The 112,500-nt window shown below is 35.8% G+C and overlaps 12 protein-coding genes, 2 long non-coding RNA genes and 1 pseudogene across 28 annotated transcripts in view; 9 read left to right on the top strand and 6 right to left on the bottom strand.

Annotated features, from left to right (window-relative positions):
* Positions 1-4,532: 4,532 nt before the first annotated feature.
* LOC137711942 (peroxidase 57) lies at positions 4,533-6,073 on the top strand. The gene is made up of 2 exons (XM_068451095.2): positions 4,533-4,913; positions 5,145-6,073. Exons 1-2 carry the CDS (start codon positions 4,713-4,715, stop codon positions 5,910-5,912), a joined length of 969 nt encoding a protein of 322 aa, XP_068307196.2. The 5' UTR covers positions 4,533-4,712; the 3' UTR covers positions 5,913-6,073.
* A 303-nt stretch (positions 6,074-6,376) lies between these two features.
* LOC148691481 (uncharacterized) lies at positions 6,377-9,356 on the top strand. Its single transcript, XR_015955440.1, has 3 exons — positions 6,377-6,600; positions 6,682-6,778; positions 9,144-9,356. It is a non-coding gene; the product is annotated as an uncharacterized LOC148691481 (long non-coding RNA).
* A 7,541-nt stretch (positions 9,357-16,897) lies between these two features.
* Positions 16,898-19,232, top strand: LOC137712067 (WUSCHEL-related homeobox 11-like). The gene is made up of 3 exons (XM_068451213.2): positions 16,898-17,753; positions 18,737-18,912; positions 19,024-19,232. Exons 1-3 carry the CDS (start codon positions 17,108-17,110, stop codon positions 19,039-19,041), a joined length of 840 nt encoding a protein of 279 aa, XP_068307314.1. The 5' UTR covers positions 16,898-17,107; the 3' UTR covers positions 19,042-19,232.
* A 9,624-nt stretch (positions 19,233-28,856) lies between these two features.
* On the bottom strand, positions 28,857-31,603 carry LOC137713864 (uncharacterized). Its single transcript, XM_068453217.2, has 3 exons — positions 30,441-31,603; positions 29,744-30,217; positions 28,857-29,510 (listed from the first exon to the last, which is right to left on the bottom strand). Exons 1-3 carry the CDS (start codon positions 30,901-30,903, stop codon positions 29,227-29,229), a joined length of 1,221 nt encoding a protein of 406 aa, XP_068309318.1. The 5' UTR covers positions 30,904-31,603; the 3' UTR covers positions 28,857-29,226.
* Positions 31,604-47,343: 15,740 nt separating this feature from the next.
* Positions 47,344-51,060, top strand: LOC137712902 (zinc finger protein VAR3, chloroplastic). Its single transcript, XM_068452093.2, has 5 exons — positions 47,344-47,926; positions 48,012-48,129; positions 48,673-48,956; positions 49,097-49,195; positions 49,291-51,060. The coding sequence occupies exons 1-5, from the start codon at positions 47,460-47,462 to the stop codon at positions 50,912-50,914; spliced, it is 2,592 nt and encodes an 863-aa protein (XP_068308194.2). The 5' UTR covers positions 47,344-47,459; the 3' UTR covers positions 50,915-51,060.
* A 2,612-nt stretch (positions 51,061-53,672) lies between these two features.
* On the top strand, positions 53,673-57,334 carry LOC137712663 (NADH--cytochrome b5 reductase 1). Of its 2 annotated transcripts, none has more exons than XM_068451783.2 (9): positions 53,673-54,016; positions 54,961-55,102; positions 55,234-55,324; positions 55,453-55,530; positions 55,625-55,705; positions 55,796-55,885; positions 56,263-56,328; positions 56,786-56,872; positions 56,988-57,334. In XM_068451783.2, the coding sequence occupies exons 1-9, from the start codon at positions 53,911-53,913 to the stop codon at positions 57,078-57,080; spliced, it is 834 nt and encodes a 277-aa protein (XP_068307884.2). In that variant the 5' UTR covers positions 53,673-53,910; the 3' UTR covers positions 57,081-57,334. The 2 variants fall into 2 exon arrangements, with proteins under 2 accessions (XP_068307884.2, XP_088540470.1); XM_088684344.1 differs by having other exon boundaries at positions 53,870-54,336; positions 54,382-55,102.
* A 2,086-nt stretch (positions 57,335-59,420) lies between these two features.
* On the top strand, positions 59,421-62,517 carry LOC137713965 (putative arabinosyltransferase ARAD1). Of its 2 annotated transcripts, XM_088684343.1 has the most exons (3): positions 59,456-59,719; positions 59,844-61,166; positions 61,683-62,517. In XM_088684343.1, the coding sequence occupies exons 2-3, from the start codon at positions 60,198-60,200 to the stop codon at positions 62,235-62,237; spliced, it is 1,524 nt and encodes a 507-aa protein (XP_088540469.1). In that variant the 5' UTR covers positions 59,456-59,719; positions 59,844-60,197; the 3' UTR covers positions 62,238-62,517. The 2 variants fall into 2 exon arrangements, with proteins under 2 accessions (XP_068309427.2, XP_088540469.1); XM_068453326.2 differs by having other exon boundaries at positions 59,421-61,166.
* A 6,203-nt stretch (positions 62,518-68,720) lies between these two features.
* Positions 68,721-71,816, bottom strand: LOC137713435 (tetratricopeptide repeat domain-containing protein PYG7, chloroplastic). 3 transcript variants are annotated; one of them, XM_068452728.2, is made up of 5 exons: positions 71,451-71,816; positions 70,564-70,614; positions 70,055-70,348; positions 69,719-69,865; positions 68,721-69,247 (listed from the first exon to the last, which is right to left on the bottom strand). In XM_068452728.2, exons 1-5 carry the CDS (start codon positions 71,709-71,711, stop codon positions 68,948-68,950), a joined length of 1,053 nt encoding a protein of 350 aa, XP_068308829.2. In that variant the 5' UTR covers positions 71,712-71,816; the 3' UTR covers positions 68,721-68,947. The 3 variants fall into 3 exon arrangements, with proteins under 3 accessions (XP_068308829.2, XP_088540970.1, XP_068308827.2); XM_088684844.1 differs by having other exon boundaries at positions 70,055-70,347; positions 70,559-70,610; positions 71,457-71,816; XM_068452726.2 differs by having other exon boundaries at positions 70,055-70,347; positions 70,559-70,610; positions 71,451-71,815.
* A 668-nt stretch (positions 71,817-72,484) lies between these two features.
* Positions 72,485-76,853, bottom strand: LOC137713044 (uncharacterized). The gene is made up of 4 exons (XM_088684111.1): positions 74,957-76,853; positions 73,832-74,200; positions 73,340-73,512; positions 72,485-73,221 (listed from the first exon to the last, which is right to left on the bottom strand). Exons 1-4 carry the CDS (start codon positions 76,713-76,715, stop codon positions 72,649-72,651), a joined length of 2,874 nt encoding a protein of 957 aa, XP_088540237.1. The 5' UTR covers positions 76,716-76,853; the 3' UTR covers positions 72,485-72,648.
* Positions 76,854-80,699: 3,846 nt separating this feature from the next.
* On the top strand, positions 80,700-85,546 carry LOC137713046 (cysteine synthase). Of its 7 annotated transcripts, none has more exons than XR_015955701.1 (12): positions 80,700-80,956; positions 81,692-81,801; positions 82,081-82,138; positions 82,335-82,598; positions 82,909-83,046; positions 83,404-83,455; positions 83,566-83,615; positions 84,011-84,070; positions 84,232-84,321; positions 84,991-85,164; positions 85,243-85,295; positions 85,384-85,546. XR_015955701.1 is itself a non-coding variant. In XM_068452279.2 (10 exons), exons 1-10 carry the CDS (start codon positions 80,726-80,728, stop codon positions 85,078-85,080), a joined length of 1,143 nt encoding a protein of 380 aa, XP_068308380.2. In that variant the 5' UTR covers positions 80,700-80,725; the 3' UTR covers positions 85,081-85,546. The 7 variants fall into 7 exon arrangements, 3 of the variants coding, with proteins under 3 accessions (XP_068308380.2, XP_088540239.1, XP_088540238.1); XR_015955699.1 differs by having other exon boundaries at positions 85,238-85,295; XR_015955700.1 differs by having other exon boundaries at positions 85,243-85,546.
* A 3,103-nt stretch (positions 85,547-88,649) lies between these two features.
* Positions 88,650-90,288, bottom strand: LOC137711886 (transcription factor MYB60-like). The gene is made up of 3 exons (XM_068451042.2): positions 90,076-90,288; positions 89,736-89,865; positions 88,650-89,517 (listed from the first exon to the last, which is right to left on the bottom strand). The coding sequence occupies exons 1-3, from the start codon at positions 90,206-90,208 to the stop codon at positions 88,803-88,805; spliced, it is 978 nt and encodes a 325-aa protein (XP_068307143.1). The 5' UTR covers positions 90,209-90,288; the 3' UTR covers positions 88,650-88,802.
* A 3,230-nt stretch (positions 90,289-93,518) lies between these two features.
* LOC137713232 (putative ADP-ribosylation factor GTPase-activating protein AGD14) lies at positions 93,519-101,974 on the bottom strand. 4 transcript variants are annotated; one of them, XM_068452514.2, is made up of 14 exons: positions 101,579-101,934; positions 101,415-101,476; positions 98,972-99,059; positions 98,832-98,893; positions 98,662-98,758; positions 97,622-98,068; positions 96,599-97,118; positions 96,357-96,514; positions 96,010-96,138; positions 95,820-95,936; positions 95,640-95,726; positions 94,811-94,943; positions 94,552-94,597; positions 93,519-93,803 (listed from the first exon to the last, which is right to left on the bottom strand). In XM_068452514.2, the coding sequence occupies exons 1-14, from the start codon at positions 101,672-101,674 to the stop codon at positions 93,749-93,751; spliced, it is 2,097 nt and encodes a 698-aa protein (XP_068308615.1). In that variant the 5' UTR covers positions 101,675-101,934; the 3' UTR covers positions 93,519-93,748. The 4 variants fall into 4 exon arrangements, with proteins under 4 accessions (XP_068308615.1, XP_068308614.1, XP_088540194.1 ...); XM_088684069.1 differs by lacking the exon at positions 93,519-93,803 and adding an exon at positions 94,256-94,458; XM_068452513.2 differs by having other exon boundaries at positions 96,357-97,118; positions 101,579-101,974.
* A 1,215-nt stretch (positions 101,975-103,189) lies between these two features.
* LOC137713449 (uncharacterized) lies at positions 103,190-107,549 on the top strand. 2 transcript variants are annotated; one of them, XM_068452744.2, is made up of 4 exons: positions 103,190-103,569; positions 105,872-106,414; positions 106,750-106,879; positions 107,072-107,549. In XM_068452744.2, the coding sequence occupies exons 1-3, from the start codon at positions 103,300-103,302 to the stop codon at positions 106,852-106,854; spliced, it is 918 nt and encodes a 305-aa protein (XP_068308845.2). In that variant the 5' UTR covers positions 103,190-103,299; the 3' UTR covers positions 106,855-106,879; positions 107,072-107,549. The 2 variants fall into 2 exon arrangements, with proteins under 2 accessions (XP_068308845.2, XP_068308843.2); XM_068452742.2 differs by lacking the exon at positions 106,750-106,879 and having other exon boundaries at positions 103,192-103,569.
* A 4,332-nt stretch (positions 107,550-111,881) lies between these two features.
* LOC148691480 (uncharacterized) overlaps positions 111,882-112,500 on the bottom strand; it is a 5,567-nt gene continuing 4,948 nt past the window's right edge. The window contains exon 2 of the long non-coding RNA XR_015955940.1: positions 111,882-112,063. This is a non-coding gene — a long non-coding RNA (uncharacterized LOC148691480). The remainder of the gene's footprint in view (positions 112,064-112,500) is intronic.
* LOC137713765 (akuammiline synthase 1-like) overlaps positions 112,005-112,500 on the top strand; it is a 5,089-nt pseudogene continuing 4,593 nt past the window's right edge.

Genomic DNA, 112,500 nt, shown 5'->3' with positions numbered 1-112,500 from the left:
CAGCAATGGCAGCTCAAGAGAATGCATGGCTGGTACAGTTGATGAGTGATTTACATCAACTAGTAGATTATCCAGTACCATTGTACTGTGATAACCAATCGGCAATTCGCTTGGCGGAAAATCCAGTCTTTCATGCAAGAACTAAGCATGTGGAGGTACATTACCACTTTATCAGAGAAAAGGTTCTGCAAGAAGAGATTGAGATGAGACAGGTCAAGACAAATGATCAAGTTGCGGACTTGTTCACAAAAAGTTTGAGTACAGGCAAGCTCGAAATTTTTCGCTGTTTACTCAGTACAGTGCAAAGAATAAGAGCTGACATTGAGGGGGAGTGTTGAGAATCAATGTCAATTGTAGGTGAAGTAAGTGGATGTTGTAGGTGAAGTAAGTGTGTGAGGTTGGTGAAGTAAGTGTGTGAGGTTGGTGAAGTAAGTGTGTGAGGTTGGTGAAGTAAGTGGAGGTTGTAGGTGAAGTAGGTGGATGTTGTAGGTGAAGTAAGTGTGTAGTGTAGCTTTCATTTGGTTTGCTATAAATACCCAAGTCCTCAAGCATTGTAAATCATCCAAGGAGAAACAAAGCCTAGAGCTAAATAAGAAAAGCTTTGCTAATTAGTTTGTTTTGTGAGCTTTCTTTAAGAGTGTACTCTATTTTCTTCTTCTTGGGATCATTAGAGTTATCTTGGATTCTCTTCTTATTCAACAGCAACACCCATCCAATCTAGTGAGGTAAATTTGATTGATGAAGTTACTAGCACCGTGTCAATGACGCAATACCTCTCGATCAATTCGATAGTTTGGTGGTACCAACTAGATGATTAGTGTGGTGAATATCAGTGGGAGGGGTAATATGTGAGGATTGTAAAAAATGTCTTAACATCAGAAAAGTAATAAACCTCATAACAACTAATAAGAGCATTTCCAATCATGCTCTTTATTTTTTTTAGTTGAATTTTAGCTAAAAATGCTAGAAAGCTATTTTAGGAGCTCTCTAAAAATATTATACTCCAGCCAATTAAGAGGAATAGAGTACTTTATGTATAAAATTATCAAAAATTGTATATAATGTTAGGAGCTCCTTTCTCACTCAGATTTAGAGTACTTAAAGCATCTCTAATGGAAGTCCCTATGTAGGGACTCCCACCACCACTTTTAAGTATTCATTTAGGAACTTAAAAAAATCTTTCTATACCTAAAAGAATAAGGAATTGTTATTAGCACTTCAAAAATCTCATTCTACACTCCTCACAAGTGTATTTTTCTTTCTAATTATGGAAAACTTGGAGTGTCAAATGAGATTTTTGGAGTACTAATAACAATTCCCAAAGAATATTGCATCTAATAGTGAATAAAGGGAGTCCTTACAATAGAATCCTTAAATTTGAAGTTTTTATGATTTTATATGATAATTTGATTACATGCACATTTTTTGTTTATGTTAACATTTTTTAATTAGTTAAAATCATTAAAAGTAAAAGCATTAAAAGCATTAAAATCTTCAATCAAGATTGTGGGTTCCGTTTTTCACTCAAGGTGCACATTTTTTTTGTTTATGTTAACCATTTTTTTAAACTAATTAAAAACATTAAAATTAAAAGTATTAAAAATATTAAGAGCTTCAATTAAGATTGTAGGCCCTATTTTCCATTCAAGATTGTTCATATACAATCTCTATATGTGAAAACATACACTATGTATCCGGTGAGTATCTGTACTTTAGGGACTCACTTTCCGACCCATTAGAGATCCATTTTGTTCCTATATTTGTTTTATATTCATGTTATACGGTGGTTGTCCTTATTTAAAGACTCTACTGAAGATGCTCTTAGCAATTTCGTTATCATATGAGCATGTTAAATAGTGCAATAGAAAATGATAATTTCTAGATAATCTTTAATTTTTACTTAGGAGCAAAAGCGGATGCATGTATGGACCAGGTGATCCCAAGACCAATCAAAAGTTCAAAGAAGAGCCTATGAAAACATCCGAGAACCACTCAATGGTATGGGCAAGTGGTGGAAGAGAGAAGACCATGATGGTTGTGCAGATGTTGTGCAACATTAGCTCTAAACCAAGAAGAAATATCACCACGGCTCTGCTATTCTTAGACCTTGGTTTCAACGAAGAAGAAAAACATTCTCTCTCAATTTCCCACGTATCAACTCCCCATTTTTCTTTTCTTTTTTTAATTTCAATTAGGTTGTGCCACCTAGCATTTATTTGAGATGGTGTATTACTCAACCATTTATACCATATGTTTGACATTGTTATTTCTTATAAAAATCACAACATATAAGTTCATATGATCTCCGAAAAATATTTTGTAACGTACTACGAACTCGTAGTTACTTGAACCTTCATCTCATACCATCAAATTCACTAAAATACTAAAGCACAAATTATGACATTTTTATATGTTACATGTTAATAATAAACCTAATTAAAATAATAAACTGAAATTCTCAATACAAATATAGTTTTTTTAAGTATAAATAACACTTATTTATATGATATTTAATAACTTTATTTAAACCCACGCGCTAGGTCTAGCTTGATGCCTAACTAGTGCCTTAGTGTACCTTGATTATGAGTCTATGACCACCCGATGTTAAATCCTAGATCCTCACTGGTTAGGAATTCATTGGAGATACTCTAAGGAGTTGGCCACTCACCTTAACTTCGAATCCTTATAATATTAGATTTGTTGATGTGTGAAATCATTATACGTACTCCACATTACTCAATATTTGTTGTTTACGTATTCAGCTTGACTACTGCCTTAATTTTACCAAAATACCGAAGGTTACAAAAACTTAAAAATAGAAAATTGTAAAATCCAAAAACACCGGCCTGATGGCGCTCTAAAGTTTTATATTGGGAGAATGGAACCTAGAAATATAAAATATTTAATAGTGGGATATATGAAATTAAAATTGTGATTCGAACAATTATTTCCATAAAAGCAGGGGAACACATTTGGGGCTTGCATCGAACGTGCAGGCCTTCATGACTTTTGATCAAAGTTACAATATTAAACACGAAACGGTTCATTCTCTTTTAATTATTCACAGATTATTTTTAGAAAATTAATCTTATTTGGATACCATGTAGACATCATTATTATCATAATCGTGAATTTGTTTGAAATGCATAAATAACTAAATAATCTTCAAATTGAATGAATTATTTTTTAAGATTATTTTTAAATGCTGATACAAAAAATAAATTGCTTCGATTATCATTTTGTATCACATCGAAGGAGGAATGGCTTCTTACCAAACATTATTATTGTAGAATTGAGAAACTCAAAATCCTTATATATGAATCTGACGATGAACAAGTATTGCCGTTCACTGTTCCGTCTTCTTATGACCAAATTCAAGAAAAAGGGCGATCTGCTAAACTATACATATTGCATTTCTAAATCAATTTTGGTCACTTCTCAACAAACATCACCATTATTGTTTTCAACACGATCAGCCATCCTTGTCTTTCATAATCATTATCCTCTCATGCTTCTTCCATACCCCACATAAATTGATCCGGACGTTTTTATCTAACAAGAAAACGAATGTTATAAAGTCATACCACAATCATGGGCACGTTTGAAAATACTTTTATTTAAAATACTTGAAAATACTTTTAATAAAAATGTTTTTGGAATCAATCCTTAGTAAAAATGCAAGTGAATTCAAAAACATTTTCTCTAAATATGTTTTCATTTATTTTAAAAGTAATTTCAAACAAGCTCTGCAATACTTACTATAAAGCCAAATGCCCATCATTTCTAGACGAGAGGACTCTAACTAGGGAAATTTCCTCGATAGGAACTGTAGAACCACGGGAGATAATTGCTCGCTCGTTGTTTTTACATACCAACTTGGTTACATACATGGGAACAAAACTTATTTCCTGACTTGTACTAAGTCCTTATTTATGTGAGGACATGACATCATTTCATTGTGCATACACAATAGAGAATTAAAATCATTCATTCTTTTTATGATTATCAAAGATCGTCTATAGAAAAGTTCATTTATTTTAAAGACTGTTTACCTATCTATATTTGTCGGATAGTTCGACAATTATAGTAACAAATAATATACTTATGATGAACCATCAATTTATTATATTTATATGAATTAACTAAATGTTCTCAAAATCGAATGAATAATTCTATAGATGATCTTTAGACGATAATAAAGCAAATAAATTTCAATTATAACACATATACAGTAAAATTGTAACACATCATGTGAAAAAGAATATTTCTTACTTGTAAAAGAGCTAAATAGTGTCTATATACACATAATTTTTGTCACTTTTTGTAGCCTTTCTGTCAATTTTGCTATTTTATATTTAGCTTTGTCACCTATGTTTGTCCTTGTCCGGAAAATTGTGCTGTTTTCAACATATGTAGAAATAATTTTCTATGGGCATATCCATTTTGCATGCATCCAAATTATTCTTCAAAAACCTTGTTCTCTTACTTTTGTATACCTCAACCGTTTGATCTTTCACGCACTCCAGCTAATGATCCCAGTTCATCACTCGTATTTTTCCCTCTATAAATATTCCTGTACATTCCCTAATGTTTTCATAAACTAATACTCCTCATCAACATCAGATCCTTATCATTGTTCTCCTTTAGATTACTAATTTTGGAGAGAGAGAGAGAGAGAGAGAGAGAGAGAGAGAGAGAGAGAAACATTTGAGATGAAGATCATTAAGACTTCGATCCTAGCACTTTTCTTTCTTCTTCCTTTTGTAGTGGCTGACCTTAGGGTTAATTTCTATACTGCTACCTGCCCCCGAGCTGAATCAATCATACGTCAACTTGTGCAGAAACGGTTTGCAACTGATTCATCTATCACTGGGGCCTTGCTTCGCATGCATTTCCATGACTGCTTTGTTCGGGTAAGCTACATTCTTACATTGAAACACATTTTTCTATTGTTAATATGTACTTCTACTTCGAGAAATTATTTTTCTTGTTAATTTAGGTGATATTTTATTAATTAACAGTCAGGATCAAAATGTAAGTGTAATACAATTTTTATTATGTGTTCGAATGTAGATTGATAATCGATATCAGTCGATATCTCGTTTCATCAACAATTAACCAATGCACTTTTATACATATTGCAGGGTTGTGATGCATCCATACTTATAGATTCAACCAAAAAAAAGTCATCTGAAAAATCGGCAGCGCCAAACTTGACTGTACGAGGATACGAGCTTATTGACGAGATCAAGAAAAGCCTAGAGGCTGCATGCCCTTCAACTGTATCCTGTGCCGATATTGTAACCCTAGCAACCCGGGATTCAGTGGTTCTTGCAGGGGGGCCAAACTATGCTGCTCCAACAGGACGCCGTGACGGGCTCGTATCAAACCCTAACGACGTTAACTTGCCTGGTCCATCATTTTCAGTATCTCAGGCATTGCGATCTTTCACTGTCAAAGGGATGACCCTAAATGACATGGTGACCCTATTGGGTGCACACACGGTTGGTTTTGCCCACTGTAATTTTTTCCAAGATAGGCTTTCAAATTTTCAAGGGTCAGGATCTCCTGATCCGTCAATGGATCCAGCTTTGGTTTCAAAGTTGAGCACACTTTGTGCAGCTAGTAACAACCCCACTACATTTTTGGATCAAAACACATCTTCCACTTTTGATAACCAGTTCTACAACCAGATTCTTTTTAAAAGAGGTGTGTTGCAGATTGACCAAGAGCTTGCTTCTGATACATCTACGGCTGGTATTGTTTCTGGATTTGCATCAAACGGCGTGAGGTTCAGTCAGAGCTTTGCAACTGCTATGTTAAAGATGGGGAGTCTCCAGGTTCTGGTTGGAAATGCAGGTGAAATTAGGAAAAACTGTAGGGCTTTTAATCCTGCCAAGTCAAAGAACTAAATTATGTTAAGAGGGCTCTAATTAATTGTTAATTAGTTTCAGTATTCTTTGTTGTGGAGAATCTGAAGAAATAAGTCTTACTAAGTCGTTGTGCATGGTGTTAGAAAATCTGAATTTCATTGAATGAATAATAAAGTTACACCATTGTTGTTTATATACAACTCTTCATCTCTCACATAATTCTAACCTTCTAACTAACTTGCCACCTATTACAACAAACTCAACAAATTAACCAACTCTAAGTTTTATCACTAACTATGTAACAACCCATCTCGGAATTTACAAAGCAAAAATTGTATTTTTGTATTTTCACTAAATTTGGAGATATTTTTCCTTTAAAAATGATTTTTGGGTCTTAAATGGTGTGCCCAAGGATGGCCCACCCCTGATTTGTCCCCCGGTTCCTTTCCCCTTTTCTTTCTTTCTCTGATTTTTTATAACTCTCTCTCTCCGCTCTTCTCTTCCTGTAACCTCATCTTTCTCTCCCTCCTCTTCTTCTCTCTTTCTTCTCTCGTGTGACCCCCGGACCTCTCTCTCCCTCTGTGATCTCTCCCTCTTTCTCAAGTTTGTCACATAAGCAACAACCCCAAACCAACACCACTGGACCTATGAACCTCGGGAAAACTCAAGCAAACCTTGATGACTATTCATCATCTTCTCTGACGTGTTTCATTTTTTTTCGACGTTGGTAAGCTTCTAGAAACCCTTGGCTTGTGTTTTAGGGTTAGATCGAAGGTTGTTTTAAATGGTGTGTACGTGTTAATCGCAGAAAATGGCTCGGAGTAGTTTTTTCAAATTTTCCGGCAAGCACCGTCCCTTCCGAGGAAATTTCCGGCCAAACCATGGCGAGTTGGCCGACGTGCAAGGTATCAATCTCTTCGTCTCGCTGAGTACTACAACTTTCCTTTTTAAATCACCCAATTTTGTTGAGTATCGAAGAAGTTTTGGGCGTTTTAAGTTTGCCCAGAAACCGGCCAAAACCTTGGCTTGAAAATGAGTCAAACCGACCCATTAACCCAAGGGCCAACCCAATTACCCAAGCCCAAGTCTGAAATCCAAACCCAGGCCTTTGGGCCTGATCACTAAGCCCAAACCCTTAAAGACCCAACCCAGTTTCCTTTTATTTAATTTTTGTTTATTTTTATTTTCAAAACCAAAACCCTTTTAGTTGGACTAGGCTTTCAAGCCCAATACCCTTTAAACCCTAAACCCTATTGGACCCAAACCTTTTAGGCCCAACCCGGTCCAACCCAAAACCCTTGCCCCTGTATCCGTTAACTTTGACCCGATCTAACTTTGACCTGGTCAACGTTCAGCGTTGACTTTGACTTTGACCGGTCAACGTTGATTTTGACTTTGACCGTTGCCTTGTGATAAGGATACGAATAGTACATCACATGTTTTTATGTAAACGATGAAAAATTTTATTTTTTAAGTTATTAATTTTTTTAACACACATATCCTACCATTTATATAGTAACACATGATGTACTATTCTGTGTAACGGTCACAGTAAAAAATCTCTCTAGAAAAACCAGCAAACCTGTGCAAAGAAATGCAAATTTTCTCTTTCCTCATGCTCTAGCCTCTAGCCCTTATAAAAATAAAAATAAAAAAAATAAAAATAAAAGCTTTCATTTCTTTATGTTTTGGGTTTTAAAAGAAAATAATGTATTCGTGCTTGTTTTGAGCATTGAAAATTTGAAAGGCCATAGATTTTTGTTCTTTGTGTTCTTCAAAATTAGGTGTTATTTTTATTTTTTTATAGAAGAAGGGCCTCAACTTTTTTTCCCGCACAGGCCCTTCAAATCAACGGACCGGCCTTATTGACCAACCGAGCCCTATGCAAAAAAAGTGTCTTCGACGTACAAATTTCATAATAAGTGTTGTTCAATTTTTTAATATTCATTTGAATATCATCAATAATCGATCTTAAGTCGTCTCATTCATATTGCAAATCAAATTCTCAAGTTTCAAAACCCCAAATCAAATTTCAAACTGAAGTCTCAAACATGTGAGTTCTGGCTTAAAATATATGTGAGTTGGCTAAGGGCTGGTTTGGTATTGCTGTGCTTTGAAAAAAAGCTGCTTCTGCTGTGCTGTGAGAATAAGCAGCTGTGAAATAAAGCAGCAAAGTGTTTGGTAAACTTTTTTATAAAAGTGCTTTTGAAAAGAAAAAAAAGCAGTATTATAGTGTTTGGTAAACTTTTATGTAAAACAGATGTGAAAAAAAACCTGTTTTTCAAAGCTGGGTTTTGCATCTTCTTGTTTTTGGTTTTTTTTTCACCCAAAACTGTGAAAAAAAGCTGAAGCTGAATGTTTACCAAACACAAAAACAGCTCCCAGCTTTTTTTTATATCAGTTTTTTTCAGAATCACCTCAGTACCAAACCAGGCCTAAGAAAGATGACGGAAAGGTGTCAAGCAAAAGGAGGAAGAAAGAATCTTCAAGGTGCCACCATTTCGTCTCGGAAAAAAAAAGGTTCAAGTTGCGTAAACACGCTTTCTTTCAGAATTCATTTGTTCAAGTGTGCAACAAAAATATCCAAATAAATCTTATGAGTACAATAAAATTATCTAAATTTAAAACTATATCGTCCAAACGTTTAGGTCGACGTATATTGGGCTTTTTCCTTTTTAGCTTCCAGGGCTGTTGGACTAACATGACCTAGAGTGCCATCATTGAAAACTAATTTGAGCCTAAGTCCTTTCTCCCCCACAACCCCCACCGGGTTATAGCAAAATTATCTTTCTAAATGAACAATACATAGGCAACCAAAGTAGGTTTAATTACTTCATGAAAAAAGTGTGCCCTTCTAAATGAACAATGCAAAACCAAGTGGGCAAATATGTTTTGATATTTTTCATCTTTAACATTCACTTTTATCTTTCTTTTTGTCATCACCCGTTTTGCGTACTCTTAGTGAAGTAGGCAGCACGCAGCAATGCCAACTCAATTGCCTATACCATGTTAGCTAATTTATGCCTAACTGGTTCATCAAAACATGTTTGCCTATACAATGGGAGATGATCTCACAATCAGCACACTATTCTAGCAAAAAAAGAAAAGAAAAAGTCCAAAATCATCATCATTTCGGATCTCAATTGTTAAAGTAATCAACTTTAATATGTTATCGATATTTGATCTTTATTTCGTTAATATTGATTATTATAGTGACAATATTTGATTTTAATGAGTAACAATTAAAAATTAATTTCTCACTATTGACAGTGCGACTACAAAAGCTACAGTACTTGGAACGATAAAGTTACCCACAAGCACAGTGAAGATTCCTCGTGCTGTTACTGAAATTGGCAGTTTTCCATTTCTAGCTAAATTCCGAGAGCCTAGAAAACCTTGTAAACTTGACAGAAATGGAACCCTGCCAAACTCCCAATCCCATGCAACATAATTATTTAATAAACTTACTTGTAGGCTTCAGTTTTTCTTTCTTCTTTCTCATTAATTTCTTTATATAGTGTAGAAAACACCGTTTATCTTTTGTCTTTTTTCTTTTTTTTTTTTTTTTTTTTTTTTTTGGGATAAAATCTACGGCTAAGATTGTAGAAAAGGTATTCCAAGAGAGAACGACCACTACCAGCATCTGGTTCTGCTTTTAGGGCACATCCTTTGAGTTTTTCCAGTTTTGTATGCTCACCGTTGAATGAACTGAATATTAGACAAAGTGAACGTGTGTATTTGTACCAAACTATCAAAACTAGGCGCTTTCGGTCCCAGTTTAATAAAGTTTTTGCGATATATTCGGTTTACACACATTTGATTAAAATTCTTCCTCAAAAGACCCATCCAAAGTTTATCCAAAAAAAAAAAATCCATCCAAATATATTAAAAATTAGGGTTTTGGATTTGAGCTTTCAGTGTAATATTTTGCATTCGACATGACAAATTGAGCGTAATGAGATAAAATTAGGGTAATTTAACTGCAGTTACAAGAAAATCAACAGTGTTTGTGGCACAAAATGGGGTGGGGCTATATTCGTGGCCTTCATTTGTTTATTTTTTTGGTAGTGTGCCAAAGCTCCAGCATCACCAACCCTTAAGGTTAATATGTGCCTCAACATAAACAGCAATAACCTTTCCCTTTAAAAATGTTAGTAATGTGACCTTGGAAGACAAATCATGTTTTGAGTTTTTCATATTGTAGGTGGAAGTCTTGCGTTTAAAGACGTCAAAATCTTGAGGCTATCAATATGTGTCAATTGGTTTTATGTTAGATACTCACATCATAACATGTTATATCATTGCCAAAAAAAATTTTGTTAGTATGTCCAATAATCTCACATGCTTCTACGTTAGCTAATAAAAATTGTGCATAAATATAGACATAAAAACACCATACATGAAGAGGCGTGATAAGACATCTCATGTTGAAGATAGAAATCTTGCTTGGAAGGCTTAAAAGATCTTTTGGGTTGGACACCTTCATTTTAATAGATATCTTTTTTCTTTTCTTTTTTTTTTTCAAACATTTTAATAGATATCTCATGTAACACAAAAAAATATGCATCCCTACATCATTAGTTTGTCGAACTAGTTATCAAATCCAGTAAATTAAATTAGTAACGTCCAAAATTTTTAATTAATTATATTCATGTTTTCAAAGAAGACTCTTTCTCATAAACTAAAATTTTTGCGACAAGTCATATAAGAAGTTCTAGTGTTCCTAGTTGAAGTAGATATTTTATTTTTTATTTATAAAGCTATATATGGAAAAGGGAATCAAACGTCAGCCTTCGAGTGACCAAAATACTAACTGAAGTACAAATTCATTATTGATTAAAGTAGAAAGTGTATGACCATTTGGGGTTCTAACTTCTTCTTTCTACTTTAGTAGAGTAATAAATAAAACTCTAAACTCGAAATACACGTGATCGATCTTATATTACACCAAAAAATTTAGTTATATATTTTCTTCCAATTTGATTGATATATATGAAAAGATGTTCTCGTGTTCCTTGATGAATCATAATTTTTATATATACGAGCAATAAAGAAAAAAAAAATCAAACTTGAGACATTGAGTCCAGTAGTACTCTTAACCAACTAGCTTACAACGGCCTTTGCTGGTTAAAGCCAAAATTGGATGACCATTTAGACATTAAATTTTTTTTCTTCTTTTAGTAGAATAATTAATAGAACTCCGAACTCGGAATACATGTGATGTCACGTTATGCTGAATATTTCAGTTATATCTATAACATCATCGCTATAGTACTTCTTTTATTTAACTTCCTCCTAAGCATTTATACTATTGTTAAGGAAAGAGTGCTTCATATCTACTATAAAAAAGATATGAATAAAAATTTGTGCATAATGGTAACATCATGTGTATTTCAATGTTCAACTAAATGTCGAACTAAGCCACTTGGATTATCCTAGCGATGAGGTTGTGTGATAATTGATGGGAGTAGGTTAGATTCAGGATTTCACTGTAACAAAAGAAAAAAATATCGAACTATGCCCCTCAAACAATTTTCTTTCTTTCTATCATCATAATTAAGTGATAGTCTACCCTAAGTTAATCTAAATTATGGTGTGCAGACAAACATGGATGTATCTATATTGGTACTACAAATGTGCTCTCTTTACGCACCCAAATTTGAATTTCTGCTCATAATCCGTATGACATTAAACTAAAATATGATCCTTTCAAAAGATTACAAATAAAGAATTAAAACTTAAGTGCAAAATGAGACGTATGATACTCCTCGTATATAATCTTTAATTCGATGATATAAATATGTAATTTGCAGTAATGCACGCAGAAAGTAACTGTAAGTGTTTCATGATGAGTAGCTACTTTTTGTTTTGTTTTCTTATCAAATATTATTTATGCCTTTCTTCCTTTCTGAAAAACTAGCTAGATCCCCAAGCATTGTATATCAAACACGTTCTCAGAAAACAGCTAGATCCCCAAAATATTATGCCTTTCTTCCTTTCAAAAATAATATTAACCGATCCCTTTCTTTGTACAATTATCATTGTTAGTAGTTTATGTTTTGGCAAACAATATCGTGTGTAGCTCTTGGTTTTTTAAAGTTACAAACGATTCAAATACATGCATCTGACACTTAATCAAGAAATATATAATGATAAAAGGCAGTGACATCAAACTAAAAATAATGATTAAAGCAGCCTCCCTTATTGTATATCAGGAAATCTAGAAATAAAGGGATATCAGGAAGTGTGAAATGTAAAATGGACAGCACCATAATATTCATACATTGCAGCAATAAACCTTAGTCATGAAGCAAACACCGTATAACCTGCAGAGTGCAGAGTGCATGCAGATCCTGGAAAACAAAAAGTTAGAAAAACGCATAAAAGCCAGCACAGACACAAAACCGCGTCTGAAAAACAGAGTCGGTTCATGTTTTGTTCTCAAAACCCTAATATTATATTGCAACAAAGATAAACCAAAAGCGCTCGATTTTTAAGCCAACCTTTACGGCTTCATACCCTCCTCTCGTTTAATGTAAAATAAATAAAAAGATTTAAACTCTGCTAGGTTTGTCTAACGTCACAGAATAAATTATTGCCACCGTTTTTTGACCATCCATTTGGCCTGTTCCTCCCTCTCATCCTATTTTCTTTAATGGCTTCTTCTTCTACAGCTTTCCAGCTTGCGTTGCTTCCCTTCTCAGTCACATGCACTTGCTCCTGCTCTCTCAGACCTTAGTTTTCTTGTCCATCTTTCAAACTGCACACCTCTCACAATCATCAATCCTTTTGTTTTACTAATTTGACCTTTTCTTTTGGCTATTTTCCCATGCAAACCTTGTTCGTATATAGTACGTATACAATACAATGGCATATTATTTCTACATAGACTTTTACTCTCTCTTATATATTTATCGAGCTAATGAATTGTTGATGTACAAAATCAGTGAGACTTTGGAACAACGTAAAATGTCAAGTTTATGGCCTTTTCAAGGTTGTTTTGGTCACCTAGTGAAGATACTATGTAAGGAGATAAAAATGGGGAAGCAAACACAAGATGTACGTAATTCATCCTAAGTTAGGCTATGTCCACAAGGGTATAGGAGTTCTCATTAATATTGAAGAGTTTACACAACATATAGTTCTAACATAATCATCCTTAGTGAGTCCTAATGATAAGTTTAAGTACAATAACAACATTCGGGATTAATTGTAGGAGAATGGTCTTCTTTTATAGTTGAGGAGAGTCTCTGGCTTCCGCTGCGGTCAATGTAAGACTCTATGAGCTTTATTCTAATGTTGACACATGTCCTGTTATGACCGGCATCCTGGTTGGAGAAAAACTCTTGTGCTTCAATAAAGGTACCTCTACACGAATTCTTCAATAGGTCTTTAAAAGTATGAAGTTAAACGATGCTTGTTAATTTCGAGATTGGTCAAGTTTGATACTCACACGAATTTTCTTTTAAACTTCTCTCCTAATAAATGATGAATTTTTCCTTTCACTATTTCGAATCACTTATCATTTCTTTGATTGAATATTTATTTAGCCTGGCTATTATGTTTTATTCATCTTTATTCACTATACATTCCCTAACATTATTATTGCTATCATGATAATGTTATCATTGACTAGGAATTGAAGCTTTTATACTGCACAGTGCTCTTTACATATTGTATGCAACAACAATTATAAAATCTTATCTCAATAAGCGGTGTTGACTATGAATTATAAAATGACAATATGCTTGGTTTTACACTCAGTCTTCCGTTAGCTCCCCGTAGTCTGCGTATTTTCTTAAATTCTCTTTCCAAGTCTTCCTAGAACTTCCTATACCTTTTTTGCCTTAAGTTTCTGTCTCATAATTGCTTCTTCTAACCAAAACATTTATAGGTCTTCAATTCACATGTCCAAACCACCTTAACTGTTTTTCTCTCATCTTATCTTCAATTACGGCCACTCCTACTCTACATCAGATATCCTCGTTCTTAATCTTGTCATTTCTCATGTGCCTACACATCCAACGAAGCGTTCTCATCTCTACTATGCTCATTTTTTGCACGTTTGATGCTTGACCGCCAACATTCCATGCCATAGAGCATTGCGGGCCTTATTGCCGTCCTATAAAAAGATTTCATTGAGTTTTAGTAACGTACATTTGCCGCACAACACACCTAATGCACTATTATACTTCATTCATCCAACTTGTATTCTATAGTCGAGATCTCCATCCAATTCTCTGTTATTTTTCAACATAGACCCAAAATAATGAAAGGGCTCACTCTTTTGTATATCATGACCTTCAATCCTCACCTCTATCTCATTTGGACCCACATTTCCACTGAACTTGCATTCCATATACTTTGTCTTTAACCTACTTAAGCAAAGACCTTTAGATACCAACCCTTCCCACCAAAGGTTAAGCTTCGCATTTACTCCCTCCTATGTTTCATCTATCAACATTATATCATTTGCGAAAAGCATACACTAAGAAATATCATCTTAAATATGTCTCGTTAACTCATCTATTACCAATACAAAAAGGTAAAGACTTAAAGTTGAGCCTTGGTGCAACCTATGGTTAGCTTTTAGTTTGTCCTTCATGAGTTCTTACTACAGTCCTTGCTCCATATCCTTTATTAATTACTTAGATATATGTTACACATACTTCTTTCTTCTCTAGAATCCTCCAAAGAATTTCTCTGGGGACCTTAACATACACTCTTTTCAAATCTATAAACACCATTTGCAAAGCCTTTTGCATATCTCTGTATCGTTCCATTGATCTCCATAAAGAGATAGATTGTCTCTATAGTCGAACACCCTAGCATGAACCTGAATTGATTGTTTGAGACCCGTGTCTCTTACCTCAATTTGTGCTCAATCACTCTCTCTTAAAGCTTCATTACATGACTAATTAACTTAATACCCCTATAGTTCACACAACTATTTTATGTAATGAACAGTAGAACTATAACCATAAACCATGTCTCTTTGTCTTTGTGGGAAACGTATCAATGAATATTTCTACTATCTTGGATGATTATTATTATCAACATCAATACAATTCAAGAAGGAATATGCTAGGGAGATCTTTTTTTAGATCATATTTTTTTAAATTATATTATGTGACAATTGATAGTTGGATATCATCAGTAATCATATAAAGAAGAAATTCAACCATCAACCGTAATGTCACGTGGTCTACAAATATGGTCTAATTAAAAGGTGGTCTCGAGAGCATCAACCCTACAAGAACAAGGGGAAATACTCACAATTGTATGGGACTACTATTTTATTGGTTTCCATCGTTTCTTAAGAACGTCAAATTTAATGTTCAATGCATAAACCTTTCATCAATGCGCGTGCTCTATGGCAACTCTTGATTGATAAATGATGGAAGCTGAACATAAGGCAAAATCCTTCGCCACCTCAAATAGGAGTACCGAATATCAAGACCAATCGAGGGGCTCTAATACAAGATAAAAATCAACGAGCCACATATACTAGAAGAGTGCTATCATTATCACAAATTTGAGCACATTTCGGTAGAACCATCTTCAACCGATGATAAAGAAATATTGACGGTATAAATTTCACATAAACAAATAAAACCTTTGTGGAGCCGAGTGGAAGGATGTAAAAGCTTTGTACTTTCTTTTGGTGAATTGCATGCATGCATATACGACAAAGAGGCCATCCCATTGAAATATAACATTCAGAGATCAATGGAGAAGAGTTGATTGATAGATATAATGTATAGCTGAGATTATGCCACTTCTCAAAAGATTAGAGAGTTAGTTGGAGTTTGTAGAATGTGCACTGTTGAGGTTCTTGTATAAATACTCGTTGTAATAACTGTCCCATTGAGAAAAGTAATACAAAAAGCACTTCAGCTTCTCTTTGCTTTTTCTTGACTTCTCAATCTTCTTCTTCCTCTGAGTTCTTGCTTTCTCCTTCTTGATTTACATTGATCACGTTGTTCTCTTTAAAGAATTTTGAAAGGTTGCCTCCGTTTTGGGGTCGGTGAACAATTTGATGAAGGCTTGTATTGTATCTATTTAGCTCGATCCTCAATGAATGTGTGCAACTAGTGGAGGAGTTCGTGTCTAACTCCCAAGTTTGTGTTTAATTATCAGACTTAGGGTTTCTTGCAAAAGATCATTTTCTATTGTAATTGGAGTTCTCTATTTAGAAAAGTTGGGATACGAGATGTGAGTGGTTAAGTCTATTTTTCTTATATTTTCCTCTCTTTTTACAGTACCAGACGATCAAGGTCGACCCTTTTGAGCGTATCTAAATTTTGGTTGAACTACTCAAATCATATAAGTAATCCTAGGGTTATTATATATTTGTGTCATATTTACAAGTGATATTCTACATTATTCTATATATTAAGAAGAATCAAAGAATTTGCACGTGAGACGATATTTGTGTTACATTTATAGTACAATGACTATTTTTAAGTGTCAATAATTAAGATCTTTTTTAAATTAAAAAAAATTATAAAATTTCATGTTTTGCTAATGTAAATTTAATTAAATTTCAAATACAGAACTAAATGTGTACCTAGAATCGTCAATCCAATTGAGCCATGATACGTGCAAATGAGGCGGTGAGTCATGGTGATAATGGTAGTGGTCATGGGCATGTAGTGGTGGTGATGGTGCATATAAATGGTTGTTTTTTTTTAAGCTCTCACTTTCATATAATTTTAGAAATGACAACTAGTTTGATGAAATTTAAAACTCGGATTTATGCTCCAAATTTCTTTTGTTCACATAAAATTTCTAAATTTTTTATGTTTATATGTCCAAACAAAGGATTTGATTTATGTCATTTTAGAAATCATGTTTTCTTCAAATTCCAAGATTATTTTCCTCACCCAAATTAAGGTCACTTACATTTGTAATTTACTTCATTTTCTATTATATCTCTCGCACACCCTTCATCTCTCCTTCTTCAGTAACACACTGCCAACTTCCATCACATGCCCCCGCATGTTTGATGCTCTAGTTTCCTATTAAAAAAATTGTGAAGGGTAATAATGTAATTTCCTTTGTGGTAATATAATCAATCAAATGCTCTTTCAGCCCTATATATCCCCTCAAACGTCCCTGAAGCGGTTTACTATGTATTCATATGTACTTCATGTTTCTCTTTGTAACTTTTTTTAGTTTTCCCATTCAACCTAGGTTTCAGCAGCTTCAAAGACCAAGACCTAACGGAATATATGGAAGATCATCATCAACATCAAGGCCAAGACCCTGACGGTAGTAGTCCAAGCAACGGCTCGACCGAGAGAAGCCCTGAGCCGGTGAGGTCAAGATGGATACCGAAGCCAGAGCAAATCCTAATTCTGGAGTCAATTTTCAACAGTGGAATGGTGAATCCTCCAAAAGAAGAAACTGTGAGAATAAGGAAACTGCTTGAGAAGTTTGGCTCTGTTGGGGATGCCAACGTTTTCTACTGGTTCCAAAACCGCCGGTCGAGATCTCGCCGCCGACAACGGCAGTTGCAGGCAAGCCTTGAACAAAGGACCAATAATAATATAAACAGTAATCCAATGGCTTCTCTTTCTCATCACCAATTGCGTGGTGAAATTCAGTACGGAATAAGCTGCAGTGTTCCTGCTGCTGCTCCTCCCTTGGCTTTCGGAGCTTCTCCTAATAATTTCCTTATGGGTTCTTCATCTTCTTCGTCTTGTGGCCATCATCTGATAACAGATCATGATGTTCATCATAGTACTGCTTGCGTTGATGATCAGTTCTTTCCAGTTTCTAGTCAAATGGGGTTTCCGGAAATCGAGCAGAGCTCCGGTGTAACGTCTGCGTTAGGAGGAGGCCCTTCTGATACCTCAAATTTCCACTTCCAGTCTGGTAATTGCATGGACCGTTTCACTAATTTTTATACTTTGTTTGTACAGCTATATATTCGCACTCTTTTATATAATTACATTCTCTCATCTGAGCTCAAATTGAATCAGTTTTTCATTTCTTCAGTACGTTTAATTTGTTATATCAGTTTCCTAAAGCAATTATTTTCAATTTTGTTGAGTAATATTACACTGTTGAAGTTCCATAGATTCACAATTAGTATGAGAACGACGGAGTATATAATTCGGTAGCAGCTTTTTGTTGATGTGACAGTTATTGTGTTTGAATTGTATGAAAGTTGTAGATTTCCCTAAATCCATGTAATTCCTTTTTGTGGCAGTCTTTTCCACTTGGTTTCAGATTGCTTTTAAGAAAATTTTGCAATGAAAAAGTGTGACCTTTTTAGGTAGTTGAAATGGATTTAAAAGAAAAAAGAAAAAAAGAGTATACCCCATATACATTAATTATTGTTTGACAATAATATCGATTTCAATTATAATAACAATCTGCAAAACTTCATTGTTAATTCATGAAGGATATTCGTTAAGTTTCGTAATACTTAAATGTAAGGAAAAATATTCTCTGCTTTTGTTTGCCCTAAGATTCTGTGATCTTTTTCTTGTACAAAAGCCTTTTTGTGTTCTTTTGGACCTTGACACTATGAAACCTGAAGAACATCTGCATTAGTTTAATGAATCATCCTCAAGGATTTAATACTGATAAACTCAAGTGCTAATCGAATCAAGAGTCTAATGTCTTTTTCAATTATGTATTTGTTAATGTGAGCCCTTTATTCCTTGAACACGGGTTGAAAGCTCCGGCAAGATTTTCTCCAATAACCTTTAATTTGTTTTTGAATAATCCTAGCTCTTGTATGAGTTCTTGACCCATCAATGACTATCATATCTCTCTCAAAACTCAAATTAAGAAGCTTAGCTATTACGTGAAGTACTGAATCCATGAAGGGTCCATTGATTTATTTTCAGGTCTCATCACAGTGTTTATTAATGGATTTCCAACAGAAATTCCCAAAGGGCCACTTGACATGAAAGCCGTGTTTGGACAAGATGTGCTATTGGTTCACTCCTCTGGACTCCCACTTCCAATCAATGAATTTGGTTTCTTGGCACACAGCTTGGAGTCTGGTGAAAGCTATTTCCTGGTACAATACTCTCTCTCTCTCTCTCTCTCTCTCTCTCTCTCGTGAGTCATAAATAAATTTACATTGTTATATATACTGCTGATTAAGTCGCCAAATGTTTTGTTAATGCAGGTTTCAAGACCAAGTTAAGTAAATTTAAGCTGCACCTACAATATGGGAGCTTCCTACATGTTTCTTCTTCATCTTGCCTTCTTTTCTGGTTTCGTTATCGTCTTTAGTTTCCCCCCACCCCCACAGTGTGATTATTAGAAAAATATATCTATATATTAGCTACCATGCATGATAGTTTATGGTCAATCAAATTATATCCTATTTCTCTTCTTTCTTTCTTCATTGTATTACTGAAATTGACCTCATCAGCATTGCACAATATATTTAGGGACTTCGTATATGAAACAGCAGCATGTTAGCTTGCATATTTTTTTAGAACAATATGGATATTAGATTGGAATGTTGTGTTTTTTATATTAAAATCTTGTCGTGGATATAATTTAAACTCATAATATCTTTCAACAAAGATGGTTTGCCTATATATATGTGGCTTAAATGTGGAACTTAAGGTGACAATACACAATATGTTTTTCTCCACTTGTGAATATGAAATCTAGGTTTAACTCAAAGATTGTGAGTTTGATTCATGATTATTATGTTTGACTCGTTGTGTGGCTTAATCAAATCTCCTTCGTCCCCAATTTCCCTCTCTGTATAGAATAAATAAATGTGACATTTAGGACCATTACTCGGCCAAATACTCTAGCTAAGGCCTTGTTTAGAATTTTGGTTCATATTGAAATATTGTTTAACTTCAAACTTAAGCAGTAAAAAGTGTTTGATAAAATAAACATCTAATTATTCTAAAAGCAATGGAATCTGACAACAGCTTTTAAAAGCCACATCTAAGTTGTTTTTGAAAGCTTTTTCATAAGAAAACCGTAGCCTTTAATGAAGTTTCAATTCTCTTAACCCTCATTGGTTTTTAACTTTTTAGAAATGAAATCTACTTAATCACCCCACCCCAAACCACAACCGTCTGTGCACAACCCCACTCAACAGCCTCCATCTTCCACCACCCGCCACCACTTTCAACTGCCACCACTTCCACCACCTTCATCCCAACCAACCCCTCACCACCATCAGTCCTCTGCCATCACCATTGTTGCCACCACAATCGATATTTGCCACCACCACCACTTGTATCACTCCAACCAAACCCCATCACCAACCAATGTTCTAAAATAGCTTGACGGTAATCGGGCGGTAGCTTTTGATAGGTTATTGGCCTTATTATATTGTATTCTTTGTTTTGGCTTTGATATATGGTGGTTACGGCAACAATGATGTTGCCAGCTGTTTAAGTAAACCTATCGACCGCAAGAGCTAGGAAGACCCACATAATCCCGATGATAATATGATAAAGGCTAGCAGAGGATGTCTTATGATTTGGAAGAGCATCAACTACTTGATTACCTCCCTCATGAATGTGAAAAGATCGAAAATGTATTTGGGAACTCTAATGCAAGCACTTCCTCTCTACTTCACCCTCAAGTGGGAAAGCACCAACTGAAGAAACCTAAGAAATCAAGAACCAAAAGCAAAATCAACTTTCAACCAAATAAAATTTCAATCTCGAGCTAAAGCTAATTCAATAGCTTTAATTATTGCTATTACCTATGGCACAACAAAATCAGATATAAAATAGAGTAAACAGTTAGCTTTTCACTAATCTAAGAATTCAAGTAACAAGTTTAATATTGAAACTACTGATTAAAAATCGAATAACTTGAATCAGAAGAATGTCATTCTAGCCAGTGTTTAAAATATCGGTATGGGTGGAAATATCGATATGCAAATTTGTGAAATTATTGACGGATATATCAAATATCGATATCGATATCAGTTGTTTTCGATGGAAATGATGAAAACTTAAAATGAAACTTTAGGGATTGTCAAACATTGGTTTGGACGAAATATAGAAGTTTTTCCGATGTGTTAGAAATATCAACGATATCTGTCGATTTTAGCCTAAATTTAAGAGTTTCTCCGATATGAGGTGAAGTTTAGACTTCAACCCCCTTTCCATATCTTTCTTTGATTTTTTGAATATTTTCATAGAAATATCAACCGTATTGAAGAAATTTTAAACATTAATTATAGCTCATTCTAACTATTAAATTGTCAACAATCAACAATAGCACAACTAGGTATGTACAAACAAGGCACGGTGTTTAGTGTAACGTGTATCCACTTCTTTCAGCCAAATATGTTTTCAGAGGTTCGTCGGTGGGTGAATATGAGATTCTTCAGATCTCTTATCAAGAAAAAATACGCAACTTTTATTTCTTCTGCAGCAGCTTGCCTTCAGTTTCTTTAGGAATCGCTTACTTATCAAGAAAAAATAAAAATTAAGTTCCAAACTTTACTCTTTTAAACTAGAGTTAAAGTATAATGACCAATTCTAAACTTTACTCACTCATAAAAAATACTAACTAAATTTGATTTTTTTTTTTTTTTTGGGTCTGACTCTCACACTCATGATGGTACACTACTAATCACTTAAGGTTATAATATGTGTATTTGTTCATTAATTAATATTATATCCTTAATGTTTGATTGTGATATTGTAAATTTAGATCATATATTTTAAACAAGGTTTCACCTAATTAACATGTGTTGAAGTTTTTGGGTTTTTTGTTTGGGAAGTGTTATTGACACTCCAAAAATCTCATTCTACACTCCTCATAAGTGTATTTTTCTTTTCTAATATAGAAAGTTTGGAGTGTAGAATGAGATTTTTAGAATACTAATAACAATTCCCTTTTATTTTTGGTAACTGGAGAAACAAAAGGGTTAGGCGAGTCGAACTATATTCAAAAGGTTTGGCAGTACTACAATATGTTAACAACTTAAAATTATGTGGGAAAAGACACTTTTTCATATAGATATTTTCCTCATTACTTGCCAAGACACAAATAAGCAACTTCCTTCTTAGTGTTTCCCAATCGTTGGGTTGAATGTATAGAAAAATATGGCTTAATTTTCTAAGAATTCTAGGTAAGTATATACAAAAGTATGGCTTAATATGGTTCTTCCTGTTGACCGCTCTTGTTTAGGTACGCATATATAACTATTACTCCTACCTCATCGTTTATCTTCGTTCTAAATCTTTTGGAATCTCTCAAATTTTCTTTTTTTGGGCAACCTCCAATTTTCTTCTCGACCCGAACAAAAATAAGTGGGGAAAATATTGAACATAGAAGTTGATGAAACTGCATGGCCAGTAGTACGTGCTGGATTCCTCTTCTTGAATAAAAACCCTAGAAAAGAATAAGCAACTTGGCATCCACACCGACCAATATAACCAATCCAAAACAGACGGATGTTCGGTACGGAATAAAATACTGTGTGATGTCAAAATTTATAACTTTTATTGGCTGGCATCTCCTTTGAAATTGCTTGTTTAACTTTCGTTAGATTCTATGGTTCTATAGATGCCACAATAGAAAATTACTGTGCTTAAATTTTAATATACATTGTTAGCAAGGTTATTGATCTTCTTGTACTTGACCAACGAACAGCCAGTCAACCCTTTTGGGAATCCAATGTTGAAAGTTTCAATGAAAGGGGGGGTGCCATCTTACATTTATTTTTACTTCACACAACCTTTGTTAATTTATATTTATTGATCTTCATCAATTTATTCGATTCAACGACCGTAAATTAATGGAAGGTTGAAATCTATTTTTAATGAATTAAAGAAAAATCTTGTTAACAAAGTTTGTCAATATCCTTGTTAAGTGGAGATGTTGGTTTTGTAAAACTATCCTTAAAAAGGTGGTCATGCGGTTGCTCACGTGACAATTTAATGAGGATATTGACCATTTTTTACGGAATAACCAAAATGATTTACTATAGACAAACTTAGTTACTTAAAGACCACTTGTATCGATTTTTATTTTCAAGAACCAAATTGAGGAGTTATGTCCATCTTATAGACTATTTTGGCTAAAAGGGGTTGGTTTGACAAAAGTAGCATGAAAAAGGTAGTCATGTGGTTACTCTCGTGACAATTTAATAATGATGTTGACAGATTTTTCGGAATGAGCAAAATAATTTATGGTGGACAAACTCAAAGACCACTTCTACGATTTTCAATCGTAAAGACCAAAATAAATAGTTATGATAATCTCAAAAATCATTTTGGATAAAACACCTAATTCGACTGCATTTTCATAAAGTTACAACATAGAAGGAGATTTGAAGATCTTGCATACAATTAAACAAGATGTTCAAGTTCATTGGCATATTTTATCTATCAAAAAGGCTATTTTGACACATTATGCATCAAAATCCTAACCATGCGCTAAATCGCATCTTTCGAGAAGCTAACATGGCATCAATTGATTCAACTACGGTAGGGCGCAACGATAATCAGACTTTGTATATTTGGTGATTCTTTCGGACATTCTTTTTAAATGTATAATGGGTGATGTTAATGTCCTCCTATATCATCTTTATCGATAAATCATATCATCCTTGTTAAGTTCTTCAGCTTATGCAAAAGCTTACCCAGTCCAAGTAAGCCAGCACTTGAAGATTCAACTCCTCTTTCATCTTCCTCATAAGCTCACCAGTACGCAATGAAGTAATCTTATGACACGGAACTTGAACTTGGCGTACTCAGATTCATCAAAACTTGTGATAAAGACTTCTTATAAACCCTAAACCTGGAAAGAGATCCTCTCTGGATCTCTTCCACCAAGACCACCGGATCAAATGATCTGCACCCTTGAAATTTGATCAAATGACTAAAATTATTATAACTTTTAAAAGGAGCCTCTGTTTTTAACCGTTCAATCAAATTTTAAAAATCTGGATCACTTGATCTGATGACCTGGATAGAAGAGACCCAGAGAGGATTTCTTTCTCCTAAAATACCCACCCCATAATGTCCTAAACACAAAAACAAGGGCCTGAAACAAGGGGCACGGATCAGAGAGGAATGAAAGCCCAGGTCTAAACAGTTAAATTACATGTAGAAAAATGGGTACCAATGGACCTATCCTACTTGGGCCCCAAACTGTCCAAATTGATGCTAGTTCCAATACCATTATCGTGACCTCGAAATGCAAAGTAACAAAATTTTAAAAATAACATTCTTACAAACAAAAATTAAAAGAATTATTCCCTTTATTGGACTAAGGTCTAAGTTCAAGCTGCCAAAAGTCTATTGGTGGATGATCTGTAAAAATTAAAAACCATGATAAGACCTTCTATGTAAGTTCCCAAAAAAGTTTACGGTATGCCCTGTCCTTGAAATGGAATAGTCTCTCATTCCTTAGACTTTTTGTAACAAAAATATAAAATAAAAAAGGAAAAGAATGTCTTCATATTGTCGTCCTAATCATGGTGAAAGGCTAGCACATATCAGTGAACTATAATCAGAAACAAGCATTGCTCTCTAAATTTTGGCTCAATTAGAGTTTTAGTCCTTAAATTAAAAATTTACGAGTTGGACTCATCATAATAAGGAGCAGTGGTCATTTTGGGAAACACTGCTAGAATTTATATACAAAGCAAAGAGTTTAATACTAAGATAAAAAAAGGTTTAAAAAGGGGAACAAGGGACAAAAATTTTAACATGATTACTCAAAATGATCATTGCTACAGATTGTGATAAGTTTATAAACCAATACTTAGAATTTTTTGATTTCAACATCAAAAAGCTCCAATTCGACTAAAGTTTTCGACTAAAATTTAGAGTCAATGCTCTAGTTTTTTTCTAATCTAAAAGGAAACAAATTTAAACTCTATAAGAACTGGACATGAGTGAGCCAATTCTCCAATGAAAAGAAATGTCAAATGTGCCAAATAAAAGCAACCGCAATTGACATGACCATTCCCCTCCTTCACCCCTACTAGCTCTCACTGCATATATGATTCCATTGTCCTGCCGACAACATTGTCATTCACAGTTATTTGGTATCCCTTGATAAAAGCTCATGCAAAGATCTGTAGACCCTACTTGAAATTCTTTCCTTGTTTCCATGTGTCTACGACCCTACTTGAATTTATCAATTACCCGAAAAGTTACGTTGTGTGACCATGTAACACTTCATCATATATCAACCTCATATTATAACTACAATCAAATTACATCACATGTATTTTTTAGTCGAATATATTGCACGTATTTTACTGTTCATATACCCTGAAGTATACAGAGGAATGTTTTGAAATGATTCACTTCAATGAGCTGTTCTAATTATTTGACCAATTTTAGACCAGAATATTCCTATATTCAATCATTTATACACCTTACAGGGTGAGTCAATCACAATGTTATAATCTGGGTGAATTGGTAACACTATATTAACATACTAAATTATGTTACAATTTACAAGCCCAATAACACTTCCCTAATACGGTTAAATAGCACTAATATCATAGTGACGGAGTATTGCCAAAGGCAAAAATTCTAAAATGGTCCACTTAAATACCCAATTTATAACCAGCATTGACATAATACACGATTAACAAAGGCAAAAAGTCAGTACACTTTTGTTTGTACTAAGCCATTAGCATTTCCACTTATAAATTATAAGAACTGGTGTATGCTACGAATTGGCTCAATGCCATATCAATTTTGCATCAATACCATATCAATAATCTACATCGATAATTAAAGTGCTATTTAAATGGGGGCATTTTACACATTTTATCTCTGTTAATAGAGAAAAATTTGTGTCAGGCTCGACTGGTCAATATTGGTTATGCTGAATGGCACTGCTACCCACTCAAAACTTGTCATTTGTTTTTTACTTATTTGGTTTAACTAATGGCAAGTTTTCAGTGGATGGTAGTGCCACTCAGCACAATCCAGTGGCAAGTCAAGCCCCACACAAGTTTTTGTCCTGTTAATGGAGTCAATTCTAGTGATAGGCAATGATTATTGCAAGTGGGTAACCGCAGTTATTTATTCCTAACTTTTTAGACTTTTACTCGTATAATTGTTTATCCGTTGGGTAATTGTCTAAACAAGTGAGCACATACCCCGAACCATTTATAAACGGTTAACCGTACCCATAACCGTATACTTATTTAATCGAATCGTAACCACATACTTGTTTACCTGTTTTTTTTTTTTTTAACAAGTTGTTAAATTAAAAAAGAAATTTTGTCATAATTTTTCTTTTACTGACAATTGAACGCCGTTATATGTACAATGTACAATTTAACATGCATTTCTCTATTCAAATTCTTTAAGTCCTCATACCATTCTGGAAAGTGAAATAAGAGTATACAGACAATATTTATAGCTATTATCAATGAAGGTAATATAATATATTTTTCAATAATTGATCGGGTTACTAACAAAAGACCTCTCATTACTTGAGCAAGTAAATTCAAATTTCAAAATAGTATTTCTTTTTACAAACTAAAGCATATTGGATAGAAAATTCATGCATTTTCAACATACTTTTCCCCTACACCCAAGCAAGTCTTCAATTATAATATCTAGACTATTATTAATTAAAATAAATTAAATTTCATATGATTACAAAGTAAAACTTCTAAAAACTCTGAGGTAATCCTTATCTTGAATACTAGATGATTCAAAGCTCCAAAATATCCAAAACTAAACTTTCAAACACTCTAATACTGTGGCAACATTTATTACAAAATCTAGTCGACTCGTTGTCGCTTTGAGTCTCCATCTTATCAAGTACTACAAACAACCACACAAAAACCAAAAATATAAGCACTGTACTATATTTGTTCATTATACATGTATATATTGCATCAGTAGCCAATAATTACGTTACGCAAAATGAACCAATTATTTCGTATAAATACAAACTAATTGATTTCCTATAACATACATGCCCTATGTTAATGTTGATTGGATACTGATACATGCATGGACGGAGCCACTATGGGCGGATGCCCCGACTCTTTTTCTTTTTTATTTTTAAATTGTATAGTTTTGCATCCAAATGATCAGTACTAATTAAACTACAATTAAAATTGGTAGACAAATAAAATAATTTTGCCATTTTGCATCCACAGTAACCCACGTGATGACAATTAAATTAATAACCAATTTACTTGCTTGTAACATTAGCATTAACTTTTCTAGTTGCTATTGTCACCGTTGAAATAATATTTTCAGCTATGAAATTTTTGAAAAATCGATTAAAAATCAGATGGAAGATGGATAAATGATAACATGATTATTTTTATAGAGAGAGAAATATGTGATGATATTGATAATGATGTTGTCATGCAACGCTTCCAAAATATGAAAACGCGTCGAGAAATATTGTAATATATTGTATGTAAAACTTTATAAGTTAATATATAAGTGTGTTTTTTAAGTATATTCTTGAGCCTTTTAATTGTGGTTTTGTTATTTGAGGATGCCGTTGTTCATACAAATCTCTAGCTTCATAGCTGAATGTACACTAGAACTATGGAGGCAATCTTTGATTTTCTCAGCATCAATCACCAACCTTTATAACCTACGTGGTGAGAAAAATATAGATGCTGCTAGTGTGCTAAGAGAAAGCATCTTCTTAACAAGATTTTTTGCAATAGAAAAAGGCAAATCTACAATTTAATGGAATATTATTTTTGTTTTCCTCCATGTATTCTAACCCAAAACAATCAGCAGCACAATTTAAAAGAACAGAAAAGAAAGGGAAAAACATGGCGTGAGAAGCCATGGAGTTGGATGGACAAGCAGAGGCCCTTCACCAAAATAGCAATTGTCTTTTGCAAATTGGAATCTCAAGAGACATGGATAGCTCAGGAGATATCTCTCTCACAAACGAACTGCAACAACAAATTGGAAGCAACGGTTAAATGTTTACCTTCTTTGTACACGCGGCCAATATCCATAATTATCTATTTATATTTCACAAGTAAACGATTATACTGATAATACTGTATTTATTTAAACGGTTATCCATAACTGTAGCCATCAAGTATAAAAGAGCGAATAATTGTGGTTACCCAAACCCTCAGATATTTTGGCCATCCTAGTCAATGCCATGTCAATATAACATCAGGCTATCTCCAATTGAGAGGGCTAAAGGTCAAAAAGCAAAACAAATGGCCTAATTTGCCCAAAACTCATCTTCAACCGATAGATGAGCTATAATTCCATGGAGCCTACCATGCATTATTTAGCCAAAAGGACACCAGCGCCAAAAGGACACCAGGTTGGCTAAGTGTTGCCCTTCTCTTAGCCCTTTGTTTAGACTCAACTCTTCAATTGCAATAATTGATTCAAATTAAATGGGTACATTTAAAAACATCTAACAATAGTTTAATTAAATTAATCAATAAATTTAAAATATAAACTTAAAATTAATAAATTATTGAGGGGACTACGTTTAGTTCATTCGGTTAAATATGATATATATGAGTATGACCTAATACTGTTCATTTAAAAATAATTGTTTCCAAGGCGATAATTATGCACGTGGGCTAAACATATAATTCTAAACAGGACTATGCTTAGCCCTTTCTATTAGAGATGGTTAGTACTATTTCCTCAAACATGTATCGTAGGAAAGAGACTTCAATGACCTTGTGTCAAAGACTATCTCCATGGCCTTCTACCCTACAATGCTATGATGCCGGTGAACTCGTTCCACCCAATCCTAGTATTTTACTATCGTAAGAGAAGTCTCATAGGAGTACTAATAGGTGCAGTTTCCTGTGAAATTTCCAATTACCACATCTGCATACCTCAATTTTTATACATCATTCATGTATGAACTGCATTACTGCCGATAAAAGCACATACCTCACAAATGCAGAAACCATAAGCACAAAAGGAGGAGGTTAGTAAATGCAAGGGCGAGGAAAACATGGTCAAACAAGTAATACCAAAACTCACAAATGACATTGACAGAATTGACATTTAAAACACTAGTCGCTAAAAAACATGGGCACTTTCATTCATTGATTTGAGTCAGTAAGTAGTCTGCAGGAAGCAACTGTGTACAAAATGCCACACAACAAAAACAACATCCAAAGACTCTTACTTTTAACCCACTCTCAAATATTTTTAACCCTCTCCCCTGTTTTCTTTTACCTAGTTTCACTGTAGTTTCTCTTTTGCCTTTTATAGAACTAACTGTACACAAAGACTGTAGAGATTATGCCCCCCTCTCAATTTGCAGACCTACTTTTAACCACATAACAGATATTAAGCTCTTGCACTTTTGCTAAAGTTTTAGGCTTTTCTGGATATCCCGAAACATACTGGAAAATCCACTTCCGCTGGCTAAAAACCCACATCTTTTTTTAAGGAGTGCCTACTCCAAGGAAATCAATGAAATGGATGGTGGTGATCTTCTCATGATGCAGATTTTGATTTTCCCCAGATAAGGACAGATTGGTCCTGGTGGTGGTGACTGAGTCATCCCCAGAAATATCTGAATTTGAATCTGATTGATGGCCAGAAGTATCCACACCCTTCATAGCTGCAGCTGCCGCTCCCACTCCTCTCGCTGGCCCAGTGCTCCTGCAGAAACCATTCCCATTGCTACCAATCATCTTTTTAAATCCCCCATCACTTGATGATGAGCCTGCAACAACAAAAAAGTAATAATAAGTAACAAATATATATTATAATTTTAAATAAACTAATTAACTTATTGTTCTCGCCCAAACTCGGCCCAAACTCGTTTAACTTTCTGATGAGATCCGGTGCATATGAGTTTGGCATAATCCGCACCGACCAATGAACAATTTGGTCATGCATTTGTTATGATTCATTTATAAAGTGAAAAAAGAGGTAACATAAGGAACAGTCACATACCTATATGTGATCCAAAGTTTTGGTGGTGATGAAAATGATGGAACTTGGTGAAAAAGGTGGGAGGAGGTTTGTTTGAGGGAGTGAGGGAGAGATCAGTGCATGTTGAGGCAGACTGAGTGCTGTCATCATTGATGGTGCTTATTGAGATGGTTGATTCAGTACTGGTGGAAGGATTTTTTGGGAAATTAGCAACCACATGAGGAGGAGGTGCAGGAGGAGATGGAGGTGGAGGAGAAGAGGGCTTTCTCCTCTTGAAAACATTGGATTGCTCTCGGTGTCTTCTGGCCATGATCACATGCCAATGGTTCTTCACAGCATTGTCAGTCCTTCCAGGGAAGAGCCTTGCAATCATTGCCCATTTGTTGCCATAGAGTCTGTGGGCAACCAACAGCCTCTCTTCTTCATCCTCACTGAATGCCCTTTTGTTGATCCTTGGATCTAGCTGGTTGAACCACCTCAATCTGCAACTCTTCCCTACAGATCAAAAATCAGATGATGAACAATGTCAAATTAATTAGTTTACATTTTCATAATAAAAAACATGTAAAGAGAAGTGATTTTCCGCACATTTTTTTAACATCCTTTTTTTACATCCGACGGATAGAAATAAACGTGGGTGCGAAAAAGGAGAAAATGAGTGTGCGAAAATCATTGAACTTTGAAAGTAACAAATTCAAAGGGGGATAAAATGGTTTACCTGATCTACCATCAAGTTTCTCAGCTATTATGTTCCAGTTTTGAGGACCATATTGTCCCACAAGTTCTTTGAGCTTTGAGTCTTCAGCTGGTCTCCAATGGCCTCTGGCACAACTCTTAGCACTAGTTCTCCCACCAGCAGGGCTCCTATCTTCATCATCATCTTCCTCTCCAACAAGATTCAAATTCAAAGGCACGGGCCGTTTCAGATCAACCCCAAAAAGCACACCATGATCGCTTATATTTTTCGGTCCCCCATTTTCCAAAGCTTGAAAACTCCATGGTTTGTTGGTTTGCTGGGAGGATGAGGGACTGAAAGGCCCAAGCCCCATTGCAGAAGTAGAAGAACCACCAAAGGTGTTTGAGAGAGAAAGTTGATTAGAAACCGGAGGTGGTGGCAAAAAGTTCAAATCTTTGTATCTGGTAAAACCATCACAATCACTCCTCAGATGTTGAAAACCCATAAGTAACTCTCACTTGGAAAATTAACACACTAAACAGAAATCAGAAGGGTAAAAACCCAAGATGCAGAATTTTGGAAGAAAATGGAAGAAAAAAAGCAGAAAACTTGGGGTGGTTTCTTTATCAAACAGAAAAAGTGCAATGCCACAGGGTAGAACAACAGAAACCAAGACTTGGGTTTTTTCTGTTAGACCACTCTATCTGTTAGATCACTCAAACAAAGGTCTGTTTGGCAGGGAAGAAAGTGAGAGAAAATGCAAGAGAAAAAGCAGAAACCAGAGAAAATCTATTAAACAAGAAAGGGAACAGGAAACAGAGAAATGGGTTTGGTTTGGGAGAAAGAAATAAACAAAAAAACCGCACGGTTGAAATTTGATTCTCTCCTCCTCTCAAAGAGCCAGGGTGCTTATTTTTAAACTGATATCATCATCACACACTCTCTCTCTCTCTCTCTCTCTAATATAGAAAAAATGGGGTGGTGGGATTGTTTGGAAAGCAGGAAAGTCTGTGCTGTTGTGCATGCACTTCGAGAACCGCTCGTGTGGGTGGTGGTGGTGGGGATCCAGCCTCTCTCTCTCTCTCTCACTCTCTCAACTCTCTCTCTCTCTCTCACTAAAAACCGATGCTTTTGAGTTTTGAGATTTTCGTGAGTGTTGGGTAGGGGATTAATGTAGTCGTAGAAGTACTACTAGTTGTACTCGTAGTGCTGCATTGCTTGTCCCATCTTCGTTTATTTATTTATTTTTCTTGTGCGTTGGAAAACCAGAATCTGTTTGTCTGTTTGCGAAACGTTTCTTTTGCCTTGGTTTTCAAAGAACGGAAATTTTCAGCGACCGAAGTCTTAATCTTCATCCCCACCACCTGTCATTGCCCTTCTGTGCTCTCGTACCACCATAACTGAAAATACTATTGTCATTATTATTATTTTTTCCATATATGATACTCGGACTATAAGTACATTTCACGCCAACGAAGTTTGATGTCAATTTCAAAACGGGGGGCACCAAGTTTTTATTTTTCCACTTTGTACTCCCGATATTTTGAAATTTGTTCAATGTACATTTTCCGTCAAATTGTAATCTTTATCATGTTATTGAGAGTCCGAGGCCAATGAAATTTCGGTAACGAAATTCAATAGGATGCTTCTCATATTTACACTTTTTTTTTAGACTCTTTTGGCACTATGATTACAATTAAACAAAATGTGTGAATTGGACGAATTTTAAAACATCAGAGTGCAATGTGAAATAATAAAAAATTCATGTTTGATTTTTGAACTAACACCAAAACTCAACTGTTCTAGAACTACCTATCCAATCATATTCAACTACTTTCTATTTGTTTAAATTTGATTTCCTTTTATTATTTTTCTTCTTTTTCCCCCCTTTTCCTTTGTATTATTCCATATTTGTAAATAGTGCGTGCATGTCCTTGTTGCAGGATCCAACTTGGCAAATTGTACCAGCATAAGCAAAGTGCTTTTTTCATGTTCTTCTGCAAGCAAACGTTTTTCATTCGACCGACTAATTAAGAGTTGAATAGCTGTGGCAGTTTTTTAATTTTTTTTTTTAATAAACGATATTATCTATGCTAAGTTGTGAGAAAGTTGGTTAAGTCTCGTAATGGTAAAGCAATAATGTAGTTCGAATATATTTTTAGACTAATTGTGGCATGTGTTTTACGAATCTCGACGTTGGAATTAAAGGTGATTTCGGAAATAACCGGATTGGAAACAAATTTATCAATTTCCATTCCAAAAATTTGAAGATTCGAAATTTCTAAATTCAAAATTTTCAACGGTGTTGCGTCAAAATATTTTTTGGCAATAATGGCAGATTAAATGTATATGACCTAGAAAAAAATGACAGGTTAGATGCAAATAAAAGAATTATGGAATTTTCTTTGTCTCATTGTGAAGAATTATTCATTCTTCTCATCTGATCATGAACATAAAGCGAGATTTTTTTTTTGCAACAATGGCAAATTAAATGTATATGACCTAGAAAAAAAATGACAGGTTAAATGCAATTAAAAGAATTCTTGAATTTTCTTTTTCTCATCGAAAAAGAATTATTCATCATTCTCATATGATCGTGACAAAAAACGAGTTTTTCTGGCAACAATGGCAGCTTAAATGTATATGACCTAGAAAAAAAATGACAGTTTAGATGCAAATGCAATTAAAAGAATTATGGAATTTTCTTTTTATCATAAAAAATAATTATTCAATCATTTACATCTGATTGTGAACATAAAACGATATTTTTCTTAATAATGAGATGAAGTAAAAAAGAGAAAAATCACAATTTTGTCGAATCTCATGTCTGGGGCCTTTAGGCCGCTAGACGTAGAATTTTATCTCAAAATAACCTCAGTGCAATTTGACAACAACTCTCACTTTAATATACATTTTTACAAACAACCACTTCTTCGATCTGGGACAATTGCACTTATTCAACGATTCCTAAATGCCTTCGGACATATCATTCCTAATATCTTATAACAATCGCTATGTAAAATCACTAGAAGAATTTGCCTCACATAAACATATTTTCACTATTCAGCCATCCAAAGTATAATTGACGGCCAATATATGAACTGTTTTTTTTTTTGCTCTTTTAAGTATCGAGGACCAACTAGAACTGGCTAGTCGACAAAGTTTTCGAAAGATAACTTGCAACAATTTTGTCCTCGCAACGAAATGAAACCAAAACTAAACTTTAAGTGGAATTACGCTTAGGGGATGTTAACCATCGTAATTAACTTAGGTTCTACAACAAAATTAATTGGAAGAATGGGAAGTAGTTCAACTTACTTACAAGCTCATTCAAGGTCCCTTCTCCCATCAATGTGAGATTCGTTCTTAACACACCTCCTCATATATTGCAAATTTTCAAGTTTAACACATGAGCAACACAACCAGGTAACGTTAAGCACGTGTGGCCGCTTGACTACACATGTGGGATAATCTGCTCTGTTACTATGAAGAAATATGGGTTTCCATCATAGAATTTTTTTTTGTCGAAATGATTATAGAACTAATTGGCAATATGAAAACTAACCCACAATCCCTATCCATTAAAGCAAGAGTTGTGTTGATCTAGAGCTTAAGTGAGACTTAAGCCTGTAAGTTACTTAACTCTATGAGAGATTGTTTAGTGTGCTCGGAATATAAGTATGTTTTAAGTATTATTATACAAGTAGAGTGATATTTGAAAAAAAAAAAAAAAAAAAAATCTTTCTACTCGTATGATAATTGACATATCCCCATATTTTGAATACATTGAAAAATCTTTTTCCGAAGACATGAAATGACATGTTCTGTTCTTCTAAAACAACAAACGAAGGAAACCGGAGTATAAGTAAAACCAAAGAAACTTGATTGACAATGCAATGCAAGTGATCGGCTTTAACTTTGCACAACCAACGTCGCCATACCCATCATTACATTTTATTTACCCCAAGAACACTCATCATTGCGTTTCACATTAAAAAACCAAAAAAAATGGTAACAAAAATAAAAGAAAGATAAAAGTAAATCCCATCACACAAAAGAAAAAATCACATCAAGAAAGAGAGTGAGTGAAAGATCTCGTTGTCATTGCCCCGAATCTGCGTAACAGAGAGAGAGGGCAAAGAGAGTAGTAAGGAAAGAATTGAGATTTACTCCAGATCTTTATGTAAGACTTTAGAATCGTAGGTCGAAAGATTTAGATTGTTTAAGAGAAAAAAAATTATATCATTTAAGTTTTTTTATGTGTTTAAGTTGATCAGTTGGATGGATTAATAAGAGTTGTAAAATTAGAATTTGAGTAGTGCGAATCTCTTAATATCGGCCATCAGATACAAAGATTTAGAATAAATCTCAATTATAAAAAAAGCACTAATAGGAATACATTTTTTCTCACTATTATTAAGTGGCAACGATGCTAATCATTTAGTAATTATTATTATATAAGTTCAATGTAATACAATTTTTACATAAATTTCGAAATTCAAAATTTACTTAGCAACGATTAATAAAGTGGTCAAATGGTGAGTTAAAATATTTTCCAGAAAACAACGCACCTTGCAAACGTCTGAGTTTTCTGATACGCACACGTGCGAACGATGAGGGAGGAAGAGCATCGAGACGCAGCGACCGACAACGGTTCATCGGTTTCCTGCTAACGTAAACACAATATTTTAATAATCTTAAAAATTAGATTAGTGGGCTTTTGATTAATTAATTTTTATTTACATTTTTGGCATCAGCATTATTGTTATTTTTAATTTTTTGGTCCATGCTTTCTCCACCGCATCTCCCATGCGCTGCCGTTTTGTCTGTTTCCCGAAACCGTTTGGCTTTTGCGTTTGGGGCTTCCGGTTACACGTGCGGTTGAATCGTTGTCGTACACGCGAACGGTGTTACTGGGGCATGACAATCTGGGGTAACGAAATCTATGAGGATATTGGACGTGGGTCCCGTATTCAAAAAGATTTTTGATCGGCATACAAGATTATACATATCGTTTTATTATACAAATGGTAAGATTTGTGGGTTAAAAAATTAATAACTTAAAACATAAAATTTCTCACTTGAATTTCTATCACAATAAAAAAATTCTTCCGCACTTGGAGAATATGTTAAGAAAGTGTTTGGGGAAAGTGGATGGACGAAAGTACCCCCGTGGTGTTGCGTGGAGGTGTTAGATGGACGAAAGTACCCACATGCCCTCGTCCACAGGATGTTCAAAATCTAATATCATTAGCGGTTGAGTTCATCATGACATGATAATATCATGCACAAGTTTTCTCAGATGGTAAATATCATGAACGCTTTGCCTCTTGTAGTAGGAATCCAAATTTTTTTTCAGGATAATGTCGTCTTAATAATTCATAAAAATAAAATTACATCTTATTTATACTTCAAATTCGTGTCGCTTTTTGTTTTTGAACTTTTTGGAGGATATTTTCTTTCACGTTACGTGTTTGTTTAATATTGAATTTGATAATCCATTAGGGCTAAGGTATTTTTAAAGAAGAAATGGAAATCAGCTTCTAAATTTGTCGAAATTAAAAGTAAAAGTAATGAATTAGTCATGAAATGACCTCAAATTGAATAAAACACCATACAGCTAGTTCATCTAGTTCCACTAGCATAGACAAGATTTAGAAGTTGATATTCGTTTCACTTTCTTTGGTATAACTTGAACTAGTAACTTAATACATAAAATTTAATCTTAGACACTAAATGTGACATACTTACACGTATTGGCATAATTGGTGTGAGATCAGCATTTTCAGTGTCCCCGTTACAAAACTGTAATGATCACAAATATGCACATTGCAATTGGCACAATGTGTTACTTGTGGCAAACTAGGTAACTTGATCCATTAATTTCCAAGTGCATTGCAACAAAGCCTATATAGTTCACGGAATTAAAGTCATTTCTTCAAGCAATAACTTAGGAAATGTGACTTTAATTTTAATGTTAATAATAGTGCGTTCAGTTTGTTATCATGTAGTGTTCAAAAAGTCGTTTAAGTATACATGGCAATGATATAAAATATGTCTTCACACAAAAAAAAAAAGATATAAAATATGTGGAATTATGAATTAGGTCTGTTTCCTTTATAAACAAAAAGAACACAAAGAGCAGCCTTTGTTGAAAAAGAACAACAAAATTAGCTAATGGCAGCAATTACAACTTCATTTGACTGACCCTTTTGAAAAAGAATAACAAAATTAGCTAATGGCAGCAATTACTACTTCATTTGTATGGCCCTTTTTAATAAAGTGAATAATGTTGGCAGAAACACTTTCCCTAATAATCACAAAAACTTTTCTTTGTAGTTACATATAACAAATAAACTTTGTTATATATTGAAGAAAGTTAGAAAAAGTTGAGGTTTCATTGTAAAATTAATTGGTAATATAGAAAGTTAACTTACTTATAAGATCATGCAAGATTCCTCCTTCTATTAATATGAGATTCATTCTCAATATGCTTCCTCACGTGTGGTGAATTTTCAAACCTAACACGTGGATAATGTAGCGGGATGACGTGAAGCGCTTGTACCCGTTTGGCTTTACATGTGGGACAACTTACTCTTATACCACAAATAAAGTTGAGGTTCCACCATATAACCAATTGACAATATGAAGAATAATCCAACTTACTTATAAAGGCTATATAAAGTTACTTCTCCCATCGATGTGGAATTCATTCTCAATATATATTAATCAAACATCAAACAAATAGAAGATTAATTAAGAAAGATAATTAGAAACATCATGTACAAGGAGGGTTTTCACGTTAATGGAGTGCAAAAGTTAAAATTACGTACCATAGAGAGAATCATAGAACTATACTTTATAGTACTGTTTTCAAATACATACGTTTGTGCCAATATGGTGGTAATTACTAATTACCGTGCACGTGATTAACTATAATCAGTAATCAAGGAATCCAAATAGGAGGATCACATCAACATTTTCAACTAATTTCCGTCTTAATATAAGATAAAGACATCTCGTTAACAACTTCGTGATGCACCATGTTGGTTAGTTCTTGGTAAAGATTAATTTGGCTGCTTCATCAACATTTTCAATATTTCCGTCTTAATATAAGATAACGACATCTCGTTAACAAATCTGTGGTGCAGATCATGTTGGTTAGTTCTTGGTAAAGATTAATTTGGATGCTTCAACATGAAAAGTACGAATTAGTTAATTAAATCTTGTATAACAGTAAAAAATAATAATTACACACTCTTCTTCTCTCCCGACACGACACCTGCTTAATTTTATTCGTGTTTTTATTAGATTTATTCAGGTTGATGATCAGAAATAATGAAATAGATGTATGAATATTAAAATGTAACGTGTGATGAGTTATCATTTTCTTAACTAGCAGAGAGCACACACTTTGTGTGTTTGAACAATTTCTCTTGATAAGTGCATATTTTTCTTAATATTACATAATTACTGTTTTGTCATAGGAAAAATAGGTATATGATTGTTATTTTCTCAAAAAATGAGGGTAAAATAGGAAAAATAAGGATATGATTGTCATTTTGTCAAAAGGTACAAAATTAAAACCTCTTCAACTACCCACATTCTCCCACGTTCTCTTCAAAGGCAACCGTTTCAGTTCATTCAAACTATCCAAAAAACATCATGATTTCACTTACGTGTATGAAAAAATGATGGTGGGATAATTTCTCTTAATAAGTGCATATTTTTTTATCATATGTAAATATTTTGATAAAAAATTACTATTTTACCCTCCTTATGTAATTATTGTGCATCAAAAGTGAGGGTAAAATAGAAAAAAAAAAAGGAAAAGTTCAAAAAATACAAAAATACTATTTTACCCTCCTCATGTCAACATTGTGTATCAAAAATGAGGACAAAATTGAAAAAAAGGGGTAAAAAGTTGACAAGGCCTTTTCTCGAATATAAGAATAGAATAGATAATAATGCCTAATTGCCTATCTGTCGACGAAAACAAGAGGGAATAATTACGAGAAACTAATTAGATTAAAGAAATGATTAGTTATCTATACAATTCAGTTCTTGTTAATTTGTTCCTTGTACACATATCATGCCGTTAGCCGAGATTATCTTTAGTCACAATCATAGTTCATATATAGATGTCCCACCCAATGTTCTTTTGTTTGTTTTCTATTCCCTTTTTCTTGCTGAATGATGAGTCGATGACCCTTAATTTGTTGCATGCATGAACCAAAGGGCCTACTATAACTTTTGACCCCCACAGAGACCACGAGCTACAAAAGCCTTTTTGTTTTACTTGGAATAATACTTGGTGGAATCGGTACAATTAACCAAGTGACCAATCCACCCCCACCCCCCCCAAAACAATTTCAAGGAATTCTCTTTGTTTTTTATATGGTTATGGAAAAGATTTTGAGAAAGCGACTAATTAAGATGTGATTTTAATGCTACTCAGTATTCAATGTATGAATATTTTAATCGTTAAATTTTATTTACATAATTGTTAAATCGTATATTTTCAATTATAATCATTTATTTTATGTAACACTCAAAGTTAGTACTATTAAAATAAAAATCACTGGATTAAAAAAATTCTAGATGTAGTTGTGGTGCATGTCACTCTATGATTACACATATGTGTACAATATATCGATGTCTTGGGTCTCCATCAGAAAGATAGGTTGTTATTCTCAATCTCTCAGTCGTCATGCATAGGTTTTATAGTATTAGGTTTAGGGTGTCACCTCCTGCCGACGAAATGAATGGAAACCCTACCCAATTACCAAGCGACCAGTACACATCCACTACGTACTACTGCGATTCATGTCGGAGCTAGTTTTTCTTGAGTGGAAATTTTTCTCAAGAAGGCTAGTTTCATGTTTCTAATTTTATATGCCGTCATTAAGCTTACAATACGAGCAGTCTAATTAATAATACAAATAGAAATTTAGGGAAACTTACAAGGAAAAATAAATCCATAATTCGAGATGAGATACCCTTTACGAAGATATGGAGGTTACAGGTCTCAAAATTTGAAGCCAAATGTAGATTAATTTCAACAAATTAGATAACTAATATGAGCTTGAAGTTTCCTTTGTGACTCCCGGAACTTCTTCGTAGTGGCTTCACTATACAGAAAAAATTATCATGCCGTCACTTTAACGTATAAATTTCGAAGCCGTTTAAACTAATGATGAGATGGGCATTGCAACACAATTGGAACCCTAGGTTCAATTTTGTTTTTCTTTTGATTTATAGAACATTTTTTTACCAAAAGTTTGCACTAAGTGGAAGTTATTTATTGGGTAAATCACATTTTCATACCTCAGGTTTGAAGTCTATTTCAATTCCTTACAATATCTTCAAAACATTTCACTTTCATACCTTAAGTACTATTTTATTTCAAAATAATATCTCCGTTATATTTTCCATCTATTGATCCATTAAATGCTGACGTGGCTGCCACATATATGCCACGTGGTTGCCAAATGTCTGCCATGTGACAAAAAAAAAAAATTTTAATTTTTTTTTTAAAACATGAAAAAAAAAAAAAAAAAAAAACTTGAAAAAGCAAAAACCCATCCTATCCCTGCAACCCCTATTTTCCCTCCCAAGCATCCCAACCACCTCCCTCTCCTCCACTCTCTTCACCTCCCCTCCCATCCAAAACCCCATCCCATCCCACCCAAAACCTGAATTTTCTCACCTAAAAAAATAAAATAAAATAAAATAAAATTGAAACACACAGCAACCCACAGTCTGCAAGAAGAAGAAGAAGAAGAAGAAGAGGGAGGAAGAAAGAAAGAAAAAAAATTGAAACTATCCCTCCCCCCTCCCAACTGACCCATATCTGTAACAACAAGATGAATAAGAAGAAGAAGAGACCCACATCTGCAAGAAGAAGAAGAAGAAGAAGAGGAAGAGGGAGGGAGGGAGGGAGGGGAAAAAAAAATTGAAACTATCCCTCCCGTTCCCCCCCCCCCCCCCCGACCCAGCTCCCTTCCATCCCCCCCACCCAGCGACCCTCCCGCGAAACCCAGATCCCATATCCCCCCCTCCCGCCCAGCGACCCTCCATGCCTAGACCCCTTCCCCTCCCCGCGCGAAGATGATTTATGGGATTTTTTTTTCCCACCTTCTCCTCCTTCCTGGACCCCTTCCCCCCGCCCCCGCCGCGAAGATGATTTCTGGGATTTTTTTTCCTCCTTCTCCTTTTAGGGATGTTGGGATGCTTGGGAGGGAGAAGAGGTGGGTTTCCTCTTTTTGAAGTTTTTTTCTTTTTCAATTTTTTTTTGCCACGTGGCAGACATTTGGCAGTCACGTGGCATATATGTGGCAATCACGTCAGCATTTAACGGATCAATGGATGAAAAATGTAACAGAGGTATTATTTTGAAATAAAATAGTTCTTAAGGTATGAAAGTGAAATGTTTTGAAGATGTTGTAAGGAATTGAAATAGACCCCAAACCTGAGGTATGATAATGTAATTTACCCTTATTTATTTATTTTATTATTATTATTACAAGTGATACTTTGTACTAATCTACACTAATAGAATGAGGTTTGAACTTGGAAAGGAATGTATATTGAGAAACATATATGATACTATTTATCATTGAAAAAAGTTGAGGTTCCATAAACGAATTGGCATATGGGGAGTAATCCAACTTTTTATAAGCACATGCAAAGTTCATCCTCTCATCAATGTGGGATTCATTCTCAACACGCCCTCTCACGTGTGATGAATTTGCAAGTTAAGCACGTGGACAACACAACAGGATGACGTGGAGCATGTGTGACTGTTGGACTTCACACGTGGGACAACTTGCTCTGATAGCATGAAGAAGTTGAGATTCCACCATAAAACTAATTAGTAGTATGGGGAGTGGCCCAACTTCTTATAAGGTCCCTCCTCTCATCAACGAGGAATTCATTATCAACAATCCCATTGTATATCTAACAGCCACATGTATTTTTTCGTTGCTCAATATAGTATGTATTTAGCTCAAGTCATTCCACATTTCCTGAAGGTCATATATAATTCAAAGCCTAACATATAAGTGTATATATTGTCTTTGGCCTCTTGCTCTAAATATTTTACAAGGTGCATCAAACTTCATATATGTGATGATCTATGCGTACCGATTGTTTTGTAAATTCTTATTTAATAATGCTGTTTCATATTTTAGGAACGGGCTTCCTTTGTAGGGAATGTCTCTTGAAATTGTCATCACTAGTGTGATACTTGCCGATACAACCAAACAAAAACTTGGACTCAATAGACTAAGATGTCTAGAGAGGTCAACAGACCAAGGTGGTTACTTAGCAAGAACGAACGACACCAACATGCAACTAATAAGCAATTTGAGTATCCAGGCGACCAAATATTTTGCATAGCAAATATCGATTGTCTGAAGCGTTCATAATTGTTTCATATATGTAGGAATGGGCTTCCAATTGTAGGTCATGTTTCTTGAATTTTATCATCACCTAGTGTGATACTTGCCGATACAACCAAATAAAAACTTGGATTCAGTAGACTAAGATGTCTAGAGAGGTTAACAGATCAAGGCGGTTACTTAACAAGAATGTACGACGTCCAACATGTTACTAAGCAATTAGTGTGTCCATGCGAACAAATATTATGCATAGCCAATATCGATGGTCTCATGCCTTCATAACGGGACACATATGAAATATGTCCTCAACTGGATCCATTCCAAAAAACAAAATCATGCAGTCAAAACATCAACGTATAAAACAAATATTATTTGATACCATCTTAGCTACACACACACACATATGGGCGAATTCAAGCACCATGAAAAGGTTAATTTCTTGACTCTTAATTGTTCTATTCACATCCCTATCACTAATTGTATTTCCAAGAAATCTAACAGAATTAATTTACTATACAAAGACTTTGAATTTATAAGAAAATATTTCAAAGAGCCAAATATGTGCATAAGAAATTCAAATTTAGGTAGGAACGTTGAAAAGGAGGAGCCAAATACTGTACATCTGTACATTTTAGGAAAATGCTAGTGAGACTACATTTTTGTGTTATATATTTATTTGTATACCACATGATGCGGCAAGTGACATGACACATCATATCAATTAATGAGTTTATCTCATTGAATGTTGGTTGTGTATCATTTGCCACATCATGTTGTACATGTAATCTCCCTATCATTACTCTATCTTCTATTTATATGTATTAAAGAATAAGGTAATTTAGTGAAGCATCCATAACCATAGAAAAAAGGCAACTCCGTACTTAAAACTCGGGTATAAAATTTTATGTTGTGACTTGTATGTGTACCCCTTGCTTTGTTAAATATTATCATTTTATGTTGTTTCATATATTTAGAAACTTACTTTAATTCCAAATGTAGGCCATTTTTCTTGACATTGTCACTAGTGTTAGATACTCGCTGATAAAACAAGATAAAAACTTGGCTTCAATATACTCACCAAGATGTTTACAGGTTAACAGATCTAGGTGGTTACTTAACAAGAGCCTACATCTTCTTGATAAAATATACATATGTTCGAGTGTTTTTACGAATAAAATATGCATATGTTCGATATTCTCAACCTTTCAGATGTCCTTGAATCGATTCCATTTCTAACGAACTTGTCGCCTGCATATATAAACGATAAAACTATGCATGGTTCTTCACAACGATATAGTTATATAAAAGGGTAAGAAATTCGGGCAAGTCACATAAGAGATTACCAAGAGTGATTTGGTACTAACTCGTCGTTCAAAAAATCAAATCTAAAATTACATATTCATTTTCAATAAAAAAGAATATCATTAAATTGTTGTGCCAAGTGAGAAATAAAACCTCTTGATAGTATGACATAAAAGAAAGAAAGAAGAACAAAGAGAAAGCTTGATGAAGCAAAAGTAATCTCTGTGTATTAGCTTCAATACAACAGTAGTACAAAATGATCTCTGTCCTCACTACTAATACAAGGATAACTACCTTTCTTACACTATAAGCCAATGTAACAAATCCTATCCAAACTAATGATGACATGGCAATCTTATCATAATCCAATCCTATTACGACTTGAGAAGCTTATCAAATATGCCATGGCATATGATATGGCATTCCTATAAGTCAATATAGGTCAACATCTTCCATCAATCTCAATTAGGGTAACCAAGTTTAGGATTGCAACAATTTCAAACAAAGGTAAGACTATGAAATCCTTTAGTTAACATATCAATAGTCTGTTCATCAGTAGGCTAGTATTTAATATGAAGATTGTGGTAGCAAAAATTCGTTGTCTTCAATCTTGACGAATGTATACCTACAAAACAATTAATACCTTCAATCAAAGCCAAAGCCACACTCACCCACGAGGTGTTTTGGGGGAGGGGGTGGGGTTGGATAGTGGATCTTCAATGCCTAAGTCAATATCTTTGAAAAGAGTGAGTGTTTATGGCTTGTATGTGTAGCAAAAAGCTTACCAAGATTTGATGGAGATGAGGTATTTATAGGGCGGTGACCTGCCTAGGTGTAGGTTTTTGCCCTACACCTGGCGACTTCCCATTGGCCAAGGTTAATTGTGTCATCTGTAGGATAGATGAGGTTAATATTTTGGATTAGGAGATAATATCTTGGGATGATGATGGGAGCATCCTTGACTGTGATAGGATTCCTTACTTGATTGAGTTGATCTTCAATTGTGGAGTTATTAAAGATAGGATTTGGTGATTAATCTTATCTTTAATGCCTTTCACTTTTCCACGCCACGAGCATGGGAGATTTGAGCAGTCGTCGTCCGCTGCTTGGACATCTAGAGATGCTAAGCTACGCGTGGGAATATTTGTGTGCCCTACCCATGCAATGAGGGAAATCTTGTCTTCTTCAGGAAAAAGACTATATGTCATTTTTGAGATTTTTGGGAATATTTATGGCTCCACAAAGATCCCTTTTATGAACTCTCTCTACAAAATGAAAATCTATATGAAGGTGTTTGATCCTTGAATAATAAACTTTATCAAATAAGACATAGCATTCCTATCAGTCAATATAGGTCAACAAAACCAAGCATGTTAGCATTTTGTTTTGCATGCAAAACCATGCATGTTAGTTAAATCGTCATCAAAATTTTATGAGGAAAATTAATGAAAAGTTAAAAAAAAAATTCTTTTTTAATGAAAAATCATTTTTAAAGGTATAGTGAATAGTATAAAAAAAAAGGTATACATGTGATTTTTCGTTAAAAGTGAACAGTACATAAAGTGTTTTGTTAAACCTCCCTTTTTTATATAAACATTTTTAGTTTAATTAGAGTTATACAATCTCAGATGACAGATCATATATGAATGTAAACTGTGGGCCAAGCTAACGACCAAGATGTCAGCTTCTTGACTCTTGTTCTTCACATCATATCCCTGATTGTATTTGCAAGAATCTAGTAGCATTAATATATAGCCATCGAATTGATACATATAAAATATGTTCATAAAAAAATCATTATATGCACAATAATTAATATTTAGGTGGAAGACGTTGACAAGGATGTGCTCAAATATTTGTACACTTGCCAGAAGCCATGGCACTACTCTTAGTAGCACGAGTTCTGCGTAGATACCTATGCAGAACTAAACTAAGCGTTTGGTTTTATATTATTATTCAAAAGCTTATAGTTACAAAACTACAATCTTTGTCATTTACTTAAAACTCGAATTTTATAATCACTATCATCTCAATAATGTGGGATAATTATATTCCATTTTAAATATAATATGTGTTTATTGAATGTTATATACCAAACCTGCAGTCGTTTTCACGATTGTTACTTGATAGATAGTTGCCCTAGCTAAAATGATAACAACCTCCTGAGATGTCCAGGTGGTATCACCAACCAATCAACAAACATTTCCATTTCTCAGTTGTTTATGAAATTTAAACTCGAGATTTTCTCCAACAAAATGGAGGCTTTTATAATCCCAAATAAATTATGGGTAACAAAGTGGTATACTTGATTTGGTTGAGCATACACATAGGTTTAATCTGCATGGTTTCTCAAAAAAGGTTGGCAAATAATCATTAGTTAATGATATTCAGTCTTCATTTCATCAAATGAGATTATGCATGAAAACTTAATAGACGAGAGCGTGATAATAAATTACGAAATTTCTACTCTACTCCGATGCATGACATTTATTGGAAGAACTGATAGCTGAATATAAGACCTTAAATTCAAAAACTAAAGATCTAGTTGTTAAGAATTTCGATTATACAACGCACAGATGCATACTAAACAAACTCCAAATCAACCCAACTCAGAAAACCAGATGACCTAAAGGCATGGGCAGTCACCATGCACTCATTTGGGACTAGGGAGAGTCACAACTTACAAGACGGTGGTACTTGTGTGTGTTAGTGACACCTTTTGAGATTGGTTGGGGGTTTGCCTCTTTTGTAGCCAAAAAAGGACACCAATCGCAGCCTTTGTTGAACCAAAAGAAAAAGTGGCTTTGGGGCATCAACATTTGCAACTAAACTCCCTTTTTTGACTACTTCCCCTTTTGCAAAGGAATTAACACACTAAAAAAATATGTGACAAACCCCCAAAACCACTATGAACTCAATTTCCATGCTACAATAATATTCATCCGATATGTTGACTATAATAATATTCATACGATATGTTGTTTTGGTGACCAAATGATCAAAGAATGCATCGTCACTCACCGTGAATTTGATATTAATAATGAAGAATTAATAGATGAGCTTTTGTTTTTAATCTCTAATTTTTAGTATCAAATTTCATAATAAGTGACTGTAAATTTTTAGTCACCTAATGACCAAGAGAATGTAGCTCTATTATTATTTAAATTCGACATCACTTAGTGGTCTATATGTTTGCACGTGAATGATGTATTTGCCGACAAGTATCCTTCCTACTTTACCTAATAAAGTCATTGTGTTTGAAGACATTTGTAAAAGAATTCACTCAACAATGTAAGGAATATGTTAAGCTATTGTTTTTGCTTTTTTTTAGAAAAACGTACATTAAATTGTTAATTGTTACAGAGGAGGGGATAGGTGGGAACGAACTCACATTGGAATGCATATGCACGATTGTTTTTCATCACTGTAGTAAAGTGTCATCTGCATGAACATGATACATCAACACTAATTTGTTTTGTATCTTTTGTGTGGCTGCCAATTTTCATTTCAAACAAGCTCGATTGGATCGCCTCTATATGTTGGAAATTTTGTATTTTGGATCCTTTTGATGTGGGTTCGAAGGAGTTGGCCATGTAGTGTTACTAGTGTAGTTGACGAACACCAAGGCCCAATTACTAGCCTTCATTCAAATTATGGGCTTGGGCTTGACCTTGGCTCAGTTAACTTTTTTTTTTTTTTTTTTTTTTTGTTTTGTGAACAACTGGTATTAATTTACTACAGTTGATTAATATTATTCTTCTCAAGTGTCTTAGGTCTAACTTATGAGAATGACGAGTTAGATATCTAATTGATATAATTTATTATGTAGCTTAATCTAATTCCTCTCCTCAACGCCCAATTAAGAAAAAAAAAAGAATTGAGGTCTTAATTTAATGAGTACATTTTACTCACCATCTTTACTTATAATGTAGTGTCATCATATCTATACAAATGTTGAACATGTGGCTAATAAGCATTTGAGTTAGAAATCTGGTTGGATTACGGAGGAGAAGAACTTGACTCAATCTCTACCCATCGGAAAAATTTATTGGATACGAGCAAGTATTGACCTAATTCTAACGCCTCGAATTAATTAAGTTTCAATCGAGTTCAAGTTAAGTTTCGGTTGAGTTCGAATTGATGCTGCCCAAGTTACATCCCTATTTTAATTGGAGAATTATATTGGGCTTACTTTTGTTGTTTATTTGGGCCCATTATGAATCCAAAAGATTAAAAAAATCAGAAACCTCAGAAAAGCTATTTATCCCTGCAACCACATTTCCATCCCCGACCCCAAGCAAGTAGGGTTTATCATCTCCCGCTCCACCGTGAAACTCCCATGCTACTCCACTTCTAAATGGGTGGCGCCAGCAACCGATTCTTCACCCTCCTCTCCACCACCACCACCACCCACCCTTTCCACCGCTTCCCTTCTCTCCTCCGCCTTTCCCGCCACTCCAAACCCCCACTCTTCGCTTCCTCCTCCCTCTCTTTCCTTTCCCACCGTCACTCCCTCTCTTCCCGCCCCACCTCCTCCTCCGCCTCCGCCTCCCCTTTCCCTCCCAATTCCTCTCACCATTTCCATTCCCATTCCCACTCCCCCGTTTCCGCCGCCTACCCTTCTTATACTGATTCCGCCCCTTTAAGACACTCGCACCCTTGGCCCGAGTGGTCCCACTTCCTCAACTCCCTCTCCGCTGCCGGCTACAACGGAACCAACGGCCAGGATGAGTTCACCGCTGTGGTCCGGGATTTGCCCGAGGAGTTCATGCTTGCTGCGAATGTTTGCTTGGCATTCGCTAGGCAAAGAGCTGGCCTTTTGAGGTAATGTTTTATATGCTTCTCTCTCAATCAGTAAAAGTCTCGAAATGTTTACCAATGGATGAATTGTGTGTGGTTTTCAATGCAGGTTGCTTTCGAGGCGGGATTTAGAGGTTGTGGTGGAGAATGGGACGCCATTTCTGTTTCAGAATGGCGATGATTCGGTGAGGCGAATGAGATTGTTTCTCGGCCAAGGCGATACCAACGTGAGTTTTCATTAACTCTGTCAATGCTCCTGAATTTGTTTTTGGTGAAATGGTTTGTTCAGACACTGGATTGATCAGATACAACAAACCTATAAGGAAGAAAATCTGGTAGACAAATATGGTCAAACAAACATTTTTACTACAGAAATCTATCTTAAATTGTAGCGTTCGGTAACTTTTTAGAGCAAACATATATGGCCTTCCCTAAGTTGGGCACTTTGCGAAACCACCAGAGAAAGTAATGTGTTCCACAGAAGTACAAAAGCTGATGTTCTCTAGGCAGGTTTATTATGTTAAAACCGTTGAGCTGAAAATTTTCTGTAAACTGAACATTCCAGCCGAATTGAATTTTGTTCTATGTTAAATTTGATATAACTGCATTAAGACCACTTGAGTTTCATGTGGTTTGTCTAAATTTTTACCATTATGACTTTCTACATGATTTGGATATCTTCTAATTTCTCGGTTTTAAATGAAGTACATTTAAGTTACAAGTTGCTAACCCAGTCAATGTTTATGCTCTATTTGCCTTCTCCATAACAGGCCTTGGACATTGATAAAGCACAAATGGTTGATTTGATGAGATTTATTTTGAGTTATGCTAGCGCCCCTGTTTTATCGTCGGACAGAAACAATCTGTACAATAGAGAAATTGTTGAATTATCTGTTCGTACTCTGTTGGGTGAAATGGCCAAGCTCTGCTTTAGCGCTCCAGATTTGAACTTTATTGGGGCAATGCAGAGTCGATCCCCTGATAACTATGGAGAATCTGTTAGGCCTTTTGGAAGAACTATTGAAATGAAAAGAGGTGATTGGATTTGTCAGAGGTAGAGTCCCTTTTTTGGCCTACTATCTTCATTTATATTATAATGCATTTTGTATGAAATGATTCGGGGCTATAGGGATAGTTTAATGTACATTATTTTTCTTTTGTTTATTGTTCATATGAGATTCTGTTGATGAGCAGGTGTAATTTCATGAACTTTGCAAGAAACATGAAATGCCTGGAGTGCAAGGAGGCTCGGCCAAAGAGACAGCTGACTGGCAATGAGTGGGAGTGCCCTCAGTAAGCATTGCTTGTTTATTAAATCTCTTTTTTTGGTTCTGGTAATTTTTTTTCCTTTACTGATCAATTCATGATGAAAATAACTTCTTTCTCAGATGTGATTTTTTCAACTATGGTAGAAACATGGTATGTTTGAGGTGTGATTGTAAGCGCCCTGGAGAGGTCTCACTTGATTCCACCAAAAATAGGTTAGATATGGGATATGAAAATGTGGGTGATAGAAATAGGGCTGAAATCGATAGCAGGCTGGCCGCTAATGAAGAGAAGGCACAGCGGTGGTTTAGTAAGATTTCTCAGCTAGACAGCGCTTCAGACATGAGCAATGCTGTATCTGATGAAGATTTTCCTGAAATAATGCCACTGAGAAAAGGAGTAAACAGATTTGTTGTAAGCACTAGGAAAACGCCATTAGAGAGGAGGCTGGAAAATGCTCAATACCAAAGAAACGTGGATAATGAGGGCAATTATCAAGGCAAGGATCTTCAAGCTGGGAGTGCGAATAGGTCACTTGGTCGTACAGCCAACCGGACTTTAGATGAAATTCTTGGCCGTGCATCTGTTCCTGAATCAAATAATACAAGTACCAATCCCAGACAAAATGTTAGAACTGACGCTCCCTCTTCCATGCAGAGCTCAGTTTCCTCAGAGTATGGACAACCTAATGGGGGCAATTCCAATTATTCCCAATTTGTGCCATTACCCGAGGATAAGTTTGCCAGGAAACCTGAGAATTCAAGTGTGGAGGAGAGTGTGCAGCTGTCTGAGAAGCCTCCGGAACAGGCTGGGAGCAAGGATGGCGAAAGAGATCAAGCGGAAAAATCTGAGAGATGGTTTAAGAGGGTTGCAGAGTTGCACGATGTTACTGATCTTGCGAGCGCAATTTCAGATGAGGACTTTCCTGAAATTATGCCGATGCGTAAAGGAGAGAATCGATTTGTTGTCAGCAAGAAGAAAGATCGGTCTTTGACTACTCCGGCATACAAGAGACGTTCAGCTACTGAACAAGCTGGCAATGCCATTTATGTTCCCTTCGTACCCTTCCCACCCGACTATTTTGCTAAAAAAAATAACCAGCAGACAGAAGAGACAGATTTGACTAATAAGACTGCTGATGAAACAACTACAACTATGATCCCAGATAACAACCCTTCAGACAATATGGTTGATGCTAGACCTGGGAAGCTGAATGCTGATCATGTTCAACAGATGAAAAATCAGCAAAGCAGTGTGCCAAGCTGGAACTCAGAAAGTTCGGGACAAAGTCAGCTCAAGGATTCTGCCCGCAATTTTGCTAATTCTAGCCCAAACAGCACGGATAGATTGAACAGTGGATCTTCAGGGAAAGAGAATTCTAACCAGACAGCAAGTTCGACATGGAATCCACCACCGCAACAGTCCAATGATCAGAACATTAGGCAGGGCTGGACTGGGAAAAGTTTGGAGGGGTCAGCAGTGAAGGAGCCAGATCCTTTAGATATGTCAGAAGAGGCAAAGGCGGAGAGATGGTTCAAGCGCGTTGCGCAGATAAAAGACATCTCAGAGCTGAGTCAGATTCCTGATGAAGATTTCCCGTCAATAATGCCAATGCGGAAAGGGGTGAATAGGTTTGTTGTCAGCAAGCGGAAAACGCCGTTGGAGAGGAGGCTGACATCTCCACAATACAGAAAAAATCTTCCTATTGTAAGCTCTGATCCAGCAAAGGAAAGAGATGGTAACTGAGAAATCACAAAAAGGACTTCCTCTTCATACTTTTGCATAGTTGTATTTTTCATAGGTTGCCTTGGACAAAACTTTGGGTGCATTCCAAACAGTGTATAAAGATATACATTTCTTCTAGTTATGCAATTGTCCAGATTGGAGCTAAATGCATTTTACATGTTGAGACATGGACGAACACTAGGTGAGGGCAATTAGTTGTGGACTCTCTTCTCCCTTGGAACTTAATTTTGATCTTACTGTGCCAACTGAAATGTAAAAGTCATCACTTTACTCTTTGAAACTCAAAATTTGGCTTATTTTTAGCTACGTTTCTTGAAACTTAATGTTCATGTCATTTTGCCTCCTAAAACTCAAAAGTCACCACTTGAGAGCTCATGTGGATGTACTTTCAAAATGACTGAAAGCGTTTGTGGTGAAAATGTTTTTGGAATCGACCCTTAGAAAAAATGGAAGTAAATCCTGGAAAAGAAACACATAACTGGTGCTTCTTGCAAATAAGTCCTTACTCTAAAAGCGTTCTCAATCATTTTAAAAGCACATCCAAACGAGTCCTTACTCTTTGAAACTTAAAAGTATTTTTCACCTTGACTTGTGGACGTTCTCTTCTCCCTGAACTTTAAAGTTCGCCCTCTAAAACATATTTGGGACCCACCATTCAACAAGACTGTGTCACGTGCCAATGAATTTGATTATAAATCTCAACTATGTGTTAACATTCAACAATGAAAAAAAATATTAAAATTGAGTTTTGTAGAGTAAAATGACGAAATTAACAGAAAATGTTATAAATCTCCACTATGAGTTAATAGCCTACATAATGGAATTAACATAATTAAGGCAACGTGGAGCGAATTTTGAATTTTATAAAGTAAAATGACGACTTTTGAGTTTTAGAAAGTAAAATGAGATTAAAAACAAATTTAGTAAAAGTTAAGGTCAAAATTTTCCATGACGTCTAATTATCTTTAGTTGGATGAAAAATGTGCAGATCCGGCTTCTTTGCCCTCTCACTTCCCATACACTTTCATTCTCTCTTATTTTGTGCGGTCACGGTTAATCCACTTTAATATTTTATATTGATTTTTTTTTATAGAGATAATAAGATAAAAAATAATAGTAATATAAAATGTTAACGTAACTTAATCGGGACTACACAAATAAGAAGAGATGGAAGTGTATGGAAAGTGGGAGTAGAGAAGCCAGGACATGTGCTCCCACATTTGTGCTGTCATCTGTGCTTGGTACTTCTTTGTTTGTACCACATAGCATAAGGGGCTACAGGAAAACACGTTGCGCCCATGGCACCACATGTTCCATATTTTGCCACCACTCATAAGTTCAGAACATGTTCGACCCATGGCACCACATGTTCTATATTTTGCCACCACTCATAACTTGTGCAACATTTTTAAGAAAAAGCATTTGTAAGCTCGTTTCAACTAAATCAGCATGTGAGAATGAGGCAATTCTTTTTTTTTTTTCCTTTTCCTTTTTATTTTGAAATTCGATGATACAAACATCTATTTATGATCAAATAAGAAAATAAGAGATAAGTTCTATCATGTTTTAAATGAGGATAAATAGAGAAAAGTAGAAGTGTGGAGTTTGTATTTACCTGCTTCAGTTTCTCCAAAAAAAATTTCTGATTTGATGTAAGCTTTGTTTTAAACACCTTCGAAACAATGACAAGTCTATATTTTTTTTCGTAACACATGACAATTCTATCTTTTGATTTGTATTAAACAAATCAGAATGTCCATATTATATGTAAATAGCTATAGCATCCTGATAATTATTAAGCAAATATTTAGGACTTCTGGTATATAAGCTAGCTACTATCACTATTTGTCTTACATTATTGGCATCATTGTCACCCCTTGAGATTCTATTATAAATACTTTTATAAACTTCACTTCTCATTTTTTTCCTTCTAATATAATCCAATCAATTTTCTTCAAGTGCTGCATAAGAATCAACTAAAAATTGTTGGAACGACCTTTCACCCTTTTAACAGAGTGTCCAACTGTGAGACTCTTTTTTCCTAAAACTAATCAGCTATGAAAGCTCTCATTGGTACTCTCCCTCTTTTACATTTATGACCTTTAAAATAATTGTTCCATTCTAAATCAGATTTATATTCATCTTCGTCATAGAGAAAATAGTAAATACATGAATTTTAGATTCAACTTTATAACCCGTTTTAACCCTCCATCTTTAAACTCTATAACAATATCTGTATTCGAATCAAAGAGGCTTATATCCCACTATCTAACAAGGAAAAAGATTCTCTCCGAATCTTCTTTGTGGGGATCCGAAAGATCAATTAATCATGTCCGTTTATCATATAACATGAAGTCATAAATCATTTAAAATTTAAAATTTAAGATTGAATATAAATAGTACATAATGAAAACTGATCGCACGATGTACGATGAACGGACATGATTGATTGATCCTCCGAATCCCCACAAAGAGGATCCGGAAATGATCATTTTTCATTTTTTTAAATCATATGACGTGGTTGTTAATGATTGAATTATCATTTAAATATTTATTAACGTACTTATTTTTTTATTAGTGACACTGATACATCGTATGATTTGCAAATGTAATCTTAAAAATTGGTCTACCTACCATTAACAAAAATTAATCCGAAATTTTTTTATATAACATGATAAAAACATGACAAAATTTCGCATGGGAAAAGACATGAGAAATTAATTGGAGGAGTAATATCATCCCTAGTTTATTGAGAAACGTTGTTTTGAGAACGGTCCCGGGTTAAGTAATCGTTTCTATGGGCGCCTGCAACTGTGGGTCAGCATCGTTTGGTGTACCAAAGACCGGATCCGTCAGCCCACCATCAACGATTTCACCTACCACCCTATCACCTCCAACTCTCTCACTGCTCTTCATACACTGTACTATATATGGTTGATATCTTTTGATAAAATCAAGAAGCAAGATCATTTTTTTGCCAAAAACCCACAAGTAATATGGATTTCTTAGAGTCACTGGATCCCCAGATCCTTGTGGGTGTAGCTGTGGCTGTTGTTGTTATTGCGGCTGTTGCTTATCTCTTCTCCTCCAAGAAGCCCAAAGGTTTGTTTTTTTTTATTTTAATTGCCCCTTTTGTTCTCCTTTCAATTTTTTGTGATTAGTTGGTGGTTTCCATAGCTTTGATCATACTTATGGTTGTTCATTCGAGTGTTTAGTGTTGGGTTATGAATATGTATTATTTTTCTGTGATTTTTGTCCGGATTGGATTTGGAGGAGTAGGAAAAGTTTGGTGCTTTGTGATGTACTCTTTTGTGATATTTGTTTGAGTTGTAATGATCATTGGGTAATAATATTTCGATTAAGATTGATGCTTGATTTTTGCCACTGTCACTAGTACTACAGTGCAGTATTTCTCGTCCCTTGTAAGTAGAGGTTTTAAGTTCAGTTCGATACTTAATTGTAAGTAGAGGTTTTAAGTTCAGTTCGATACTTAATTATTATTATTATTGCATGCCCATTGTGTGGCTTAGCCAAAATTTCCGCTAGAGTAGAACATTGTTGTATCCAAAAAAGTTTGATGCTTGATTTTAAGGAAAAGGGTTATATGTTATCCGGTAGAATGGCTTATAAAGTAAGAGGATCACTTTCTGGAAGACAATGGTGGACCAAAGCCTTAATCTTCAAATTCTTCTTTTTTCCTTTCTTCATCCTTTTGTAAATATACGAATCAAACATCGAAAAGCAGGACTATTTTAAACGTTTTGTATATCTATTTGAAGAGTTTGAAAATGTTTTGTCTTTAATATCTGTTTTATTTAGTTTGAAGAAATCCTAGATTTGACCATTTTACTTCTAGTCCTTCTTGTTTTTGCCTTTTTGCCCTTCTCGGTAGTCAAATGGCAGCTTCTACTCAAGTTTCCTTCAGTTTTGTGTGTTAACAATGTAAGGTATACAAAACTGGGTGGACTCATTGTGTGTGTGGCCTTTTTCTAAACATTGACCTTTAAAATGTGTAAAATGCCCCACATCATTGTGTATGTTTACAGGCTACTTAGATCCGGAGAATTTCAAGGACTTCAAACTTGTCAAGCGCACGCAGCTGAGCCACAATGTGGCAAAGTTTAAATTTGAACTTCCAACACCTACAGCAGTTTTAGGCCTTCCAATTGGACAGCACATAAGTTGCAGGTACGATTGATTCATGATGGTTGATTCACTGAATGTTTGTTGGAAATTCTGATCGATAAAGAGGAAGTTTGGATGATTTTTGTCTTGATTGTATCGTTGTAGCTTCTTATGTGATATACTTTGTCGAATAGGGGCAAGGATGCGCAAGGAGAAGAGATTATCAAACCATATACCCCAACTACATTGGATTCTGATGTTGGATATTTTGAATTGGTTATAAAGGTATTTTATCTGTTAACTTGTAGGGAGATTCACTTGTACCTTCACTTTGTTGAAAAATGGAAACAGAGAAAAATGTACATGTAGTTATTTTAAACAGGTATCATGTATTGGATATTTCTTTGCATCAGATGTATCCTCAAGGAAGAATGTCACATCATTTCCGAGAGATGCGTGTTGGAGATCATCTTGCTGTCAAGGGACCGAAGGTACACATTTTATCTGCTATTCAAATGTGTTTGGCAATTAAATCATATAAATCCTACATGCTAAAGTTGATCTCTGAAATTTTATGGTTACCAGGGGCGTTTCAAGTATCAACCTGGCCAAGTTAGAGCATTTGGGATGCTTGCTGGAGGGTCTGGAATCACGCCAATGTTCCAGGTATGTATGTTTTACCACATAAGAGTACAATTTGTTCTTTCGTTGCTCTAGTCTTGGAGAATATTCTCACCTTATCTGCGTCCACTGTAGGTTGCGAGGGCAATATTAGAAAACCCAAAAGACAAAACGAAGGTGCACTTGATCTATGCCAATGTGACATACGAGGACATTCTCTTAAAGGTATCCTGCTCTCCCCTTTGTATCATGTATCGTGTTTTGTATCATCTTTGCATTGTCTACGTCTTATGTTTATTTGATAATTTATACTACCACTGGTTTGGCCCATTCTTTCACCAAGGAACCAACATATTGGGTCAGTATAAGATGTTAGCAGGATGGGTCTACTAATGCGGTTTAATTTGATATTTCTTAGTTGACTATACAATTCCCACTTAGATGACCTGCCTTGTTGAATGTGCAGTGAATTACATGCTCGGTCTGTATATAGTCTAGGAAGATGTTATTTGTTTTCGGCTTTGACATTGAACTGGGAAGTAGGAATTGTAGTACATGAGAATTGCAGTCATGTAATTGGAATTCCTTCTGTTTGTTTGCAGGAAGAGCTGGATGGCCTTGCTAGGAACTACCCCGATCGCTTCAAGATTTACTACGTCTTGAATCAGGTTAGCTGCCTTTCTCTTGCAGTATTTTCTAAAACTCTTTTTCTTCCCGTTGCTTTCTCCTGGTGTTTTTGAAAAAACTTTGAGTTTTATCCTGTAGTTTGCTACCAGAGTTCGCTATCAAGCCAAAATAAATTAAAATGCCATGAATTCCGTTTCTATTTTTACCTCTATGTGTGTTTTGAGAAGGATGGTCTTCAGCTTACCGTGAATTATATTCCAACTTCTAGTGGTTCAAGATTTATATTTAGAAATACATACTCTACTCAAATACTACTACAAAGTTCTCCTCATGGAGCGTGAAGTTGCCATCTTCTGCTTCAATGCTATTATTTCGTTACTGTGAATGATATTCCGTCCTTTTTTTGTTAGTGTTGACTCCTAATCCTTATGTTGTATGCCATGACTGACGACCTTTATGTTTTTTTTTTCACTGCCTCTGAAAACGGTTACTTCACAGCCTCCGGAAGTATGGGATGGTGGTGTTGGCTTTGTCTCAAAGGAAATGATTCAAGAGCACTTGCCAGCCCCGGCGCATGATATTCAGGTAAGTGAATCTAAAAGCTTGCAAACACGCGTTTCCATTATCGCGTTGTTAGATATGAAAAGTCGCTAGCGTATTGTTATAAGCGAAGTGCTGACGTTGTCCTTGAAATCTGCAGATTCTGAGGTGTGGTCCGCCCCCGATGAACAAGGCCATGGCTGGTCACCTTGAAGCACTTGGATATGCACCGGAGATGCAGTTCCAGTTCTGATCGTTCTGCACGGTCTTCTACAAACGCTGTAATCAGAGGTTTCGCGGGTCGAGCGAAGGACTTCCATTCATTGGAACAAGTGAATTTAGCACATTCTTTGCTTTAAAAGTCGGATGGAACTTTTTACACGGCAATTGTAATTGTTAAAGTGGACTCCTTTGGTTCAAGAAGGGATGTTGGATCTTGTTTCTGATGGTTTGGGATCGGAATTTTGGATTAATCCTAGGAATAAATTCACTTTACTACAAATATAAGCAACTCTAAGCACCCTTTTCATCTTTTTTTTTAAATTCTTAAAAATCTCGATTGAACACACCAGTGAAGACGACCTAACAACTCCAAATCTTCTCGGAAACATTTGAATTTTTGCCGAAATTCATAAATGGTTAAAAATGTGTGGTAATTGTTATATTAATGTGAGTTGAACCAAACACCTCTTGTTAACGAGATTCTCAAAAGTGTGACTTGTCAAGAAATCTCTGTCATCTCATGTTTTTAGCACAATATTTGTTAAGGTTGATGTGGAAATTAATGTTAAACTGTGAGATGACAGAGAATCCATAGGAAGTTTCCTTAGCATTTCTCTACTACTAAATCATACTGCTATTAATACACTTTTCTCTCCTAAGTCCAATGTTCTAAAAAACGGACTAGGCGGCTATGAGCCGAGGCGTTTTCTTGCAAATCGGTGGGAAAAATCAGAGGCGGAGCTAGGCGGTTATTATTATTATTTTTAAATGAAATTAAAGAATAAAATAAAAAATCCTATCTAAGTCTAAGTGGTTTAAAATTGTGAACTTGTTATACATGTGTCATCGTACAATACTTCTCATTGTAGTTATATGGCATATATGCTTAATGTGTTTTTAAATTTTGGACTTGTTGTATACTCTTTTTGTATTTTATCATTCTTTTATTATCTTATCCATGGATTTCATACAAGTATAATTTTTTGTAAGTGTTAATATGTACTTATTTATAAGATATACAAGAAATTTACCTAAATCCGCCTAGACGCCTACCTAACCACTAAGCGCTAGGCTTCAACCCGCCGCTTGACTAGCGCCTAACGTTTTTTAGAATCTTACCTAAATCATAGCCAAGCAAACTAGTTTTATCGTCATTGATTAAGTTTATCATCGTCATGTTATATGTGGCAAGGAAGGTGAGAGACAACATGTCACTGGACAAAGTCTCTCCATGCCTAGACAAAATCAAAATAAAAATCAATAAGGTGAAAGGGACCGTTGCTAACTAGGTCAAATAAAAAAAAAAGGCAAGACCAAGTCATATACCCGTTCCAACTGGCTAAAAATGATTTACATTGAACAAATTTCTGTTGCAATATTTCAGTCTCATAATACAATGCCATAAGAAATGAATAATGTGACGATAAATTTATTTCACGTAAGGAAAAATGTTTTAATGTGCTGAGAACATTAACTCGTACACTAGGTATCATAATAAAAATGATTGGTTACTTGAATTTTTTTTCAACCAATTATATTATACCATTTAATATGCCAAATGATGTTTTTAACGTACTGAAAAATCTCTTCTACGTAAATTAGTCTCCCAACTAAGAAAATATTTTTATTTGCATTAGTTGCATTTGTAGATCCCAATTGAGCATCAACGAGCAGATTGCATAGTTTGACTCAAAATGTCCACTATTTTCAAGGAGATCCATCAATTCGTGGCTGTTTTTTATGTTAAAAAAGTAGAACAACCAGTGCGTAGTTGTTGATTGTGAAGAGAGTTGTTAACAAATATGATTATTTTATTTTATTTTTCAAATAATATTTGGATCAAAGATTAAGTACACCCCACTATTTTTAATTAACAACCCGATCGAGTTAGTAAAGCATCTAATATTCTAAAAAAATAAAATAAAAAATAAAACAAGTAATCGAGGGGAATAGAGATGTTACACTGGTGATTTGTCACGTTATCGTAACATATTGTATATTACTTTTTAATAAGCCAATCGAGCATTAGTATGAGCATTCCGTTGGTGTACAATGTGACACATTCACATTGAATTTCTCTTTGTTTTGCTTAACTTTGAATTGGTGAGAATCTCATGCTACTATTGTTTTGCTTATCTATATGATGTATCGAGAAGAAAAATTACACTAAAAATGAAGTTTTTTTGAAAATAAAATATCAAGTATATCGATCGTTATCGAAGAGTCGAAATCAGAAGTTTCTTCCAAAATAACGTGTCTTGATAAATAGAGTATTTGTTTGTTAGCCATAATTAGCATAATTATGGTTGAGTTAAACTTAAGTAGCAATAACAATACTTTTTATAAAATAAAATACAAAAATTAAAACAAAGAAATTAGAAATTATGGAAAGTCCATTGAAATTGCGAGAACAGATGAGCCCGCTTCAACAGATAGACCCTATTCCAACGCTTCCTTCTTCCCACTCCTTTGCTTCTGAGATAAAAACTCGAATTCTCAGCTGGCAAATTCGTCACCTACTCAACAAAAATACCAACCGTGGCGATTGGTTTTCATCCACGGTACGAAATCCACGCCATTTTCTTCCTTACCAAATCAACACACCCACATTGGATTTCTCTCTGTTTTCTCTTCTTCTGCTTCAGCTAGATTCTGGGTTGCTTTCCTCTGGTGGGTTTGATCACATTTGATTGGATTTCACCTGGGTTTTCTGTTTTTTCTCATCTGATTTCATCTGGGTTTTCTTTTTCTAAGCTGATTTTCTCTCTATATTGTTCTTGTTCTTCAATCGTAGCCAGTGTAGCGAAATGGAGAGAGAAAACAATGGTGTGAAAGCGTAATGAGATATGTTTTCATGGGTTAGTTTCACTATCTTCAATCTATATTTTGCATTGGATTACCAATCTTAGCGTTTCTTCTCTCTTCTGGGTGTTGAAAGTTTCCGCATTTTTGTGGTGGTGCTGGGAAATGATTGATGGAAATCTGTTCCGATCAGTGTTTAGATTCTTTCGGCTTAATGCCGCGGTTTTTGTGATTCCGTGATGTGTTTCATTGATCATTTAGTCTAATTCTCGTTGGTTTTCATGGTTTTCGATTTTTCGGGTATTGAGTATCATGATTCATTGAATCCTTTGGGATAGGAATTACAATGGCCGAAAGGAATGTTTCGTCCCTCGCTGTCATTACTCGAAAATCTTTGTTCTTTTTGTTTATAGTTACATCAACACTCTTCATATTATCTTGGTTCTTTGTGTTGCGTTCGACGGGCAGTCCTCGCTTCATTGACCATAAATTGTTACCCAATTCCAAGTTTAATGCCGTGATGGACAGTAGGAGTTCTGGAAGTGAGAGTCAAAAAGATGTCGAACCCTCAACTGGGAATCGAGCAATCCTTGTGGATAATGAGGAAGAAGAAAAGCCATCATCTTCATCCCAAGAAAAAGAAGCGTCCCAAGCTAACAATGGTGTCAGATGTAACACGAATGAGAAAGTAGTTCTCAAGGTGTTCATGTATGATTTACCCCCCGAATTTCATTTCGGACTCTTGAATTGGAAACCCCAAGGGCGTGGCGTTTGGCCAGATTTTCATACTAAAATACCTGCTTATCCCGGTGGGTTGAATTTGCAACACAGTATAGAATATTGGCTGACACTGGACCTCCTTGCTTCGGAACTTCCCAACCCACCAAATGCTCGTGCTGCAATGAGAGTGCGCAATGCTAGTGAAGCTGACATTATTTTTATACCGTTCTTTTCTTCCTTGAGCTATAACCGATTCTCCAAGAGAAACCCGCACCAGAAGAAAAGCAATAATAAGGTGCTGCAAGATAAATTGGTGAAGTATGTGACTGCTCAAAAGGAATGGAAGAGATCAGGGGGAAGAGACCACTTAATTGTGGCTCACCATCCAAATAGCCTTTTAGACGCGAGGATGAGTCTATGGCCTGCAACATTCATACTTTCGGACTTTGGGAGGTATCCTCCAAACGTAGCAAATGTGGAGAAAGATGTCATTGCTCCCTACAAGCATGTAATCAAATCCTATTTGAATGACTCGTCTACTTTTGATAGTCGGCCAACTTTGCTGTACTTCCAAGGTGCGATATATCGAAAGGATGTACGTATTCTCTCCCCTTTATTTACTTTTGTTGGTTGTTTCTTCAGAATTGTCTGCTCATACTCATAGTCATAGGAAAGCTAATGTTTTTTCTTCCTTATTTCCTTTTACATAGATGCGTTTCGATGTAAAATCAATAATATCTGGTTCTAAATCTGCATATGTTGCAGTGGTCAAGACAACAATCTTAGTTGCATAGGTTCAAGTATAAATTTATTGTTTTTACTGTTGACGCGGGCTCCAGATATGGCGTACATATCGGAGGCGATTCAGGATTTCAGAGTTACATGTTAATTTGTTCGTATAGTTTGCTACGGAAAAGGAGATGCATTATGCCGAAAGAATGCAACATAAAATGTTTGCTCATTCTTTTAAGCTTCCTTTTTTGGTTCATTCACTGTTTATGTTGTCAATTTTTGCCTTGTTTCTTTCTCTGTCTTTCGTTTTCTGTTTTGGTCTAGGTTGTTTGTTCATTCCTAACTCACGGCTCTTAACTTTCCGGTTCCACATGCTCAGGGTGGCTTTGTTCGGCAAGAGTTATTCTATCTTCTACAAGACGAAAAAGATGTTCATTTCACATTTGGGAGTGTTCAAAAAGATGGAATCAACAAGGCCTCCCAGGGTATGCACACCTCCAAATTCTGCCTCAACATAGCCGGTGACACCCCATCATCAAATCGCCTCTTTGACGCTATTGCTAGCCACTGTGTCCCCGTCATCATCAGTGACGATATTGAACTTCCGTACGAGGACGTGCTTGACTACTCTGAGTTCTGCATATTTGTTCGAACAAGGGACGCTCTTAAGCAGAACTTTCTCGTAAACCTCACCAGGAACATTGGGAGGGACGAGTGGACGCGAATGTGGAAGAAGTTGCAGGAGGTTCAGAAATTCTATGAGTTTCAGTTTCCGTCAAGGGAGGGGGATGCTGTCCAGATGATATGGCAAGCAGTTGCTCGCAGAGTTCCGGCTATCAGAATGAAGTTATACAAGTCTAGACGATTCTCTCGAACAGTTTCTCGGAAGGAGACGGGGTTAAGCAGGATACCGTCACCAAGTAACTTTTGGTAAGACGGGGGAATTAACACTGTCTCTGCAGATTTTCTGACTATTAACAACCACACAGGACTAAACTACAAGAAACAACATTGTGCAAACATCTTCATTTGCTCCAACATTAGAAAATTAAATTGGATAAGTTAGCTCTACGCCTTCAAAACCGATTCGTTCTTTGCTCCTACTCACGATAGAATTCAGATGGTAGTCATATTTCATTTCTAAAGAAAAGGTTGTCATCTGTAAACTCATAATATTTTTATCTGGTCACTTGCATCCGACATTCTTACACGCATTTCGTCCTTGTCATTGTGTTGTTTCGTATCAACGAACTGGCAAAATGATCGTTTGGATGATCGTACCGGTGAATAGGCTTGCATTTCTTGTCAATATGTATGATTTTTCTGGGTTTCTATTCCCTTCATGGGGACTGCTCTGTTTGGCCAACTTGATGTAGACTGTGGTCTGTTTTTTCCAATTTGCATGAAAACTTGAAAGGACGAATGTGTGCAGGAAATAAAAATTGGTGGTCAAATTTACATAAATTAGTTGTTTCAATCTGACATTATAATCAAGTTGGAGGGCCAATATGCGATTATTCAAGTTTCAAAGCACTTAAAAAAGAAGATAGTTTTCGACAAGGGGGGCAAGTTGAATTGGAATTTTTGATTTGAGCTTTCCAATCCAATATTTTTCGACTTTGTAGCACCTTAATCAAATTCGACGTTCAAAAATTGAAATCCGAAATTTTCAAACAAGTTTAGAACGAAATTGGAATGTATTTGAATTTATTGAAATACATTGTGTTTTCCAGTCTAACTCTTCAGGATGACTAATTTATGTTGAAATAATGGAAAACAATCATGTCTATGCATTCTGGTGCAAATTTGATTCTTACCGATTCTCTTTCTCCCTAGTAATTAACTATTTAACACACTAAAAACGCTATCCTTGTCATAAAGAAAATTTCATTAAAACCAAAACTCCACTAGTTGTCTCTTATAAAGCGGATTATTGCCACTACGGTACTATATGGTAATCTCCTTAGGTTTACAATCTTGACCCTTCAAATTGGTGGGGCATATTCAAGATTTTAGGATTTGACTTTTGTATTTAAGAAATCACTATATCAACGGCAGATGTTGATTGTATTAAATACATGTACCACAGGAATTATTATCTGATCATCAGATAGAGATTGTATTAAATATATGCAATTTTAGGCCGTCAGTTCGAATGAATTGAAAAATAAAAAATAAAAAATTAATGGTGTATAGAAGGTAAAAAGGGGTGTATGGATAGCAACAATCAAGTTTTCCGAATCAAATTACAGACTTAGATGCTAGAAAATACAAAATGTGACTATCGAAGGCAGGCCTAAATCTTCGACCGTGGAAAAAACGAACTGATAACTCAACAACCATTGATAGCTTGTTTACGTGCCCGTAATCGGAATCAAAACAAGTAGTTGAATTCCGATTACAGAGTATTGAATCGTTTACTAATTTTGAAGGAATCAAAAGTGTGGTGGGGCCCACACGAAAGAGGGAATCCAACTCCACAAATTGGAGGAATTGAAATCCCTATATGGATGTGGTATTTGAGTTCCGAGAGATTGAGGTAATGGGAATGCATTTTTCCTGCCTATTATGCCCTCTGATTATTTTTATAATTTCAAGTCTACCACTCAACTCACCGCTCCCCACCCTCCTTGCGCACTCTGCTTCATGCGGCACACCTCACCTTCCGGTTCCACCTCCTGGTGCGACCTTCACTACCCAACCCACCAACGCACCCCCGTGTGACCTTCACTACCCGGCCCACCAGCTCAAGAACCCCATCCACGTATCCTGAAACCGGATTCAAAAATCAATCACCCAAATCCTGCAAAGAAACAATTCAAACTAGACCGAAACCCACAAATGCGGGGAAGCAATCACTCAAAAACCCAAAAAAATTATGAAATACTTTGCAGGGAGAAGAGGTGGTGGCTATGGGGTAGGGTGAGTGGGGAAGATGGAGGTGAGGACAGGGATAAAGGATATGAAAAATTGCAAGGAGAGAGGAGTATTCTATTCAACTGGGTTTGAATAAGGGCATTATTGATACCACGGGTCTCCTCGAGGAAGAAAAGAGAATTGTGGCTCTAGTGAAGAGCACTGGTACTTCCAAGGGAAGCACCGAAGTAGGGAAGGATGAGATTTGCAGAGATTTTCTAATAAATTTGTATACAAATTTAATTTTTTTGAAGAAGGGCATTATAGTAATCACACTGATTTTCATTCCGATTCAGGTGAATAAGTAAATAACTTATATGAATTCAGTGCTATTTTTATTCCGATTCCAGAATATTTAAGTAAACAGCTTCAATATGAATCCAATTCTGATTCCTCCTCAATTTAATTCCTCATCAATTCAATTCCTCTTATTTTAATTCCAATTACATAAACGGGCCATGAATGTTTCGGAGAATGCCAAGCAAAACCTACATAAGCTGCTGCTGATAGCATCCTCGTCAACGCATACTGTCAGATGATCTCTCCTTTGTTTTTACCGGAACATCTCTGTACATTTTCACTTGTTCCATCAAAGTTTCCCGCCGTGGTATTGCTACCTTGTTATTCGGATCAAACAGTAGTACTTCTTCAAATGCGTTCAGTGCATCCTTAAAGTCTTTCCTCTTTTCATAAGCATCACCTAGGTTGTTCCAAGCTGTGACGTAGCCCGGTTGAAGCTTCACGGCAGTTTCAAACTGCGTAATTCCCTTAGCAAGTTTACCCTCACGGACATAACTGACACCGAGGGCATTGTAAACCTATTCAAATATATGAAATGTGGAAACCAATATCAGAAAATTCATAATCCAAGTCCAAACATATGATGTAAAGAAAAATACAATCTGATTTAAATGGGTGGATGGGATTACAGTTCAAAACATGAAAAGGGTACATAGACTACAAAATCATGTGAAACTCGGGATGTGTAGACACCCTGAACACACGAACAGATACAATCATACATAGCACTGAATATGCATTGCTCAGAATGACAAGTTAGTGCTAGGGATGGGCAAATACCCATTGGTTATAGGTAATTGCGGTTATACGTTCATTTAAATTTGACGGTTACGGCTATGAGTAACCATTTAGATAAATAAATGGTTATGGGTATAACTGTTTACCCGTGAAATTTAAATGGACGGTTATGGGTATTACCCGCGGTTATAAACGGATACCCATTTAACCGTTTATTTTAATATATGTAAAACTAATAAATAAATAAATAATTAGTTTCTAACTAGGTTTAGTATCCCGAGATATATTTGGTTATAAAGGGCCATATAATATATATATTTATGCCTCACTTGAAAAAAAAATATAGTTATAGAACGGGCTAATGTTTAATATATGTGATTGAATGTGCTAAAACATTAGAGTGTTCAACACTTTTGTTTTGAAGTCTTTTAGAGCTTTGACCAATTCAAGGTAATGATTACCTTGAACATTTAGAAACATGTTATTATCAGATGATGCGTACCTATATATATTATCAGAGTTGTTAGAGATTGAAGTGAAACGAGAACCATGTATTATTCTGTTTATTTTCTTCACTAGTATCAGATAAGAGAATTGAACATAGAGAGGGACAAATGAGGAAAACATGATTATTACTTTCTGCTTTTCATCTTTTTGTATTACCCACACCATACAAACATATGTCTCTTTTAATGCATGTAAAAGGCTTACACACCAAAACAATAAAAACCAAACTTCTATTATTTAAGCAATATAATTTTGACTTCTATTGTTCTACTTTCCACCCTTAGCCATATGTGGTTGTTTTCTTTATATGGGCATTCACACCAATTTCACAATAGAAATTATTACTTAAGTATTTATAGTCTCAACAACTACTAGTGTTAGTAAGAAACAATTCAAGAATTAATTACAAAAAATAAAAAGGCACAACTTTGTATTACTTGTAGGGCAAGTAACCCCATTATTTTTCTTAAAAAAGGCACAAGGTACAGAGAAATATCATCACAGTAATTCCCAAGCCTATATTTTCTCCTTATGCAGATGCACCCCTCTCTCTCTCCTTTAGTTAAATTTAGGTCACAACGCATTGTTAAACACGCTCCTGACACTGAGCTAAGGAACTGAATGCTTGTTTACTACAAAGCCGTTCACAATATTCGTCAAGCAATCCAAGTAATCTACAAAACATGGTTTCAATTTCGATATTTTTTCAGCAATGATTGCATGAAACATTCACCATGAAGCATGAACTCTAATTTTACGTTTTTTTTTTTTTTTTTTTTTTTTCAAATTATAGATTCAGCTTAAATTTATTGTTCTTATAATTGTGGTGAATTGAATATGTATGAATAAGAGAAGAAAAAAAATGGGATTTTTCAAACCCTACACACATAGGAGCCGCAGCCTGAAGCCGCTCTTCCCGAGCCACCAAGTCGTTCCTGCTCCAAAACTCTAAGATCCAAAACAAAGCCATTTTGTATCACCTATCTTGCAGACCTGGGCTGCCTCCAGTTGACCCGCAACCCAATTGGGCATATGCACCAAACCGTCCCACTTGTTTTTTTTTTCTTTTGGGCCTTATGTTATTTTTGACTCGCATGAAATAACAAGCCCATAGATTAGACCTTACTTTTCACTTTTCCTTCTTAGCCCAATAATTGGATATATAATCTATTAACTCATTTACTTCTCCTTTATTGCCTAGCAACCCAACAACCACTCTTTTGGGCTTGCAAGCCACGACAACCCTATGTTTTGGGTCATCACTCATTCTTTTCACACATAGGTCCCGAAGCTATTCCCGTTGACTACATATGTATATTGTGTTTGTTTGCAGGTATCATGAACCTAGAGTTCGTACTTAAACTCAAACTTGAAGTTTTGAAAATAAGTGCCATAGAAATTAGAAGTTTCATAAAACAATACACCCGTAAAAATTTGGAGTTCTTGTAGGTGATTTGTTAGGATTACATGTAGATGATGTTTTTAAAAACAACTGTAAAATTTAGTTTGTGCAAATTACTTTATTATCCATAATTTTATTTTGTGATAGAAGACAAAAAGTTATAACTAATTTAGCCCTTGGACTAAATTTCAAGGGTCCGAATTAGATGCTTAGGTGGATTTGGGGAAAGAGATCCGGAAATGATCCCTTTCCCAATTTTATGGCCTAATAATTAGATTAGTCCAATTTTTAGTTTTTTTTTTTATTTAGGTCCATGAATAGGATTCCATGTGTCAACACTTTTTGTTGTTAGGTTGATACTTTGCATTGTGATTACTATTTTACTCTTATATAGCTATTCAATGGAAAAAGAAAAAAAAATAGAAAATGATCCGATCGGTATGATCGGTACTTTGCTAGGTATAATTTTGTTAAATAATCGCTATAATGGTAGCGACTTTACATGCATAAAGTCGCTATCTTCATACCGATCCCTCCCGTTTTAATTTTTTTTTCAGTTTTTTATTTTTATTTTTTTATTTTGTTAATGTTTCTTTTATTTGTCGTTGTGTTGTTTCGTAGCAACGAACTGGCAAAATGATAGTTTGGATGATCGTACCGGTGAATAGGCTTGCATTTCTTGTCAATATGTATGATTTTTCTGGGTTTCTATTCCCTTCATGAGGACTGCTCTGTTTGGCCAACTGGATGTAGACCGTGGTCTGTTTTTTCCATTTTGCATGAAAACTTGAAAGGACGAATGTGTGCAGGAAATAAAATTTGGTGGTCAATTTTACATAAATTAGTGGTTTCAATCTGACATTACAATCAAGTTGGAGGGCCAATATGCGATTATTCAAGTTTCAAAGCACTTAAAAAAGAAGATAGTTTTCGACAAGGGGGGCAAGTTGAATTGGAATTTTTGATTTGAGCTTTCCAATCCAATATTTTTCGACTTTGTAGCACCTTAATCAAATTCGACGTCCAAAAATTGAAATCCAAAATTTCCAAACAAATTTAGGACGAAATTAGAATGTATCTGAATTTATTGAAATACATTGTGTTTCCCAATCTAAACTCCTCAAGATGACTAATTTATGTTGAAATAATGGAAAACAATCATGTCTATGCATTCTGGTACAGATTTGATTCTTACTGATTCTCTTTCTCCCTAGTAATTAACTATTTAACTCACTAAAAACGCTATCCTTGTCATAAAGAAAATTTCATTAAAAGCAAAACTCCACTAGTTCTCTCTTATAAAGCGGATTATTGCCACTACGTTACTATATGGTAATCTCCTTAGGTTTACAATCTTACCTTTCCAATTGATGGGGCATATTCAAGATTTTAGGATTTGGTTCCTGTATTTAAGACAATCACTATATCAACGGTTAGATGGTGATTGTATTAAATACATGTATCACAGGAATTATTATCTCATGGTCAGATAGAGATTGTATTGAATACATGCAATTTTAGACCGTCAGGTCAAATGAATTGAAAAAACCAAAAAACAAAAATTAATGGTGTATAGAAGGTAAAAAAGGGTGTATGGATAGCAACAATCAAGTTTTCCAAATCAAATTACAGACTTAGATGCTAGAGAATACAAAATGTGACTATCGAAGGCAGGCCTAAATCTTGGACCGTGGAAAAACGAAATGATAACTCAACAACCATTGAATGTTTCGGAGAATGCCAAGCAAAACTTACATAAGCTGCTGCTGATAGTATCCTCGTCAACGCTTACTGTCAGATGATCTCTCCTTTGTTTTTACCGGAACATCTCTGTACATTTTCACTTGTTCCATCAAAGTTTCCCGCCGTGGTATTGCTACCTTGTTGTTCGGATCAAACAGTAGCACTTCTTCAAATGCGTTCAGTGCAGCCTTAAAGTCTTTCCTCTTTTCGTAAGCATCACCTAGGTTGTTCCAAGCTGTGACGTAGCCCGGTTGAAGCTTCACGGCAGTTTCAAACTGCGTAATTCCCTTAGCAAGTTTACCCTCACGGACATAACTGACACCGAGGGCATTGTAAACCTATTCAAATATATGAAATGTGGAAACCAATATCAGAAAATTCATAATCCAAGCCCAAACATATGATGTAAAGAAAAATACAATCTGATTTAAATGGGTGGATGGGATTACAGTTCAAAACATGTAAAGGGTACACAGAGTCATAGACTACAAACTCATGTGAAACTCGGGATGTGTAGACACTCTGAACACATGAACGGACACAATCATACAACAGCAATGAATGTGCATTACTCAGAATGACAAGTTAGTGCCCTTTTAACAGATGCGACTCCGGGAAGGACTAACACAAACAACAGAACCAAGTAGCAAGCATTGCAATACCACAAAATCTTGAAATTGGAATACAACAATTAAACAGTCGCAAGTATTTTTATAACACAATTCTTAAGCCATCTGTTTGCTGGATTCAGTATGATGTGCTTTAGTTTAGACAATAGAAGTGCAAATATATCTGAGAATTCATCATACCTGAGCAAGATCTTGGTCGTCCCCATCCCATTTCTCAATTGCCTGAACCAAATACTTAATAGCAGCAGGATAAATTTTCCTCCTCAGCATCACTGCTCCAAGTTCGAAAAGCTCAGTTGCATCAGCATCACCGCTTCTTACTTGCTCCTGGTATTTAGATAGAAAAAATTATAAGGTGAGTAACCGGTTGGCGGTTGTAGACAGCCTCTGTCGAATGTCCATAACAGCAGACAAACATTAAAGAATTTAATGTCTAGTGTAGGATGTGTAGTAAGTGTCAAGGCAGGAGCAAGGTATGTTGAAAACAGTAAATAATGGAAAATGCAAGGCTCATACCTGCAATTCTTTGGCAGAAAGATCAAGTTCTCTACGTACAAGCACTTGACGGATCACAAAGAAAGTTCCAACCCCAAGAAAACCTAACAATAGTAGCAAGTACGATAGCTGGATTCCTAATTCAAATAACTCCCCAGTCTCATAAACCGCATTTGGTTTAATAATATCACGCGATTGAGCCATTGGAGCAGAAATCAGCAATAAGCTTTGTCCAACCAAGAATGCAGATACCCAAGCATATGGCCTCTTCATGAATTTTACATCCCCGGTAACCAAAAGGTTCCCAAAAATCTCTGCAATAAGATGATGATATGACAAAGATCATTCCCAACGACCAAGTAAAAAGTATATAATAAATCAACTAAAGTTTTTTGTGATCCACACAAATGAAACATTTAGGTACATAATGATATCATGTTAAAGAAATTTCGAGCGGTCCATAAAAGTTAACAATATGTATCATGTCTATGTGAAGATCAATATTTGTGGTGAATAGGAAATTACTCTCCAAAATTGTTGAGGCAGGAGTTTCCACTGCTAGTTCTCCACGGAGTATCTGCCTTCACCCACGATTGAACAACATATTAGTAAAAACAATTGTTAATGGAATTTAGACTAAGAAAGCCACAAAAATATCTTGTAGATGTTTCTAATCAGGCGTTCTAGAGAGCCACTGTCACAAAAAATTGTTAGACTATCATCTCTTTAGATGTTATTAAAACAATCACAACACAAAGGAGAAACATGAATCATTTGGAACATAAGAGCTATTTATAGGATGGATATCAAGCCTTCGATGCTTCAAAATGCGGAAGCAGAAGAAAGGACAATGGTTCCCTTGTAGTAACGTGAATCATTCAAAGCTATAAAAATCTCGGTCCATAACTCAGAACTGCCTCCGGTGGCAATGATTTTGTGCCTTTCTTTGTCCAATGTTTTTAAATTTCACCACCACAATTAAACGTACTTTTAGGCATCAGTCATATGGAGTACCTGGAGCTAACAGAAGACTTGGAGCAAAACCGAGCGCAATAGCTTTCTAGGATTCATACGGCCGACCCACTTCATGGTACAAGGCTTGGTTGTTATTGTTGTTGTTGTTTTAAATGATTAATTCTCGTTATTGCTTCCAAATTTTGATCAAAGCTACTACACAACCATAAAAATTCACTTCCAACGCTATCTATACACTCAATTAATGTAATGCAAATTCTTACGGCTCTCTACAGAATTGATTAAATACAGCAGCTTTTGTAGCAAAATTAATTGCATTTTTCGATCGTGTTTCGTTGCGAAATCAATTCCTCATCAACAATCAACAAACAGACTCATGAACTTCAATTCAAGAAAACAAAAAACCAATTCTGAAACTTGTTAAGAAAAAAGTAAATAATACCTCGACCTCATTGAGCTCTCGAATCTCCTCCGCCGTCTCGACCCTTAGAGTTTCATGGCGGGAAGCTAAAGGCGCGAACTTGAGGAACCGTACGGACGGCGAGTGAGATGACCGAAGAGAGCTGAGACTGAGAAACGGCGCCGTGCTGCTCGAGCCTTGTCCGCACGAAACGTATGAAGTTCTCGGAGGGTTGGGCGAAACGGTGGAGGAAAGCGGTGCGAACGGTGCTCGTAAAGGTGGAGTTCGGAGGACGGTGGCCATTGGAGGAGCTCAGAGCTGGGAGAGATAAGAGTGGCGATATTGAAACAGGTGTGGAATTAATGATAGTACTGAGAGTGGGCAACTGTTGTGGATAATGAAAACTGACAAAGATTTTTAAATTTCTTTCTAAACATAAAGGCGGTTAATTTGATTTGGACCGTTGGATGCGGGTTTTCGTATGTGGTCTGATCGTACGGTTAATATACTTGTAGGATTCAGGGCACGACCACCCCTGAAGTAAAACTGACAATTTATTACACCAACCTTAAAATAACTCACCCCCAAGGGCCAGAGATGCAGCCCTTGAAGAGAGATCTACATTTTCGATTTGTGTAAAGTAGGCTAGTTAAGTTGATTAATATGGATCACATGATTTAAAATAAGTGATCCAAACTCATTTGATGATTAGATGGTGCGAACCTGTTGACTGACATTTATTGAAAGTTAAGGGACTCGTGCTAGCCAAACTTTAACGGAATGATTAAATTGACATACAGTATTGAAAGTCAGGGATCAACTTTATCGATTTTTTTAACTCAAGGACCAAAATAAGTAGTTGAATCAATATCAAGGATTATTTGCTCCTTATTTTGTGTAATTCATGTGTAATCATTTCATTGGATTTGTGAGTCCGACATACAAACTAACAGAATAGTTGATGAATTCTTAACTGAATGACCAAATTAATGTGCAGTAATGAATGTCAGGGACGACATTGATTGATTTTAAAAGTAAAGGACGAAAATGATGAGTTTAATCAATCTCAAAAACCATTTGTGATAAAAACCCGAAATGATATTACTTCTTACTGCTGTACAAATTGTGAAGCAGATCTCCCAATCACTTGGCATCTAACAAATTGCAAAATCTGATTGATTGGTTGCTCCAAAATTAACCAAAATAACTAACAGGGGACTTGGATTCATCTCTGATTTGATCACATCCACGTTCTTCTTCTCGGGTGAATACTTGGGACAACTCGTTCCAAATGCTCTAACCCGTCGCAATGGTAACGAGTTCCTGTCGAAATGCCTACGTCGTTGGCAGCCATACCAAATTGCCGGGGCTGTCGAATGTTTTCGTACGGCAAATATGACAGCGGCAAATATGACAGCGGCGGTATTGGATGTGGTGCGGCAGCTGATATTTCTGGCCGCGGACGTTTCCAGGGGTGTCTGCTGTTTTCATGCGGCAAATATGACGGCGATACATATCCAGGGGTGGGATTTGGTTTTGGATGTGGTGGGGAAGCTGATATTGATGCCCGCTGACGTTTAGATTTAAACTGTTGTGCTTGAAACTTGGCAGTGCGTTTTTTCTTCTTTTTCCGCGGTTGTTTAACCTTGTGACATGGCGCCAGACGCTTCTGTATCAACTCGTCCTTTTGTTTCTGCAGCTTCGCTATTTTTGTTTCAATAGCCTGGGGGGAGTACTCCGACTCTAGGTCGTAATCTTTAATGCATTCAATCACAGCTCTTAGATCAGCTATTTCTTCGTTTACAACCTTAATCTGCAAACAAAAGTAATTTAGATCGATAGATGGATGCATATTTACATTGAGGATGGCCGCAGCAACAATTATTTATTTGCAAAGCAGATATTGTATGTCCAGAGAAGAGCTAATTTACCTCGTTACCAAGTAGTTTTGTTTTCGAGATAAGTGACTGGGAATGCTTCCTCGCAATCTCCACATGTTCTTTCAAGAGGGGTCCCGGGGGAAACTTGTCAATTAAGTTGAAGGTGCAAATAACTCTAACAGCCTCAATCCGTTGCCCCCATTCAATAAGAGTCGGAATAGCATCTGCGGCACATAAAGTAAAAATTGAAGGATTTTCATCAAACTGCTCCAGATAAGCTTCAAGGGGAGATCACCAACCAAACTCGAATATAAGGTAATGCTAGCAAATGCATAAACGAAAGAAAGCATATAATAGAAGGAACTAGCTAGAACATAACAATTATGGAAGGAAAATACAGTTGATCAGCATGGCACCAACGTGAATAAGAATTTAAAACCTTTTCCTAAGAAATCATCCCAAAACCAAAACTCCGAAAATAAGCAAGAGCCATGGTAAGAGAAATACTAACAACCATGCAAGCTAAATTTTCATGAAACTTACCAGGGATCTTATCTCCACAACCAGAACTCCAAATATATTCTAGGGCCTGTTTATTCTGCGAAATCAACCCGAGATAATTTACCAACTCTTCTCCATTTAACACAGAAAACAACTTGTCAATCTGTAAAAATTCATTCTGTATTGAGTGATTCCCACTAGAATGCTCATTTGATAACCCCTGGAAATTCCTAGCATCTGTGGTGGCAGTTTGACGAAGATTTGGAGAAGAAAAAGTTGGACCCCCCTGCAAATTCCTAGCATCTGTGGTGGCAGTTAGTTCAAGATTTGGAGAAGAACAAGTTGTGGCATTCTTTCCCAGCGGAGATTCTGGTTTTTCAGTTTTGATAGAGGAACAAAGGTTGCTGCTCGCTATTCAATTGAAAAATACAAGGAAAATGAATTAGAGGTTAGTGAGTGAATAATTCTGAATTTAACGTATCAAAGTATAGCTTTATGGGCCACTTAAAAAACATTAAAAAAAAAAACAAAAAAAGGCCCAGCAACAAGAAGAAAGTATTTGCTTCTTGAAACTATAAAGAAAAAACTGTATGCAATATTAATATACAACAACACCTATCATTGCTTCTAACTACCTTTTAAGGTATGTCTACTTAAAATTAAAGAGCATAAAAAGAAAAACATTCAACAAAACAAATATTTTTATCATTGCTTGCAACGACATCTTAAAGTACATGGCTACTTCAAAAAGCTACTCTAAAATGAAAATGTATAAAGCACATCCAATATGGAGTGCGACCAACGCTACTCCACAATGCAAGAACTATAAGTTTTCATTTTTATCTATTCCGTAAAGCACTGCATCACCGGTTCAGAATGTTTCTTTATGACAGCTATATGTAATCAATCTTATAATGCGAAAACGTTTACAGAACTATGACCCTATCCCGTCCCATGATCGCATCAAGTGTTACTGATATAGATTTCAACTTATTACTTAACAAGGATAGGAATATACAAGAAAAACCCTTATGAATCTTCAAGCCTCGAGAATTCAATCAGAAAATATATTTTAGATTTTTATTTTTACAAGGCATAGAAAAAAAAGATATTCAGGTAGAAATATAAATAAGTTAGAAAAATTAATAAAACAGGAAAAGTGATTACCAGGTGTGTTATCTGCGGTGTCAAGGATCCCGTACAGTTCATCTGACAGTTTTTCGTGATCAGCGGCTATACTGAGAAGAGACTGAAGCTCCTCCCTGTCAGAAATAGAGTTCAAGTCATACGCCATAACAAGCCACAAAAAACCCAAAACCTCCAACCAATTCTCAGCCACCACAGTCATCTTAGCTCTCCATTCACCCGCCAACCTCTTTGCTTCTGCTCTCACCTGTTCACTAATTTGTGGTGAGACTCTCTTTACCTCCTTTAACAAATGAATACAGCTCCTTCTAATTACATTCAAATCAAAATCAAATTCCCTGTTTTCCACAGTCGAATTTGAAGGGTAAAACCCTTGCATAGCATCAAGAACTAATTTTGCTGGGTCTGATGACAATTGAAGACAGGCTGAAACTTGGATAGAAACTGAATCCGTTCTCCTAAAATAATCATTCATGAAAAACTGCAAGCTCCTACCATCCCTAATGATTCTTGAATTATTGGTTGCACAAAAAGGAGGGACGGCAATGTTGTCAGGGATATCTCCTGATTGTTCAATCTTCACTTGAGTATGACATATATCAGTCTTCTCCTTCGATTTATTTGTGCAAATATGTTCTTTGGATTTTTCAAATTCTTGTTGCTTCAATTCAAGCTCTTTGGTCTTTTGTTCAAGCTGCCTCGCAGATTCCTGTATCAACTTGTCGACTGAATCCAAATGCCTTTTGCCGGAATCCAAATTCTTTTCTTTCAACTGACACTCATTGAGGCAATCATTGACCCTCCCGTCAATCAAATTAAGTTCGTCGGCTTTTGACTCAAATTGTTTTTCGACCTTCTCAACACGTCTTTTAAGTTCCAATTCAAGTTTACAGTCCCACACCCCCATTGACTTCTGAAGCTCACACAAATCCTTCATTTTCGATTGAACTACATTCATTTTTTCTACTATTAATTTCTCAATCAAACCGAGTTTATGCTCTCTTGACTTCATCTCTTTGTCGTATTCCTCAATCAATATTTGCTTAGCTCTAATTTCGTCGTCTCTCAAATCAAACTCTTTCCATTGATCCGCAACCTTACCCCTAACCGCATTTAACTGCCGCTCCTTTGACTCAATCTCTTTCGACAATTCTTTCATCCGATGTTGTGTCTTGTAATACTCCATCTCCTTACCCTTAACCAAGTTCTGTAATTCTCCTAATCTACCTTCTTCAACCAAATATTTGTCGAAAGATAACTTAACAGACTGCAATAGGGACGTACCTTCTTCAACCTCCTGCACAAGTTCCTCAAATTCCCTGCCCTTGGCCGCCAGAGCCGAGTTCAATTCCGAGTCTTTGGCTTCCAAGACCGCGAACCGGATCTCCTTCTCTCGCTCCTTTAACTCAATCTCTTTCGACAATTGTTTCATCCGTTGTTGCATATTATAATACTCCATTTCCATACCCTTAACCAATTTCTGTAATTCTCCCAATTTACCTTCTTCAACCGAATACTTTTCGAAAGATAACTTAATAGACTGCAACTGGGACTTACCTTCTTCAACCTCCCGCACAATACCCTGTAATTCCCTGCCTTTCACCACCATCGCCGACTCGAATTCCGACTCTTTTGCTTCCAAGACAGCGAATCGAGACCCGATCTCCTTCTCCCGCTCCAGGAGCCCTACGAATGCGGCGTGGAGCGAGACCCTGACGGAGTCGACGTGGTCGTCCAGGTCCTTCTTCAGCTTCGAAGCTATCTCTTCTATTGCTGTCATGCTTCACCGCTGCTCCGTCGTGGCGGACGCCGTCGTACCGGGAGATATTTTTGGTTTTCTCAAAAACCCTAACAAATGACAAGCGCGTAGTTGCCTCTCCTGCCCGGTATGTGACTCATTTTTTGTCCTTTGGTCAACAAAAGCGGAAACAAGACGGAGTCCCACCGAAGAGGCTCGGACACCGAAAGGGATGACGTGGGAACAGTTGAACTCGACACGTGTCATCCTCTCCAGCTTGCTCTTTGGTCAACAAAAGCGACGGAGTCCACCGAAGAGGCTCGGACACAGAAAGGGATGACGTGGGACCAGTTCAACTCGACACGTGTCACTCCTTTCCAGCTTGCTCTAATTGTTGAAAAAATTAGTATCTGATTCTTAGTTATTAATATTCATTAACTGAATCCTTATTAATTTTCAGATTTTAATCCAAGTTCCTAGCTTTAATGTAATGATAAATTTACATGTCAGTTACATAATTTTTTTAAAATAAAAATTGATTTAGAATTTTAATAGTCACACCTTTAAACTCCTAACTAATTTTCAATTCAAAACATTTCCAAAATAAATAAAAAATTAAAATAAGTTTTTACCGATTAGCTTTTTATAAAATGTTTTCAATTTTTTAATCTTTTATGCACCTATTCATGTAATTTTTTTTTACAATTTTTTAATCTTAAAAAGTACCTATTCTTAAATATATCAATTTGTTATTGTTGACCCTAAAAATTACTAACCTATATGGCACGTAGGCCGAGTAATTAATAAGCTAACTACGTCATTCGGTTGTGTGCGGAGCGTGCCAACTCGTCGGCCGAGCTCGACCAATGAGTAAAATTTGTTGATGTTGCGTTGAAAATGCTATTGACTTCTTGATCTTACAATTGCGACCAAGGAAACACGTCTTAGCCCTCTGGTTCTCGAGCATAAAGACAAGGCTGCTAGTTCTGCGACGTTTACAGATCGTCGACGCCGGGTTCGATCACGGTGATTATATTCGTAAGAGTATAAGCACGCCGAATTGGTACCAAGCTATACGGATACAAATACTCAAAAGAGACGTATGTCTTGATGGTGAATGTGGTTCGGCCGTCAAAATGCCAAACTGTAAAACTTACTTGCGAATATCCAATCATAAACAACTCAGCGTTCAATGTGCCGAGCCCAATAATTCTGCAACACCTCATTTCGTCGAGAAAGCTAATGAGATGACCTCTGTAAATAAGGACTCGAAAATCCTTCTTGGCTGAGACTTGGATAGGTAATCAATCGACCTTGACGCAGTGCTGTTTATCCAAACTGAAGGTGTTCCGCGATTGGCTGATTCTACGACAACAATGTTGTTTATCCAAATTGAAGATGTTCGCTAGTTGCCTTCACAGTGCTGTTTATCCAAACTGAAGATATATTGACGAAAAAGAATAAAAATTTCAAAGTGTTTGAGAGGTTTCACATAAAGCGAGAATTTATACATAATAGTTTGTGTGTTGAATTGAAGGAGACTCATTCCCGTTGCTAATGTCTTTGTATTTATAGGGCGTGCTGCATTGATCCCTGAGCATTGCATGAGATTTTTTTTTTCGAGTGGATCGGACTCATCATGCAACTATCCAACCAATTTAAAATCTCCATCATTATCTTATTTTCTCCTTATTTTCTCCATCATTATTCAAATATATGATGATCTCCACGTGCTGGAACCAAGGTGCAATCATGCACTTATCAAAAAGTTCAAACTTGATCCCATCTTTTTCCATCTTTTCAAAGCCCACGAGTCCCAACCTGATGCAATTTGCTTGACAAGATTCTTGGCAACCTGCCAAGAATATTCGGTAGTGTTTTTTTGCCGCCATCATCACTTTATCATTTTTATCCGTGCACGCAAAACAACCTTTTGCTGTCTAAGTCAACTCCAAACTCATTTGTTTACTAATTATCACCATAATTTAAATGAATAATAACCAATTTGCAGCACACTTGAATCTGTCAGTCAACCAAACTGATCCCACCCACACATTCACCTTCCAAACATCCAAATCTACTTGAATTGTGCTATTGTGTTTCCAGCTTGGAGATACACATCTTGTAAATTATTATTAAAAGATAATTATGATAAAAACCATAACATTATCTTTTAATAAAAAAAATATAATCATTTCAACCACTTTGTCATTCAACGGTCTAAAATTATACTCATTCAGCGACCTCGATTATTCGGGCCGATAGTGTAAAATCGGGTCCAAACAGTTATATGTAAAATGTACCCTTTTTTTTATATATAAAATCTATTTAATTTTTCTCTAATCCATTTTTAAACTTATATGGGTACGTTCTTTTCTTTTGATTTGAGAATATATCCATGTTAAGTTTAATTGAAGATATTTAATAATGTTATTAAGCCTAATATTTATTACTTTTTTTTGTGTGGTTTTGAAGAATGTACCCATGTTTTGGTACAATAATTTTTTTGTTAATTGTGATGAATGAACCCATGATATACACACACAATAGTATAATTTATATTTTAATATTTTTAATCCCATAAATTATGGGTTTTTATTTAAAATCTCATTAATATGAACAACTATAAGTTTCAATTTTTAATTTGAAAAATATAGTAGCATACATAGAAATAAATTATCACATTAATGTCAGAGATTTCGATCAAAAGTTAAAAACCAATAAAACTTTAGTAAAAATGTATTGATAATTAGGAATCGCATCCAATGTCTTCCTTTAATTTAAGTTGTATATTTGCCTGATATAAATGGTGAAACGAAGAAAGCTGAGAAGTTAGAAATATGGCAATGATTGACGAGAATCGGAACAATTAATTTCAATTTTGAGTTTTAACAATTTAGCAATGGCTTGCCGCAAAATTTTGAAAAGTCGTTAGTCTAACGGTCAATTCGATTTGGATGTTTTGTTCGATCGACAGTATAATCTAATTAAAGTTGTATGTTTGTCTTTATATAAACGGCGAAATGAAGAAAGCACTGAAGTTAGAAATATGGGAATGATTGAGGAGAATCGGATCAATTAATTTCAATTTTGGGTTTTAACAAATTGGTAGTAATCTGCCGTAAAATTTTAAAAAGCCGTTTATCGAGTGCGTAACGTTACATTTGAGGGTTTCGTTTTATTTCATTTTCTATTTTCTAGAACGTACTTATTTTTATTTTTAGAAGTTATCTAAATTATATATTAATAGGTTTCTCTTTGTCAGTCAAAAGAGGGTAAAAAAATTATCTAATTTTCTATCATAACAAAAAAGTTAAGGGCAGTAACGTAATTTTATAAAACAAAATTTTACTATTTTTTATTTAAGCATCACCTAACATCTCTAATTAAAAAAAAAAATATAATAATAAAAATTAAACCTCTCTCTCTCTCTCTCTCTCTCTCTCTCTCCCCTTCAACTTTAAAAACAAAAATAAAAGATTTTACATACACAACCATGAGTTGGTGGCCCAGTGGTAAAGAGCAAATTACAAGGTTTTCTTAAAACTAAAAACTAGAGATCTTGGGTTCGAAACCCGTTGCTGCTTGCTGGTGTGGAAGACAGACTTGTGCCCAGGGAAGGCTGAAATGCCTCTGTGAGTTAACTATGACTTGCCGCCAGTTGTCCCCGTTTTAAAAAAAAAAATTTCACATACACTTTGTATGTGGGCATATACTAGTAACAAAAGTAGACTTGAGAACTCAAGCTCACCTATAACAAAAAATACACATTGTCCTAAGATCAAGAACACCACTTTATACAATGAGGCACACTCACACTAACGTAGTGTTTTTTTGTTCAATAATGCGTAATTATGTGCAAAAAATTTTCACGTGACAAAATATTATTAAATCGATACACAACATGACGATGAATCTGTTTTATGTAAGTTATTCTCTTGGACCTGGCCCCAATCAAAAGAAAGAAGAAGGGCAAAACCGTCAACTATCCCCGGTATGTTGTTAGTGTACCCAATCTAAACTAAACCCCTCAAAAACCTTTTTCTGAACCAATGGCTACTTTATCACCTCCTCTGCTTCTTCCTCTTCCTCTTCCTCCTCCCTTCTCATCTCCCGGCCACCGTTTCGCTTCCTTCAAACTCCCCAGAAATTCCACCAATGGAGCTCTTCTCGGAGGACAGCTCGCAAAACGGCACGGTCTCGTGTTTGCCAAAGCTTCCTCCTATCTCTACGCCAACAGAGAAGAGCTTGACACTGTCGATATCGCCGAGGACGTCACGCAGGTTCTGCTCCAATTTTGTTCTTTCGTTTTAGCTTCTTTTTAACTCGCATTTGCTGAATTTTTAATCTTTTTTTATCTGAATAATCTCTCTAAATGCTAAGAATTTAACTGGGTATTTCTGCAATTTCGGCACTGTATTGGTATTTGGTTGGATTCTCAGAAAACTGGTACGAGAAATTTAGTAAATTAGAAAAACACCCTCAAAACTTTTTTTTATTCAAGAACTCACTTGAAGAAAAAAAGAAAAAAAAACCCTTAACTATCCACTTGTCATTTTCTATTTATTCTCAGTTGTGAAATTCTTTGGTGCCCTTCTCTCGTTGCGAAGTATGAATGGCCTTTTTATAAAGTATCGAGCTTGAAGTGTTTTTCTTTAAAGTGATGGTTCCTGTTGATTAATTGCTACGTAAAGTACTCGAAAATCAAGTGATAACAATTTTCACACTCTGGACTGTAGCAAGTTAGATTATGGAAATGTAACCGTGCAACCGTGCATTGTGCAAGTGTTGGATTCAACATTCAAAATCCCCGTTGTACGATATGAATTTATTACTTCATTAGGTGATGTGGTCATGCGTTTTTGGCAATAGATTTCTCATTGTAGTTGCTGACCCGTTTTCAGTTTTCGCATTTCACAACAATGTACGACATTGTCTTTGTCAGTGAATTTTGTGTACATGATGATTTACATTCTCAAACTTTTGTTGACGTGAACTGTTATGATGAATTAATGTAGTTGATCGGGAGCACACCCATGGTATACCTCAACAAAGTTTCCGAAGGTTGTGTGGCAAATATTCCAGCAAAGCTTGAATCTATGGAACCCTGCCGAAGTGTCAAGGATAGGTAACCTGCCGACTGATTTGTTGTCATTTTTCCCTGAAATCTTGCTACATACTTTTACCCTTTTTTGTCATATTGATTTTTAATCTTGTTTGCCATTCTGATTGTAGAAGATTGTTAAGGCATATGGAACCATCTGTTGATTAACTGCCCCATTTGGTAGATTAGTAGTTATAAATTTTTAATGGAACTAAGTATCTTAGCTGATCAATCAGAATTGCCACGTCACTACAGTTTCCGCGTCAGATGAACTCATGTTTTTTATGCTGCCTGACATTTCAGAATTGGCTGTAGCATGATATTGAATGCTGAAAAAAGTGGGTTAATATCTCCTGGGAAGGTGATGATAAGTTATTATACCAAAACTTTACTGTATAGATCAATATTTTACTTTGTCATCTCAGATGACTTTGCTAGTTACATGGACTAAGATGTTTTAGCGTTTGCCAAAGCCATGTTTCTGTTTTGGATGGGTTTTCTTTCGCGTTTCTTTCTGCTATACATAAGAATTATATTTCCTTTGTGTAACCATGCAGACTGTATTAGTTGAACCAACTAGTGGAAATACAGGACTTGGTATTGCTTTTGTTGCTGCAACTAAAGGATATAAACTTATAGTCACCATGCCTGCATCCATAAATATTGAAAGGAGGATTCTTTTACGCGCATTTGGGGCAGAGGTTGTTTTGACAGATCCAGAAAAGGGTTTGAAAGGAGCGTTAGATAAAGCTGGGGAAATTGTTCTCAGCACACCAAATTCATATATGCTTCAACAGTTTGATAATGCTGCGAATGCAGAGGTAATTTCTATTTTCTCTGGATGCACATCAATAATACTTTTGGTTATATATATCACATGTATATCGTATTATATATATATATATATATATATATATAGTTGAGAAGAAACGAAAGAATTTTATATAAAAGAGAGAATTTACATAAGTGGAAAAGAGTTCCACCTAGAACCGGGAGTAAGTAGCAACGACCTTTAAGGTAATGCTAATTAAACAATGGTAAAGCTAAACCATATCATTTAACGGCTGCTAACAAATCCCTTATGTAGTATTATATAATCATGTACTTAAGATACACATTTTTGAAAGACAGATCCATTTCGATGCTACTGGGCCAGAAATATGGGAGGATACCATGGGTAATGTTGACATATTTGTTGCTGCTGTTGGAACTGGTGGCACTGTTACAGGCACTGGGCGTTACCTGAAAATGATGAACAAGGAGATAAAGGTCAGGATAGTTCATAATGTACATACATATCGCATAATTTGTCTCATAGCAACAATTGATTTAATAAGTTATGGAGCATAGTCATTTGAGTTATAGGAAGAAAAACAATAAATGTTAAATGCGCATTATGGATACTGTTAGTGGTATTTCATACTATCGTTGATACTGGATTTGAGAGGGAAAAGATAAACCCGAGTGTAAGCAAATGGTGAAGGTGGAACAACTTAGCACCTCTAGATTAAATATGAGTGCTTGCTCTTACTTGGCTTTGATAAGTGGAAATTAGAGTGACTTAAGCTTATTGGTTAATGTGTTTGTAACTCTGGATTGCATGCTTTTGTAATTTTGATTATCCAGGTAGTAGGTGTGGAACCTGCAGAGAGGAGAGTAATATCTGGAGAAAATCCAGGTGAAATCACTGTTGCTCTTCATTTTTATTACATCATTTTTCTGTTGTAGTTTCTTATTCAATAATATGGTATGCTTGTACTATATAACTTATGTAAGCAATTCATGCAGGCTATGTACCAAGCATTTTGGATGTTAATTTGCTCGATGAGGTCATCAAGGTAAAGGGATTTGTGTTGTCTCTTAGTTGTTATCATTACTATTATTGTTGTTGTCTTATCGTTTCTTGGCTTAGAATTATTGAATCAAAATTCTAGCTTCCCTCATTTGTTTCTCCTCCTCACCCTTTCCTTTCTTTCTTCACTCTTCCTCCCTCGATCCTGTCTATTCTGCTCTTATTCTTTTCTTTCCTTCCCTCCCAACTGGTACTGAATGCATCAACATAAACCCATTCTACTGGGATGAGTATTTTGGATTACTTTGATAAGATATGCGAATCAGCTTGTCAACAATCTTTTTTTTTTTTAATTTTTTTCCGGGGTGGTCTTGCTTCTCACTTGTCTGTTGGAAATATAATCTGATAAATTTCTCTAATCGTTTTTTTATCTAAATGTAGGTTACCAACGATGAAGCTGTTGAAATGGCGCGGAGGCTAGCATTGGAGGAAGGCTTACTGGTAATTTGCGACTACTCTTCGATATGGAGCATTTTATAAGCGACAAGCTCCAACTTCTTCTGAAAATCATCATATGTTTAACTTAGAAATCCACCCCATTTTTTCTGCAGTTCTATCCTAATTTAAGGTGATTTTGATAATTCAATATGCAATACTTGTAGGTTGGTATTTCATCGGGTGCTGCTGCGGCTGCTGCGGCTGCTGCATTAAGTTTAGCAAGAAGACCTGAGAATACTGGAAAACTTATTGCGGTAAGGTTTTCTCTTTTGGTTACATTTGTCATCTTATTCTCCCCTTCCATGATTATTTATACAATTGGACTAGCTGTGCTGGGTACTATTAATGTCATTAGTTTGCGACATGAGCAACTTGTAGAGTAAGAAGCTGATGCACAAGTTGAATGGTATAAAATTGTCCTGAAAGACGTATGATGTATTTTGATCAAGGTATTTTCATTCTGAAATGCATTTGAGGCTTAACAAAACTTAGCTAAAGCATGCGATGCTTCATTTTTTACATCATCGTGGGGCAGATTCAGATTAGATGTCTCAATCCAATCTTATGAGGAAGTGACCCGTGATTCCTCATACATTCTTTTTATTGCAGAATAAAACTAATGAAGCGAGAATAAACTGTTAATCTGATCGAAACAATATTTCATTCATAACATAAATGAAACAGAGCGAGAAAGAACTAATCATTCTGACTGAAAACATACTTCATTCTAAATTGTACTGAAACCGAGTGTGCTAAACGACACTCTTACCTGTTAGTGACAATTACAGTTGATTACATTTTGTACCATTCCAAACGGTATTGTGTCAATTTATTTTGGCTCAATATTTTGGCACTTATATTGGTATATAACATCTTATCTGGAATGCATATTTTCTAATATGTATCTGTGTTTCATATTATAGGTTATATTTCCAAGTTTTGGTGAGAGGTATATTCCCACTGTACTTTTCCAATCAATTTACGAAGAGGTTCAGAAGATGAAGGGAAAATAATCATATTATTCCAGACAATATATCATCGTAAAGATTGAATGCCATACAAATCAAGCAAACAGAAATCAACATGTTTCCGAGAAGGTAAATAGATTTGACCTGTTACACATGTGTCATATGAATGCTGTTGTGATTCACCGATGGCAGATTACTCCAGGTTAGGTTTTAAAGGAATGCAGAGAGTAGTTGATGAATGAAAAATCAGAAAAATTGAGGTTGGTTTTTAGATAGGATGTTTTGCCTCGTCTTGTCCATTTACTTCTTTTAGAAGCGGTCTTAATGTATGTTTTGATTCATATGTAGGATGCATATTTTGATTCAGATGGAAAATATATCTCGTTATACATTGATCGAAACCAAGTTTAGAGAAAAACCTAGGGATGTTACACACAGTCGATCATCTATGAACTTAAATAGGTACTGATGCAACGAGATTACGATGAGATGAAATTCCTTGTTCCACAGACCAACTCACCATAGTCCTGAGTCCCACTTTATTAGTATGATTGTTGCATCCGTCTGAGTTCACAACTCCATGTCACTTTCGTGCTTGAATCCACAACAACCACTTCGTTGTCATTTTCGTTTGTCTGCAATTATAACTTGAAGCTCATGAATTCGCATTCATCTTAGTAATTGAAAAGTAAACTGTATTTGCCTTGTTTGTATATCTATGGATGGAAATCTTATTGGAAAATCCGTTTCTCGCGGATACGCACCCGTTTAGGGAAGATTTAGGATTTTTGTCCATAGAGTTCTGGTCCTCCAAGATAGAGTTCTACATAATTTATCTTTCCAGGTTCAACTCAAATGTATGATGACATTTGCATTGAGTTTGATACCGAACTATAACTGACCCATTGTGTAGCTGAAGTCCACCTCCCCTCTCCTCTCCGTCATCCTTACTCTATTAGTGTAAAATATCGTTGTATAAAAAAATCCACCTCTAAAAAGCAACTAAACAACCTCTTACCCCTAATCCCAAACTTAGTATGTAAAATTATTGAAAGACTAAAGGCCTTACGTAATCTAAGGTTTGTAAGACAACATTAATTTCGGGTAAGTTGGGAGATTAAGGTGGCTTATCAAGCATGGGGGAATAATTGGTCCTATAATCCTATTGGATGTAGTAATAAAGACTTGTCACAATGTCCTTTATTGGGAGTCCATAATTAATGGATCACCTCATATGTATTTTTAAGGAAATAAACAAAATTGATTAGCATAGCAAAGGGGAAACTTAAGTTTAGTTTATGTTTATGTTTGTGTGTCAACTTCTAAATATCAAGAGATTTGAGAGTTTTTATTTTTTTTTATTTTTTATTTTATTTTTTAAACTAGTGTATCCAAGTCTTTCACCTTACTAATCACTAGGTCTCTTGTATGACCCCGCATATCCCTTCAGATTTTAAAATCCATCGCTTGAACATAGCCTAAAAACACTAAAACCATATCCGCACGGGGGCGGAGTTGCTATCATATTCCAATACATAATCACGTACACATAAGGTTTGATCTTTGGACTACAATGGTAGCCTTATTCTCTAAACCCACAAAAGGCGGTTAAAAAGAACCAAGACCCCAGGAGTAGCCACAAACTACAAAATAGGCTACTTCTTTTCTGCTCAGAGTGATTAAAAAGGGCTCTTTGTCCAATAGAGTTAGTAATTAATATACTAATTTTTTAATCACTATTGGTTATATCAATCGGAAGAGGATTCTCTTCGGATCCAGTTTGTGAGGATCCTAGAGATCCCCACATCCTAACCGTTCATCGGATATTGTGCGGTCAGTTTTCGTCAGATACTATTTGTGTTTAATTTTAAATAAAAAAAAGTCAAATAATTCCTAACCTCACGATATACGATGAATGGTTAAGATGTGGGAATCCCTAACAAAGTGGATCCGGATGAGATCCAATTCCATATCAATTCTTGTGAAAGTTTTGAGGGATGGACCACAACAAGAAGATGGCGTTTTGTGATTGGTTGTTGGTGTCTGTAAAGGCATGCACATACAGGACATGAGACTCAAAACCTTTTATTTCCTACGTCATGTGAAAACTTTTTAGTTTTTCTCGCATTTGCATTGCTTGGAACGTACGTAGGAGGTGGGGAAGGAAGATTTATATTGGCACGGGTGGATCCAGGATTTGAAGTTGGGGATTTCAGAGTTAAAGGTCAAGTTTTTCAATAGAAACAGCGCGACGTGTGAAAAAAAAAAAGAAAAAGAAAAAAAAAGAAACAGTTTATTTACCAAGCCATTTCTTCGAACATTTTGTGAGCTAGTTGTAGTTAGTCAAATCATGTTGCGCACATGTCAATGACTATCAACATATCTCGAAGTAATCTGATAAGTGTTATTGAGAGAATTTAACAAATGTTCACAATACAACCTGTCGAGTGCTGCCAAAATATGCCTAGCAGGAGGCAGTGGTCAAAGTGACAGCATTTTGCCCACAAATTTACTAGTTCCTGACTTTACTGATGAGTGTGAGAGCGATGCACTTAGGTTTTGTTTCGAACATCTCCTTGACATATCCTCTTTGATTCGTAGGTAGGGTTTGGAGGCTGCAATGAGAGATGAGATATCACAGCTTTCGCTCGCTTCTCACACCGAAAGGTAAATCAGCTCACGTGTAATTTGCTCACATCATTTTCCCCAAAAAGGAGGGACTTTTGAGGCAACCAATTACCTCTTTTGGATGCACGAGACCTTCGTCACGCAAATCCCACTCTCCCCGATTTTTGGCTAATTGTTTCCATCTTTGTTCAAGTATATGATTAATTCTGTTCCCCAAAAAAAAAAAAATATATATATATATATATATATATGATTAATTAACATAACTAAATACACATAAGAAAAAAGAATGATTAGAAACTACTCATTTGGAAGTGCTTTTAAAATAGTTAAAAGCAATTTTGATGAAAATATTTTTTGAAATCAATCATTGGTAAAAATGCAAGTGAATTCTAGAAAAGTACTTGAAGTGCTATCGGAATTCAAAAATATTTTTTTTCTAAAAACGCTTTCAATTATTTTAAAAACACTTTCAAATATGCACTTCTCTCTCTACTTATTATTTGAAGTATAGGAGTAGTTAATTACCATGGAGCAATTACCTGTAAACTTGAATATCAGTCAATGAGGTACCTACATTTCAATATATTTACTCAATATTAATTGCACATTTACTTATTATTTGAAGTATAGGAGTAGTTAATTACCATGGAGCAATTACCTGTAAACTTGAATATCAGTCAATGAGGTACCTACATTTCAATATATTTACTCAATATTAATTGCACATTTACTTAGGCCAATTTGCTCTTGCATCCTATTAGCATCAAGGGCCACCCAATAAATGAAATATTTTAAGTCAATTTATTTTCCATTTTAAATGTAGGGTTTGGAACTCAATTTTGTTATTGTTAGACTGCATTCAACCAAGTCACCGGCAATCGAACTCAGAACTTTGGGTGCAAGGTGTAAAACCAACTCAGCATTAAGACCCTTGTCATTTGAACAATAAAACTTTCACACACCAAAGATAAATGATGATCAACTTTCTTGAAATATTCCATCCATTCACAAAGAAAAGAAATAGAAGTTACAATTAACAAATTAAGACCCTTCATTTGTTGTAGTTTTTTCCTACTAGGGTTATGTTTAAGCAGCTAGCTTAACCTCTTAAGGCATAGCTAGCTAGCTAATTAAGCTCAAACCAAGGACATTGGAGACAATTCCATCATCTGATCATCTTCTACATGTCCAGCACTTTCATCCAACAGCCACTTCTCAAGAAACGTCAATGGAGGATTGTTACAGTTAGTACTACTGCTTTCACATCGAAGAATTTGCTTACACTTCTGATCCTCGTCGCGCAGAAGATGGCGATCATGAATTATTTCTCCATTGTTTGGAACTTTAATACTAAGTTGTGACGCCTTGTTGTTAGAATAAGTAGATGAATCACAAGTAGACCTGTCCCACGAAGCAAAATTGTTCAAGTTCTCATACGACAGAATCGATTCAAACTCCTCGTTAGATGCTAGATTTCCTGTGCTAATACCGCTAGGTTTTCCTTGATCATCGCCACTTGCAGCATGGTGTTTGAGGCTGGAGGTCCTTGGAGTTGGGGAGGATCTCATCCAACCTTCTAGGAGCCGCGAAATGTTCTCAGTGCTTGAGGCGTATGTGGAGGAGGATTGGTTGTTCCTCAGAACAATTGAGGAGGCATGGCTTGTCATATTATCTAAGCTCCCATCACTCAAACTCATCCTTGATACATTTACGTTAAACGGATCATCTGACGTTGTGTGAGGATCAAGAGCTGATTGAAAGTTCTTCAGCTTCTTCTTCAAGTGAGTGTTCCAGTAGTTCTTTATGTCGTTATCGGTTCTCTGTGGCAGATAGGAAGCTATTGCTGCCCATCTGCTCGATCAAACCAGTATTAATTATTCATATAATTAAACTCACCAATTTAATACACACCTATAAGAATAAAAACACTCACGCATAACCTTTTCCGATAGCAGAATGCCTTTTCCGACAACATTTGATTCTCGCTAATAACAATTATGTTGTATTATTGACAATCGTCGACAGGAAAAAAAAGAAGTAATGAACGAAGAAGTTTGAAGATGAATTACTTGTTACCCAATAAAGCTTGCAAGTGAATGATCATCCCTTCTTCATGAGGTGTGAAGTTACCGCGCTTGATTCCCGGTCTGAGGTAATTAGTCCATCTGAGTCTGCAACTTTTGCTGCACCTCATCAACCCTTTTTGCACCCAAAAAGTCAAGAAAAAATTGAATAAATGTACAAAACATCAATTCACAAAGAAATTAAAAGGAAAAATTATAACACATAATATAATAGTAACTAAATTGCTTAAAACTTTTTTCTGACACAAGCTAAAATTGGGAAGGGAGAAATCGAACCCAAGACCTCGAGTGAAAAGATAAATGCTGAATTTTATGATAAAATTACCAGTGTTGGTGGGAACTGATCTCCAATTTCCAGGACCATGCTCTTGGATGTAAGAAACAAGGATGATGTCCTCCTCTGGAGTCCATGGACCTTTCTTGATTCCAACCTTCTCACAGCAAGGAGGCCTTACCATCTCTCTCTCTCTCTCTCTCTCTCTCTCTCTCTCTAGATCTCTGGCCTCTCCCAAGGACCTAAAATACAGACCTAAACATTTCAAATAGTACTCTTATGTTATGAGCTCATATATATATATATATGAATGTATGCATGCATGTATGTGTGTGTGTGTGTGTGTGTGTAAATGTATGAATGTATGCTTGCATGCATGTATATATATACGTGTGTGTATTGATCATCTACCTCGCTGAGTAATCTGCCCTTTGTTATTAAACAACTTTAATACAGTCGATCAGTAGAAACCAAAGTCAGAAGGGGAAGTCGATCAAGGATTCGGGTCCTCTCCGGATCCGTCCGCTCACCCGATCTGGCCGTCCGTAATAGATCGTGTGGCTAAAATGAACTCTCTCTTCAACTGTCTTCCCTCAAATATCCATAGCTTTTTGTATCAGTATACGCATGCATCGTGAACCTCGTAAATTCCCTACTTATGGTGAAAAAATGATTGGGTGATGACATGTATGAAAACACAAACTATTAAATGAGGTCCTTAAGAAGGATTTCTTACTACACCTAAAACGTAAACCCTAAACTATTTTCAATGTGAGAGTTACTACTTTTTCATTCCTTGTGTGTTAGTAAAGCATGTATACATGTCGGGAATGATAACATCGTCTAGCATGAGTAAGGTTCTAAAAGACGCTAGGCGTTAGTCGGGCGGCGAGTTGGAGCCCTGCTTAGCCGCCTAGGCGGACTAGACGGATTTAAGTAAATCTATTATATCTCGTGTAAATAAGTTTTTGTTTATACTTAAAATATGTATATTTCATCGTAAACTACAAAGTAAAATACCATATATATTATGAAGTATTGGAACATAATGAAAACATGATGAACAAACATATAATGTGTGTTCATTTAAGAATTCAACAAGCCTCTTACAATTTATTGAAAAAAAATAAAATGCAAAATGAAAGTTATCTATTTTCTCTCTAAGTGAGTCACAACCTAGACGAGCGTCTCAACAGGTTTGGGCGTCTTTTCTTAATTTTCAAACACCTAGGCGTTAATCAGGGCAGTGGCTAGCCGCCTAGCGCCTAGGCGGAGATTTTTTACAACAGTGAGCATGAGAGAGAATTTTCATTTTTTCTTTCACATGAGAGAGATTTTTCAGTGTAACCAAAACACGGGACAGTATGCCATTATACAATTCAAGGCTTTAAAGGCACTTAAATTTTTTTTCCTAATTATATAATGATATGTGACGTACTGCCTTGTATTCCGACCGTACTGAATAATCTCTCCTCACATGAATGATTGGAGATACATAGCAATGCGTTCATGGAATGGCTTAAATTTTGAGGACAATTTTTGTAGCGGAAGTGGAAGGGAGTGGCCCAGTGGTGCGTTAGTTCAAAGGATATATATATATATATATATTTTTTTTTTTTTTTTTTTACCTCCTCAAGTTTGAGGTCGATTTCAATTGTAAGTTTTCTAATTATATAATGATATGTAACGTAACATCTTGTATTCCGACCGTACCGAATAATCTCTCCTCACATAAATGATTGGAGATACATAGCAATGCGTTCATGGAACGGCTTAAATTTTGAGTACAATTTTTGTTGCGGAAGTGGAAGGGAGTGGCCCAGTGGTACGTTAGTTCAAAGGATATATATATATATATATTTTTTTTTTTATCTCCTTATGTTTGAGGTCAATTTCAATTCCTTACAATATCTTTAAAACATTTTACTTTCATACCTTAAGTATTATTTTATTTCAATTTCATACATCCTTTAAAAAATCTATTAAGTAAACTGATAAGTAATAACGTGGCAAATAAGGATTCCATTTGTGCTGACGTGGCTGCAATGCAGCTAAACACTCGTCTTCCCCACCCCTTCTCCCCACCCGAGCACACCCCGAACCCAAAATCCCCCTCACACTCACACTCCTCACCGCCGGCACCTTCCTCCTCACGCTCACACTCCTCACCACCCTCACCGAAACGCACAACATCACACGTCGACCCTCCTCCACTCTCCTCACTCTCTCTCTCTCTCTCGAACCCCAAACCCCAAAATCCCCAGATCCAAAACCCAAAATTCCCAAATCCAAAATCCCTAGTTCTCAACCTTCAACCACTACCTCATCCTCACCCACCTTGCCGTCGACATCATGACCGCACCACTATCACCGTCTGCGCCGTCAACAACTTGGAAATGTCGGCCCTTCTTTCCAAGCATCGCTGAAAAAGCACCGGTGGATTATTTTTTTACTTTTGTAGGTTTCATACAAATAATCTGGGTTTTTTGGGGTTTTTTTTTGGGGGGGTGGTGGGGTTAGGGGGGGGGTTGCGGAGAGGTCAGGTGTGGGATGGGGGATTTGGGTTGCAGGGAAGGGGTGGGTTTTTTGGATGGGAGGGGAGGTGAAGAGAGTGAAGGAGAGGGAGAAAGGATCGGGGAAGATGGTTTCAGGTTTTTTTTATTTTTTTTATTTTTATTTTTTAAATTAATTAATTTTTTTAAGAGTAAATTATTATAATATTTTAAATGTATAAAAAAATATTTTTTTGTCACGTGGCATAAATTTAACAGCCACATCCGCACAAATGTAGCATCCACATTAACTTCCAAATGACTAATGGATGGAAAATGTAACGAATCTATTATATTGAAATAAAATAGTACTTGAGTTATGAAAGTGAAATGTTTTAAAGATGTTATAAGGAATTGAAATCAACTTCAGACATGAGGGGGTAAAATGTAATATACCATATATATATAGAAAGAGATCCTCGTCGAATCTCTTCCACCAATACCACCAGATCAAGTGATTCAAGCCCTTGAAATTTGATCTGTTTAATTAAATTTCAAGAACCCTAATCACTTGATTGCCTTGATAAAAAAGATCCGGAGATGATCTCTTTCCTATATATACATACACACACACGGTAACAAATTTCAAGACAGTGATTATAGTTTTTCTTTTGTTCAAACTTGATCAATTCGCCTTTAACAAAAATTGAACTTAATACTCACTTATAAATGAATTAAAATTACACTAGACCATAATACTAAATGAATTATGACCTTATGCTTTTAAATTTTACGAATTTTTACACCCAAAAAAAAATAAAGAAGAGATGCTTCATTCCAGGTTGCCTTGGACTTGTCCTCCAGCCCTTTATTTTCGGTTATCAAAGAATAAATTAAGCAAAAACAACGAACATAATTAAACGAAGCATGTGAAGGAGAAAATGGGACCCTAATATTGGACTTGTGAAAGAAATAAACGCACACGTGAACGTGTAGAAGAAGTACAGAAAGAAAAATATATACACATTGTACCTGTCAATACAAACACATACTGGAATTTGAAGAAGCATATCAAACAGGCTGAAAAATATTCATGGCAAACGTTTATTTCCACAAATAAATACCACGAGAACAATCTGTCCTATTGATTAAAACGACGGCGTACAAATTCAATATAGAAGTTACACTACCAACTGAATGATTCCAGAGACTATTCTGGCCTCCCCATATTCCTATGCAAAAGGATTTCCTCCGATGGACGCAACAGGTTCCTGTGTTGGAACATTCCTGCAAAAATAAGCAACTTCACATTAATCCATGACAGCAACAACGTCGAGCATCAATCTCTCATCCAACGCCAGCCAAGTTGAGTTTCTAAACTCCATCTAGCATCGTTGTACTGTAGTTTTGGATATTCAACTTATTTGGTAAGGCAATCTCTAACTCTAAGCAGTGACTAGAGAGAGAATACTGTGTCCATCAGATACATCATTCACAACCTGACACAATTACATCGGGTATTCATCCAATATATTTCAAAACATGGTGCTGTAAGTAAAACTCACTAACCCTGTTCGAACATGTTCCTTACAGCTGTCAGAACTGGTCATATGTAAATTCATGAATCAGAAATGATTTTCGTTTGCGCACTCCTTCTTGACTCAATTATAAACTTTGGTAGGGACACCCCAACGACGTCATCCATAGCCCATAAGGCACCTCTCACAAAAGCACAGGACCCCTTGTAGTTTGGTCCCACTCGACTCCACAATGACCCCGCACTAAGTTTCTCTCGTGTTAGAGGCCCACTTTCATCAACATCATCCGTCCTTCCTCCACCTAGTTATTACCCATTTTCCTTTAAGATGTCAACCTAGTTATTATCCGGTTTTGGTGATGGATTGCTGATCCTCTACCATATGAAGTTGGTAACCACACAAACCTATGAGAATAATATAATGTGTCTGCAATTTTAGACCTTTGTCTTAAAAGATAATGAAGAGGCTAAAAAATAATTAGTAGTAGATAAACTTACGGAATCTGAGAACCATGTGCATGCCCTGGCATATATGTCAAACCACCTACATCAAATCAAAATCGAATTGAATGAAAAATATAAGATTGTTGTGGCCGAATATTTCAATGGTCCTGCAATTTTCTCTGGCAACCAATTGATGCGTCCAACAGCCATTGGATTAAAAAATACGCAACCTGGTTGGCGATAGTTGTGGGAACAAAACAACAAAAGAGAAAGAGAAAGGAATGTAGCATTTTGCTGGCACTGAAAAGCTTACCTTCTGCTGCAGCTGGAATATACGGCATCCCAGACACTGGATTTTGCGGAAACCATGCCTGAGATGCATCGAAGAAAGAGGATTGCAAATGAGCATTTGGGAGAGAGGCTTGTAAGGAGTTCATGTCCAAAAACTGAAAGAGAACACAAGACAAAATTAGAACCGAGAAATCTAAGAATTGTATATGTGTATGCTAGTTGCTAGAAAACGCCATTCCAAATCCTTCTTTAATTTAATTGAAACATGATACCGTCTAAGAATGATATGGTAGACACTGATTCGTACCAACTCATTACAGTTTATCAATCACACCACTTCCATTGTGACTTTCCCATGAGATTTAAATTACATTATGGTGAGAATGAAAAATGCAACAAGTGTCTTATTCAGCAACACTTTTAAGCCATGAATTAGTCTAATAGAATGGTCTAATATTTAATTTTCAGACTGGACCTTAGAGGCATACATAGATTGCAGCATTTATTACACTAATAGAACTCATCTTTCACAGAACGTACAGTTCTGATATCAACTATTTGACTTTAGTTATCAATTCACAACTTTTACAGGAAGTACAGTTCATTTCCGCTATCAACCAAGCATCATGCTATGGTTATCCTCGACAGTTGACAGTTATGGTAAACAAATAATATCATAACTCCACCCATGCCCTTAATCAGCTTCCACATTCAAAATTCTCACACAAACACACAAAAACTCACATAAAGCTGATAGAAATAGGGAACAATGCACTATAATAGAAACACAATTTCACCAAAAGAACAAAGGAAAGAGGCAATCCCTGATACAATAACTAACAAAAACATACCATACTGTTCTGATCCAGATCTGTATCATAAGGAAGATCAAATGGGTTATTTGATTTGTGGTCAGTGGCATGTGACTTAATTTCTTCCTGTAATTTAGGGTGGAACATAAGAGATTAGTATACAACTAAGCATATTGAAAACCACAGGAAAGATGCTGAAGGAAATTGAAGAGTAAAAACCATTTGAGGAAGCACTTGTGGAGTATATGATTGCCCCAACACAGCATGTACGGGCAGACCAGGATCACAGGGTTCACCTTGGGAAACAGGTCCCCGAATCCCCTCTTTATTAGATCCCTGCAAGCAAATTCCATACAATCAGATGAAGAAAATAAATAATTTGAGAGAAATACAAGGTTGACGCAGAAACCTCAGAAATTCTGAATCCAAAATCACGGTCACCAGCTGACGAAAGCTTGTCTGTTACTCCTGGTTCACTGCCCTTCTTAGTGACCTCCAATGGATGATGGCCAATAGAATCTTCAAAAGCATTCCATGACTACTTAAAAACAACATATTTCACATCAAGGCATGCCACTATCTTAAGTAAACTTTATATTCATTATAATAAAGAAATTAAAAAAAAAAAAAAAAAAAAAAAAAACAACTCAAGTGGGGTGTGAAGTACATAAAAAGCCATGATCTATTAAAAACCATTATCCTGAAGATCCAAATAAGTAATTGGTGCAGGTGTAGTTTGATCATAATGATGCTTACCTGGGTGCCTCTAGTATTGGGATCTGTGACATTGTGCAAACTATCGTTCCATGGACTAGAAACATCTGAAAAAGGTCCACGACTACTAGAGTACTGAAAGGATGGCCATTGCATGCCTGTGTTTGATGATGAGAATGCATCAAAATTTCCAACAGAACCTCCGCCATTGGAAGCTACATGAAAGGATGGCCATTGCATGCCTGTGTTCGATGACGAGAATGCATCAAAATTTCCAACAGAACCTCCACCATTGGAAGCTACATTGTCAAGGATAATATTTTTGGTGGTTGGAATAGAAGCTGAGGGTTGAGGTGCATCAAACGTTGCCCATCCTTCACTTTTAGGGGCAGCCTCGGCTACTTGTTTATCCAAGGTTGGAGTTGACTGCTGCTGAGGAAAATCAGCAAATAACTCCAAGGAAGGTTGGAAAACTTGAGGCTGGTCTATATTCATACATGAATTGGAAGACGATATAGATGGTTGAAACAAATCTATGGATGGAGACAAAGATGCTGCTGGTAACTGGAACAAATCAATGGAACAAGCTGCAGACGAGACTTCTGGTTTAACCGAGGCCTTGAAAAGGTCCAAATTATCACTAGTTCCAAACTGAGATGATCCTGTAAAAGAAGTTGATTTATCCGGGAAGATTACAGTAGCTTGTTCAGGTTCAACAGCATTTGTTAAACCGGCTGAATTAAATGACTTGAGCGACATGGAATAGCTATCCAACGAGACAAAATTTCCTGAGGATGTAGTTCTCTGAACAAGCAACAAATGTCAGGTGATGGAAAAACTAAGGGCAGCATAAGATGATTATCAAATAGAAATGATGCTAGCCAGATAGGATAGCGCACATATATATATATATATATATATATATATATATATATATATATACAGATAAAAGCAGAGAATTAAGGTACACACACCAATTAACATAGCACTAATGAAATGAGGAAATAAATCCACTTAGTATGAGCTCAACTTACCAACACCAACACTTAACTAATTGAGCGATCAAAAAATGCCTATCTGAAGAAAACATGACCCAAATCATTGACTACATGTATCCGATCTTAAATTTTCCCCTTTTAAGCCCCAAAGACAGTTAAATTTATTTTAGCTGGATATAGATCAATGCTACAGAAATATATATATCCGCCCTACAAGAATATTAAAAGGTATACAGCTGTAATTTTAAAGGGAACCTTGGATACAGCTAATCATTTTGAATGCTAAAAGCAATTCTACAAGAAAAAGACCTGTGGACAGGATATCCCTGCTGCATCTCTCTTGACATTTGCCTCTGGAAATGTATCCTTTGATTGGTGTCTTACTTCATTTAGATTATCCCATGAAGGCACGAAAGTGGGGCTGCTGGATCCAGTGTCCTTCTGAAAATTAGGAGACTGTACTCCAGATCTAGACAAATCACCTCCACTTGACACAGAGAAATCTGAAGCTCTTGAACCAGAGCCCTCATTCGCAAACCTGTCTTCGTACATTTGCTCACTTAAACGGCCAGCACTGTAGACAAAACTCGACATCTTTCCTTCATATCGACCTCGGTCAGAACCAGGCTTCCTAGTAAGTGCAGCAGCTTGTTTTCCATACCGTCGATCTTCATACTGATAGTCATAAGGTGGGCTTTGAGAATAGGAATGATAAGAACTAGCACGTCTTGTCTCATCTTCACGGATTCTATAGGTCTACAAGGAATAGCATAGATTAGGCCCATAACCGTTGCAGAAAAAAATAAGTCAAAGTGTAACATAAGGAGATTATTGGTGTACACAGTTACAGCCTATTCATTCTGTTCTTTTGATGGTGTGCATGATGTCTCTGAATCTTAAAAGAGAAAAAACAATTAGTTGTTTTGTAATTTCTTCAATAGAATCAAATACGAACTGGAGCAGGCCGCTGTTATGCCCCACAAAACAAATGAACTGGACAGTTATGAAAACTCTTTTCAATTACAGTCAATTTTACCGCATTATTACAAATAAATATTTCCTTAAGTGAAATCTTATGTATCATAACAATATAATATACATCAATTGTGAGAGAACCCACATTAAGAAAGTAAAGCCTTGCACAGTAGTATATAGTAAATACTATCATTGGCACTCCTTTTGCCTTTTCACTCTCTCAATTATGTACCTCAATTTAGCATGGGTACACAATTTTATGTTAACAAAAATCTATTACTTTTTTCAGAAATATCAATGTTACCACTGATATTTTTGCAAATCCAAACTACCAATATATCTGCCCATATCAATATTTTAATCCATACTATTACCTGCATATCTCTTGGAGGCTTTTCAGAGGTCCTTCCTCCAGCATATTTCTTATCTACATATACACTTCTTATGAACTCACGGATTTTATCAGCCTTACTGCAAGAAGAAAAACATGACATAAGTGTACACCCCAAAATGAGCATGCTGAACATTGTAGCAATTCTATTACCTGCTATCTGGCAATCGTTGCCTTTGAAGGTCCCAATCCTTCAAATAAATTTCCCTTGCACGCTGGTAAGAGTGAATGACCCATTAGAATAAAAACAAGCAAACATTTTCTTCCAAAGAAAATGAGAATTCAGCATGTACCTGGTTACCACCATTTTGAAGTGCTTCAACTTCTTGTGAAGTAAACTTGGACATGGATACTGACTTCACACGATGAGTAAATTCCCGACTATATCACAAAATAATATGTATGATTCTATTAGGGGAAAGAAAGGAAAGGTGGATAGAGCATATGTACAACATACCAAACAGGAAAAGACTGCACGTTAAAATATGTGAAGAGCCACGGTTTTTACTTGAAGGAAACTACATTTATGTTGTGTTTGGATGATGAGTTTAGACTACATAAATAAGAGATGTGCTACAAAACATATAGATGGATTTCAAATGACTAGATGCAATACACTGAGAGGGATTTATAAATGACTACTTTGAAGGAGTAATTTGAAAATCCTTTGTTTAGTGGCTTTTTAATGCTCATGTATTGCATTTTCAATCCCTTTATCTAAATGTTTTGTAGTGCATTTCTAACTAATTTAGCCTAAATCCTGCATCCGAACAGAACGTTAGATGTCAATGTGCTCAAGGTTCGGAGAATCGTTTTACCATGAATGGTACTGAAAGTTGGAAAAAGGGTAAAGATAAGTGCCAAACTCCAAGAATTAATTATCCGAGCACAGAAATATATTTCCATTTCAAAAGCTCGATCTAAAGAGCAATTATTCAGAATCAAAAGTATGACAATTTAACAATCAAGATTTCATAATGAAGCACACAGCTTGCCTGTGCACATTAAAAGTATTGATACATATGAAAAGGAAAATTAACTAAGAGAACAAAAGGCATGCGCGATACCATCCTAATGCAAGAATCAACCCTTATCTATTGTCATCTCGTGCTTACCCCCTAATCATTTTAAAAAAGAGTACCACCTTAGGTAATTTATAGTTGATCTATCTTTCAAAGGACTTTCAATACATTCATCTTCAAAAGAAGCTTACAACCGAAAGAGTGAAATGAAGAGGAAATCTTCACTTCATCCAAAGCTGAAAGCCTGAAATACACTGATAAAATGAAAAACTAAAAATTTGAAAAATCCCTACTCAGTTATGATATTGGATGGTTTAGAACCTATAACACATTCTACGCAACTAACCAAAAGAATTCAACCTAAGAAACCTAGTTTACTCTTAAATACTAAAAAGGCTATTTGAAGTTCGCGACGTTTTGGCTAGGTAAGAACTTAAAAAAAAAAATTAACTGAATTTGATGTGGGTAGTGGTACGTTTCACACCAATCCATTCAAAGCCTGACTTGCACCTAAGTACAAAATCCTTGGAACTTGTTTAGTTGGTCCAGCAACCTTATTAGAGAGCATTTAGACGGCACAACAGCACTTGGTGAATGGCCCAAGAGGGATCTCAACAATCCAGCACATTCCCAAGCCCAAAGTATTTATTATGGAGGCAGACGGACAGCTTCTGCACTTGCATGAGTATCATGCATCTCCTATAGTTAAGGTAACCCTAAAAAAAGAAATTGGCCCACTTCAGAAACAATCAATTGTATTTTTGTTGCGAGTATGGACCTCAGTCATTCTGTTAATTTCAATACATTCCAAAGAGAACAGTCTTGTGTATGTTCATCAATAAAAGAGGGGGGAGAGATAGTTGTTTAAATGACATCAATCGGGTTTATTTTGTGGATGTTATACAAGGAATGCAACTTGATGCCAAAAAGTTTCTAAAGTGATCTTGATAATAACAGTACATATGGACAAGTATTAAGTTGGTATTAGGGATGTCTGTCTTATTTAACACTTTAAATCATGTCCCCACAGTTGAATTTTTTTTTACTTGTAGAATAAGCTAAACTTCCAAGAGTCATAGTTAAGTAGGCTAAAACTTTCTTGTTTTTTCCTCAAAACCTCTCCCATATGCAACATTGTGAAACTTGCTCTATAATTGCAGAGGCTGATAACAAAGTTTATAGATCAGCGTCAAACAACAAGCATGGTAACCAAAACATGTTAAAAACATTGAACGGTTGACCAGATCATTCGTGATTTATAAACACCGAAAATCCTATCTTGCAATAATTTCCCTTACAATATCCATGTATGGGTCTAAAAATTGAAACTTTTGTAGTCAACTAAACTTGTACACATTTAGAATCATATAAACATTCCATATTTTATCTTAATCTTCGATATCCATTTTAGTGGCATTGTTGCACAGATGGCAGCAAGCAGAGTTCTTCGACATCCTCAAATTTCTAACTAATAATTATAGCATAGTAAAGAAGTTGCAAACTTTAGATACAATTGACCAAACAGAAAACCCTCAGTCAAAAATAGCAGATTAGGAAGGTTTTCGGTTTTCCATTTCCACCAAAAAAAAAAAAAAAAACTAACTCCAGCGTGCATCTCAATACGCAAATTTAGCAGGACGAATACATTCGATACGAGGCAAAGATTATGCACTAAAAACAAGAAATTGGATCAAACGATTTTGAAGAAACTCACTGTATGCCACTGCAAGTCATGCAAACGAAAGTCCAAAAATTTGTGCAGACGTATTGAGGACCCTGCATGTACAAACCAAATTACATTAAATAAAATCCTCCAGCTGCGAAAAACAAAATAAATACCCGAAAAAATTCGAGAAAACTAGAGAGAGGGAAGAGTACCAGGCCATTACAGTTGATGCATCGCCGATTAGGAGGGAGCTTCATGAGGCCCCGAATGATCTTCTCGTTTCGCTCTTCCTCTTTTCTGCTTCCCATTTCTGAAACAAAATCAAAACCCTATAACCAGAAGAAGCAGAAGAAAACAAAGAACGGAATCGGAGGGTGGATTTGAACTGCGCTCCTCCCTCCTCTCTCTCTTTCCTCTCTCTCTCTCCTCCCTCTCTTTCTCTCTCTAGAAGGAACAAGGAAGGAAGGAATGAGAAGGCTTTAGGGTTGGTTCGGTTGGGGTTTTTTGAATTTGGGAGAGAGGGGAAGGGAACTCTGGAATCTGAATCTGCTGCTTTCGAGGACCGGACAGCAAGCGCTCGCTGCCTTTCCCTTATAAATTTTAATTTTTTTTTTATTTTTATTGGCATTTGTAAAAGATTAATAATTAATTAATAAATAAATATCTAAGTAAATAAACGATCAAGGTTCAAACAAACGCACCCAGCTCATAAAGGTGCATTCAATTAAAAAAACTTCAAACAATTTCGTTCTTATTTTCGCACACTTATTTTCTCTTTCTACTCGCTGTATGCACGTTTGTAATAATAATTTTAAGAAAAATAATTGATCTACCTAGTAATAGTGATAAGTTTTTCATCATGGCTGTATTTTCATATAACACTACTCTAGTAGTGTTAGTAGCCAATCAAATATAAACGTGTTGAATGTTAATACGATTTCGTCAGTGAAGATCGAATGGTGAATAAGACGATTTTGAAGGACTGAGTTAAAAACTTTCTTTAACATGAGCAACCTTAATCTCCGGTTATACTTGAGAAATCAAATTCATGATAGTAAATATCTTCTACAACTTTCATTGCTTTTTTTTTTTTCACATGTGGCCTATTTTGTTTCAAATTTGATGGTGGCCTAGCTGACTTTTGAAAAGTTACCCTAACGGTCGAATGTCAATTCATGATTTATTCTTACTTCTACCCTTTTTCTGTTTGGCCAAATTCCTACTTCTACCTTTGTTGTTCAATACATTTCTATACAAATAAGTTATAATCCAAATAAGTAAAAACATTTATCTCCGCATCTATGGTAAGTATTTACGTCACTATTTGGTAAATAAAAGAATAATTGGTAAAATATGCAACGTGTATTGTGCTTGAAATTTACATAGGTGTATTATTCAGCAACTTTATTTTAAAAATATTTTTTAAAATTTGGCCATTTTTTTCCTAAACTTAAGTATAAATTTTGTCAAAAAAATATTACATAGGTGTATTATTTAGAAACTTTGTCAAAAATATATTTATACAATTTTTTTTTATTAATTGTAAGCATAAAAAACGTAAACTTTATGCATATTATGAAAATGAAAAAGAATTTTAATGAAACACTTCTGAATGGGCGTTAAACATGAAAAATATGTTTGCACATGTACGAGTTTAAAAAAATAAAGTAGGTTTAAAATATGTACTTACCTATATTAAGATGTGAATTTACTAATTATCAATTAAAAAAACTAAGAAAAAAAATAAAGTAAAAGGAGAGAAAATAGAGAAATGTTTCTCAAAGAAAAAAAGAATAAAAAATACAAAGCGTACGATCAGCCAACTAAAAACCCCACCGGATGGTTGGAAATCGATCTCGAACTTGTTCATTATCCTTCACCCACACTCAATATCGCCACCCCTTATCCCTCGCCCCCTCTCGCAACCTCTCCAATGGCCAACGTCTTCCGAACTTCACCTTTCTCGGCGCCAATTGCACCGCCGCCCTCCGCCGCCTCGCCCAATTCTAGAAAACGTTCGTCCGTTTCGTTTCGGCTAAATCAAACCAGCGGCAACAGCACGCCTTATCTCACTGTAAGCCCCCTCCGGTTTTCTCACTTGCCGTCCCTCCGGTTCGTCAAGTTCGCACCTTTGGCTTCACAAGGTGAGACCGAGACGGCTGAGACGGTGGAGAAGGAAGTTCAGAAGGGCGAAGAAATCGAGGTATTGTTTACTTATTTTTTTGTGAATTTGGTTTATCAGCAAACTAGAAAGCAAACTAGCATGAGATTATATTTTATTTATTTATTTATGGACCAATTGGAGAATGTTTAGGGAAGTGATTTCTGCGCACCGTTTTACTTCCTTGCATATCCTGTTTGTTTCTGACCTTTGGATTGAATAAATCAAATGAGAGTGAAGGGAAGAAGAAAGACGGTGTGCGGAAATCATTTCTCATGTTTTGTGAACAAGTGATGAAAGTAGAAGGCTTAGCTTATTTCATAATGTACTGAACAAATTACACTAGGATTTCTGATGTTTGCAACGGAAGGGAATCGAACCCTTGACCTTATTAATCCTAACCCATTTCCCTTACCTCTCCACTTGATTTACTCCAAAAGTGGAGGCTGGGATCCCTTTTCTGTTCACCTTGGTGTAGTTGTGTAAGAGTTCGGGAAGAGTGTTATCATGTCTTCTTGTCATGTACTTTTAGCTGGAAAGTATGGTGCTTTTTGGTATTGGTTGTTGCGGCACCTAAGAGCACTTGGAGCTAACAGAAGACTTGACTCAAAATCAAGCTCAGTGGCTTTCTAGGATTCATATAGGTGTCCCCACTTAGTGGGATAAGGCTTTGTTGTTGTTGTTGTTGTTGTAAAAAAGGGATTGTGTGACAACAAAGACATAGCGCAAGGCATTACATGTGTAACAAGGCTATTTTGGACCCAGATTTTGTCTGACAAGAAACATATAGAAATATATAGAACCAAGATTCTAAAAGACGCTAGGCGCTAGTTTGATGGCGAACTAGGGCCTAGGTAGACTAGGCTGATTTAAGTAAACATATTATATATCATATGAATAAGTGTGTTTATTTGACAAAAAAAAAAGTGTGTTTATACTTGAAAATACATAATTGTGCTGGTATACGTAGTTGAAAAATAAAATGACATATAGGTTAGAAAGTATTAGGACATATTGAAAACATGAGGAACCAGAATATATTGAGTGTTCATCCAAGTATTCAACAAGTCTCTTACCATTTATTGAAAAAAATAAAATGCAAAATAAAAGTTATCTATTTTTTGTCCAAGTGAGAGTCACGACCTAAATAGGTGCCTAGGTGGGTCTAGGTGCCTAGACTGGCGGCTAAGCAGGTCTAGGCGCCCTTTCTTAATTTTCAAATGTCTTGGGATTAATTGGAGCAGTGGCCAGCCGCCTGGTGCCTAGGTGGCCCTAGGCGGGGATTTTTATAACAATGTATAGAACTAGTTGGAAAAGTATCACTTTTTTGGTCTAATGGAAAAAGTATTAGTTATCATTCAAGCACAAAGTCAATCCCAGAACCGTTAATACTCAAATTTTCAGGGCCTGTCACTCTAAGTTCGGTTTCCATCTCCTACATTCTACTTCTTTAAAACTCATTCAGTTCAGTTTGATGATTCACTGTGTATCCTTCAGTTGTTTGTGCTTGTTTATTAGAAAAAGATTGAGCATTGGCTGATGCTTTTCCTTACTTCAATCCGCAGTTCACATGGATTCTCTTTTAAGTGATGGTTTTCATGTTTTAAATCAGTTTGTAAGATTGCACAGTCATCTTGGACTCTTAGGGCTCGTTTGGTTGAAAGGATTGGATTGGAAGGGATAATTTCTCTAAATTCAAGGCATATTGAAGGTAGATTAGAATGATTTTGATTGTGAGGAAATTAGAGAGGATTAGATATGAAGAAAACTTCTCCCATCTCATCCTCCCTTTTTGGGGAGGATTGGAATGGATAACTTTTCTTCATGAGTAATCCTTCTCCTACCTTTAAGTTGGTCACAATTTTTCATTTCTTCTTTCAACATACCTTCAAAATAGTGCCTTATCTATTCCAATCCAATCATGTGTACAAACAAGGCCTTATACTCGTGAGCTTTGAAGACTAAAAGGATTTTTTTTTTTCTCACTATTAATTGTTTCATGTATTCTCGGGCATATAGCATGACATCCACATGATACTAGGATGATGATGAGGGCTGTGATTCTCTATGCATAGTGAGTCGTGTTACCAAGAATATTCTATATATGTATATGTATTTGTATATTTGTATATCTCTTAAAAACGAAGCTTTCATCCTGAGGTTTCTGGCAGATTACTTACTTTTGGCACAGTGTAAAGGATGAAAGATTATATGTGCATCACGTACTACAATTCTTGTATAATTATGAAGTCTCTATTTTCCACACTTCTCAAGGCATTTAGTTTTCTATATTTGCTTACAGTTCCCTACTGTTCTTTCTTTTTCTAATAGTTTTATGGAACAGGACTCTTTAGATGGTGCAATTCCTGTGGAAGATAGTACAAGTGATGGTGAAGAAAGTGGTACGACTGATGATGGTGAAGGTGATACTGAGGAAAAATCTGTTTCCACCATCACAGCGTCACTCCAACTATACAAAGAAGCTTTAGCCAGTAATGATGAATCAAAAGTCACTGAAATAGGTTCTTTCCTAAAATCTTTTGAAGATGAAAAAATAGGACTTGAAATGAAAGTGGCTTCTTTGTCTGAAGAACTGTCAGCAGAAAAGGTTCGGATTCTCAGAATAAGTGCAGATTTTGACAATTTCCGGAAAAGGACAGAAAGGGAACGCCTTTCTCTCGTAACAAATGCTCAAGGGGAAGTTGTGGAGAGTTTGTTGCCTGTAGTGGATAATTTTGAGAGGGCAAAAAGCCAGGTTAAGGTGGAGGTAGAGGGAGAGGAGAAGATCAACAATAGCTACCAGAGCATTTATAAACAGTTTGGAGAGATTTTAAACTCTCTTGGTGTTGTCCCTGTTGAGTTGGTTGGAAAACCCTTTGATCCATTGGTAAGTCGTTCAAACTTCATGGTTATGCATAGGTGAAAGATTTATTAGCATAGGAAAACATTCAGCGTTGGACATTTTCCTTTATTTTCTCAGTCTATATTCTATAATAAAGAATCCACTTTAGTTATAAGTAGTTGTTGAAGAGAAAGACAATAGAATTGCATACTCATAACCATAAATTCACATTTAATCCTTTTACTGGACGCAACAATTACAGTAAGGCATATGATTTCCTGACGAACACTATGTCTTGGTGATCAATAAGTTCATGTGTGGAATTGTGCTGTTTTGTTGGTTGACAAAATGACTTGTGTCTTATGGTTGGCTTTATGCAGGCAAGAAACCAAGTTGGCTCGAAATTCAATCAGTTACTTGATGATTATTATCAAGTAGTTAGTCGATTTTGTTCAGGTTTGATGAAGACCTGGATACGGTTTTAAGTCATGATTGAATCGGGCCAATTTGGTGAGTTCACGAGAGTGAAAACTACATATGGCCTATTTTGCATTAGTAGATTGAACACGTGACATCAAAGTTACTGAATCGTTAAATGTTGTGATCGTTTGATGTCACACTCAGTATGCAGTCTTTAAATGTATTAAGGCAAAAAGAATTTATGCAATTTCTAACCTTGAAACTTGCAATTTTCTTAAACAGTTGCATGAAGCAATCATGCGTGAGGACTCTTCAGAATACGAAGAAGGTATTATAATTGATGAATTTCGCAAGGGGTTTAAGCTCGGTGACAGGCTTTTGCGGCCGTCCATGGTAAAGGTATCGGCTGGTCCAGGGCCTGCCAAGGTAGAGCAGGAAGTACCTCCATCTGAGGAACAGGATGCAAGTGAAACCACCGAGAAGGGAACCGAGTCAGCTTAAAGACCATATATTGAGTCTAGTTCAGTTTTGCAACAGAAATAGTAACTTCAGTTGTACTTCAATCAGTAGGGTAGTAATTTTTGGTGGGTGTGGCTGTTTCTGGTGGCATATTACTGCCAATTTTCTTTTCTACTGAGAGAACTATACTGCTTTTGAGCGAACCATCGGATAAAGCGAGCGCACGGTAACTTCTGTGTAGTGATTTGGATGTCCTTGAATGTTTAGTGCCTACCACATTATCAAATCATCAGTTGGAGTATCTGTTTCTTTTTCGTGATCAGTTACATTATGTACTACTTCAAGTTCATGCAGTCTTGAAATGTATTAACTTCACAGACTTCAACATGTTTCAAACAGCTCGTGGATGTAAAAGTCAGCTAAAATTCGGACGAACTTTGCCACGGCAAAGTTTCTCGGCAATGGAGTACATCTAGGGTTACAAACTTTCCGGTAAGAATTTATGTTTGTTTTGGGTTTTCCTAGTGGTCTACGGTAGGGTTTAGGGTTTAGGGTTTAGTTATCTTTCTTTTGTTATGGTTGTTTTGCAATGAATGTTGGGTAATATTCTGCTTGGAATTGCTCCTAGAATAGCTAAAAACGCTAACCGAGTTCTGAGGAAACATTTGCTAGGTGCTTTTCCATAAAGCACATCCAAGTACTTTTTCACGAAACACTTGGACTTTTAATTATGCATTTCTAACATGTTTCTTGTAGCAAAAACATTTTCTATCATGTTTTTTGAAACGCTTGGTAGCAGAAACATGAAAAATGTTAAAGAGTTTATCAACGCTCTTCTTCCAATCCTAACTCTGTTTTTGTATCACATGTTTTATTTTGTCCTTTTAATTTATTTAATTCAAAGTTCACAAGTAAACATAAGTGTGAAAATCGCATCTCATCATGATTTGTTAAGTGCATTAAGAGCATTTCCTTTGTTTGGTAAAAAAAGAGTCTTGAAAAGTCTGCAACATGATGAACTTTTGCCAACGGTAGGGCATGTTGAATTGTGTTCGGCTAAACTACGAGTCAAGGTAAGCTATTTTTAGATTTGTCCTGAATTCTAGTAAACAACGGGTCAAAATGATTTGACAAAAATTGAGAGTGTTTTTATTTTATTTTATTCTTATTTAACGGAGATATTTTATGGAAATACTAAAATGATTAACAGCGGACAAACTCAATGACCAGTTCTATCGATTTTAAATATCAGTGACTAAAGTGAAGAGATATGTCAATTTTAGGAATCCTTTTGGCTAAAAAAAACATAAATTAAATGTGAAATTCTCAAGTCCCTATGATTGAGCTAAATGACTAAAACCTGACCCTTCCATTGTGGCCAGGTAGGACCTAGACGGTTTTTTACTAGATTTTCAAGATAGAATTTCTTCTATGACAATGTTCATCACCAATTTAAGAACATAATATGTTGAAGAATGTAAAGTTTCACATTATTTTTAATTAAATACAGTTTACGTTAATTGGTTTTGCTGCTAAGTGTATCGAACCTTTTGTAAACATAACGCATACTAAATTGCACTAATGATTAAGTTGGAAACAATCATTGAAGTTTTTTTTTTTTTTTTTGTCGAAAATAAAACTTCATTAATGAAAGGGGACATACAATTTGCTAAATAGGCCTATGCCTAAACAAAACACAGAACTCTATACAAATCCAAGACAAAAGGATGTCTAAACAAAGCAATACATAAAATAGAAGACAAGCTACAATCCAAGACACAAAAGGATGTCTACACAAATTTAGGCTCACAAGCAACAAAAGAAAAACAATAATAAAGCCCTAATCTCCAGCAGCAAAACACCAGTAACCACCGTCGCTAACTCCGCGAAGAAAGATATCACCCCAAATTGGAAAAAAAAATACACCCAAACCAAAAGTTAGACTGAAAGTATTGCGCAAAACCAATCCACTACACAATTATAGCCTCCACAATCACACATGCGAGAAAAGTCACAAAGCGTAACAGAAGGAGGGGAGGATGAAGGACAAACATCGATGTTGATGTTGATTAGAATCTTTATATATAAAGCCAACAACTCCTTTTGGGGTCACAAGCTTCACCAAAAATAATGGACAAAAATGCCCCTTAAACAAAAAAATTTGAAAACAGCCCAAAATAATGCATCAAATGTGGCATGAGTATTTTCGTCATTTTAACAGTGTTTTTTTAATAATTATTTTTTTTTATTTTTTTTTATTTTTTTTAATAATTAGTACCTCACAATAGGCTAGCAATAATGTGATTCAATCAGTTGTTCATTAAATATTATTTTCTCTATTTTTAAACACGTTTAAAACATCTTAAGAGATGTGTAATGCCTGTTCTAAAAAAGGTCTTTCGTACGTGCATAATAATGTGATTAAATTAGTTGTCAAATGATTGTTTTTTTTTTTTTTTGAACAAACGATATTATCTACACTAAGGGGAGGAGTGGTGAGCTTAGCCTCATAATGGGCTAGCAATAATGTGATTCAATCAGTTATTTATTAAATATTATTTTCTCTATTCTTAATGTAAATTCAATAAAAATCGATTTTAATATGTGAATTCAGCTGTTTTGATTGGTTTATGAGAGGTTTCTTCTAGCATGATCTAAGATTATTCATTTACTTCAAATATTTGACTTTTCTTTTGTCAATTTACGTATATAAATACATTTAAAATATGTAAGTCGCATGTAACAAGTCGTGACTCGAAGAATATCTTCTGCACGGGCGTACAATAATAAAGTTGTACAAACAGCTGGACAATAATAGAGTTGTACAAACCGCCAGACAATAATAATAGAGTTGTATTTATTTGGGGGCACTATCAAAAAGCAGCTCCAGCAGGAGCTTTTGCCCGATGGACAGGCTTCAGCATAGGGCCTTATTGCCCAAGGGAGGAAGTCCAGCGTTGGCTGGCGAGGGAGCCCGAGCAGGCTCGAGCGCCAGGCTGGTGGATTCGTGCCAGCCCGAGAGCCTGAGGTGGTTCTGATGTTCTGGACCGGTGAGGCCGAAAATGAGGAAATTGCAGTTGGGTGCGCAGAGGTAGGTGAGGGCGGAGGATATAGAGGTGAGTTTCGGCGGGGACATGTGGGATGCTGACGAGGTGTTTGATAATGAAATGGTGTAGTGAAGAAGTGGGTCCATGACGGCGGGCGGGAGGGGGAGTACGAAGGTGGGGGTGAGGGAGGAGGTGGGGAGGGTATGGTGAATGGTGGTGCTGATGAGAGTGAGGGTGAATGCGAGGGTGAAGAAGGTGAAGAAGAAGAGGAGCCACAGGCGGTGGCTTCCGCCGTTTGTCGATTACTTGGTGTTCATTTCAACATAGAGAGAGAGAGATAGAGAGAGAGAGATATGCTGCTTTTGCTTTGTCTTTTTATAATTATCTTGGTATTATTTTATGAATTAAAAAAAATACTAATATTTTATTGTCTATTACTAAGGCTATTGAAGTGCAACAGTGGAGATGCAAAAGGCGGTTACTGTTCATTGGGTGGATAGCATAGTGTATTGCCTAGAGGGTCTTTCCCACGGTGGAACTGCTCTAAAGAGCACGATGGTCCACGATTTAATTTCTTTTGATTTTGTGGTTCACGTGTTCAAAAAGAATGAGATCCCAATTTTTGAAACTACACAATCTTAAAACTTTTTAGTGCTATGTAATTAATTGGTTAAAAAAATTAAAAAAAAAAAAAAAGAGGACAAATAATAGTAAGTCACGGTTATCCATTATTTTCGTGTAAAAAAAATTATTTAAGTTTACTTATCTAGATTTAATACGAAGATTCATATGAAAAAAAAACCTCCTGGGCAATTTAATTTTCAGGCGTGTACATATGTGTGTATAAATCAATTTCATGTCGGCAGAGCTGCTATGGGGACCCCTGCACACACACATAATTTATTCATTCAGTCATCAGCTCAGGAACCTCCCTGTAAACTTCTCTTCCACACACTCCAGTACCTCTCTCTCTCATCTTCCCCACTCCTCTCTTTACTTGGGAATTCAGAGATTTTGTGATCGTAATCGTTTATTGTACTTTATACGGTTATATATATATATATATATATATATATGGAAAAGGATTCGTCGGGAATTCTTTTTTTAGGAATTCGAAGATTTTGTGATCGTGACTGTTTATTATACTATATATTTAATTTTAAATTTCAAATGATTTTTAATCGCATGATGAACGATGAACGATCACGATCATGGAATGCTTGAGATCTCCAGAAAAATGAGAGATTTTTCAGTGTGACCAGAACACGAGATGATATATCACGTGTCACTATACAAATGGTAGGATATGAATATTAAAAAATTAATAACTTAAAAAATAAAATTTTTCACTACTTTCCTAAAAACATGTATTATACTACTCGTATTTTCGTAACAATTAAAAATTTCTCCAGAAAAAGAATGTGCCATGTACGATGAATAGCCAATAATTTATTCATTCAGTCATCAGCTCAGGAACCTCTCTGTAAACTTCTCCTCCACACACTCCAGCTCTCTCTCTCTCTCTCTCTCTCTCTCCAGTTCTCTCTCTCTCTATCATCTTCTCCACTCCTCACTCTGTTAGTTCTATACAACTCATCCATCGCCTGGGGACTGAGTCTGACCTTGGGCTTTTCAGCTGCCAAGCAACTCCAGCATCTGTTCTGATCAAACTCAAATTTGTAACTAAGGAGTTTGGAGAAAATAAAAAGATGATCAAGGTTGAAGTGATTCACAAAGAAATTATTAAACCATCCTCTCCAACTCCTCACTGTTGAATAAGAAGAGTATCCAAGATAACTCTAATGATCCCAAGAAGAAGAAAATAGAGCACACTTTTAAAGAAAGCTCACAAAACAAACTAATTAGCAAAGTTTTTCTTATTTAGCTCTAGGCTTTGTTTCTCCTTGGATGATTTACAATGCTTGAGGACTTGGGTATTTATAGCAAACCAAATGAAAGCTACACCACACACTTACTTCACCTACAACATCCACCTACTTCACCTACAACCTCCACTTACTTCACCAACCTCACACACTTACTTCACCAACCTCACACACTTACTTCACCTACAACATCCACCTACTTCACCTACAATTGACATTGATTCTCAACACTCCCCCTCAATGTCAGCTCTCATTCTTTGCACTGTGCTGAGCAGACAGCGAAAATTTTCGAGCTTGCCTGTACTTAAACTTTTTGTGA

The sequence above is a fragment of the Pyrus communis genome, chromosome 14 (genome assembly GCF_041283825.1).
Source record: "Pyrus communis isolate YQ-2024b chromosome 14, ASM4128382v1, whole genome shotgun sequence".
NCBI classification, from domain to species: Eukaryota; Viridiplantae; Streptophyta; class Magnoliopsida; order Rosales; family Rosaceae; genus Pyrus; species Pyrus communis.
The sequence above is the reverse complement of the archived record's forward strand: the minus strand, read 5'-3'. Positions and strand labels throughout refer to the sequence as shown.

Excerpts from the sequence above, each read along its gene's own strand:
- LOC137711942 (XM_068451095.2), top strand. The coding sequence starts at position 4,713 with ATGAAGATCATTAAGACTTCGATCCTAGCACTTTTCTTTCTTCTTCCT. Across the intron at positions 4,914-5,144 it reads TCCATGACTGCTTTGTTCGG|GGTTGTGATGCATCCATACT; the intron begins GTAAGCTACATT and ends TACATATTGCAG.
- LOC137712067 (XM_068451213.2), top strand. The coding sequence starts at position 17,108 with ATGGAAGATCATCATCAACATCAAGGCCAAGACCCTGACGGTAGTAGT. Across the intron at positions 17,754-18,736 it reads AAATTTCCACTTCCAGTCTG|GTCTCATCACAGTGTTTATT; the intron begins GTAATTGCATGG and ends ATTTATTTTCAG.
- LOC137713864 (XM_068453217.2), bottom strand. The coding sequence starts at position 30,903 with ATGGGTTTTCAACATCTGAGGAGTGATTGTGATGGTTTTACCAGATAC. Across the intron at positions 30,218-30,440 it reads GAAACTTGATGGTAGATCAG|GGAAGAGTTGCAGATTGAGG; the intron begins GTAAACCATTTT and ends TTTGATCTGTAG. Across the intron at positions 29,511-29,743 it reads AAACTTTGGATCACATATAG|GCTCATCATCAAGTGATGGG; the intron begins GTATGTGACTGT and ends TTGTTGTTGCAG.
- LOC137712902 (XM_068452093.2), top strand. The coding sequence starts at position 47,460 with ATGGGTGGCGCCAGCAACCGATTCTTCACCCTCCTCTCCACCACCACC. Across the intron at positions 48,957-49,096 it reads GGTGATTGGATTTGTCAGAG|GTGTAATTTCATGAACTTTG; the intron begins GTAGAGTCCCTT and ends GTTGATGAGCAG. Across the intron at positions 49,196-49,290 it reads AATGAGTGGGAGTGCCCTCA|ATGTGATTTTTTCAACTATG; the intron begins GTAAGCATTGCT and ends CTTCTTTCTCAG.
- LOC137712663 (XM_068451783.2), top strand. The coding sequence starts at position 53,911 with ATGGATTTCTTAGAGTCACTGGATCCCCAGATCCTTGTGGGTGTAGCT. Across the intron at positions 55,325-55,452 it reads ATTTTGAATTGGTTATAAAG|ATGTATCCTCAAGGAAGAAT; the intron begins GTATTTTATCTG and ends TCTTTGCATCAG. Across the intron at positions 55,531-55,624 it reads TTGCTGTCAAGGGACCGAAG|GGGCGTTTCAAGTATCAACC; the intron begins GTACACATTTTA and ends TATGGTTACCAG.
- LOC137713965 (XM_068453326.2), top strand. The coding sequence starts at position 60,198 with ATGGCCGAAAGGAATGTTTCGTCCCTCGCTGTCATTACTCGAAAATCT. Across the intron at positions 61,167-61,682 it reads GTGCGATATATCGAAAGGAT|GGTGGCTTTGTTCGGCAAGA; the intron begins GTACGTATTCTC and ends CCACATGCTCAG.
- LOC137713435 (XM_068452728.2), bottom strand. The coding sequence starts at position 71,711 with ATGGCCACCGTCCTCCGAACTCCACCTTTACGAGCACCGTTCGCACCG. Across the intron at positions 70,349-70,563 it reads ACTCCTGCCTCAACAATTTT|GAGATTTTTGGGAACCTTTT; the intron begins GGAGAGTAATTT and ends CATCTTATTGCA. Across the intron at positions 69,866-70,054 it reads TTTCTGCCAAAGAATTGCAG|GAGCAAGTAAGAAGCGGTGA; the intron begins GTATGAGCCTTG and ends TCTAAATACCAG.
- LOC137713044 (XM_088684111.1), bottom strand. The coding sequence starts at position 76,715 with ATGACAGCAATAGAAGAGATAGCTTCGAAGCTGAAGAAGGACCTGGAC. Across the intron at positions 73,513-73,831 it reads TTGTGGAGATAAGATCCCTG|ATGCTATTCCGACTCTTATT; the intron begins GTAAGTTTCATG and ends TATGTGCCGCAG. Across the intron at positions 73,222-73,339 it reads CAAAACTACTTGGTAACGAG|ATTAAGGTTGTAAACGAAGA; the intron begins GTAAATTAGCTC and ends TTTTGTTTGCAG.
- LOC137713046 (XM_068452279.2), top strand. The coding sequence starts at position 80,726 with ATGGCTACTTTATCACCTCCTCTGCTTCTTCCTCTTCCTCTTCCTCCT. Across the intron at positions 84,071-84,231 it reads CATTGGAGGAAGGCTTACTG|GTTGGTATTTCATCGGGTGC; the intron begins GTAATTTGCGAC and ends CAATACTTGTAG. Across the intron at positions 84,322-84,990 it reads ATACTGGAAAACTTATTGCG|GTTATATTTCCAAGTTTTGG; the intron begins GTAAGGTTTTCT and ends TTCATATTATAG.
- LOC137711886 (XM_068451042.2), bottom strand. The coding sequence starts at position 90,208 with ATGGTAAGGCCTCCTTGCTGTGAGAAGGTTGGAATCAAGAAAGGTCCA. Across the intron at positions 89,866-90,075 it reads ATCAGTTCCCACCAACACTG|GGTTGATGAGGTGCAGCAAA; the intron begins GTAATTTTATCA and ends GGGTGCAAAAAG. Across the intron at positions 89,518-89,735 it reads CAAGCTTTATTGGGTAACAA|ATGGGCAGCAATAGCTTCCT; the intron begins GTAATTCATCTT and ends TTGATCGAGCAG.
- LOC137713232 (XM_088684068.1), bottom strand. The coding sequence starts at position 101,674 with ATGGGAAGCAGAAAAGAGGAAGAGCGAAACGAGAAGATCATTCGGGGC. Across the intron at positions 98,759-98,831 it reads CAACGATTGCCAGATAGCAG|TAAGGCTGATAAAATCCGTG; the intron begins GTAATAGAATTG and ends TTCTTCTTGCAG. Across the intron at positions 98,069-98,661 it reads AGCCTCCAAGAGATATGCAG|ACCTATAGAATCCGTGAAGA; the intron begins GTAATAGTATGG and ends TATTCCTTGTAG.
- LOC137713449 (XM_068452742.2), top strand. The coding sequence starts at position 103,300 with ATGGCCAACGTCTTCCGAACTTCACCTTTCTCGGCGCCAATTGCACCG. Across the intron at positions 103,570-105,871 it reads AGAAGGGCGAAGAAATCGAG|GACTCTTTAGATGGTGCAAT; the intron begins GTATTGTTTACT and ends TTTATGGAACAG. Across the intron at positions 106,415-107,071 it reads GAAAACCCTTTGATCCATTG|TTGCATGAAGCAATCATGCG; the intron begins GTAAGTCGTTCA and ends TTTCTTAAACAG.